This window comes from Balaenoptera ricei, chromosome 4 (genome assembly GCF_028023285.1).
Source record: "Balaenoptera ricei isolate mBalRic1 chromosome 4, mBalRic1.hap2, whole genome shotgun sequence".
NCBI classification, from domain to species: Eukaryota; Metazoa; Chordata; class Mammalia; order Artiodactyla; family Balaenopteridae; genus Balaenoptera; species Balaenoptera ricei.
The window spans coordinates 158,605,386-158,747,141 of record NC_082642.1 but is presented as its reverse complement, the minus strand read 5'-3'; the positions used below and the strand labels follow the sequence as shown (position 1 = coordinate 158,747,141).

Below are 141,756 nucleotides of genomic sequence, written 5' to 3'. Positions count from 1 at the left end.
CTCCAAGTGCCCTCTGGACAGGTGCTCATAGCGAGTGACACCCTCTGGCTGCAAAGCTGGTCACCTCCCCATGTGACCAGATTCCCATAGCGACCCCCTCTGGCCACAGGGCTGGTCACCTCCCCAAGTGGACAGTGGCCAGTTGGGACTCCTTTGCCGCAGGTGGCTACTCCATCATCAGCAAGCACCTGGCTGGCATGGGGTCGGAAGCTATTTGTGGTCACGGCCTAAACCCAAGCACCACTTAACGCTGGGAGGGAGAATCCCCCCCCCCCCCCCCCCCCCCCGGGTTCCAGCTCTCCCTGCTGTGAGTGCCATTCTCATTTAATCTCAATAGGAGATGGGAAAAGTTTCTTCTCCTTCATGTACCTCCTTCCCCTAAGTTTTCTGTACATCCTCGAGAGTGAAAGCTTTTTCCAGCTGCACCCACAGCTGAAATGGCAATTTTATTTCTGTCCTTGATGTAGCCAGAGTGAGGATTACCCAGCCACCAGCTATTTGCTGGTTTCAGCACTGTTCTGGTCCCCACCTCCCTTGTTAATTGCCGCAGGGAGTGTGGGAAAAAAGGGAGGGATTGCAGGCAGCTCTTGACCTGCAGACCACAGCGGGGGCTGCCTTTGCAGCTCCCCAGCTCTCTCAGGGGGTGGGAACAAGTTTTGGGAGGGCGGTGACGCTGAATGGCTCTCAGTGCCTGTTGCTTTTGGAAGCTGGTGTCGAAACCAGACAGAGAATGCACTTATTGTTTCGTTCTAAGAGAATTCCAAGCCACTGCTTTTCATCTGTTGAATGTCTGGGGTTTGCTTACTGAGAGAGTGTCTGGAGCACACAGGCTCCCTCCTCCCGGCCGGTCCGCCCAGGCTCGGCTGACCACGGCCACGGCCAATGGTCTTTGCTTTTCCTTCCCTGGCCATCTGGCCTCCACCTGGTGGATAGTCACTGGCTTTCCAGACTCCTCCCAGCTGCCTGGAGAATTGGCCAGGCTGGAGCCCTGGGGAGCGTGGGGTCATCATCTTTAGGTGAAGTGGTCTTCCTCAGCCTTTGGACGGTCCAGCATGTGTCGCTTCACGTCCCCTGCCTGCTCTGGGGTGGGGTGGGGGGCCGATTGGCTCTCAAAGAATGATGATGGCTTTGCTCTTGCGTCCAGCGCAGTGACGGGACCACGTCAGAACCTGGGCACCACGAGATTTGCTTTACACGTGGCTGGAGGCGAGAAGGGGCACCAGGAGGCCTTTGGGATGGAGGGTCAACCCTGCTGGGTGGTCACACTTGGCCACTTGACTCACAGTTGTGAAAATGTATCCCCAGAAAATTGGAAGGAGCACTGTTATTACAGCTCAATTTTGTTGTCGAACGTTCCGATGTTCTTTGGGCTCATCTGGTGACCGATCTGCAGAGCTATCGTGCTGCCTGGCGTGGAAACTTCACTGCCGGGCAGATGGCTCATTAGCTTGGTACTTATTTATCCTCCGTGTCTTGTTGTCATCTGACCTTGCTCTCTCAGACCATCTCCTTCGAGCGCCCAAACACCGAATGCAGCTCTTCAGGGCCGTTTAGCACCGATCAGAGGGTGAGTTTCTGTGACGGTGCATTCCGTACCACTGTGTGTTGGGGGGTGGTCCTTACGCTGTCTGGCTCATTCTGCATTCAGAATAATAATCACCCCATAAGTATTTGGCCGACTAGGCTGCTGTCCAGTTACTCCATCCCTGAGCCAGCAGACCCTGCCTCTACCCCGCCCCCAGGAGCCGAGGTTCCATCGTTCATCAGCGCCGCCCTTGCTGTGTGTCGGTGCTGTTCTAGGCCCCGGGGAATTAAGTGGAGAATAAACAGAAATCCCTGGCCTGGAGGAGCCGGCATTTTAGTGGGAAACAGATGAGACGGTGTAAATAAATGCAACATGTAGCGCGTTGGATAATAATTAGTGCAAAGGAGAAAAGTCACGTGGGGAGAGGGGTGTGCCGCCATGGAGTGTGCAGAGCTGACGTGGGCAGGGTGGCTGGGCAGGAACGCACAGGGGCAGAGAGGGAGCAGGGGCCCCGTGTCCATGGGAGGAAAGAGCCTTCCAGCAAAGGGAGCAGCCTCAGGCCGAGGCCCCTCCCACAGGAGAGGAGGGCGGGGGCGGTACTGGGGGCCTGCAGGGGGTGTGGGTCGGAGAGGTGAGGGGTGGCAGGGCCGTACCAGGGACGTGGTTCCACCCTTTCAGACGGAGCCACGCAGAAGGCCGAGCAGAGGAGAGACGCGGCCCCCTGGGGTTCAGCCGCTGCTGGGTGGGGATGCCCTAATGGGAGGGGTGGCGGGAGACCAGGAAGAGCTGCCCCCATAATCTTCGCGAAGAATGACAGTGGTTTGGGCTACTGGGGCGAGGAGAGGTTGGATTCTGCATCCGATTTGGAGATCGTTTGGCTCTTTCATTAAGGCTCAGTGCCTACGGTGACATTATTTCTGCGTTTTGCTCCCCTTCCCTTCCGCAGAGTGGGGTTCTGCCTAAATTCGTGCTCCTGCAACCCGGACGGCCCCTGGGGTTAGGCTCCAGCAGCTACCCCTCCCCTCTGCCTGCACCACATCAGCCCAGAGGCTCCCTGGCGTCCTTGACCTGCATTCCTGATCCTGGCTTGGCCACCAGAATTGCAGCCAATGTAAGTTCCCAGAACCAAGATAAAGCGGAAGGAAACTGCCTGCCTCTGCCAGGTGGGCTGGGGCCGGGATGACGCGCCCGGGTGGGGCAGGAGGCCTGGGGCCTTGTGGCAACTTGGCCACTGAGTTCAGAGCCCTGAGGGGTTCCAGGGGGCGAAGTTTCCAGCTGTCTGGGGTGTCAGGGTGTGAAACCCTGCCTGAATCTCGCGGGGCCGGGCCGGAGGTGAAGGAGCTCAGGAAAGTGCACAGCCAGCCCCTTGGGGGCTTCACCCTCGGTCTTCGGCCTCCATGTGGGCTGAAACTTCTCCTGCTGCCGTCTGGCCTGCACACGCGCTCACCCCTGCATGCCGAGCTCACCCTTTAATTGCCATAAAGACCTCATCAGGGAAGAATTTCAAATCAAGAAATCAGAGCCAAATTGCAGAACAGAAGGGCCGAGACTGTGGCCTGAGGAGCTGGATGCTGGTTCCCGGGTCCCACACCAGCTCTTCATCCCTGGCAAGAAGGAGCAAGGCCACGACGAGGAGGAAGAGCAGGGGCTGCCCTGTGCCCCCAGAGTGGGCGGCCTCCAGCGAGGATGCAGAGACGGGGAGGGAAGTTCAGGGTACTCAGGAAAAGTCCAGAGGCTGTATCTGTTGGTGGGAAGAGGCGTCCATCGGGAGTGGCCGGGCCGGGCCGGGTGGAGCATCTTCCCCCCCCCCCCCCCCCCCCCCCCCGCCTGCAGCGCCCCCGGACGGGGTGGGCCAGTGAGTCTGCAGGCTGATCCAGCCCCGAGGGCGTCCTCTGCCTAGTCTGTCTTGGGTCTAACTGGGGTTTTTGATGACTCTTCTGAAAATAATCCAGTTGCTTCCTGTGCTAATTCTTTTGACCTGTGGGGTGGGGGGGGCGGTGGGTGGGTACCACAAAATGAATTTGTCGAACAAGCAAAATGTATTAGCGCCTACTGCATACAAGGCACTGAGCAGGCCTTGTTAGGGGGGATTGGAGTAGGTTAAAGGGGGTCTGGCAACACCATGGGAGAGGATTAACATTAACGAACTGGTCAGAGGTAAGATGCTTTATGTTTTGAAAGTTTTACCATCGGCCTCTTGGAGGAATCAGCCTGCTTTGTGCATTTATAACAAACCAAACACCCCATAAACTGCTCTAACCTTCTGGGAAAACCATCTGCCAGGAGGCACCAAGAAGGAGAGAAAGGGTGTGCCCTTTGGCCCATCTGCCCCAAGCTTTCGTGCAAGGGCAGTGTCAGTTTTAGTGGTACAATATTTGATTTATACACACATCAACTTACTTCTTTTTATGGCTTTGGTAATTACAAAATTATTACTAGTTGTAAATATTTCAAACAACGCAGAAAAAGGCACAGTCCCATCCAGGTCAGAAGGTGGAGACCCACCCCTTCTTAATGGTCATCCAAGGGGGTCGCGGAGATACATGTGTTCTTACCTGCTCTTGCCTATTTATCAGGTTCCCTATATGCTGGGCATTGAGATTTCCCTCATCACTGATTTCTACTGGCTCCTTTTATATTGTACAAAGGATAGTAACCCTTTGACTGTCGTATATTTTACAAATATATTCTATAAGTCAGTGGCTTATCTTTTAATTTCATTCGCGGCATTACACACTGAAGTAATCAAAACTCTACCTCTTTTCTTGTCAGCTTTCTGGATTTCTTGTTGGCTTAGAAAGGAGATATCATTTATAATAGAAAAATTTAAAAAGAAATAAAGAAAGATGTGACCTGGATTTCCAAAGATTGGGACTGCTAATTAAATTGTGGCACGTTTGCCGGAGGGAATATCAAGGACGATGATTATGACGGCTTTATGGAGGCCGAGGGAAGTTACAACCCCGCCAATGACAGAGCAGAATCCGCAGAGGCATTTACACCCTGGCCATTCCTTCCCGCCCCGACCCGTTTGTCAGCAAGTGCCCCAGGCCAGGCGACGCAGGTCTGGCTGTGGACAGAACCAGGCCCTGCTTGACGGGTTTACATGTTAGGCTCTGAAACCTGGCGGAGACTTGAACCGATTTAGGAAGAGAAAATGAAATGGTTGGTTTAGGTTGGTAGGGTTCTAGGCATTTTATAAAAAACATTTTTTTCTGACGCTGTGATGTTATTTTTGCCGTAAAACGGGGAAAAGGGGAAGAGTTAAAGTGATAAACAAGTAGTGTGCACGAAGCAGCGGCCTCCTGCTTTCTTGGAAGTGGCTGGATAGGGAAGAACGGATCTGCTTCACAAATGTGGTGCCGTGAGCCTTCCAGACCCAGACAGACACTCGAGTCTGCTGATGGCGGTGGCGTGCAGTCACGCTGCTTGCCAGGGCCCTCAGCTGGCCCCCCTTGTCCCCTTCTTGTGGACGGTGACTCCCTTTCTGGGCGGCTGGTGGGTCAAGACATTCTTCCGTCCTCTCTCGGTCCATTTTTGTGGCCTCCTCCCTGCCTCTCCTCCCTCCCCCATCCTTCGTGAGTGTGCGTCCCTGGATCTTCCCATTGGGCCCATCTGCCCCGTCATTTCCCTGGCTGGCCTCCTTGGGGACCTCCTGTCACCTCCAGTGTGACACACCTGGCGTCTACTGTCTGTCCTGTCCTTCTCCGTCCCCATCCCCCGAAGACAGCACTCTGCTGTGACGTTCGTGACTTTGCTCCTCGTTTCATCCGAGAATAATGTCCCTCCCTCTTTCCTCCCCTCGATCACCTCTTCCTTAAGATCCATTCAGGTGTCATTTACACGGTGCCATCTTCCTGAACCCCCAGATCTCTGGACCAGGGTGGGGAGCTCCTCCCTGGGTCCCTGAAGCCCGGCATCCTGTGTGATTCCCGCCGTGTAGCCCCGGATGATTTGCATGTCCTCCCAAGCTCGACTCCTCGTTGATCAAAGGGGGTGACAACAGCTGGCCCGAGGTGTCCTGGAGATTGATGGGAGCGGGTGATAATGCGTGAACATGCGTTAGCCCGGGCCTGGTGCACCGTCGGAGCTCGGGGCTGTCTTGTTGTCCTGTTTGGAAGAGCAGCATTTCTGTAACCCTCACTCACCCTGTGCGTGCTCGCTGCCGCCGTGTCCCCACGAAATGATGCCCTTGCGAGGGAAAGACGGAATTGTGGGCGGGCTTCAACAGGGGTGGCCCTCCCCCTGGAGCAGAGCGGACGTGGAACAACCTTCAGCAGGTGAATGCCTTTCTGTGACTGGGCAGCCCCCATTCCTCTGTACAAAGCTGATGACCTGTGCTGAATTTTTGACCTTGGCTTAATTAGCATTAAAAGCGGTACGAAGAGCCAAGGGTGCATTCCCTGCCCCTTGGCTGAAATGGCTTTTCTGAGTTTCTGAGGAGGAAAGTGCTGCCTCGGGCCGACCCCGGGAGACCTCTGCCCCATCCGGCCCCGTGAGAACCTGTTTCTCCGCTGCCTGCCGCCGGAAGCTGGAGCCCTGCACAGCCCGCGTGGGTCGAGGGCCACCACCTAGCAGCCAGCTGTGCAGCTCCGGGGACCCGGCTCAGCCCCCCGGGGCACAGGGACAGCCTCTGGGGCCAGGGCGCTGAGGCTGGGCCCTCCCGTCCCCCTCATGGTGCCACGCCACTTGCCGTCTCTAACCCATCTCTCCCGCAGGGACTGTGGCTGCTGTCATTTCTGGACCTCTAATTGTTCTCCCACCTGCTGGCCCCTCAGGTCGCTCACCTGGTAGGGGCTCCCAAGAACTGGTATCTGGGAGTGAGGGACACGCACCCTGGGGGGCTCAGGCGCTCTAGCTGCACAAGGACCCCGGCTCTCTCTGGACCACGTTCCCTGCGCTCAGATGGGTGTCAGAGCCCGCGAGCTCATCCCGATGCACGGAGCTGCCCTAACTGGGAGCGGAACAGAGTGACATCATCAGAGCTAAGGAGGCTCCAATAGGGCGAAGTGGGGTGAGGCGGGGGTTGGTGTGCTTTGGGCCCAGTCACCTGGGGGTTGACGCTAAGACCTGCCGCCGGCAGTGGCCGCTCACCAAGTAGCCCTCGTTCCTGTAATAATCTCGCTTTCTCCTGTCACCCCAAGTTCTTTGGCGAGGGGGGATGGCCATCCACCAGACGCCAACTCAACAGGCTGGTTTTTTTTTGTTTGGGCCCCTGGGTGAGCGTCGGAGTCTGTTCTCAGCCTCCGCTGCATTCAGGAGTCCCAGGGTGACTGCCCCAGCAGGTGCGGGAATCTAAGTCATTGCCTAGCTGACCCCAGCACCCAGATGACCCCCTGGCTCTGGCTCGACTCAGTAGTAAGTGTGCCGTTGTGAGTAGAATCCACTGCAAACTGATGATCTCATTTCCAGAACTAGGACGCGACAGCCTAATTCGTAGGCAGACCTGTACGTGATTATCCATAACAGCTTATATCCGTAGATCCTGGCGTTCCGACTTAATTGCAAGCTCTTTAAAGAAGAGGATAGTGTCCTATTTATTTTGAGTGGCTTCCGCAGTGCCTAGGAATGCTTTAAAAAATATTCCGAATGTTAGTTTAGGGGCCAGAGCTGGTATATCCTTCAGTGAAAGAAACTCTTCTGTAAACTCAAAGTTGGACCGTGGTCATGCCTCTTGTAAATCTGTGGCTAATTTCCAAAGCACCCACCTGTGCAAATCAGCAGGAAGTTCCCTGTGCTGTATCCCGAGAGTGTCCTTCTCCCTCCCAAGTGTCCCAAACCCCAAGGGTTTATGAAGGTCAAAGGGAGGGGCCGCTGAATCCTTCCCCTGGGGAGAGGGCAAGGCCCCGATCAGCCCATTTCTTCTTCTATTGCTTCCCAAGAAAGCAAGCAAATAAACCAAAAGTGCCCCTCCTCCAACGTGGGAGAAAGATTAGATTTTGAAAATTGCAGGATGATGGAAGAGAGAGATCTTAACAGCTGGAGATTCCTGTTTTTCTTTTTTTAAAATTTCTTAGCAGTTGAGCCGTGACTAATATTTGCTCATTTAAATAATTTGGGTCTGATGCTCCAGGCATCCCCCTGATGGCGGCTTTAGGGAGCAGGGTCCCGGGAGACCCCGCTGTCGGCTGCCTCCCCTCAGACGGGTCCCCTCACCTGTGGAGACCGGAGACCAGCTCTCCCCACAACCCACGGCCTCCACGGCCTCTCCCCTCCTCCTCTCTTCTCTCCGTCTTTTGCTTTAGTTCTTTAAACTCCATCTAACCTGTGGATTTCCCTGTTTTGCTCCTCCCCTTCCTCTGGCCCTGGGGAAAGTCTGTGGAATTCAGTCCCAGACCCTCTGGGCCCCTGGCCTTTGGGGTGAGCCCATTCTCAACACCATGACACCCTTAAATGAGGGAAAGCACTTTTCTTGAACACAGAAAAGGCTGCGTTCTAAAAAAGAAGCTTCTGCTAAGAAAAAAGGATTTGCCAAAGTTTGGAAACATGAACTTGCGATGGCCTGTTTCTGATCAGAACTTCGTAAAGGCCAACCTCAAAGCAAATGGACGGGCAGGACCTGTCAGGCCTCCCAACCTCTGAGCCCGGCCCAAATTCAGACAACTGCAAATAAACACTCACTGAGCTCAGATCAGGGTTGAAGCACTGGGCCTGGAGCGGGGAGTTGGGAGCCGGGAGCAGGGATTGGGGCAAAGATATATGTGGCTGGGCCCTGCTCTCTGACAAGCTCATAGACAGACAGTGGAGGAAGATTTGTAAGCAAGAGATAGTGCCCATCTCCCCTCACCCCCACCCTGCACATACACGCAGTGTGGTAAGTCCCATCTCCAGTAGACATTTGCAAAAAGCTCTATCAGTTGACAAGACAGGCAGAATTCTACCAACCTGGGACTTATATTCTAGTGGGGAGACAGACAACAAACACCTACCTGGGACTCATATTCTGGTGGGGAGATAGCTAATAAACAAACAATAGATGTATAATTCCAGCACAAAGATAAGACTTATCAAGGAAAAAATAAAGCCAAGAAGGAGGATAGAGGATTCCTCGGGCTGCTGTTTTAGACACTGTGGTCAGGGAAGGCATCATGGAGGGGGTGACATTTGAGCAGAGACACAAATCAAGTGAAGGACTTGTTTGAAGGGAGAGCTGTCGAAGAGGAGGGAACAGAAGCAGGGAAGGCCGGAGGCAGCTGGGGCTGGGGCAGCGAGGTGGTGGAGCAGAGGCAGGACAGCTGGGGATCAGAGCGGGCTGGCGTTGCAGGTGTAACCAAAGCCACAAGAGGATCGAAAGCTGTGAAGTGACCCGAGCTGACTTGGATGCAGGTGACATACGTGCAAGGAGGCCAGGCAGGGCCAGCAGGCCCTGGGATGTGGTCAGTTTGTGTTTGAGTCCAGCTCTTACTTGTTGGGCAACCCTGGATAGATTGCTTACCCTTCCTGAACCTCAGTTTTCTTCTCTGTGAAATGGGCGCAAGGATTAATGCTATAAAGCGTGCAAAGCACTTAGCCCCACATAGCATGACTTTATCCACGCCTTTCTTCTTCCCCGTACTTCTCTGTTCTGCTTTCTGTATAACAAGCACTAGATCACTGTTGCCATGGCAGTTGTAATTTTTTTCACTTGGGAGTGTAGGTTTAAGAACTGCCGAAGAGGCCCCTTCAGAGCGTTGAACACTCTAAAGAAAACTTCTGCTCCCACATCAGGGCGGCCGGCAATTGTTTTCCTTCCTGAGATGCTCCAGGTGACGGCATCCAGCAGTGGGGAGGGATGTCCGGAGCAGCGAAGACCTTTAATGGCAATCACCTGTGGCCTCCCCTTCTCCATCTTTCCTTGTTGCCTTCCAGGAATGGATCCGGTCCTGCTGACCATCAACCAAAGCATGTGTGGGATGCTGTACGCGCCCAGAACCACCTACTTCAAGGCTGTCTCCCTGGCGACCAGCCGTCCCCACTCACACCACGTTTGTACAGCAGCAGCTCTGTACCTGTGGTGACGAAACACAGCTGGGGAGTCGCTGCCGTTGCTGTTTCACATACGTTTGCTGCCCCCTCCTTCTTTTCAGTGCAAAGGTAGGAGTGGCTCTAACAGCCTACCGGCAAAACTTCACATTGCCATCATCTCAGGAAAAGCTGGTCCTCAGCCACGTAATGAACAGGGCGAAAGAACACGGGTGCTCAGGCACTGCGTGCAGGAAAGTTTGGTGCTTCGGAGGAAAACAGATTTGAGGCTTTTCATCTGTGAGGTGTCCCATAAAGACATTAATTTTTGATGATGTAAGATACGGTTCCCCAAATTTCTTTTCTTTCTAAAACGTAGGGCCAGCGAAACATGGATTACATCCAGGGCTCATTAGATGCTTCGTTTGCAAGTGACAGAATCTCAACTCAAATAAATGTAAGCAAAGGCTACGCTTTGAGACTCAGAAACGAGAAGTCCAGGGGTCGATCTGGAGTTAGAGGCACGTGGGTCCGGGGTCTCCGTCCACATCCGTCCGTCTGTCTGTCTGCCCCCAACCCGCAGCCGCCGCAGTGGGCTTTCCCCACGTGGCCAGTATCGTGGCTGCCTTGCTGCCCGGAGCTCACATCCTACCGGCACCGTCACCCAAGTAGAACGAGAACTTGGTGGGAACTGAGCTGGAGGGAGAACCCCACGGGGCCAAACTGGGTCCAGCGTGAGTCATTTCAGCAGGGAGCCGGGCGCTCTGACTGAGGTGCCTGGTCACTTCACAACAACATCCATGACTCACAAGCTTAATATGCTCATTATATTGTTTCAAATAAAATTTTACTTTCGATCTGTTTTAAATTTACAGAGAGATGACAGAGATAGTACGCAGAGTTCTCGTGGACCCTGCACCAGTTTCCCCCACGATCAGCATCTTGCCTTAGCGGGCTACACTTATCAGAATTAATGAACAGGTATGGATACATTATTCTTTTTTAAAAAAAATTATTGAAGTCTAGTTGATTTACAATGTTGTGTTTAATTTTTGTTATACAGCAAGTGACTCAGTAATACATATATGTATTCTTTTCCATGATGGTTTATCTCAGGATATTGAATCCGGTTCCCTGTGCTCTACAGTAGGACTTTGTTGTTCATCCTTTCTATATGTAATAGTTTGCATCTGCTAATCCCAAACTCCCACTCCATTCCTCCCCTCCCCCATACCACTGGGTAACCACAAGTCTGTTCTCTATGTCTGTGAGTCTGTTTCTGTTTCATAGATATGTTCATTTGTGTCGTGTTTTAGATTCCACATGTAAGTGATATCATATGGTATTTGTCTTTCTCTTCCTGACTTACTTTGCTTAGTATGAAAATCTCTAGGTCTATCTGTGTTGCTGCAAATGGCATTACTTCATTCTTTTTTATGGCTGAGTAGTATTCCATTGCGTATATATAGACCACATCTTCTTTATCCATTCATCTGTTGATGGACATTTAGGTTGTTTCCATGTCTTGGCTATTGTGAATAGTGCTGCTATATGAACATAAGGGTGCGTGTATCTTTTGGAATTGTAGTTTTGTCTGGGTATATGACCAGGAGTGGGATTGCTGGATCATATGGTAGTTCTATTTTTAGTTTTTTGAGGAACCTCCATACTGTTTTCCATAGTGGCTACACCAATTTACATTCCCACTAACAGATGTTGATACATTATTCTTACCTAAAATTTGTGCTTTATTCTTGTTTCCTTTTTTCCTAATCGTTTTTTCTGTTCCAAGATCCCAGCCAGGAAACCACATAACATCAGTCATCCTGTCTCCTAGGGATCCTCTGGGCTGTGACAGCTTCTCAGACTTTCCTGGGTTTTGTTGCCCTTGAGAGTTTCGAGGAGGACTGGTCAGCTATTTTACAGGATGTCCCTCACTTGGGATCTGTTTGACGTGTTTCTGATGGAATTGGATGGGGTGTGGGTTCTGGGAGGGGGACCACGGAGGTGAAGGGCCGTGCTCATCACCTCTTACCCGACATCCGTGCATCAACATGCCGCATCCCTGCTGGTGCTGATGGTGACCCCTGGCGGAGGTGGGGCTGTCAGGTTTCTCCCCTGAGAAGTTACTCTATTTCCCCCTCCCCACGCTGCCCTCTGTGGGAGGACATCCCCGTGCACAGCCTGCCCCTTAGGAAAGGGGGGGGTGTTCTCCCTCCCCCAGGGCAGAGGACCTGCATAAACCCTTCTGAATTCTTCTGCAGGGAAAATCTTCTCTTCTCACCCTGTGTATTTGTTTATTCAACCATTTATTTATCTGGACTCATGGATATTTATTTTACTCTTTGTGCTGTAATCCTTTACTACTTTGTTTTTTTGCTCAAATTGTCCCATTTTGGCCACTGGGGGCTCTTTCAGTGGGGTCCTGTGTGCCTTTGACGTTCCTCCATGCGCTATTTCTTTCCTTCTTTCTTTTCTTTTTTTTCCCAGCACTTCTTTACTTTCTGAGACCACAAGACGTTGCAGCTCATCTTGTATATTTTCTGCCCTGGTCCTAGAATCAGCCATCTCTCCAAGGCACCCTGGTTCTTTTCACTGGAGAATGGTATTAAGAACCAACGTCTGGTCGAGTGTGCTCATTGCTGCTGGAGCTGCTGCAAGGGTCAGCTGTCCCTTACCGCTGACCGAGCAAGAAAATATATGTGAATCCACTGAGCCATGTATATGCGCGTATCTATAAATACATCCACGTAGAACCTCGGTATCTATGTTAAGTCGAACGTGACCGTGTTGATATCTCCCGCTCGAGTCCATTACCACGTGGATTGTTGCTGCCCCTCTTCTTGCTCATCTGTTACCTCCCACTCCCACAGTGAGAAAGCCACCGCCTACCACCCATTACTTGCTCAACTCCAGTATCTATGTGTTCGGTGTTTGCAGGGCCTGTCAGGGGTGGGCGGGCTCTCAGGGCCTGGCCATCTGGATGCAGAGGTGAGGAAGGGCTGGGGGGGGGTTTCTGTCTGGCTGGGAACCCAGTCTACCCTGTGAGCTGCCTGCTCCCAGCTCCATGACCATGGTCACTGAGCAATCCAGGCCCCCCAGGCTGGAGGCTGAGGCCCAGCAGTGTTGCAGGAGTTTATCGTCTGCTGTGGAATTCACAGATGACTGAGCTGCTTCTCTGCAGAGCGTTCGATAAGGGGCCTGGACAGATGCTCATTTCTTCCTCCCAGTCCGGGCAGAATGCGGTGGCTGCAGAAAGAAAGAGGTGGTAGGAAGGAGGTTTTGATGAGCGCTCACACGTGGGGGGCAGGAAGCATGCACAGCTCGGAAAACCGTCCAGGGCTGGAGGCCATAAATACAGATGCTGGGAAGGGACCAATCAGATGACCCGGAGACAATCTTAAACCCAGGAAGGATGTATAAGGAATGAAGAGTCTCCAACAAAAAAAGACCTACTGTATAGCACATGTAACTGTACTCAATACTTTTCCCTCAATAAGGGAAAAGAATCTGAAAAAGAATAGATTTATATAAATGTATAACTGAATCACTGTGCTGTACACCTGAACTAACACGACATTCTAAATCAACTATACTTCAATTAAAAGAATAAAAATAAATTAAAAAAAGACTCTCCATGTGCTGGAAGAGGAAGAACAGGAGTTAATTTTGAACTAAGCAGTGAATCTCTTGATGAGAAGCCCGAGGTTGCAATGGCAACTTCACAGCAAAATGTTGAAAGGTAGTCTTTCATCCAAAGGGACCTCCCCTTTGAAAAGTCCCCAATCCAGACCCAGGTAGCATGGGCAGGGCCTCCAGGAGCCCACCTGATGAGACTGATGGTTTCATAAGAGTTCAGCATGGGGTCTGCTCCTGGAACAGGGCTCTACTGGGGTTGGGGTTGAAGCCCTTCCTGTCACTTTGCCCTCCTTGGAGGGCATCTGAGTTTGGGGCAAGTTACCTGCCGGCTGTGGTCATCCCATGCCGTGGCCAGGAGCCCCTCTGTCTGTGCTTTGTGGGTCAGCAGAGCTAGCCTGAATATTTTGCTTAAAAGTAGCGCAACACTGTCAGTGGACCCAGGAAGTCCCCTGTAACCTGACCCTGAGGACGGGTTTTTTGTAGACATTTGTAGATTGCCAAGAGAGTGAAGAAAACTTCATCTTCTCTGTTCCCCTGACACCACCCCAAATGTAGCTGGGACATTACATCAACGTCACGTGTTCCTTTCTCCATCTCTGAGACGTTGATTCTCATCAGAATTTGCAAGGGAGGTCACGGAGCTCAGAGCTCGATGGTTCTGGGAAGCAGGCGTGGGCTGTCAGGCAGCTTTCCCCCAGTGTGTGCTTGTGTGTGCGTGTGCCTGTGTGTGTGCATGTGTGCCTGTTTGTGCGTGTGTACCTGTGTGTGTGCCTGTGTGCCTGTGTGTGCATGTGTGCCTGTGTGTGTGCCTGTGTGTGCGTGTGTACCTGTGTGTGTGCCTGTGTGCCTCTGTGTGTGTGCCTGTGTGCCTCTGTGTGCCTGTGTGTGTGCCTGTGTGTGCATGTGTGCCTGTGTGTGCCTGTGTGTGTGCTTGTGTGTGCGTGTGCCTGTGTGTGCATGTGCTTTGTGTGTGTGCCTGTGTGTGTGCCTGTGTGTGTGCTTGTGTGTGCGTGTGCCTGCGTGTGCATGTGCTTTGTGTGTGTGCATGTGTGTGCCTGTGTGTGTGTCTGTGTGTGCATGTGTGCCTGTGTGTGCCTGTGTGCATGTGTGCCTGTGTGTGTGCTTGTGTGTGTGCCTGTGTGCATGTGCTTTGTGTGTGTGTGTCTGTGTGTGTGTGTGTGCCTGTGTGTGCCTGTGTATGCCTGTGTGTGTGCCTGTGTGTGCCTGTGTGTCTGTGTGCCTGTGTGTGTGTGCGTGCTTTGTGTGTGTGCAGGAACTCTGTAAAATTCTATTCATGAGCCAAACTCCACACGAATCCCTCTCAGGTGTGTGCTGGTTAATCTAAGCCCACCCACAAAACACAGAGCACCTCCAAGGCCAATTCCATGAAACCTCATCACGGCAGCTGACGAAAACACACAGTCTTTCGGTTTTCTAGAAATAGTCATTTTTATCATTTTGCAATCCGGATGGATTCTTTGAAGAGATATTGTTCTCAGGCACGTGGGTTTGATGTAATTGTGTTCGTGGTAACAAAAACAACACCAACCCAGGAGCTCCCAAAATGCTATTAACCTCCCTGTTTGTCAGGAGGTTTTACACAGTGGCCTTCCACCCACTTTCTAGCTTTAAAAAAGAAAAGAAAATGGTGTACAAAATGGCATAAAACTGGAAAAGGCAGACCTCTTTGGAAGCACTCCTCCGCCGAGCTGCGGCGTCTGTAGGGCTTTGTTATGATACTGGTATCACCATCCACGTCAGGGGAAGAGCTAGTCAGAGTGAGGAATTTTTATCACGTGTGGAATCAGTATCCAGTTATCTGACTGCATGTAAATCCCATGATGATTTGACGTTCGGTGACAGAACTTTAATGAATCATTGTTAAATCTATTTAGCTGCCTCACAGAGGAAGGAAAAACGCTATCTCTGAGTAAACACAATGAAAACCAGAGTTCTCTGAGTTCCATTCTTTGCTTTAATTCGGGGGGAAATAAGAAAAACGGCGACAGTCAGCCAGGGCTTCCCTGCCCACCCCGTGTGGGTGTGAAAACGTCCGCCTTGGGCCCTCCGTCACTGGGAGAGCTCTTTTGCATTGGTGAGGAGGTGAGCTGTGGTGACCTTAGAGCAGGCGAAGCGCTCTCTGTCCATGGCATTTACATCTCAGGGTCACTGTGTGTGTTTCAACATGTTATCTCTGGGAAAAGAAGCCAGGGGAGGAGTTAAAGTGAGGTTACTGTCCTAAGCCACGGGCACTGGGTGGAGAGATGCTGGCACTGAAAGAGATAGCAGAATATATCTTAAGTGGATGAATGGACAGATGGATGTTTGGACATACGAATGTATTGATATCGTGGATTCTTAGATGAATGCATGGGTGGGTGGATGGATGCTTGGATATATGTATGGATGCACGTATGGATGACTGATGGATGGATGGATGCATGCGTGGATGCTTAGATGTATGAATATATGGATGGATGGATGCTGGGATGGATGGATGGATGGATGGATGGATGGCTGGCTGGATGGATGGATGGATGCTGGGATGGATGATGGATGGATGGATGGATGGATGCTGGGATGGATGATGGATGGATGGATGGATGCTGGGATGGATGATGGATGGATGGATGGATGGATGGATGCTGGGATGAATGATGGATGGATGGATGCTGGGATGGATGATGGATGGATGCTGGGATGGATGGATGGATGGATGGATGGATGGATGCTGGGATGGATGGATGGATGGATGGATGGATGGATGGATGCTGGGATGGATGGATGGATGGATGGATGGATGCTGGGATGGATGATGGATGGATGGCTGGATGGATGGATGGATGGATGGATGCTTAGATGTATGAATATATGGATGGATGGATGCTGAGATGGATGGATGGATGGATGGATGGATGGATGGATGGATGCTGGGATGGATGGATGGATGGATGGATGCTGGGATGGATGGATGGATGGATGGATGCTGGGATGGATGGATGGATGGATGGATGGATGGATGCTGGGATGGATGATGGATGGATGGCTGGATGGATGGATGGATGGATGGATGCTTAGATGTATGAATATATGGATGGATGGATGCTGAGATGGATGGATGGATGGATGGATGCTGGGATGAATGATGGATGGATGGATGCTGGGATGGATGATGGATGGATGCTGGGATGGATGGATGGATGGATGGATGGATGCTGGGATGGATGGATGGATGGATGGATGGATGCTGGGATGGATGATGGATGGCTGGCTGGCTGGCTGGATGGATGGATGGATGCTTAGATGTATGAATATATGGATGGATGGATGCTGAGATGGATGGATGGATGGATGGATGGATGGATGGATGGATGCTGGGATGGATGGATGGATGGATGGATGCTGGGATGGATGGATGGATGGATGGATGCTGGGATGGATGGATGGATGGATGGATGGATGGATGGATGGATGGATGCTGGGATGGATGGATGGATGGATGGATGGATGGATGGATGGATGCTGGGATGGATGGATGGATGGATGGATGGATGGATGCTGAGATGGATGGATGGATGGATGCTGTGATGGATGGATGGATGGATGGATGGATGGATGCTGGGATGGATGATGGATGGCTGGCTGGCTGGCTGGCTGGCTGGCTGGATGCTTAGATGTATGAATATATGGATGGATGGATGCTGAGATGGATGGATGGATGGATGGATGGATGCTGGGATGGATGGATGGATGGATGGATGGATGGATGGATGGATGGATGGATGCTGGGATGGATGGATGGATGGATGGATGGATGGATGGATGGATGGATGCTGGGATGGATGGATGGATGGATGGATGGATGGATGGATGGATGGATGGATGCTGGGATGGATGGATGGATGGATGGATGGATGGATGGATGCTGGGATGGATGGATGGATGGATGGATGCTGGGATGGATGGATGGATGGATGGATGGATGGATGGATGCTGGGATGGTGGATGGATGGATGGATGGATGGATGGATGCTGAGATGGATGGATGGATGGATGCTGAGATGGATGGATGGATGGATGGATGGATGCTGGGATGGTGGATGGATGGATGGATGGATGGATGGATGCTGAGATGGATGGATGGATGGATGGATGGATGGATGGATGCTGAGATGGATGGATGGATGGATGGATGGATGCTGGGATGGTGGATGGATGGATGGATGCTGAGATGGATGGATGGATGGATGGATGGATGCTGAGATGGATGGATGGATGGATGGATGGATGCTGGGATGGTGGATGGATGGATGGATGGATGGATGGATGCTGAGATGGATGGATGGATGGATGGATGGATGGATGCTGAGATGGATGGATGGATGGATGGATGGATGCTGGGATGGTGGATGGATGGATGGATGCTGAGATGGATGGATGGATGGATGGATGGATGCTGGGATGGATGGATGCTGGGATGGATGGATGGATGGATGCTGGGATGGATGGATGGATGCTGGGATGGATGGATGGATGGATGCTGGGATGGATGGATGGATGGATGGATGGATGCTTAGATGTATGAATATATGGATGGATGGATGCTGGGATGGATGCTGGGATGGATGGATGGATGGATGGATGGATGGATGGATGGATAGGTGGATGGATGGATGCTGGGATGGATGATGGATGGATGGATGGCTGGATGGACGCATGGAAGCTTAGATGTATGGATGGATGAATTAATACATAAGATGTTTGGTTTGCGTTGGGCAAATGTCAGCACATTCACTCACAAGTCTAGTAGGCAGGTGGACACACACTCACTGAGCACCTGTTTTGTGACAGGCGCTGCTCCAGGTGTTGGGGGCACATGGTTCCTGCCTGCATGTGGCTTACCTTCTAAGGAGTGGGGACAACGGGGATCTAAGAGAGTCAGCAAGGCCTCTGAGGAGGTGGCACTGACCTGGGCCCAGATGAAGAAGGGCCAGCCCTGAGCAGATGGGGCTCGGCCTTCCAGCACAGGGGACAGCCTTGTGATGGTGGAGGGCATCACACAGGGCTGCAGGGCGGCAACACTGTGCTGTGGGCCCCGCCCCTGCAGGTCCACTCTCCATCCTTCTCTTTGCCTGTCCTGGGGCTGACCCACGTGGGTGCACCACCAGGCCCCTATCCTCTGGCTTCTGTTGGGTTCCGCCAACAGGGAGTCCTGGCGGGAGCTTGGTGGGGGGAGGAGAGCCTCTGGCTGTTGTCTCCCTTGACTGAAGGTCACCGCTCTGCTCATGGCGGCCTGCTGTCTGTGGGCTTCTTTCAGGTTCCTGGTGAGTGCTCACCCACCCACCCACCCCATGGGCCCAGGGTGGAAACAGCTCCACCACGATGATCTCCAGATTTCCATCTCTGGGGCTCCCCTGTACCCTGCCCACACCTTTATAAAGAATCCCCCCAATCCTGACTGATAAGGTAGTCAGTACAAGGGGTGACCCAGAAAACAGATGCTCAGAGCGGGGGCTGGGATTGGGTTGGTCATAGATGCAAGGTAACCTCCTGGCCGGGGAAACAGACCACAGGTAAACACGGGTATCACAGCATCTTGATGATTCCCATAATCAAGGGCCCAGCGTGGAAGGAGGCAAAGCGCTAGGGGAGAAGCCGGGTTGTCATGGTTTCCTAGTGGAGACGGAAGAGAGTTTAGCCTCCGGGCTTCCTCTTAACCTACACAGGAAACAAGGAAAATTCCAATTACTGGATAAGCAAGGAAGACCCAGAGGGGCAGCTGTGAAGGACCCCCGTGGCCCCTGCAGCCTCAGGACCGGGACTGGGGTCTGGCTGTGAGGCCGCCGAGTGAAAGCTCTTGAGCGTGGCCAGGTCTCTGAAGCCAAGCACAAGTGTGTTCACAACTGGGGCCATGTCACCCCCCAGGGGAAGGTTGGCAAAGTCTGAGGATATTTGGGGTTGTCACAACTGGGAAGGGTACTATCGGCATCTAGTGGGTAGAGGCCAGGGATGCAAACAGGATGGCCCCCCAGCAAAGAATGATCTGGCCCAACATCAACAGCACAGAGGCAGCTGGCATAAGGGCCCTGGGGGTAAAGACAGGGACCCTGAGACAGGGGATGAGGCCAGGTGAGTGGAACATTTTGAGCTTCCGAGTTCCCTGAGCCTCCTTCCCCCGCAGAGATAGTCTCCATCCTTGATTATTTCCCAGACCCAGGATACAGAGGGGGAATGAATGTGCTTAGCAACTGGCCGAATGCCCATCGTGGTAGAAGGGGCCGAGGGAGCCCTGGAGCCTCCACACCACAGCCCCGTGAAATAATGAACCAAGCCCCACACTGCATCCTGGGAGAAAGCGGCGGACACTGGAGAGGTGTTGGGGCAGAGATTCATACCATAAGCCCATGTGACTCACCTGTTGCTCAGGTGCAAACATCCGAAGGACCCCAGAGCAAGACAGTGGGTTTTCACAAAGCTAATCAGTGGTCCAGAGGTTGCATCCTTACTGGAGGAGGTCAGCACAACCCCGGCAGTGGCTACGCGGCTATTGCCCGGAGAAAGTATCTTCTCCATCCTGATCAGGAAGGAGAGGCATAAGCTGCCTGCTTTTGCAGGGTGGAGGGTCTGCACTACCTGGTCCACGTGGTCTTCCTTCCACCAAAGCCCGCCTGGCTCTCCCACCACTGAGTGCCACCCAGGACCACTGCCGAGTCACCTGTGTCCCCTCGTGGGGCGGGCTGACTTCCTGGTGGCTGGTGAATTACACTAGCCCCGTCACTCACGGGGCAGCACTCTGTCCTCACGGGGATGAATAGGTTTCCCTGCCTGCCCTTGGTCCTCCACCAGCACCACATTCTTGTACTTACAGGATCTCCTCCAACACCGTGGTCTTCACACTGCATCACCCCTGAAAGCTAAGACATTTCATAGCAAGGAAGTGCAGCCACCCCTAAAAGAGGTCTCTGGAGACCACGTGGCCCCAACCATGATACTGGAGATGCACAATGGAATTCCACAGCAGACGGAAGTTTTCGTAGGACGACCAGGCCAGAGCAGCCTGGAAGACACTGGGAAACTGTCTGAGCAGGGAGCTAGGGCCCTGTGGTCCCGTCTGCTCCATCTCCACCTCTTCCTCAGCCCAAGCCTAGGGCCCCTTAATGGAGCAGGAGACGCATGGGCCTGGTAAAGAGAAGGTTCTGTGCATTTTGCTGCCACCAGCTGGGAGTCACGGCCGGTGCGCTGACATCAAAGTGTCACTGGAGGACCCTGGTGAAGGGATGCTCCCAGTTGGGCAGAGCTCCGAAAGGCACAGCCAGCCGTCGTCCACCTCCTGCGAGTGTAGCGCTGGCCGGGGAGCAGATCTCGGTTGATTCATGGTGGGTGGCAAAAGGGTTAGCCTTTCGGCCAGAGACGTGGCAGGAACACAGGTGGAAAACTGGTGACGAGGTGGGCCTTAGGGAGACACTGGTGGATCTCATGGATGGGCACGTGGAAGATGTTTGTGGCCCATGTCAATACCCACAGGGGGCGTGGGCCTGGGTGTCTCAGTATTCAGGGGGCCAAGGGTGGCCCATCTTACGGATACCAGCCAGTCTTTTTCTTCAACCACCCCAGTGCTTGCTCGCTGGATCCATGTAAAAGAGGCAACATTTAAAAAAAATCAAAATTAAATTGAAAAAATGCACCATCAACAAAATATCAACACTTAAAATAAAAACCAGCGCAGCACCAAACCTTATTGAAGTGTGAGCAGGGCAGGGGGGCTGGGGGCATTGGGAGGGGATGTGAAGCCTTGGTGTATTAGTTTCTTGGAGCTGCTGTGACAATTTATCACAAACTGGGTGGCTTAGAGCAAGAGGAGTGTATGCTCTCCCAGCCTGGAGGACGGAAGTGTGAAATCAAGGTGTGGGCAGGGCCGGTCTTTCTGAAGTCTTGTGAGTCCCTCCCAGCTCCCAGCTGGTGTCCTCGTGTGTCTCCTCCCCTTCTTGTCTTTTATGAAGACACTTGTCATTGGCTTCAGGGCCCACCCTAGTCCGGGACGACCTCACACTGAGACCCTAACTTGGTTACGCCTCCAGAGGCACTTACTCTAAACAAGGTTACATTCATGGGTTCCGGATGGAACACCTTTTGGGCGCGTGGGGACCACCACTCAATGCACTACACCTGGCTTGCATGGAAGCGGACTTAATAATATTTTCAAAAACTACTGGTTTGCTTATCTTATTTTTTAGATTTATTATTTTTATTAAGACTTGATTTTTTTAGAGAAGTGTAAGGTTCACAGCAAAATTGAGGGGAAAATACAGCAATTTCCCACATCCCCGCTACCCCTACACATGCACAGCTCTCTCCCCCATTAACGACATCCCCTACCTGAGTGGCTCATTTGTCATAGTTGGTCACCCTACATGGATGTGTCATAATCACCCAAGTCTGTGATTTACCTTACAGCTCACTTCTGGTGTCGTATAGTCTTTGGTTCAGACTATTCTTATTTTTACTTAAGAGTTTCCATGTCTGACAGTTTTTCTTATCCAAGTAATTATCTTAAATAATTTTAAATTAACTTAAGTTGAAGTAAAATTATAATTAATTCTGTTTTGATATATAAATAAAATAGTGTTGTAAGTTTTAATACATCTACTTTGCAGCTTTTTATCTTTGCAACTATTTTAATGCTCTGGCAAAGACATGACCGTATAAAACTATATAAAACATGTGAATAGGGGTGCATATTTTTCCTTTTGTCTCAGGCTCCACTTTGGTTGGTACAACACTGCTCAGCTATCAAAATGCAGGTGGGGCAGCAGGAAATCAGGCTGGGGTCCCCAAGGGAAGGATGCCCTGAGGGGGCAAAGGGAGGTGGGTGTTGAAGGATGGAGGGAAGGAAAAGTGCCCACCTCACTGAGAAGGCGTCTTGACACCGAAAAACGAGGCAGGCAGCTCCATCTAATCAATAGATCGGTTTACTATTAGGTAATTTACTGGCAGGGTGGATCGGGCAGGCAATGATGCGTATTCACAGCTGCACTCTGCACCCCTGAGGGGCCATTGGGACAGCTTTACAGTTAACCTAGGGCATGGGGGTGCATGCTTGGAAATAGGACATGCATTCCTAAGTTAAGAAGATTGAATGGTCAGCCACTCCTCATGCTGGGAATACATCAGCATTCATCATTGTTTGGGGACTAACAAAGCAGAGAAGCCACCTGGTCCTAATAATTATCAAACGATATCTATTAACCTCAGAGCCTTTGATGACAGACAAGGGATTTTCTGCACAGTACAGTCCTGGGTAGAGTCAGCGGAAGGACAGGAGGGACCTAGCGGGCCCAAGATGGCGTCACTTACGCCAACAGCCGGCGGGTGCTGGCACCGAACACGTCTGTCCGTGACCCCCAGAGCTGCAATTTGGATGAGAGGTTCAACCCCTGCTGCCCCTGGTCCAGGCGCCTCTCACAGTTTTGGTGTCTTCACTGCAGCTGGGGCACCTGATAAAGACTTCCCAGCTTGGACATCAACATGGAATCAGGATCTCAGTGCAGTCCAGGGCTTCAGGGGCTGTAGCAACAGGCTCAGTCGCCCGACTGATTCCTTGTGGCCCCGGTGGATCCCACATCGAACACACAGTGAGGCCCGGCTGTGCTGTCAGGTGGACAAGCCAACGCTTCCTGGGCAAGGTCCTCGGAATATCACACAGACAAGGGAGCGCGTCACGGTCCTCGGTGGGGAAGGAACACGGACAATTTTACATAAAGACATGCCGGGGTGATATAATCTGAAGAGCTTTCAAGTGTTCTCTGAGCTGAGTCTCTGCTGGATTTGTAAAGGCTGCTGGGTGAGTGCTTCCTTCCTGATTTTATAAACTGGGACCCAGGTGTCAGCATGAAAAGATCCTGGAAAGTGGAGTAGTGCAGGTGGGGCCGGGGACCCTGCTGTGGTGATGTGCCCTGGGGTCCCCTGACTCTGGGGAAGGCCAGATTTCCGGTGGACGTTTGTCCCCCGTGACCTCACCCCCTCCCTGGGAGAGCAGGGCCCAAGGACAGGTTCAGCGTTTGGCGGCTGAATGGAACAGGAACTCCAGTCCAGTGCTCTGTGCTTGACCATCATGAGGATTGGAGATCACGCGTATGATTCATGTGGCCCCAGGAAGAAGCACGTGTTGGGCTGGGGTGGGGTGGGGACCTGGTGTGGAGGAAGCAAGGGGAGCGCTGTCTCCTGAAGGGTCTGGGACAGAGGAGCAGAGGGTCAGCCGATGCAGGGAGGGCTGTGTGCAAGCTGGGAGGCACCACGCAGAGCTGAGGCCAGGGAGGGGCGGATAAGGCGGTGGCAGAGAGATGGGCAAGCAGAGAAGTGACTTCCTGAGTCCCAATTCTCCGAGGTTAAAAGCCCCTTGCAGGACCCCCTCCAGGCCAGCAGGAACTTCACAAAGCGCCCTGGTCAGAGCACACTTGCAATTTAACAAATGTCCTAGACGGCTGGCTTCTGTCTGCCTTTTCCCTCTTGTGTTAAATGTGAGTTTTGGCACTCTCAAGGTTGGATTTTGTACAGAAAACATAACTCAGAAATTGGCTTTGGTTTTAAAAAATACTTTTCATGTTATCTAAGTTGAGAATTTGAATAACTAGTTCTTCCTTGTATTTAAGATCAGCTCATATTTATAATTTTGGTAACTGGAAGCAGTTCCATTTTTTTAAAAATAGGCTTTGATCAATGGAAGCAAATGTTAAACCCCTCTGAATATTTTAAATTGTGTGTGTAAGTTTAGCAAAGTTAATTTTCTTGGTGAGGGCTTCAGTTATTTTATTAACAAATCAATCTTTACCATTGATCTCATTAACTGAGAAATTAACTTTCTAAACATGGCGACTTCTCTTGTATGTTTCAAAACTGAAAATAAATTTGGTAAAATTTCTATTTCACATCCCAAGTCCAAATCAATTACTCCTATATTAATTGAAAGGCGAAACCAGGAAGGGCTTTTATTGCAATGAACCTAATTATGAGCAGATAAAACTTCAACTGTCCATAAATTCCTTAACTTGAAAATACTATAGGCTATGAGTTTGATTTTCTTAAAATTTCTGTACCTAATTCCAAATATTTCTGATGTTGAAAGGTCCTAAGAAGTGAACCCTAAAAGGCCACTATGGAAACAATGGCTTATCCCCAAACCACCTGGGGGCAGTGGAGTCTTGTCCTGCTGCAGTTGTGTGTGACTGTCTACACTGGCCAGGATGCTAAGTGAATTATTTTTGACAGCACATTTGGACATACAGAGCCCCACTAAGTCTATAAAAGGGGTGGTTTCATAATACAAATACCTTCTTTTAAATCCTTGTTTTCACATCCCAAAGATTTAAGTTGTGTATGACCCAAGTTTTCTGTCCACTCACAGAGTCATCAATTCCCACCAAGACTGTTAGACCCCCTCCAGGCTTCAAGGGGACTTGCCTCTTCTTGGTGCTCAAGATATTATAATCATGAAAATTTCCAAATATGCACAAAGTAGAGAGAACAATGAACCCTCTGTTTCTATCTTTAATTTCCATTCATGTAAGATATTTAAATATTTTTTCATCTATTTGCACTGACCTTTAACATTATGGAATCCTGCATTTTTTCACAATCTGTCTCCTTTTTCTCTTATAGATATTAAAGTGATATACAAGTCATTTCTGGATTTCCCTCCTGTTTTTTTTTTTTTTTTTTTTCCTATTTGGTTACAAATTCTACAATGAGGGGAGGAAATGATCATAGAAAATACCGGAAAAGTCTTAAAGAAGACAAGAAAGGAGAGAAAATGGTATATAAATAGTGGACACAAGGAAAACAAATAGTGCGATGGTTGTCACAGCCCAAATATATTAGAATTTATTGAATAAGGTGAAAAAATGTGTAAAAAGTTAACAGGGAAAGCATGCATCCTATGGGCATGATGAAAACCTAAAGACAGTTTCTGCTTCCTGCTCCCCGGCAACCTGCCCTTTGGCTTTGGGCCGGTCCTTCCTCTTTGCAAACCAGCACTGTTCTCTGTGGGGAGAGAGTGGGAGGCTCGCCCGTCCGTTTCAGATGCCAGTCTGTCTAGACTGAGCTGGGAGATGCCCAAAGTGAGGCAGACACAGAGCGGCCCCGGGTACCGGAGAGGCAGGCGCAGGGCGTGGAGCCCTTTGATTGGAGCATTAGGAAGAGAAGAGCATCAGTGCGGAAAGCGTGTCTACACGTCTGTTCTTCATAGCAACACCTGTCCAATCACATGGCACCAAAGAAGTAAAAGATGAGCCAGGAGAGCTGGAAAAAGCCGGCTCTCATCTGTGATCAGCTTCAGGGGAAAGTGCAGCCCATCTCGAGGGGCCTCTTCGCAGAAACCCCACCCGAGGCCACAGCAGCAGACATCCTCCTCCAACCCACTCATGCTCATGGAGGCCAGAGGGGGACACTTTTCCCTGTGTCTCCTTTTCAGAACAGCTCTCGGGTTTCATAGATTCTCAGCAGCACCTACCTCTAGACCATGACTTTTAAAACTCACATTTCATTGCAGGGACCTTTTAAATAAGATGGGAGGGACTTCCCTGGTGGTCCAGTGGTTAAGACTCTGTGCTCCCAATGCAGGGGGCCCGGGTTCGATCCCTGGTCAGGGAACTATATCCTGCATGTCGCAACTAAAGATCCCACATGCGGCAACGAAGATCCCGTGTGCTGCAACTAAGACCCAGCGCAGCCAAATAAATAAAATTAAAAAAAAAAAAGATGGGAAAGTTGACTGTGTCAGCCTTTCAGGAACACGAGACGGACAAGGCTGCCACCTGCATAAAGATAAAATCGCTCACTTTTGATAAAATCCTGCAGAGACTGAAAAAGCCTCTTTTGGAAGATTGTCCTTTGCTGCTGTTGTCCTGCGTTTCTTCCACAGGGACCGTCAGACTCCAGGTTCTGAGTGGACAGAGACTTGTCAGCCTCCTTCGCTGCTGGACGCTGCCGCTTAAACAGTGCTGACTCAGTAAATCCTGGTTGAGTAACTGAACACATAAAATAAAAATAAATGAATAATTCAACGATCCTAGAAAGCAAAGTACAGCTCTAAGGGAAACTGTGGCTCTACAGAGCAGAGGGCCACGTCCCCTGTCCCTCTCACTGGGGGATCCATGGCACACGTGACTCCCTCTGTCATCATCCCTCACTTGTCAGTATCCCTCATCTCTCAGCATCCCTCACCTGGCGTGGGGGAGAGGGAGCCGGCTCCAGGAAGGAGTGGGCTCCAGGAAGGAGATGCCTGTGGGTGGAGTTCCCCCTCCTGGAACTGATGATGACCACACTTGCTCCACCCTCGGGCCCCACCTGCGTCACCGTAAAAGGTGCCGAATTTGCTCCCCTCTCAGGAGCCCTCTTGACCCCTCATCCGTCTGTCTATCTGTGAGTCAGATGTCAGTTGGGCCCAGTATGGCCAGGCTGTTGAGTTTTGCAGGTGGTGGGGTGATAATACCAGAAAGGTAGCTGGAGCCAGACCTGGGGAAGCCTGAATCACCTGCCCGATGACCTTGACCTCACTAAATAGTGAGGAGAACCATTGGCAGGAAGAGAGTAACATGGTTGGGGTGGATCTTCGTCTGCTGGGGCTGCCTTAACAAAATACCACAGGCTTATACGACTTGAACAACAGCAGTTGATTTTCTCACAGTTCTGGAGGCTGGACGTCTGAGATTAAGGCACCAGAAAATTCAGTTTCTGGTGAGGCTTCACTTTCTGGCGTGTAGATGGATGCTTTCCTGCTGTACCCCTGTGTCTTCATGTGGCCTTTCCTTGGTTCATATACTCAGTGGGGAGGTGTGTGGTAGAGAGAGAGAGAGAGACAGAAAGAAAGAAAGAAAGAAAGAAAGAAAGAAAGAAAGAAAGAAAGAGAAAGAGAAAGAAAAGAAAGGAAGGAAGGAAGGAAGGAAGGAAGAAAGAAAGAAAGAAAGGGAGAAAGAGAGAAAGATGTAGAGAATAAATGTATAGACACCAAGGGGGGAGAGCAGGGGCTGGGGGTGGGAGGTGGGATGAACTGGGAGATTGGGATTGACATATATACACTAATATATATAAAGTAGAAAACTAATGAGAACCTGCTGTATAGCACAGGAAACTCTACTCCACTTTGCTGTACAGTAGAAACTAGCACAACATTGTAAAACAACTATACCCCAATTTAAAATAAAATGAAATAGAGACATATTTTATGATTGCAATACTCACCTTCCAAAGTAATAAGCTAACCATTATCTAATGGTTTTATTTTCTAAATCATCATTTATTTTTATTTTCTGAAAATGATGTGAATAAATGTCATTTAAAAAAAGAAAGAAAGGAAGGAAGAAAGAGTTCGAGAGAGCGCGCTCTGGGGTCTCCTCTGATAAGGGCACTAATCCCACCAGACCAACGCCCCACCCTGATGACCTCATTTAACCCTAATTACTTCCTTACCCCAACTACAGCCACGCTGGGGAGTTAGGGCTTCAACCTATGACTCTGGGGGTGGACACAGCAGGGTGGTTGTTTAGGAAGATTCACTGGGGTGGCAGCTGATGGAGAAGGAAACACATTTTTCGAGTACCTATTATATACCTGTCCGCGTTAGGGATTTTATGTACCTTTCAAACCTCGTCCTCCTTTACAGTCAGGGGACCGGAGGCCAGGAAGTGAAAGAACTGCCCACAGGTACACAACCCTGGGGGTGGGACAGGAGGGGTCCTGCCCCTGAGCCCAGGCCTGGCTCTGTGGAGGCTGGGGGAAGGGTGCCTGGAGGGGAAGTGAAGGGGGCAGATGAGCTTGGAGATGCTTTGGGCTCCTGGGCACAAGGGAAGAGAAACTCTGAGAATCCCTCGAGTTCAGGGGGACTACTTAAGGGCATGCCTATGGGGTCTGTGGGAGAACACAAGTCGGAGAGAAGGCACAGACCGAACCGGTCAACAATTGCCTAACAAGCCTCTGTCTGCTGGGACCAGGGGCCCAACCCGGGCCTGGGAGGGAGGAGCCTTGTGGTCCGAGCGTGGACCTGGGGCAGGACGGGGTGCAGAGGTCCTCGCAGGGGCTCTGGGGGTGGCAAGTGCTGCGGTTGACACCTCTTTACCAACGAGGATGTGTTGGGGTGACATCAGGGCTCCGGGGAGGGGGTGACTTTGGCAGGAGGGAAGGTACCAGGCAGAGGCGGCTGCAAGCTTCCGTGTGGGAGAGGAAGGAGAGTGAGGTGCTGCACGCGCAGAAGTGGGGCCACGGGGTGGGGGCCAGCCTTCCCCTCTGGTCTAGGGGAAGGTGCCTCAGCCTTTGAGTTGCTCTGAGCTACAGTGGGAGAGGGAGGGTGGGCTGCCCTCCGAGGCCCACCGGCTGCATTTAGGAGAAAGCGCTTCCCGAGGAGATGCAGGCAGCTCTCTCTCTGAGCCCAGCGGAGGAGTTTCCTTCCCTTCTCAACACAGATGTGTATTTTCAAACAAACAGACACACACACACATTCCAACCCTGCTCCTCCTGGATGGGGTGGGAGGACCAGTCATTGCCCAGGCGACATCTCCCGTCCAATCACACTCTTGGGCCACAGCGACCTGCTTCCCTGGCATCTCCTGATGTACAGGGTTAAGTGTGTGACCGGGACATAGGTGTAAATTCTGGGTGGGAAGCGGGGCTGTGCAGGCAGCCCCTCAAGGCTACCCACCTTGCCTCGGCCCAGGGAGGCTGTCCAGCCCTGCGAGTGGCCACAATCACAACCTGTTTTATTCCCTTCCCTCGTCCCTCCCCCACCTCTTGAAGGCGGCGGAACAGAGACTCCACAGCAGGGGCGGCTCTTCGTTCTTCAACTTTGGGCTCTTCTTGCCTTTCAGGACGGGGTTGACTGGGGATCCCCTGCCCTGGACTCACTCTTGTGTGTCACACTGTGTCGGCTGGGTGCTCGGCTGCCCGATGGCCCCAGAGATGGGCAATTCCCCGGGCAGTCTTTCTGTCCTTGGTTGGGTCTGTTTTGTTGACGGTCCATGAAGACTGAGCTGGAGAAGTGGAGGTGCTCCTGCGGTCCCCCCACCTGGCGCCAATCCACTTAGACTCCCGAGAGGGAGTGGGTGTGACAGCTGCTTCCAGATGAGGGCCCTTCTGCTCCTTCACGTGCAGCAAGAGAGACAGACGGGCCCCTCGGGATCCCACCCTGCGTGGGGTCCTCTTTAGAGGGTGCAGGGCAGACTAGGGCACAGACACACTGGACAGAATCCAGGTGGGGTGGCCGGACTCGTCAGGGTTCTCCAGAGAACCAGATACATATAAACTTATTCTAAGGAGCTGGCTTCCATGACGAGGGAGCCTGAGAAGTCCTAGGACTCACCATCTGCAAACTGGAGGCCTGGGACGGCCGGCGGGCAGTCCTGTCTGAGAATTGGGGAAGCCGATGGTGCAAATCCCAGCCCGAGGGCAGGAGGAGACCGAGGCCCCAGCTCCACGGTCAGGCCGAGTCCCCGCCTCTAGTTCTGTTCCCGCTCCAACAGACTCAGGAGTCTAGACTCGCTGCTGGAGGTCAAGGGCACCCCTTTGCAGTGTCCTGTGCCGACTCTGTGACCACACCAGGAGATGAGCTGGGTTTCAGCCCCGCTCAACCCTCTGGCGGCACCGCTGTGGATGGCACAACCACCTTGGTCTACACAGCAAGCCTGGTTGTGTTGCTGTGGACGAGGGGAGAGTGGGTGGGGGTGGTGCTCCCCAGAGCATACCGTGTGAAGCAGGAGTTTAATGGGCGCTTCTGGAAGATGAAGGAGTTACGGAATTTCCCTCCAGGTGGCAGCTGCATGTAAAGTGGAGAAGCTCTAACAGTGAAGGGAAGAAGTTGGGGTGTTAGCAGCGCAATAACTGTCCGAGAGCCCAAAGGGGACGGGAGGGAATGGAAGCCGGTGTCCGAGGTCGGGATGGGCCAGCCAGTCTGCGGGAGCAACTGTCAACTCTCTTCCTTTGGGGTCAAGTGCTGTCTGGGGAGGATGATGGGAAGGGAGGTGTGGTGGCCTTGGGCAGTAGGGTCTCTGCAGGGCACGGGGTGTCTGTGCTGGGGACCTGTCCTTAGGTAACGTGGTTCGGCTTTCCTCTCCCTCTGGGTCAACCTGTGACCAGTGCCACGATCATAATGAAGGTTGACCATTATCCATGAATAACATCAACCAAAAAAAGAAAGAATAGAAACAAATAATTAGGGGGCATGGAGAAGTCTTCTCCTGGGATAGCAGGGAATATCTGAGTCTTAGCACCAAAAATGGCCATGCCGCGAGCATCAGCGGCCTTCCAGGTTGAATACATGGTCCAGCTCAGCTCGAAGACGTGACATCGACTCCTTTCCGCTTCAAGACCCGGCCTTGTCTGTGTTAGGAAAGTTGTGAACGTCACAGCAGCTTCTCCGTCTTGGGACTGAGGCCGTGCTGGTCTGTGTCTTGCCTCCTTGCAGAACTGGGAGGCCTGATCCCCGGACCAGGTGTCTGCAGGGTCTGTAGGAGCTTAGACCACAGTGGGTACAAACCAGGCTTCTCTGATGCAGCACGGGGCTGTGGAGCGTAAGTCCGACAATTACCACATCCTGGACCCCGGCTCTGGGGAAGAATGTAGTTTCAGGTTAACTTTATGACTAGTATGGGTGTCTGTTTTATACAAAATTTCACCTTATGAATCGGTAGATACGAAAAACAGCCATTTTACTCCATTGTTTTGGAAAAGAAGTAATAGCTTCTCATGTGAAATAGGCTAAAGCAGTTCAAGAATTTCAGAAGTCACTACTTTAATTCAAGCAAAGACGCTTTGAGGGATGTGCTCCAGAGCTGGGTACAAGCCGAATCCCGGAGAAAGAAGACCCTTTGTTAGGGCTCCGAGTCCTCAGGGTAGAAAAGTTCTTCCAGCCGAGCGGGGTTCTCAACTCTGGGTGCCCTTGGGTATCTGCTGAGGAGTTTTTAAAAATGCTGATGACTGAGCCCACCCTAGACTAAGGGAATCAGCATCTCTGAGGGTGGGCCTGGGCAGATGTATTTTTAAAACAGCACCTGGGTGGGTGCTGAGAACTATTGTGCAGAGTTTCCTGATTGCTGCAAAGTCAGAATCCAACTGTTTTGGCGCCAAGGGTTTTGTGGCTGGGATTGGCTGGTGCCGGGGGCGGGGTGGGTGCTGCTGGTGAGGAAATGCGGGCCCAGCGTCCACAGCCAGGCTCCGTGGGAGGCCCCCGTCCTCTTTGCCTCTTGACCAGGATCATCCAGGGGGCTGACAACCGCAGGCGAGGGTGTGTGATGGGCGTAGAGGGAGGTTATAAGGTGGACGGATGCGCCCCATCTCGACAGCTCCTCCAGCAGGCAAGCTCTCGTCAGTTCTTCTTCTACGTGAGTCGCCCTCCAGTTGCCCCTAAATTAGTCTGCGCATCTCCACGCGCATCGCAGGGAGGCAGTGACTGACAGCTTGTCCCAAAGTGGAAATGCAGATGACAGATGCTTAATCAAAATAGAATAGATAGTACTTTTAAGACCCCACACGTTGAGGCATGGCTTGCACGGGGAATGCAGTCGACGTGAACTTGAGTCAGTGAGTTGAGCCGTGGGGACGTGACTCAGCAGGGCCGAGGGGAGGCGTTGAGCCTCAGGACTTCCCCCTGCGGTGTCCCCGACTCCAGTCACGTCCCATCCCCAGCAGGCTGTACACTCCTCCAGGGCTGGGACTATGTCTTATTCACCTCGGTCATCTGCAATGGCAGCCAGCGTGATGTCAGACACATAATAGAAATACTTTTCCTCTCTTTTTTTTTTTGAGGAATGAGTGAGTAAAGGCAGTGACGTCTGGGAGGTAGAAGACGAAACCAGCTTCCACGAGGTGACAGGAGGCACATCTCACTGGGGACTGAGATTCCTCCTGCCCCAGGACGACCAGGGAGACAGGAAGATGCCAGCTGGTGTTTCCAACAGGGCGGTGACCCGTCCTGTTCTGAGTCCAGGCGTTGGACTCAGAACGGGTTTGGGGAGGTGTGGAGGGGAGTCACATCTTCAAGTCCATCAGGAGCGGGCGTGTCACGATGGCTGAATCCTGCACCTGAGACCTGTGGGCAATGCTCTCGTGAAGGGCAACAGCAAGCTGGCCAGGGCACCATTTATACGCCCATGCCTTCACCCCGCAGTGTTATTTTGAGCGTCAGGATGTTGTGGGCTCTGAGCTGGGCCCCGGAGACCCAGGCTGAGGGACCACAGCTTGCCTCATAGAGTCACCGCCCAGTGTGGAGACAGCCTCTGACACAAAGAATTTCAACTGCATTCGAGGGCTGGAGATGGCGCCTGGGGACCAGAGGGGCTCCGAGGAGAAGTACAGACCCTGCCTGGAGGGAGAGCAGCCCGCTTGTCGTGGGCATTGCGGATCCAGGGGAGCTGGGGCAAAGGCGGGAGCCGGCTTCCTGCTCTCTGGTTTTCTGACCACTTAACATTCTGGGTTAACGGTGCTGATTTTGGGAGAGTGGGAAGAAGGTCCGGGGTGGGGTGTGTGTGTGTGTGTGTGTGCACACGTGCATGCCTTTGGAGCATCTGTGCAGAACCCCAAAGCATAGAATTGTCAAACAAGAGTATTGGAGTCTGAGTTTACGGTGAAGTAGGATAAAATGTGTACCTTCTACAAAACTACTCAGAATGCTGTTAAATCAGTCGTCTTTGGTGACAAGAACAAGTGGTTTTTGCTGATGGTCAAGTATAGAGTGAGCTGAGGATGTCGAGTGGGTCTTTCATGACCAATTTAGTCACCTTTGTTCCCTAACCGTGTCTTGTTTACATTAAGCTCCCAGTAAATTGCTGGCGAACAATAAATGGATGAGCTTAATACCCACGCGCATGCCCGCCCTGCATGGGGACGGTTGCAGTCGCCTTTTTAAACGTCTTTGTGTCTTAATGGTAGACATTTTCCTATTTTTAGCTTTTAATTGCGTTCATTGCAATACTAATACAAAAGAGACGGTTTACATTTCTGGACGTGCTCTCACTTGTCCATATGGAAGATAGTGTGCTTCGGAACAGATGTTTACATTTATGCCTGAGATCTGCTATTTCTACCCGTTTTCTGCTGCCAGAGCCAGTGCCTTGTAATCTTTCTGAAGTAGGGATGGAGATCAGATTTTTCGTTAGCGTTACACAGAACAGGAAAGTACTGGGATGAGAAAAGAGGATTCAGCTCAAAGGGCCCAGCTGTGCGCTCGGGCGCCATTTTCCAGGTAGCTGTGAGTTAACTCAAGTCTACTCAAGTTGGCAATTATTCCAGTGAGCATGGCCTCGTCCATCTTCACCTTTAGATGCCTGTGGACAAAGGTGGAGACTTTTTAGAATACCTGCTTGGCATGAATCCCACTCACGTTGGGTGTTCCCACCGCAGGCACCCCTGGGACAAGTTAAGTCTCAGCAGAGATGTTAAGAGAGCAGTGGACGGGGTGTCCTGCTGGCAGCGGGGACGAGGCAGGCGCCACTCCTCACAGGACAAGGGGCAGAATTTTCCAGTTTTAGAAGTCTGAGAGAGGGACTTCCCTGGTGGTCCAGTGGTTAAGACTTCGCCTTCCAAGGCAGGGGGTGAGGGTTCAATCCCTGGTTGGGGAGCTAAGATCCCACATGCCTTGCGGCCAAAAAATCAAAACATAAAACAGAAGCAATATTGTAACAAATTCAATAAAGAGTTTAAAAAATGGTCCACATCAAAAAAAAATCTTTATAAAAAAAAAAAAAATTGGAAAGACAAAATGGGCCCACTTGTGATTTTTGCTCTGTGCCCTCCTGAATTCTCGATGAGGTCCTGTCTGGGTACGAGGCCCCGCTCTTTGAAGACAACCACTTAACCTAAAATGTTTGTTTTTCTGGACCCACCGTGACAAGAAGGGAAGTGAGCACACGAGGGGATTGCTGTCTGATGTGAAGGGCACCCTGGTCCCTGTGGGAGGGATCGGTGGCCTGGGGACCCTATAGAGAGACTCCCCAGGGTGATACCCATTTAAATCAGCCACTAACTCCTTAAGTCTCCTTTGCGACAGTTTTTCAAGAGGTAATATCTGTGGCAAACATGCGAGCCTTGGTCCCAGGATCCACCAGAGGGTGGGAGCTGCAGGGGGTCGTGAGCAGGGTGACAGTTTGTGTGTGGAAAGCAGTTCAGACACTGTCTGACCCTCCCCTTTTAACAGACGCTGTCAGCTTCCCTCTTTCTTTGTTTTTTGTTTTTTGGCCGCACCATATGGCTTGTGGGACCTTAGTTCCCCTACCAGGGATTGAACCCGCGCCCTCAGCAGTGAAAGCGTGGAGTACTAACCACTGGATCACCAGGGAGTTCCCCAGTTTCCCTCTTTCTGATGAGAAAAATAATCCACCACAAGAAGGCTCCTACGTGCCAAATTTCTCTTTAATAAATGCACTGAAGGGTCAAAGATATTCACGGTGATCTTCTGGTTGGGCTGCAGCCTGGAAAGAAAAACAGAGCCAATTACTTCAGACGTCAGCAAGAACATCTGTGGTTAAAAGAGTGTGTGCTGTTGGGGGACCTGCCTGGAGTTCCAATCGTGGGTACCAGCCTGGATTCTTGTTTTGAAACAATAGAAACCCACCCTCACTGAATAATCAATGTGCACGGAATCGAGGAGAAGCTGGAGAGACGGGCTCAGAACGGGCCGGGGCCGGGCAGGGAGCGAGCAGGGCTGGCAGCTGGGAGCACAGTCAGATGATCCTTCAGACGTTGGCCCTCGTGGCAGAGCCGCCTCTGGACACGCCTCTGTCCACCGCAGCACACAGGTGTAGGTAGCCAGCTCAGTGAGGCCAGCCGGTCATCCTTGAGGGTCACCATCCCCTCACCAGGCTGCGTTCGCTGTGCTTGTCTATTGACCATTTGAACTGGACATAGGAGAACAAAGATGCCCCAGGGGATTAGGTGGGTACCAAACACATTTTTACATGTCACCAGCCCTACAGCCACACGACGATCAAGGTCAGTTATCCTGGCCGGCATGGTGATACCTTTCTCTGCCCGTTGGTCTGTTGGTGTGAGGAGCCCGAGTGCTGTTGCCACCCTGCCTGTTCTTCCTGGACCCTCTTTCCTACAATTGCCAGGAAGCCCCGGGCTGAAAGAGCCTGCCCACCATCTGCCCCGTCCTACAGAGGCCGGCCACCACGGACCACTGGGATCCCCATTCTGGGTGCATTTCCAGGATACCTAGAAAAAAATCAACAACTATGGCAAAAATTTGTCAATGTTTGCAATGTGGGCAATGTCAAGAGCTTTTCAGATCCAGTGGACAAACTATACAGAGACAGGGCGAAGGCTGGGAATAAGGAATCCACTGGGACCTACATGCACTGATAGGCATGTGAGGACATCCTCCATCGCACCAGGAATCCCATCCTTTACCTACCAAATTGGCAAAGATTAAAGAGAAGTTTGGAAACTTGGAGTTTGCAGTTGGCTTAGAAGCTTTCGAGTATATTTCCTGCTCTCACCTTTCTGTGCCGCGCTTCTGTTTCATCTTGGTCCCTCTGTTACTTTAACTGCCATCATTCAGTGAGCTTTGCTGCTTCTTGTTCACAAAACAGCTTTCATTTCATCTGGGCACTCATAATGCCTGGTGGCCAGTATTACACCCTTGATCTTGCTGCAGAGTAGGAGATCATACCTGGCAGGAGGAAGATAACATTCCTGATCAAAATGATACATATTGGTGGAGCTGGAAAAATGGTTAGTGAACAATGCAGAGTTGAACTTGGCCGCGGACGAGTGTGTGTATGTGTGCACGTGTGTGTGAGAGTGATCACACCCAGCCTTGGGACAGCGAGGAGGCTAGGTGGGCTGGAGGGGGTAGAGCAGTGGATGGCGGGAAGTCTTGTCCTGGCTCTGCTCCCAGCTTCCTTGGGATTCTGAGCAAATCATTTAATCAGCTTCTGCATCTGAAGCCCCTAAAATCCCTTTCAGCTCGGGTCTTAGTTCTGTTACCTTCAGGGATGGGTCAGCGTTGGGACAAGCTTTGCCACAGAAGGGCTGTTCTGGGGGTACCTACGGAGCCTGCCCCTCGTGGGACCCCATAGGTCATGCTGGCTAGGTTAGACCTCAGATGAAGTCCAAAGCAAGGTCAGTCATGAGGCCATGCCCCTTGGGAAGCACAGGCACGGTCACTGCATACGTGGCCTCTGTCCACATGACATCTTCCATTCTCCTAGAGTTTGCCATGTCGTTTTCAAAAACCAAACTGTCAGGGAGTAAACTCTGCCCAGACCTGCAGTGGGCCATGAATGTCAAATGTCCCCTCATCCGTGGAAAGCCCACAGAAGTCCCTTTGGAAAAAAAAATTCCAAGTTTTGTTGTCCAAAAATAGCCCCTTTGTGAATGTGGTTTTCTACTACAGAAACTTTGATCAGACACCCCTGTAAACCATAAGAACAGGGTTTGCAGAGAAATGCACGCAGTGCTGTAGAGCTGTCGGGGGAGGGCCCTGGGCGGCAGCCGTGACCTGCAGGGAGGCTGGCTTCCAGGAGCCTCATTCCTTTACCTGTAAATGGGGAAAAGCCACGCTGACCACGTAGGGGGTAGGGGCCAAGCTTGGCCATCAAGAAAGAGTTGTAAACCACTCAGGTGCTCCAATGACCCTCCACCTGCTTACAGCGTGAGCTCCTCTTGTGGTTGCAACAAAAGTAGGTAGGTTTTCTGTTTTCTAGAAAAACTGAGCCCAACAGAATTGTCCACTAAATAAGGCGTAGGCAACCGAAACCTGCCAGGAATAAAAGCTTGACTTTGATTTGTTTTTAAACTGATAATAATAAGAAGCCCCCCCCCCCCACAAAAGCCCAGCAGCAACACTGTAGTATGTAAACCAAACTTGATTCAGTCAAGGCAAAAACCTAAAAAATGTGACTCCAGATAATCCCAGCCTTACAGACGCCTGGTTTATTAACACAAATAGCTCCAGAAGCCTCAGGGCGGCCCCTGACCTCTCCCATTCTCTGTCTCCCCGTCACTGGTCCCCTTTGATACAAGGCAGACACTGCTCTGCCCTGGAGCAGCTGAAAAAATATCCAGACTTGCAATATCCCTAGGATTCAGAATTGGAGGGAGAGAAAGTGCTGGAAAAGTAGGACCTAATTAAGGGAATTGAATAGTTGAAGTAGAGGCACCTCAGTGACTGTCTCTCCTATTGTCTCCCCCTCAGATAATTTCTCCAACTTTCTCTGCAGGCGTCCTGTCCACTCTGTTACCTCTGCTGCCTGAAATGACAGAGTCATGTGTTACAACAGGTGCCTCTTTACAAACTTGGAAGTAGTTTGAGCGGATTCCTCCCTCTGTCAGCTATGAGCTGAGACGGCCTGCAAAGGAGGAGTTTGAGATTTTATGATGAGGGAAAACGATGAGATGAATTGGGAGCGTGGAGCAGGATGGGTGGGAGACAGGATGGGTGAGGCTCTCCAGTGTGCAGTGGGGACCCCAGGAAGGCACAGGGCACTGGGGACCCCAGGAAGGCACAGGGTGCTTGAAGGCTGGGTGCTCAGAACACAGAGAGGTGGGCAAACACCAAAGGCAGAGTGAGCCTATTAAACATCTTCTCCTGGACCCTCTGCCTACTTGGCAGACAGGGAGGCGGTCCCATCTCTGACTCCTGTAGTTTTCCTCCCATCTGCACCTCTGACCCTGTGACACAGAATTCATGAGGCCTCAGTGGCTCACCCCCACATCAGGGCTCTTGTGGGCTGGTTGTCCTACATGGGAACACACACTCTGAAATCTAGACAACCCACTGACAGGTGAACTTTGAAATGCAACCTATTCAGAATTCTAGGTCAGCTTGTCCTCAAGCTTCTGAACTTTGTACAAAGTTTGACTGCATTTTTTCCCCCATTTGTATTCAGAGTATAGAATGGTGTAGTCAGGCTGACAAAGTGAGCATATTTGAAGCTTTGATCTCTTGGTGTCAGAAGACTGAATTGTTAAATTTATGCTGAGAACAACAGTGTAAAGACTTGTGCTTCCAGGAATACTGACCTAAGCAATTTGGACCAACTGTCCCTCTGAGGACAACAAGATATATTTGAACAAAATATCTGAAAAAAATTCTTGACTACTGATGGACTAAAAAGATAGTGAAAACCACGAGGCCAACATCAGGGAGAAGATCAATATTTGGAAAGATGAACCTAGCTTCTGGGGCAATTTTTCCACTAAGAGTGTTTGCCAATCATGGAAGAGGCCACTGAGAAGTTGAGCAGTGACTTTTGCCATCCCATAGGAAGAGAGGATGACATTTAGAGTTCAAGGTCCTCCAAGTTTGGGGGTCTTAGCCTTCTTCTTTGGGTTGGGACCCCAAAGTGTTACACCTAAGGAAAAAAGTGAATTGGAAATAAACAAGCCCTCATGAAAAGTTCCGTCCAGTTTTCAGACATTAGGATGTCTCAAAATCTCACTTATTACAATTAGATTAAAATGATTCCAGATTGCTAATATAACCAGGAGCCTGGCAGTCACAAAAAGTTCTCAGAGAAAAATATTTTCCTCAGTTATTTCTATAAAATATTTTTTCTCCAAGTGCAACGTCCAGTACACAATCTAGAATAACCGAACACACTAAGAGAAAAGATAGTATTAACAAGAACCAGCAGAAACAAAGGACAGTGAAATTAGACAGACCCTCAGGGGCTATAGATATTGGAATTAACCAGGCAAAATGTTAAAGTGAGTGAGAATTGAAAACTACAAAAAATGATATAACGTAATTGAAAATAACCAAATACAAATTTGAGAACAGCAATATACAATTATTGAAATAAAAACTCAATGGATTGTTTTAACAGAATGTTAGATTACCTGATGAGAAAATGAGTGAATTTGAAACAGGTTAAAAGCAAACATCCAGAATAAAGCAAGGAGAGACACAGGACTGAACATACAAAATAGGGGGTAAAAGACATAAAGGCTACTGTGAGAAGATTTTGTAAATATTTACAGGAGTCTGAAAAGGAAAGGGAAAAAAAGAATTGGCAGAAGCAATATTGAAGAAATATTAGCTAAGAATTTTTCTCATTGAAGAAAGGCATTCAAGACCCAAATTTTTCTCTAGACACTGCTTTGTGGCATCCCACAGTATCTAAGAAGTAAGGATAAAAATGGCTTAAAACAAAATAATGAAAAAAAACATGCCACACAAATACAAAAAGAAAACTGGTGTATATATACTAATTTCAGACAAAATTGACTTCAAGTTTAAAATCACTAGAAACACACATTTTCGAATGACAAAGGGGGATACTTTGATTCACCAGGAAGATATAGCAATTCTAAATTTGTATGCACTTAATAATGTTACCAAAATATATTTTAAAAATTGACAGAATGAAAATAAGTAGAAAAATCTACAAATGCAACGATAGTGGGAGACGTTAACCCACCTGGCTGGAATGCATAAACTGTGAAAGCCCCAAACCTACGAGATGCTTCTTTTCCTTGGGAAGCCCTGCAGGTCACACCATTAACAATAGGCACGTGAAATGCGTTGGTGAGACGAGAACCAGCCTCATGAAGAAGTCAGTAGCGACCTCGTCTGTGGAACAGGCTCACGGGAGGAGGGGCCATGAGAACCAGGATCTCCAAGAGCAACAGAGACAAAGACATGAGAACCACAAGATCAGGTGTGGGTGGGGACCCGTCAGAACTCAGGTGCACAGAATCATTGCAGAGAGCAGAAAGGTCGGTGTGGCAACCTGCAGAGCTCTGAAATGGTTAATAGAGCATAGCATCCTCGGGGGCAAAATGTACATGCAGCCAACAAGGGGACCACTCAACGCAGACCATGAGACAAAAGCAAGGATGGATATCTGGAGGGTAAAAACAGCTGCCCCATTAAAGAGTCATGATCCTTTGCCCTCTTTCCAGACCTGAGAAGCCTGGGTCCCCAGGAGAACGGACCATGTAACATGCGAGCTTGTTACAATGACTTGCAGCCATTCCCTTGGTGGGGGGCGTCTCCAAACATTTTAAGGATCGCTAGACATAGGTTAGAGTTTACTTTGGTACCTAAGGACCCAGAGCTTCACAGTGGCCTCCTGTGGAGGTGGAGGTATATAGAAGCCAGGTAGCAAGTATAGGTGGTCATGGCCAAGGACTGGCTTACAGTGGGTCCACTGGGTCCCTGACCCCCTATGGTCACGTCCCCCAACCCCAGATTATAATTAGGACAGACAAACTTGGAGCAAGCTCGCTTTGGGTCTTTCGCCTGTGGGGTAAAAACAGTCACAGTGGGACATGACAGGTGGAAGCCTCTAGAAACGCCCCTGACCCTGGTCAAGATAGTAAATTAAAAACACTCCCGCTGAGCAGATACAGGAGCAGAAGCCCCGCCCGGTCCAGGGATGCGTCCATTCCAGCCAAGACAGCACGGCTGCCACAAGACAGCCTCTCTCAGGTTGCTTTAGGGAGAGTGGGGAGGGAAAATTCTCCCCGTGGGCAGCTTTGGGCCCACCTGGTCCTCCGCTCTGCGTGGAAGGAGAAGCAGCCCCAAGGTTAGAAGGTGCTGGAATTCATGAGCGATGGGGCAGGACTTGGCCAGCTGAACAGAGGTGGGGAGGGGGGACGCGAGGGGAAGGAACAAGGAGGTGTGAGTGGAGGCGCTGGTGGGTAGACACGAGTGCGCAGGAAGCGGAGGCTCTCTGGGCAGCACGGAGCATCACCAAGGGGGAGGCAACCGGCAGCCCAGCAGGAGGACAAGGCCCGCCGTCCTGGACCTGAGGGCCGCTCTCGCTCAGATCTCCGCCCGGGGGCCCAAGGCTGTGGTCTGCTCTGCACAGCAGCTGAAGCCACGTCCTTCTCTGCCCCTCCTTTCCACCACGGCTTCGATCCCAAGGGGACTCCCGACAAACGTCCTGCGTGCTCAGCTCCAACTCAGGGTCTGCTCCCTGGGAGCCCGCTGGACGCCTAGTGGAGAGAACCGAGGTCGTTGTGAGCAGCGTGAAGGCCCACGCGTCCGCTCCACTGCCCAAGGTTCCCTCTCCTCGCATTTGAAATAGCTCTGCCCTCACCACCCCCAGTTCCTGTTCAGTCCTGGACAAAGCTCTCCGGCTCTCTGGGTGCTGTGTGTGTGTGTGTGGGGGGGGTGTCTCTGCATCGGGGGTGATGCCCAGCGGTTCCCACGGGGTCAGAGATCTGGATGAAAAGGCAAATTATCCCGTCCACATTCAATATAAAATGTGGGAGCTGGGCTGGGACGACAGCAATCCTCACACCCACCGGAAAGGGGCAGGAGGACAGGTACACAGGAGCCACAGATCCGCGCCATCCTGGAATCCCGGTGGGGTGGGAAGAGCCCCGTTCACCGCGCTCTGGCTGTGGCTCTGCCCCTCGGGTGTTTTCCCTTTGCTGTTGCTGTCTTCGGTCACGTCTGAACTGGACATGGGGGAACCGCCCTCCTGGGGGCTGAGCTGCTTTCCTAGCCCGTCTGCTCCTACGAGAACAGGGTATGTTTAAGTTCCCATCAGTCTCAACCACAGCTGGTCCTCGTTATTTGCGGATTCTGTTTTTAAATTCATCTACTGGAGAAAATTTATTTGTAACCTTGAATCAATACTCGAGGAATTTAGGGGCCTTTTCTGACACGCACAGGGGGGCAAAGGATCCGAGTGGCTGGACGTGCACGTCCCCAGCTGAGGGTGACAGGGTGACTCCGCCTGCTTGTTTCAGCTCGTGCTGCGAACCAGCATCCTTTCCAGGGCCTATTTAGTGCCACGTTTTTTACATTTTTGTGCTTTTTGCTGGTGATTTTGCTTTTTAAATGGCCCCAAGCACAGCGGGAAGGGCTGTCTAGTGTCCTAAGTGCAAGAAGGCTGGGACGTGCCTCCCCAGAGAAAACACATGTGTCAGGTGAGCTTCGCTACAGGAGTGAGTTATGGGGCTGCTGGCGTGGGTTCAGTGTTAAAGAATCAACAACACGTATGAAATTAGCTGTCTTTGCGCAGAAACACACACCAAACAGGCTCGTTGACTGATGAAAATGTAGTGACCAGAGGCTCACAGGACCCTGACCCTGTGTTTTTTCCCTTTGGAGCAATGGCTCAGATTTCACTAAGTCTGGGTTCACAGCGACTTCGTGCAGTGTAAGTACTGCAAATGATAAGCAATGGCTGTTTTCCTCCTGGTTTGTAGTCTCTTTGGGGGATCGTCCTCTTACCCCGACGGTGGAGAGATGGCTGTGGTCTGTGAGCCTACGAGCCGACATGGGGGACACGACCTTCTCTTTGCTTGCGTCCACCTGGAATGACGCCCTGGGAGTCGCCTTGACCCACGGAGAGGGACGTTTTAGGAACGGACGCGAGGCCGTGCCCTGACCTCACCCTCAGAAACGGCTGAGGTTCACGCAGCTGCTGCTTCAGGCATTTCTCGGTTTCGCCACTTTGCCGTTGGGGTTTGAGAATCAGTAGCTTCTTTCCAATCCTGCGAGTTCCTGAATGTGTTAACTCTCTGCCTTTCATCCTGCTTACAAACCAGAGAATATTTTCCAAGCTCATCTTTTTGTATAATGTCTTTCCAACAGCAACTAAACCCACACACGCTAAAATCCAATTTCCAACCATGTCCCCTAGAGCTACGGTGCCCTAAGGTGGAGGACCTGCTTCCCACGTGTCACAGGTGACATTTTCCCTAAATGAGTGACCAAGCGCACCAGGAATGACCCTCTTCTCGCCTCTGAGGACGGCCTCTGAACGGCCCTCCTGCTAGCCCCTCAGCTGTGTAGGTTGCGCAGCGGGACCCCGCCCCGGGGCTGTTAGGGGCTCTGCTCACATCTAAGCCAGGCTCACAGAGTAGCTGGCATCTCAATGTCACCTGCCACAAGGGCAGAGGGAAAACTGCTCTGGAGGGTCACACTCGGGCAGTTAAATGCTTCAGCCCAGAAGGGACACGTGTCACCCCTCTCACAGCACGTTGGCCGAACAGGCAGGGGGCTGGGAGCACAATGGCTGCCTGCGCTTGGAAGGGGCGAGAATACTTCGTAGAAAATGCGAATGACTGCCACAGAGGACTAAAGAAACAGGAAGACTTTTAGGGACTCCAGGGGAACAGATGCATTACAAGCCTGCTTGATGTAACTTCAGGGCTGGGAGGACGAGCTCCGCAGGGCGGGCTTGCCAGGGTGGTCGGGGTGAGCACACAGGGTTTCATGGTCCAGCCCCTGCTCCGGGTCGTGCTGGCCGCACACAGGGCGGTGTCTGAGGTGTGGTGACTCAGCTCTCGGGGTTGGGTAACCCCCGGCACACACCCGGCCATATACCTGAAAGCCCTTTGGGGGTCCCTCCATGGGCCCTAGCTCAGGCAACAGGCCTGAAGTTTTGCTCCCACTTGACTCGGGAGCCCTAGAAGTACTGAGCCACCGCTGTTCCTCACGCTGCAGTTGCTTTGGTGGAGAGAGAGCTGATCTTTCCCGGAGGATGTCATTAACACCATCAATTTTTTGCTGAATTGCAAGCCCTCCAGTGGTTCCCGGTCCTGATCAAATCCCGCCCCCAGGCTCCTCTGAGTCATGGGTACTTGGATGGTTTCCTGGCATTTCATATGATTTGGAGGCATCGATTTATCATTTCCCCTACTTGGTATTCTAGAGACACTCATTTTTCATTTCATGCTGCAGTTTCTAAAAATGAACTTAGTGATATCTTGAGTTTCTTACTCATTTCTCTTCCTTTTCAACCCCAGGCGATTGGGTTTATGAAATCTTGTGGCCGAGGAGGCGAGTGGAGGACCCAGTTACTCGGCACATGTGTGTCACCCTTCTGCTTCGGTCCAGGTGGCACACGTGTGATCACGTGCAGAGGTGACACCACGTCGGTGGGGCTCGCTCCTTGCCCTTGGGGTCAGGTCACCAGCAGGACCCGTGTCCCCAGGGCTCCCAGCTCTGAATCTTGTGGACGTGCTGTGGGAAGTTGCTCAGGCTCTCGGGCCGTCAGTGACTTTGTCTGGACAGTGGAGATCAGCGTCTGGTCTTTGTTCCTACAGTAGAGAGCTGAGCAAATGGCTGGTGAAGCCAGTGAAGGTGTTTGCGTGCAATGATAGGATTCCAGATTTTACCTAAAGATACGTAACATTATAAGAGGAAGATGAAAATGCAAAGGCGAAGAGGAAACAGGAAACGCGCCGGGATGGCTGTTGAGGCCGGGGACGGGAGTGTGGAGCTTATTACGTTGTCTTGTCAATTTCATGTAGGCATGAAAATTCCCTTAATAAGAAGTATTTAAAAAAAAAAAAACCCATAAAACAAAATCACAAGGATTTTGCTGGTTTGCTCCGGCCTCTCTGGGGAAGGACAGACGGACGGTGAGCTGCGGGCAGACACGTGGATGCTAGCCTGGCCCAGGGAGCTCGAGCAGTCAACCTGTCCAGACCTCGGCCCCTTCGTTATTTTATTAAACGAAGGGGAAGACGGGGCCTCACAAGTGTTGGGAGGAGGGGGTGGTGACGGAACGTGATGGAGCGTCCCCCCCCGCGGTGGAGCTGAGCTTGACAAGGTCGGTGCCTCCCCTGGCCCCATCCCCCTGCCTCCCAGGCCCCCCTCCGCCCCCCTCCCCCGGCTGCACTGGGCCCACCCCCTCCCCGCCGCCTGCAGGTCCAACTTTCCCCTTGCCAGCCTGGCCATCTGACACACGGCGCCTGCCCTTTGGTTTCTTGTACCACATTAAATGTGACAGCGGAGCAAAGGGACCCTCTGAAAACCCAGCCCTTGAGGGAAGCCTGGGGGGTTGGCTGGGGGCCCAGGGAGCCCCTGTAGAGGAGCCCCCCAGGGACGTGGCCGTCCTTCCCCAGGTCCTTCTGTGACTCAGCGCAGGGAGGCCCTCTGGTGGCAGCAAAAGATCTGGGTTCTATTAAATCAGAACAAAAGAAAACACATAACAGGGGTCTTGGCCTTTCAGACCCTCAGGCTTGTGGGTCCCGTGAGCCCTCCAGCCCCTTGGCTGAGGGGGAGCCCCTGGTGGTCTGTCAGTGGCCGGGACCCCTGGAGCGTGGGCGGTCCCATGGGTTTGGAGGCATGAGTCACGGTAGCCGGAAGGAGCGCTGTAAAGACAAGGGCGTCTCCAGGGGTACTGACGATCAGAGGTCAGCTGGACTCGGCATTTATAAGGGACGGTGGGCAAAGCTCAGACTAGTGGCCGGCAGGCCTGGGCTGGTCTCCACATGGCCTCTCTTTGGGTCTCAGTGTCCTCAATCGTCAAGTGACCTCTGTCAGCTCTGAGCTTGTGATCTGTGCCCACGTTGAGCCTGCTATTCTTCACCCACATCGGCTTTCCGTCTGGTCCCTCCGTCTCTAACCCTTGTCTCCCGATCAGCAACTGCCCAGCTTGGCCCGCCTCCCCCCACGTCAGCCCCCGTTTCCGCCATCACAACCTCAGCCTTGCTGTGGCCAGGATCGACACCATCTCCCGAGTCTCTGCTCTGAGGCCCGCTGACCACCTCCTCTGCCCGTCTGGACCATGCAGCACTGTCCCTCCATCAGGTCCTCAGTCCCCCTGCCACCCGCCCTGTCACCCACCGGGGATCCCGTCCCCCTTCCCGCCTCCCCCTGCACCTCCATCCCTCCCTTCCCTGGCCCTGCCAGTCCTGGTTAAGGCGGCGTCCACTGTGGATGGTGCCCGCTGACCGTCCTGCCAGCTTGCCTGGGTCCCTGGATGGTTCACTCCGTCCCGTCACTGAGTCCTCTGCTCAGCTACCCCTTCCTCAAAGATGACCATCCGATGTAAAATAACCTCTTCCCTCCCGTCCCCTCACGCTGGTTTAGTTTCTCCTAGAACTGGCCCCCTGACGCGGCACTGCTGGTCTGTCTGCAGCTCTGGTCTATGTCCCACAGAATCAACCCCACGGGGCAGGGGCTGCACTCACCCTGCGTGTCACTGGTCTTCTCCAGCACCGGGAGACACGTGTGTTGGATGAAAGAACGACACCAGTCTACCGATCGGGTTTGAAGTCATGACTCCAGGCACCCGAGAGGTGTCTTCACGGGTGTGGCTTCCCGGCCGGGGGTTCTGAACGCAGCGCTTGTGCAGTTGGTGACATCTGATGTCCCTGAGGGTGTGGCAGGGTCCTAGGCTCCACAGCCCTGCTGCTGCAGCCCCTGGGAGAACGTGCTGAAACACAACTGGCCCGGGAGACCACAACCCACAACAGTGGTCTTTACTTTCTCTCTAGTGTTACCCCTACTTTCAAAATTAACTTTATTACTTGTTCCGATTATAAAAATAAGACATGTCCCCTTAAAACCTGAAGACAATAGAGGAAGACATTGTACAAGTCAGGGTTCCAACAGACACACAGAACCAGTAGGGCACTACACATGCACACCCACACACAGACACACACAGACACACACCAGCCAAGCGGAAAACCAACCATCAGAGATGGGGACCAGCTCCAGGAGGTACTCTGCCAGACAGAAAGAAAAAGGCCAGCAACCCAACAGGAAAACGGGCAAAAGCTCTCAAGAGGCTGGCGCAGGTGCCCGGGGGCCGCTGACACACGACAGGAAACACACCCTCACTCGCTGCAGTACAGGAAAACTAGTAAGGTCAGAATAATGTTGACTTTCAAGGGCAGGGAGGCCCGGGGCCCTTTCCAGGGTAGGGGTAACCTTCTACCTTTTGCCCTGGATCCCAGCTACATGGCTGTGAAGTTACAATCATTGATCAGTTGTACATGAAGGGGTGAGGGGCTCCCCTGAAACGGGGCTGGTTCTCGCTTAGGGGGTAGAGGGAAGGAAGTACTGGCCTCAGCCTTTTGGGGTCAGACACGTTTGTGGAGAGAATGCTGTAGCCCTTGCCCTCTGGAGCAAGCCACCTGCTTCTCCTGCGGCCCCCAAAGCACCCGGCTTTTCTGGTGCAAATGCAACCCACATGGGGACCTCAGTCACATCGACTTCGACACACAAAGATATGTTTTGGCCAGGGTTATCTGTTTTTGGTTGTAAGTTTAGTTTGACTCAAAGTAGTAAAAATAGTCTAAATCGATCTACTTTAAACACTGGTGGACCCGTGCACACTTACACGCATGTGTGATGTGTCCCGGCCGGACAGTAAGCCATTTGGTGCTATTGGGAAATCATCGATAAGTAAAACCAATGGGAAGAGGAGAGGAAATGGTGTTTAGGACACAGGTACCGAGGCATCCGACTGAAAAGGAAAGGGGGGACGAGCCCATCAAAAGGGGCAAACCTCTAGCAGCCTGCCCGCCTTCTGAGCTGCAGGGCACGGCCCGGCTCTGCCCGCGGGGTACCCCCTGCAATGGCTCAGCGGGGCCAGGACCCTCCGTCAAGATGTCACAGGGTCCCCAGTTGGCTCGCAGTGAGTTCGGAGGTGACGCCCCTGCCCTGTCACAGAAGCATCTCAGTTGGGGTGGTGACTCCCCAGTTTCAGGGTCAGGCTTTGTGCGGGTCTAGGGTGCCAGCTCCTGTGCTTTATTCGGGGTGTGGGGAAGTCCGGCTCCTGGCGTGGAACCCTTCCCCGTGGCGGTGCCACTGCCCTCGGAGCCCCGCTCCCATGGGCCTTGGTAAAGTGGCCCCGGTCGGTCAGCACCCTCGGCAGTGGCCGGGTGGGAACAGGCCGGGGATGGGGGCACTTAACCACGCTTCCTTAGCAGCATATCAGGAAGTCTGAGCCTTCAGGGGACAGTGACACCAGGCTGACTGGTGAAAGGGTGACTTGGAAGGAACCGACTGGCTCAGCTGGAGAGCCAGGCCGGCCCGGGACCTGGAAGGCTGGGACCCGAGACCCTTTGCAGCAGGGCTGGCACCTGGACAAACGTCTTCTCAAGCAACAGAATACAAAGAAACTATAAGGGACTAAAAATAACTGCGTGCACGCACAGCTGGGGCAAATTAATGACAGCAAGGTACAAAAAGACCAAAACCCAACTGCCACTTCTGAAGAGCCCGGAGCAAAAGCAGGGCACTGCGCATGCCCCCTGCACCCCACACCCCCTAAAGGGTGGGCAAAGCACCTAAGCCGCCCCTCCGGCCCGACCCCTGGACACACCCCTGCCCTCACCCCATGTAAGGAGCCAGCTCGCCCCCCTCAGGAAGCGATCAAGCAAGGGGACCTGTGGTTTGTTCCCGATGCCGCCTGCTGCCGCAGGGGCCCCAGTAAAGCCCCGCCTGAATCGCTTGTCTGGCCTCTGATCAACTTTTATTGGTTAAGGAGGCCAAGAACCCTGGTCGGTAACAGGACGAGCCCAGAACCCGTGTCCGTTCCTGGGGGTGGGGGGGACATCTCAGATACCCTAGAGGAGGACGCCCACAGGCCACCCTAACCCGAACGGGCTGCATGACGTGCGGGCGCCGCGCGGCGGCAGGGAGATCACGCGAGCCCCCTCCGGCTGACTCTGGCCCCGGGCCCCTTAGGACCAGCGGGCTCCCCGTCCGGCCTGCAGGTCCTGTCTAAGCCTGGGAGGAGCAGCGGCGTCGCCGTGATGGCTTCACGGGCCACGGCCGCCGCAGTCAGGGGCCTGTGCTGGGGTTTACTGCTCTGCCGTTGCCGTGTTCAGCCCTGCAGGGTGTTCTCTCCGGAGCTGTGGTCTGCAGTGAAGTCCGGCGGGGCAGTGTTAAGGGGCTGTAGGACTGGATCCTCAGTGGTCCCGTGATCCTGTCTCCTACCGCCCCTTCCCAGGGAAGAGGGGAAACGTTTTATATTCTAGGACTTTGAACAGCACTTTTTTCTGACTTTTGAACACGGGGCCCATGTGTTCGTTTGACACTGGGCTCTGGTTGGAGAAACAGAAGCCCGCCAGCCCGGCCAGCCAGCAGAGGAGCTGCCGGCACTTCCCAGCCTGGGGGACCTGGGGCGCCCTGGAAGCCAGGCTGCTGAGGCTCCTTGGGGACACTCCAGGTGGCACACAGTGGGGCTCACTCACAGCAGCCCCTGCACCCCCACAGCCAGCCTCCAGCCTCCCGCCATCCACCCTGGAGCCCCCATCCCCCGGGGGGGCCACCAGCCACACCGCCACGCAGCTCCCTCCCCTGCAAGTTTCCCTCCTATTCCAGGTGTGTCTGGTGGGTCCCTGGTCACAGTTCACGGTAAGATGAGCAGATTTCGAAAACAAATGGATGGTTACCGAAGGGGAAACGTGGGTTGGGGGTGGGGGGAGGGATGAATTAGGAGTTTGGGATTCACATACACGCACTACTATATATAAAATAGATAGCCAACAAGGTCCTACTGCAGAGCACAGGGAGCTCTACTCAATACTCTGTAATAACCTATATGGGAAAAGAACCTGAAGAAGCATGAATGTATGTGTATGTATAACTGAATCACTTTGCTGTACACCTGAAACTAACGCAACGTTGTAAATCAACTCTACTCCAATAAAATTTTTTAAAAAGTGTAAGCAGAGAGGGGCGTAAGCAGTCACAAACTTCTACAGCAATGTGGCAGAGTGGTTGTATGTGTATTGAATCTAATGATAAAAAATTATGACTTGTATTCTTTTTTCCAGTTCATTTTTTCTAGTAATTTATTTTTATTGGATTTTACAAGCTGGTGATCCGAGGGGGTTCTGGTTTTTGACTTTGAGGGGGTTCTTTATTATGGCGAGTTTCTAGGACCAGTTTCTCTTTCCTTTGTGATTGGAGGGCTGTAGCCCCGCCCTTGGCTCCTTCACTGCCCCTGTCACAAGCTTGCATTTCAATCATCCTGGGCATTTTTTATGGATTTGAATAGGAAAACCTTACTGACATATAAATTAAAGAAGGGCAAAGTTACATTTCCATATGAATACAAGCAGGCAGGCACCACGGCTGGCTATTTGCAGAAGGATAGTATCCCAGCTACTGCGCAGGATGAAACGATGATGTATTTTTATACTGAAATCATATACTTTTTTCCTTAAAAGTCAGGATGAAATCTTCCATTCATGGATAGAGAATGCTTCAGCCAAGGTGCTTTAAAAAATAGCCGTGTGTGAGCCTCCTTTTCTAAAGGGGTCCACTCTCCCCTTCAAGGGCGTTGTTTGCTGTCCCTCTGCAGGCTCAGGATGGCTGCCCCTCTTCCTCTGTGGGTTGTGGAAGATTTTCTTCTAATACCTTAGTGCCCTGGGTTGGGAAAAACAACGATCACCTCCTAAAAAGCTTTCTGTTGCTGAACAACAACAGAGGGTAGCTATTCTTCGGGGAAGGTGCAGAACTGAATTGGGTCAACTCAAGACCTCACCTGGGCATCTGACCAGCTCAGGCCCCAGACAGAACTGCGCTCTGAGGCGGGAGCTCTGAGTCTTTTCCTGCCCTGGTTGATGCAATTTAGTAACGAAAGAAGGACAGAGGCTGTATGGTAGCAAGGGGGCCACAGCCTGCAGGGCAAAGACAAACTCAGGCCACCGCGATCCCTGGGGGCCAGGAGAGAAGGATGCTTACAGCCAAGGGCAGGGAGGGAGAATGAGAAGGACGTGTGGGCCAGAGGCAGAGGATGAAACACAGGACGCCAGAGGGACAGAAGAATGAGGCTGAGTGAACCGTGTGTGCGAAACTGTATGGAATCCACTTAACATCGATGGAAATTTTATCTTTAGTAGGAGGAAACTTTCTAAGTGTGTCAGTAACTTTGGTTAATAAAAAAGCAAGCTCCCTGTGAAGACCACCGTGTTCAAAAGAGCCTGCACCTTGCCTGCCCTCCCCTGGAGAGCGGGGACGACAGGACGACCGTGATCTATGGCCACACCCTGACCACGGCCCCGGGGACAGCCTTCCTTTCAGCGCACAGGTGTCAACACTCGGCACCCTGTCTGACAAAGACGTGTGTCATCTTAGAAGACGTCTGTTCTAAGAAGGACGTCTGAAAGCCTGCCCTGAACTGTGCAGTTTTCAAGGGCAGCCCCGCTCCTCCCGGTGTGTGACATTTCATCGTCAAGGACAAACCTTGGGGTGTTCCTTGCATCACATGATTTACAAAACATCCAGCCGCTGGGTTTGCTGGGGCCTGGGCACGACCTTCTGTGTAGACTGGAGACTTGTCTGCAAGCAGGTGACACCCTCTCTGCTGGAAACGGTCTCTGCTTCCAGCTGCAAAACCACGGACTGTGTCCGACCCCGAGAAAGCCAAGAGCACGGGGCTCTATTTGGAAGTTTTCTTTTTTGAACGTAATGGAGACGTGAGCAGAAATAACCAACATTCTGCCTGAGTTTCTTGTTTTTAAACATTTTATTTCAAAGATCAACAACCGAGAGGCAACACCCAAGGCAACAAGTGGCTAGAGAACAATCGGAGTTTGTCTGAATCAATAACAAGATGCCACGTATGTTCCCTAAGCTCCGGTAACACATTACCCATTTCAATAAATAAATCCGCTCCAGTGCTGTGTCACCAAGGACAGGCCCCGGTCTGTGCGTGGCGTCATGGGGGAGACAGAGGGCTGGGCTGGGGGCCCGGCCTCGCCGTGTCCTCCCCACCACCCCACCCGGGGCCAGTGGCTTCGGGGCCCTTGGGGCTCCGGTGACGGGAACCCCCGGGGTTCCGGGGCGGCCGTCTGTCCTCCAGACTGTTCACAGGCTTTGATGGCTTCATCGCAGTCCACCCTGGACCGTTTCTGGTTGGGTGCAGAGCAGGGGGAAGGGCTGGGGACATCTTTTGGGTGACACGATGGGTCTGAGCTCTGTCTTGGTTTTGATGCAGGTGTCGGCTCTGTCCTTGCAGAGGCGTCTCTGCTGTCCGCACCCCGACCGCCTGCAGCATCCTGACTGGCCCCCGGCATGTTCCTGCCACCTGAGCTCCACCCGCTCCGACATCCCGCGCTGAAATACCTGAGAGAGACCGAAGTTCCCCTGGGCGCCGCACACCAGTCCCGGCCGCTGTCGCTCAGGATGCAGAGGGGCCACCCGGCGCGCCGAGGTGCCAGCTCGTGGGGCTCAGCGGGCGGCAGCCGGCACTGCCCACGAGCTGCTCCACCACTGCCGGAGCTCCACGGCCCGGCTGACATAGAACCAGGATTTCTCAAGGTGGCTTGTGTGTCTTTCCCAGGTGAATGTGCAAAAGGCAAGGGTAAATCACTCTTTTCAACACAGGATCCTTTATTTGAACTCTTCCTTGAAAGACAGTTTGTGAAGGACTGGCCCAGCCTCCCTCCACGGGACTCGAGGGGTCAGTGCTCCTTAAACCTGCAAGAGGAGGATGAAACAGCAGCTGGTACCCAGCCTGCAGCGCTCAATTCATGCCCAAAGCGCAGAGCCTGGAGCTTCTCCCTTCCTGCCCTGAGGCCTTGGGGACAGAAAAGGGGAGAGGACGCAGGAAGGGGGAGCAGAGCCAGGCTGAGCCTGGGAGCTGCTGTGTTTGTCCGAAAGCTGCAGCTCAAAGAGCAGAGCAAAGGAGGCAAATTCCCCGCACGTTTTTTCACTCCATTTTGAGGAGAGATTGCCGGGATCGTATCCACACCAGGTATTTATTAGGAAAGGAAAAATGAGCGTGCATGAGGCGTGCAGTGCCAGGGACCACGGGGGAGGTGTGGTCTTTTAGGAGAAGCAGGCGTGGTGGCAGAGAGGCCGGGCTGGCGCTCAGAGGCTGAGGGGCGCAGGGGGCAGGGCGCACTTACAGAGCTTGGTTTCCCGTCGCCGACCCCGGGCAGCTCAGCTCCTTGTGTATGAGGCGGAGTAGGAACTGCACCCAGAGCAAAGACAAGGCCACGGTTACTGCCAGGAGACCCTGGGGGTGGTGCCCTGCTGTCACCGGGAAGGTGCCGGCGCAGCCCCGCCCCCCGGGAGCCCAACCCAGCTGGCGCTCGAGTTCACTGTGTCTGCGGCTCTCCCGTGGGGCACTGGGGAGGCGGCTGCCCACGGAGGGGCCTCTTCCTCAGAACGTAAAGAACTTAAAAGCCTCAAGCAGAGCGGCGGGAGTGCCCCGCACAGCCGCCCAGGGGCCAGGTCCCGGGGCAGGGCTGCTGGGCACCGAGTCCCGTGTGTCCCTGCGGAGGCCGTGCTCCTGGGAATAAAGCCCTTAGGACAGATTCCAGCCAGAAGGATGTCTGTTTAAAATGAAACCAGTCCAATCATAAAGTGTCCAAATGGGAGAAAGACCGAGAGCGAGGACAAGGTGACCCATGGTCACGGTGACACCGGGGGAGATGGGGTGACTGAGGACCAGGCGAGTGTCCGCAGCCAGCGGCACCGGAGGCTGCCCGGCCATCCTGTGAGCAGCCCTGTTTCACGGGGCGGCTTCTGCAAGAGCCCCGGCCCTGCCGCCTCAGGGCCTGCTGGCCGCCCCACCAACTGCTCAGACGTGACAAAAGCGGCCGTCTGTGTGCACTGCCCAGCAGGGACAGGGCCTCTTGGCCCCAGAGCCCGCCCAGGTGGCTGCAGCCCCGTGTGATGGGGGTCAGAGGGAGAGGGGAAGGCCCGGGGCTCGGAGAGCAGGCCCCCAGGCGTGGTCACAGCCGGACAGTCCGCAGGCCCCCAGGGTCACCTGCGGGTTCGTGGAGGTCCAGCCTCAGACACGGAAGGAGGTGAAACTGGCCTACTGACCCCAGAAGAGACGAGGCGTGTCTGGTCTTTAAGGCTGAAAAGACTGTCCTCAGTGGAACCACCGAGCCGTCTGCAGACCGTCCTTCTCGCTCTCTCTCCTGCAGCGATTTTGGCTGTAGCCTCTCATCTAATCTAGCCAGTCCCTCGGCCTCGCAGTTATTGGTTCCCTGTTATGTGTTTTCCCTTCCTTTCCCTTTCGTCCTTTCTGACATTTCAGGTGTGCTTCCTGTAAGTAACTGGAGTCGCGGTTTCCAAGCTGGTCCGCCGTCTGCCGGTGACTGCAGATCCGTCTGGATCCTCTCCCACGCCCCTCACACCCAGCTCTTTTCTCTTCAACGACTGTTTCGACCTCAGGTCCTCCAGTTTCTTCCTCTGGGGCTCCTCCTGGACAGTGCTGGGCCGTCTTCTGAGCCTCCAATCTCTATCTGCTCCCTAGTATTTTCCATCTTTCTCTTTCTGGGCTGCATTCTGGATGATTTCCTTATACCTGTATCTCACCAGCTCTGTCTTTTTTAGTTCTTGTTCTTTGCTCATGAATTCAGTTCCTTTGCCATCTTTGGTAATTTTTTTTTCATCTGTTTTTAATTGGAGTCTAGTTGATTTACAAGGTGGTGCCAATCTCTGCTGTACAGCAAAGTGACTCAGTTATACACATATAGACAATCTTTTTTTATATTCTTTTCCATTATGGTTTATCCCTGGAGATTGGCTATAGTTCCCTGTGCGCTACAGTAGGTCCTTGTTGCTTATCCATCCTCTGTATAATAGTTGGCATCTGCTGACCCCAAACTCCCAGTCCTTCCCTCCCCCACTCCCCCTCCCCCTTGGCAACTACAGTCTGTTCTCTATGTCTGTGAGTTTGTTTCTGTTTTGCAGATAGGTTCATTTGTGCCATATTTTAGAGTCCACATATAGGTGATATCATATGGTATTTGTCTTTCCCTTTCTGACTTACTTCCCTCAGTATGATCATCTTAGTAATGTTACAAGTGTTTATTTTTACAGTTTATCCGATAACCCTTTTACCTGCCGTTTGGGGGTCTGTTTGTTGTGCCTGTCACTCCATCACAGCGGCCCATTTCCTGCCGTTTCCTGATTTGGGAGTGTGAGCTCAGCTGCAGCTGGGTGTTAAGAGACCCCATGCAGCGGGGGAGTGAGGTCTGTCCCGCTCACGTGGTTTGGGATTTGCTTCTGCCGAAGAACCAGGTATATCACTGCCCCAGAACCAGCTTTACTTAATTTTCTGTGGGTGTTATGTAATATTTACATAATGTTAAGTTAAAAAACTGAAGGTTACTGTAAGCAGGTCCATGGCTACAAGTTCTCAGGGAAGACTTCCCCCCAGTCCGGTGAGTGGGCTGAGATGGCACAGATCCTGGGTGTCTTCTGTACCAGTGTGCAGACGTACTTGCTTTCACTACACGCAGGGACCCCCGACGGTCCGGGCTTGATGAGGGGTCTCCACTTCCAGCTTCGCATCCTGGGCCCGTCCAGCACCTCGCCTCTGAGTCCCAGGGCTGTGGGAGGGGAGGCATGACCACCCAGCCCCTCAATTCCTGAGGCTGACAACTCACCCTGGCCGCTCCAGCATCAGCTTGGGTGCTTAGTTTAGTTATCTTTACATTCTGGGGTCCTGGGGATATCCTTTCCTTCCTTAACGAGTTTAGCTGTGCTTTAAAAGGAAGTTTAGTGTATATATTACCTGGTATTTCTGAAATTGAAGTGTTTTCAGTCTTAAACAGCCGTAACGATGGACGTTTCACTGCTACTTGGCGGAAATGATCTGGGGACTTAATTGAGGAACTGTTTTTAACACCTAACAGGTTCATAAGTTGAGAGTCGGTACTTGATTCTGTATGAAATGGGGGGAGCTGTGTCTTAGGCCTTCCGGGAATGAAAATATAAAAGTTTCATTTAATTGATGGAGTTGGTATTTCCAAGATCCTCAACTCATTTGTACTGGGATCAACGTTCGGTTTTCCGGGTGACGCGAGAGGAGACGGTGGCTTCAGGTCTGGGCCCCTGCGCGGGGTGACCAGTCGGGGGGCGCGGTGGCCACTCTTGCAGGTGGCCGCTGCAGGGCTGTGCCGTCGGCACCGGCCTCCTCCAGCCCGGGGAAGCCACCTTCGCATGCAGGGGGGACAGGCGCGGGGCGCAGAGACCGCAGTGCTCAGTGCTGCGTGGGCGGCCCCGGCTCCTCTTCTGAACTCCAGCCCTTTGGGTGCGGGAAGCAGCTGCTTCCCCAGTGCGGCCGACTGGGGGCAGGAGGGGCGTGGGAACAGTCGCGGCACGGGGTGGGAGGCCAGCTCGGTGCACCGTCCCCTTTAATCCCCACGGTAACCCCGTCCCTGGTGCTGTTATTCTGCCCACTTCACAGGTGGACGTTTCAGAGCAGCGGGGCTCAAGAACCCGCCCGAGGCACACACGAGCCCCCTCTCCGCCTCTCTCCCCCATCCTGCTGGAAACCACCTGCTGCTGCTTCAGACATCCGTTTAAACCAGAGAAAGGGCCTAGGACCACGAACATTTAGGGGTCTGTCACCGGCCCAAACTCCGCCAAGAGCCACAGGAGTCCGCAGGAAAAAGCGCCACCGGTGTTTGGCTGACAGCCACAGAGACACTCGTGAAAGCTGCTTGGGTGAAAAGCAGGATGACTCACCACTAAGGCACAGGCGTCTGCAAACATCAGCATGTAGAACACGTTGTTCCATCCCGACGGGGAGAGGAGCCCGGCCAGCAGTGGGCCCAGCGCTGCTCCTGGAACGAGGCAAAGGGACACGCGTGGTGCTGTGTGCAGAAAACTCTGGAACGTGACTACCCAAAATACCCAGGCCCAGTAAATGTACAGGAAGGTGCTCAACACCTTACTCCTAACTTAAAAAAGCACGTTAAGGGGACTTCCCTGGCGGTCCAGTGGTTAAGACGCCAAGCTTCCACTTCAGGGGGCATGGGTTCGATCCTTGGTTGGGGAACTAAGATCCCGCAAGGCACGGAGCGTGGCCAGAAAAAAGAAAAACCACATTAAACGCTAAAATTTCACTCTCACCTGTCAGACGGATAAGGGATAAAAAAGTCTGGTACTCGTACTGGTGAGGGCAGGATTGGTACAAGCTTGTTTTGGAAGCAAATCTAAAAATATGTCTTCACTTTACAATATCCATTCTTTTGAACCAACAATCCCATTAAAAAATTATTATAAAGTAGTCAGAACCTAATGCACAACCTTAGATATTCTTATGCTATAAAAATATTTGGTTAAATATGAATAAGGTTTGTAGATGTTAATACTGTATCACTGTTAACTTCCTGATTCTGACCATTGTACTGTGGTTATACCAGGAATTCCTTGTTTTGGGGGAATACACGCTGAATACATAGCTATTGGTAAAAGGGGCAGCATGTCTGCAATTTACTCTTAAGTGGTTTGGGAAAAAACATGCATGTGTATATTCATAAGTATACATGCATGTGTGTATACATATGCGCCTGTGTGTGGGTGTGTATGTACAGAGAGAGAGAAAAGAGAGAGAGAGGGAGGGAGAGGGAATGATAAAGCAAATGTGATTTCTTTGTACTATTTTTGAAACCTTTTTGTAAGTCTCAAATTATGTTTTTTAAAAAATGATGACATTTTTAAAATTTTTAAAAAAATGATGAAACAAAAGAAAGCAAATATTCCTCAAAATATCCAAAGATATCTGTTTAAGAATGTTTGTTGCAGCAGTTGTTTATTTTCCTAAGAGAGACTGGAATAAGTTATGAAACGCCTGTAGGATGGTTCAGTGGCTTGGAACAGGAAGAAGCATGGAGAATTCACACCAAGTTACTGACTGAGATTTAACCTCTGACAGATAGGATGATGAGGGTCTTTCCTACATTAGACGTGCTAATGTTGTTTTAAGTGTCCACAAAGAGTGCTTACTACTTTTATAATCGGAGAAGCAATTGTGTCTTTTTAAAGTCACAGAAGGACTCCAGGTAGACATGGTGGATTGTTCACACGTGCTTATCTCTTCCCTCCCAAACACCCCAGGATGAACCATAACTGAGTTAAAAAAAATTAAAACCCACAAGGAGACGGGTGGATGAGAGAAGGCACTGCTTTTGAGGATGGGATTTAAAGGGCGTGACTGGCACGGTTTTCCTTGCTCACGAGAAGGGGCCGGGGACTCCCAGCTCAGAGCCAGACTGCCCAAGTGCACGAGGCAGGGGAGGGGGGGCAGTAGGAGAAGACGGGATCTGGCTGAGACTCTTCTATAATGAACTGTTAGATACGACCCTCCAGCCCCTCTGATCCCAGGATTCTCCTCCTCAGCGTCACTACTCAGTGATCACTCCCCACACCCACCCCCCAGGAGAGCAGAAGCTTAACCTTGCCTCCCAGTGGCAAGAATGCTGGCAGTGAGGTCACACCCCTGTGGGTACTGGGGGGGGGGGTGGGGTCTCCTCCTCCAGACCCCAGTCGGACCCCAAAGACCAGCAGTTGACATGCCCCCCCCATGCAGAAAGGGCTTCTGACGAGTTCTTAGTGGCTCCGTCTTAAATATGAATATATGATGGGATGGCCAAGGTTCACCCGTGTCAGAGGAAAGCCTCAACGTGAAAGCAAACAAGCTGGGAGGAGGGGGAATCTGGAGGAAATAAAGAAACTGTGGAGAAGAACATTCCCAGGAAAATGTCATACCCTCCGAGAACTAACAGAAAAAGAAGTTGAATCATGCGAAACTCCCACTTTTGTGTCTGAAAACCATCCAACGTCAGCAATTTCACAGGATTCAATCTCACAACACTGCATCCAAGAAGTAAGAACAGGGTGCACTGAAAGGGCAGGACGACACTAATGAATACAGCATCGCGATGCCTGAGATAAAAAGTGCAGGACGGAAGCTGGAGAGGAAAGCCAAGAACATCTCTGAGAAAGTAGAGGAGAACAACGAAGACATCGTCAGGCAAGGACAAAAGAAAATTGAAGGATGAATCCAGAAAGTTAAACATCCAACTAATAGGTTTTCTAGGAAGACAAAAACAGTAGAGGGGACTTGTCAAAGAGAAAACACAGCACACTTCCCCAGGGAGGCAGGGCATGTGTTTCCAGACTGGGTGGGCCCCAGGTGCTCAGGGCATGGGGGATGAAAAGAGGCTGCAGTGGTAAAGGGAGCCCGGGGGCCTCCAAGAGGAAAGACCAGAGGTCAGAGCTGGAGGCCTGGGCTGAGGGTGACAACGGGCTTCTCTGTGGTGACAACGGGAGCTAGAAGACACCAGAATTCTGGAGAAAAAGGACTCTCAGCTAGAATTCTATACCCAGACAGACTATCCATCAAGGGAGAGAACTGAATCCAGACCCCACAGACTCCCGAGCTCTCAAATCTGCCTCCTGCGAACTATTCCTTGGAAGCTACTAGGAGACGTTTTCCACCAAAGAGGAGAAGTAAACACGGGATCAAGGAAACAGGGGTCCACCGTGGGCAAGACATGAAAGGGGCTTGCAGGAGGGCAGTACAAGCAGCTCTGGGATGAGAGCCGTGTCCTAGGCAGAGCACAGGGGTCACGTGGCTGCAGGGCCCCTCGCAGGCTGCCGGCCATGCTGGAGAGGAAGGAACAGCCGAGACAGAAATGTAAACAAAAGGGAAAACGGGACATTTGTTACTTTGGGGAAAAACAAAAATGTGCATATTAAGGAGGTATATAGTTAAAGTTTATTTCTGGGCTCAAGAGTGAGTGATGTTAAGCAGTCAGGATGGTTGGGGAGGATGAGAGGAGGGGCTGTGGGGAGCAGGGTCCCCAGCTTCCTCACCAGGAGGACCGGAGAGAAGGTCAAAAGGTGATGGATCAAGAAACGTGTAAATGCGTATGTGGGGAAGACCGGAAAGAATGGTCGAAAGTGATGGCTTCTAGAAAGAGGGGGCGGAGGGGGCGTGGGCAGGCGACTGTCATTTTGCATTATAGTAAGTTTCTAAGACTACTATCTGGTTTCTAAAGCAACACTGTGTGTTACTTTGAGAAAATAAAAATTAACTTGAAGAAAATCAGGGCTCTATTTAATCGCTCTGCATAAACATATAGAAACAGCCAGCCTTGCAGCCCACTGGGATGCAGTTCTCAACCCTGTGAACGCACCAAACACATGAACTGGTGTCCCTGCAACAGTCTGGCTCTGGTGAATTGCGAGAAGGCAACAGCTTGTTCACAATTAGTCAAGATCTGTCTCCGTCAGAACCAACATTTACAACATTTAATAAATACATCAGGGTAAACGCCCTTGTAAACAGAATTTCTGCTGGAACAGTGTGAATTTCCACTTGAGCCTTGCTTTGCTTCCATCTACTTGGGCAGCACTTAAGCAGAGAAACAGTGGGGGAGACACAGTGGTGGATGTGCCTGCATGCCGTTTCCATGGCGACCACCTCCTCTGTCCTGGGGCTGCCAGAGCCCATGGAGTCCGAGTCTCGGCCAGACCCCGGGTGCAGGACCTGCAGCCATCAGGTGGGTGTGATGACTCTGGATGATCAGCTTTTAGTGCAGAGGTCAGGGATGGTCTGAGTTAGCCTCTGCCCTCCTTCTGTGAGGGGTGACAGGTGTTCAGAGCTGGGCTTTGGTTCGTCCTGCAGCTCAGAGCCTGCCCCCGATTAGAGACGCAGAGTCTCTACCCTGGGCCAAGGACTTCTGCTTCCCTCTTGTTTTGAGAAGGATATCAAGAAAAATGTGTTCTTTAGGCTACTTCATAATTTCCTTCTTTTTAACCCCCCATCTTCTGCTTTAAAATGCAATCAGGGCTGCCGGCCAAGCTCCCAATTTGCTTTCAGAAAAGGGTGTCACAGTGGGCGCTGGATTGACTCAGACAGAGGCCTCTGTGGACAGAAGGCGGAGAGGAGGCTGCCGGGTCACACAGCCCCTCAGACCTGTGCTCAGCCCAGGAGTCCCCCGACGGCGCACCTTCCAGGCCGTGGGAAACTTCTCAGGGGCCATGTGAGCCCGGGGGGGCGTGCTGGCAGGCCGCGGACACCCGTCACACGGCACAGCCCCCTGCCCTACCTCCCTAACCCCAGACCTGTACCCCGGTTCCCAAGAGGTGCCCCCGAGGGGATGGTCTCACCAAGAACACCAGAGTGGCGGCCGCTATCACGGTGTGGCACAAGCAGGGACTGGGGAGGCCCCGTCCCAGTGAGCCGTGCGGGCTGAGGGGGCCCCGGGGCCTCTGCTACCCGGCCCCTCATCTTCGAACCCGACAGCCTGGATGGGAGACCGCCCGGCCCGCCTGAGATCTCCCGTCTTAGAGCCACTGGGCAATTCCTTCCTCACCCACTTACTGAGTGCCTGCTTCGTCCCAGGCACCATCTCGGGGCTCAGAGTACAACCGAGAACGAAACAAACTCCTGTCCTCCTGGGGCTTCCATTCAGGTGCAGGGAGAGAGGACCGTACAGAGTAGACAGGTGGACGGGCCTCCAGAGGAGGGCGGGCCAGCGGGGAGAGGCCCTGAGCCTGGGCAGGGAGGGTCCGCACGCCCCAGACAGGGTGGACCGAGGAGGGCCCACGGAGAGGCCAGTATTGGGTGGAACTGTGCTTACAGAGCCGCTTTGGTCCGGCAAGCGCCTGGTTTACTGCTACAGGGGTGTTCCAGACCCCCCAGGGCCCCTCCCCACCTGGCCTGCCCTCTCTCTCATTGTCCCCCCACTTCAGGGGCCTGGGGCGGTAGGTGACACATCAGGATGCAACCGAGATCCTCCGCAGCAGCCATGGGGGCCACTCCAGCCCACCTCCCAGCTTCAGTTCCCGCGTCTCCAGAAAGGGGCCCTGGCCGACGCAGGAGCCCGGGGCAGGCAGCTCTGGGGTCTTGGCAGGAGGGGTCCCGGTCTGTGTGCTCCTCCCAAGAGGCTCAACAAAGGCCAAGGACGTTGCTGTCAGCCTTCTGACTCACGGATCCGGACAGGCTTGCTGTTTACCAGCTCCCATCCGCCCAGCTCAGAGCGGTGAGTTGTTTATTTTGCTCCTCTTTCCCCCCAGAATATGCTACTGCATTCTCCCCAAGATCCTTAACGGGGCTGGTAACACTCGGAGTCTTGTGTGCCGTGGGACCCACCGGTTCACCTGTCATTTACATTGAAATAAGATTCTATCTCCCTTGAAACGATGGTGATAAACAGTCAGTGGCCCAGCGGCCCGTGGGCCATAGTCTGCCCACCACCGGCTTGGAAGAAAACCTGGGCCCACCTCCTTTCAGACCGAGGAAACCTTGTTTTGCCAGCCACATGCGCAGGTATCCTCTGGAACCATCCGACCAAAGAGGACAGGCAGGGCCAGTCGCCTGTTTGCTCTGGGTTTGCACGTGCTTTTGATCTGCTCACATTTTAAGAAGGCCAGCTGATCCTAATATCACCAAGGCAACTGGAATCCTGGGCGTCTGTTAACTAGGATGTGACGATGTGTCTCCCCTAGGGCCACAATGACGGGCTAAAAGCATCCACGTACCTACAGACCCAGTTCCGTCAATGATGGCGGTCACGGTGGCCAGGGCGTGGGAGTTTCCCTTCAGACTTTTATGAGTCCCCTAGAAGAGAGGGAAACACAAATGTGAAACATGTCCCAGCAACAGCAGAGGCAGAAATAAACCTACACCTCCTATATGACAATTCACCCAAATCACTTTGCAAAGCAAAATGTGGGGCATTTCCATCAGAAAATTTAAGTTCTATTCCATCCCAAACTCACCTTGGAAAAAGGTGCAAAGTTTCAAGTGCTTTTAATAGTAAGAACTCATCAGAAATACCTGTCCAAATATATTCTAGTTTGAAAAAGTTCTTCAAATTCTCTTCAATAAACAAATCTTCCCTCGGCACAATCACCGAGGCACCGTACTGGCCAGTGTGGAAAATGAAAAGATGAATGGTGTTCATCTGGTCCCTAAGCTGTGCCACTGCTAATGCCCACGTCCATGTGTCTGCCTGGGGCTTTCTGTGCCGTGGGTGAGACGGCTCTGCAGTATCTAATTAATGGCAAATGCCTGGGGATGGGTAAGAGGGCAGGACCCAAGAAACCAATGTAGGGGGCACAAGTCCTAAATGAAAAACCAACAGGACCTCCGGTTTTCAAAAAGCCACACATATAAGTTTTGGGGAAAAAAATCACAAACTGAGGACAATAAAAGGAAAAAATAAAGCAGGAAAAATAGTGCCTGGAAACCTAAAACTATACAAATAAACCAAAGCTTGTAAAATACAAGTGCTTGTGTGTGTATACATACATCTATAGTATAAAATAAAGCACACACACGAAGAGTTAATCCCCCAGAATCCACGTTTTCCGGAATCTGTGAAAGTCCCTCCTCCGCCCTCTAACTCCATGAGGGCAAACACGCTGCTGGTCTGGTGTACACCCTTCCAGAATGTTCTGTGCTCACACGGACAGGAGCTTGGACACGCTTTGTAAAGGCAGTTTTAGGAGCAGTCTGTCAACGTGAGGGTGGGCCAGAGCCCTCGTGGGGACGTGGAAGAGAAAAGCACCCCCGCCCACTCCTCTCTCCTCTTCTGCTCTCGGCTGACCTGTCAGGGCAGGACTTCTGGTTCTGCCCGGAAGAAAAGAGCCTGGGATGCCGAAGACAGTGCAGAGGGCAGGCTGCTGGCTCTAAGAGGGCCGAGGGCCAGGCAGACGCACTGCCCGTGGCCCTAAGAGAAGGGGACACGGGAGCAGGCGTGGGGACTGCGGGGGCATGGGCTTGCTGTGGTTTCTAAACAGTGGAGTGAGCTGGCGGTTGGTGGGTTCTGGGTCTGGTGCAGAAAGGAGCTGAGAGATGCCAAAGTGAAGAGGGGGCCACTGGAGCTGGCAGGAAAGTTCGAGGGCGCTCGGGAGCTGGCTGGGGGAGGGGATGCAGGACCAGATGGCTGGGAAGCCCGGCCGCCCCGCCCACAAGTCTGTAAACCACTTCTGGGGAACTGCTCATGATTTTAAATAAGCTTTTAATTTTAGAATAGTCTTAGAGTCACGGAAAATTTGCAAAGAGAGAGCAGAGTGTGGCAGACCCTGCCCCCACTTGCCCCTGTGTTAACATCTTACTCCTTTAGGCTGTGTTTATCACGATGAATGACCCGCTACCGACGCAGTACTCACGAAAGTCTACACTGTATTCAGACCCCCTGGGTTTTTACCTAGTGTCTAATTTAATCTCTCTCTGTCCCAGGATCCCACCCAGGACACTGAATAAGATTTAGTCACTGTGTCTCCTGGGGCTCCTCTTGGCTGTGACGGCTTCTCAGACTTTATTTCTGGGACTTTCCTTGTTTCTTGTGATTGGATGGGGTATGGGTTCTGGGAGGGGGACCACGGAGGTGAAGGGCCGTGCTCATCACCTCTTACCCGACATCCGTGCATCAACATGCCGCATCCCTGCTGGTGCTGATGGTGACCCCTGGCGGAGGTGGGGCTGTCAGGTTTCTCCCCTGAGAAGTTACTCTATTTCCCCCTCCCCACGCTGCCCTCTGTGGGAGGACATCCCCGTGCACAGCCTGCCCCTTAGGAAAGGGGGGGTGTTCTCCCTCCCCCAGGGCAGAGGACCTGCATAAACCCTTCTGTGCAGGACACTTGCCTCTCCTCTCCCGTTTATTTATGGAAACTACCTTCTAACAGGGGATTTTGTATTTCAGTGCAGTGCGCCCTTCAGATGTCTGCACGTGGCCACTGCACGAAATGACTGTCTTTCCTATCAGGTGGATGAGACAGCCCTGCTCTATCAGGGTCCCTAAGGGCAAGAGTCAAATGTCATCTGTAAGAAGCCTCCCCTCCAGGGAGAACTGGTCAGGAGCCCCCGTGGATTCCAAGGCCCTGGGTGGCCCTGCCGTGGCATTCACCACCCTGTACATGAACCATTTCTTTACCATGTTGGCCTCCTACCTGGAGTATGTCCTCCCAGGGCCAGGACCCCACCGGGCTTGTCCCTGAAGTCCCCAAGACCAGCAGGGGGTTGGGCACAGAGGGGGCACCAGGGGTGGGCTGGACTCTGCTGAGGCCCCGAGGGGGGGCTCTGGGGCACATGGCCACCAGCCTCCGGGGCTGCCAGGGCAGCTCAGAGGAGCGAGCTAGATACTGGCTTCGGACCTCGGACCTCAGACCATCTCGGCCCACTCGTTTATGGGATGGGACTGCCATGTCCCCTTATTTGCTTCAGAAGACTCCTGGCATCCTTACTGGTCATCTGCAAAAGAGTGCTTATAGAAACAGACCATCTTACTAACAGAGACCACTGCGTCATGATGGAAGGGGTGGCCACCCCGGGCAGCATGTGGCCCCGGCTCTGCGCTGAGCTGCCTGCACTCACCAGGTCGGCGGAGACGGCGGTCGTGATCAGTGCGTACGGCCCGCTGACCAGGGCCCCGCTGAGGAGCAGCATGGCTGTGGGAAACGGAAACCGGGAGGGGGATTCAGCCAGCAGGACAGGGCCCTGCGGGAGAGCCTCCACCGTCTTAGCTACTCCCTAGGTGGGCATCCCGGCATCACACACGGGTCGGCGCGCAGGCCGGTGCGGGGAGTGGCCACTGCTGGGGCAAGCGTCACAAACATCTTCCTTCAAACTTGCCCTGAGATGTCTCTAAGTCCAATCACACTTTCCCAAAGATCCAAGCTCTGCTCAGAGGACCTGGTCCCCGCCTGCTCAAACCTGATGGGCAGCAGCTGTTGTCAAAAGCCAAGAGGAACTGAGAGCCCCGGCGCCCGGGCACAGACGTGACCACAGACGTGACGCGGGGGAGCGCCTGGACGCCACCACCAGCCACAGCCTCGCCTGCAGCAGACAGGGCTTCCTCTCTGCACCCAAGCTGCACAGCCCAGCTCCGCACGGGTGGGACCACCGAGCTCATAATCTGTCCCCTGGGCTCCCTTTCCCGGACCATCCTCTGGTTCACATTCCTCTGTGCGGAAGCTTCTGGACCGAGGGGTCCCAGGAAACTCCATGGTCTCCTTGAATCAGGAACCTGCCCTCTGGATAACTTTTAATGGGATCCCTACCAAGCCCCACTGCTGTCACGTGACAACAGAAGAAGTATTTACTCAGTGTCAGAGCCATAATTTGATAACGCTCCTTGTAGGAAGTTAAAAATAGCGACTGTGCCCAGAATGGCAGCTGACAGAGCAGCTAAGAGGGGACGGTGCCCCTGGGCTGGTGATGCTGGGGGTGCAGGTCTCCGCAGCCGCGCCTGCTGCCTTCCGGGGGATGTGCGGCTTCTCTGAGTGCCTCCTGCACTGGGCGCCCAGAGCTTCTCACCGCCCCAGCCCAGGGGCCTGCACCCTCCCACGCTGGCCCTTAAACCTGAGGCCTCAGGTCCGGGAGCAGGAGTCTCTATGGGCCCCTCCCATCTGCCCCCCTATCCCCCAAAGAGGGACACGGGGACAATTTTAGCCACATTGCACAAACTGCATGCTTCTTTGTTGATTTTTAAATTTCATTTCACAAAGCTGTGTGGACAAAAAAGAAAAATGTGTGTGAAAGAAAAGAAAGGCCTCATAGACTCACCGATGGTGGCTTCTAGACCCATTTTGCTGATGGCAGAGAATATGTAGAGCTGTGAACAGTGTCAAAACCAGAGAAAGACAAAGGTTTACCATGACTAGCTGAGAGATTACCCAGGAACCTGTATTTCTGAAAAGTGATTCTCAGGCAGCCAACCAGACAGTGGAAACCCCTAGAAAGGAAGGCCACACCGCCCTGGCAGGCTACCCAAAGACAGGCGTCCAGAGTGCTCGGCAAACTGTCCCCAGGCTTGTCCCAGACACACAGGGTCTGATCACCCTGTGAGCTGGGAACTCAGGGGGGATGTCCCCACTCTGAGCTCCCAGGGGAGGGGCCTGGGTTTGGGGCAGCTCCCCCTGAGCTCCGTGTCCCCTCCCAGGCTGTCTGTCCCGAACACCAGGGCCTGGCTGGCGAGGGGGCCACACTCAGCACTTCTGAGTCAAGGTTCTTTGAGGGTCTGTGCTGGGCAGTGTCCAAGGCCCCAGGACGACTGAAGACTGGGCTTTGTTCTGGGGACGGTCGCAGCCCAGTGGAGTGGCAGATGGGCAAATAATTAGAGTGCAGGTTGACAAGTAATAATACTATGTACGATGTTGCTGTTTGTGAAAACAGTGATGGTATAACGATGCTCCCCTTGATCCTCACGTTCACACTGTGAGGTGGTGCTACTGTCATCCTCATTTTTCAGATGAGGAAACTGAGGCTCAGAGGGAAGTCACCCGCCCAAGGTCATGCACTACTAAACGCTCGAAAAGCAGTGGAACCTGTATTGTGACGGGAGGGTTGATGCTGCCTGGGGAGGCAGGTAGGGCAGCTGCAGCAGGGACCCTAAAAATGAGCAGGAGCCTGTTGGGGGAGGGGGAGGGAAAGGGGGAAGGGTGTCCCAAAGGGAACAGTCCACACGGCACACGTGAAGCCAGGGATGAGTGAGAAGCAGCGTTGTTGCACGTGTGCAGTGTGCAGGGAGAGTGTGCAGTGTGCAGGGGGGAGTGGGCAGGGGGGCAGTGTGCAGTGAGCAGGGAGAGTGAGCGGTGTGCAGGGACCAGTGTTCAGGGAGAGTGTGCAGTGTGCAGGGAGCAGGGAGAGTGTGCAGTGTGCAGGGAGTGTGCCGGGAGCAGTGAGCAGTGTGCAGGGAGCAGTGTGCAGGGAGCAGTGTGCAGGGAGCAGTGTGTAGGGAGAGTGTGCAGTGTGAAGGGAGAGTGTGCAGTGTGCAGGGAGCAGTGTGCAGGGAGTGTGCAGTGTGAAGGGAGAGTATGCAGTGTGCAGGGAGCAGTGAGCAGGGAGAGTGTGCAGTGTGCAGGGAGTATGTGCAGTGAGCAGTGTGCAGTGTGCAGGGAGTGTGCAGTGTGAAGGGAGAGTATGCAGTGTGCAGTGAGCAGTGTGCAGGGAGAGTGTGCAGTGTGCAGGGAGAGTGTGCAGTGTGCAGTGAGCAGTGTGCAGGGAGTGTGCAGTGTGAAGGGAGAGTATGCAGTGCTCAGTGAGCAGTGCGCAGTGAGCAGTGTGCAGTGTGCAGGGAGAGTGTGCAGTGTGCAGTGAGCAGTGTGCAGGGAGTGTGCAGTGTGAAGGGAGAGTATGCAGTGCGCAGTGAGCAGTGTGCAGGGAGAGTGTGCAGTGTGCAGTGAGCAGTGTGCAGGGAGTGTGCAGTGTGAAGGGAGAGTATGCAGTGCTCAGTGAGCAGTGTGCAGGGAGAGTGTGCAGTGTGCAGTGAGCAGTGTGCAGGGAGTGTGCAGTGTGAAGGGAGAGTATGCAGTGCGCAGTGAGCAGTGTGCAGGGAGAGTGTGCAGTGTGCAGGGAGAGTGTGCAGTGTGCAGTGAGCAGTGTGCAGGGAGTGTGCAGTGTGCAGGGAGACTGTGCAGTGCGCAGGGAGCAGTGTGCAGGGAGTGTGCAGTGTGCAGTGAGCAGTGTGCCGGGAGCAATGTGCAGTGTGCATGGGGGAGGGGGAGAGTGAGAGGGGGCGGGGGGCACTGATTGGGGTTGAGGTGATGCCACTTCCCAGGAACCAGAGCCCTGAGAGGAGGGGGCCCGGGCAGCTGGCGTGTGTGCTGGGGGGAGACAGACAAGCTGTTTCCGGAGGCGCAGGGGCCCTGCGAGGTGGGGGCTGGTCTCACCGTCGGGGCTGCAAGCAGCAGCATCAGGCCGCAGGTGGAGGCCCTTTTCTCCAGTCGATCGGAGATCACACCCGCCAGGATCCCACCTACAAGGGAGAGGGAGGGTCCTGAGGGGCGTGTGTGGCCAGGGCAGGACCCCGTGGAGAGGAAGCAGGACCCGTGCTGCAGCAGCGGCAAGAAGGGAACGACCTCCTCTCCAGACCCGTTTCCGCAGCCCGTGAGCAGGAAGCTGCCCCAGCGCTGCTGACCCGCGACCCGAGGGCACCTAGGTCTAGGGGTCGGCCCTCAGGCTGGTCTCAAAGCCCCTTTGCCTGTGAGGTCCGCCCGTCTGTTGCCCACGTGAGGCGTGCCCTGGTCCCCAGGGAGCACCAGCTCACGGCCCAGGAGGGGGAGGGACCTGCCCTCAGAGGCCCGGCTCGGGGGCCTCCCAGTTGGAAGTCCACTCAAAGGGCGTGCAGGCCACGGGCGTTCACGCAGCGCTGTGGTGGCGAAGGTCTTAGTCAAAGTAGAACAAAAATGAACTCACCGAAGATCCCGCCCACATCAAACAAGGTGGAGAGCTCTCCGGCCTTCTTGACGTCAAGGTGATCTATTAACGTGACAGCAGAGCGTCACCGCAAGCAAGTCGCAGCAGCCTGCGAGCCGCACACGACATTCTTTTGTTTCAGAAGCATGATTTAAACCAAGCAGCAGTTATTAGATCCGTTATCAGATTAGTATCAAGGTAGTAATTCTCAGAGGAGAAGGAGGAAAAGGAGTCCACTCTGCGGGCAGACACACAGAGAGGATGGAAACGGGACACTCCCAACCGAAAGGTGAGGGTTCCCCCGGCTCAGTCTAAGCATCGCCCCGCCTTTGCTCTGTGGCCCCCTCGGGGCAGCCGTGAAGTCAGACACGGCCCGAAGGCGAGGCAGGGCCTGTGGGGCACCACCTGGGGAAGGGGCTGGCCCGCAAGAGCGCCCTGGACACGGACCATACGACCCCCAGCTTTCAGGCCGGTGGTGGTGGGGGAGCTGGAACCTTCTCCTCCAGAGGAGGGGACCGAGGTCTCCTCACGCTCAGCTCAGGATCCATCGCTGGACTTAGCACAGACCCTGAGCTTTAAGCTGGATTCCGGCTGGCCAGCGCCTGGAGGTTTGGGAGCCTCCGGACTGTGAATCAGGTCCTGCCCTTCCCAGAGGCCCGAATGGCACAGACCGGGAACTCGGCTCTTTTCAAACAATCCCTCAGATGGTAAATGCCGGTAACTCACGATGTGAGCCCTTCGCAGTCACAGGAGACCGCTGGGGTGGAAGGTGCAGGGCCGGCCTATCAAGGGCCCACCTGTCTACGCTGCGTGCGCCTTGCCTGCGGTAACGGGTGGAGGTCGCTAGCCCGGGAAAGAAGCTCCGAAGCCCCGCCTAGACCGGGTCCCTGCTAACATAGGGTGGTCCCCTCACGGCCTCCTCAACCTCCATCCCCGAGAAACTCAGCCCTCTGGCCTGGGGCTCCCATCCACCTCTGCTGGTCCTACGTCACTGCCAGGAATTACTGGTCTGTACTCTGGAGCCCCCGTGTCCCAAATGTCTCCTCTTTCCACGTTCGCTACAGCCCGCTCCTCCCGGAGACCCTGGTTTCTTTGCTTTGTCCTCACAATCCCTGACCCCGGGGCCCAGAGCTCGGGGCCCTCCTTGACCATCCCTGTCCCTTTAGCCGCAGCTGCAGCCCCTGCACAGGACCCCTCCTCTGAGGAGCCGCTGGTCCCTGCCCATCTTCCCGTGTGGTCACGCACAGGACAGGGAGCGGACGTTACTACGGGGCAAGTCTGCTCTGTCACAATCTACAGCTTCAGCCCCGGCTGGACTTTGGAAATGCGAGACCAACTGTCCGCTCCCCAGAGTTCGAGCTCATCTCCAAGAAGCCATTTCCAGGTCAGTTATTCAGCCGTTATTATCTCAGATCCCTCAGGCCTCTCTTCTCCTGCTCACCAGCTGCTGTGACCCCAAGTCCGATGCAGCCTACATTTAAAAGCAGGCTGCCCCAGATAGGAAGAACCCCGTGGGATTTGTAGCCACAGCTGGGATATACCGTGTCAACCCTTTAAACCCCATCCAGGTTATCATTATGGCAGTAAAACGTTGCTGTCTGAATTCTTTTGGCCTGTACATTTCTACTAATCATGTTGTTTGATTCAAAAGCAACATGCATCCCTTTCCTTTCCAAGACTGTAGACACCATTGGATAAAAGGGAGTCCCGACCACAGCCCCTGCACAGAACTTCCCAGCTGTGACGCTAGTAACAGGTACTCACCTACATTTGTGATGTACAGTGGAAGCCAGAAGAGGAACGTATAGCTGACCAACTTGGCAAACAGTAGACACAGAGAGAACTCTATCACGCCCTGAAAGAGAGAGAGAGCGGGGGTTCACCCCAAAAGCGGACTCAGCAGGTTTGCTGAAATATGCAATAGAATTACACAGCACTTCATTCCCGTAAAAACAGCCCACATCTTGGGTCTGGGTTTAGCACCTCCAGATGCATGGCTACTGTATCGCTGTGGAGGACGTGAGGTAACTGGAGAACTGACCGATATGGACTCTTACCTTTTAAGGCTGAAATTCAACGTCTTTACATCAGATCAGAGTCAATAAAAGTACTACTGGTTTAATTCCCACACCACATCTCTCTGAAACTTAGCTATTAAAGGGGTTCTCAAAGGGCACAGATGTTGTGCAGAGTCACCTAGTTACTGAGTATTTATTGGCTATTTCTTTTTCCCCTAAAACTGAAATCACTGCAAAGGATACAGAGATCTGGAAACACACAGCACAAACAATTCTGACTATTCTGTAAGATACACAGGCTACCTCCACCTGCCTGGGACTAAGCAGACTAGTGGGTGTTGGGGAAACACCCATGGAACCAGGTAGAACCCTGCAACGCCCCCTCCCCCTCCAAGTACAAAGGCCCCTCCATGCCCCTGCCTCTTGTTTGTAGAGAAGCTGAAGTCTCCCAGGCCTCCCTGAGTCACAAGGGAGTAGGCTCGAGCAGTTAATAACTAGGGTAACAGAGTCACCGAATCTTTCAGTATCTGATGCACATTCCTGAGTTGTTCTACAGATACTGTAACTGCCACCAGAGGAAAAAGCTTACTGCATGATGACCAGACTGTAGCCATGACATAAGCTGCTTCATCTTCAGCAGTACTGGATCTATGGTTAGCACAATTCCGAGAACTGGTCTCAAGAGAATGGGATTAACACTATTGCACATAATAACCTATGTCTTTGTGGGCATCAAAATACTGGGTTGACCAAAAAATTCATTTGGGTCTTTCCATAAGATGTTATGGAAAAACCTGAATGAACTTTTTGGCCAACCCAATAATTGTAGCTTGTTCTGCCCATGTACATAAGCAGGCAACTAAAATTGTCAGCAAAGAGGTGCCCCATGTCAACTTCTCCCACTCTGAGAATATGGCATCCTATGTCCGCATGAAGAAGTTATAGAAGATGAACCTTTCCCCATGAACCCACAGAAATGGGATGATGTTCTGACAAGGGGGATCTGTCAGCAGCTTTTGGAAGGAAAGAGCTCTCTGCAGGAGATGCCCCTTCTCTCTTGTCACTTTAGCAGAGCTGTACTGTAACTAACCTTAAACCAGGCACCCCCATGGTCTACGTGTCCCTGGCCTAAGCACATCTGTCAAATCTTTTGATTACACAATACCTTGCCTACCCTGTTGGTTCTTTCCTAGATCAAGGAAGTAAAAATGAAGAATAAGGAATTAATATCAATGGATGACCAGATCTCTTCCTTAGCTTCCCTGTCAGTAAGGCTGTGAACAAATTGTGTGAACAAGATAGCATCTAAAGAAAGATCACAAGAAGTCAACAAGCCTGCGCACAAGCCTGCACACACTGGGGGACGGTGACAACTCTGACCCCTTATCTCAATGATTAACTGAGATTCCTTCTCCTTTTCTCTTTAAAAAGTTTCATGGCCGAGCAGACTCTTTGGAGTTGGTTTTGGGGACATGAGTCCGCCTTCTCCCCAGGTTGTCAGCTTTTCTGATTAAAGCGACTTTCCCTTCTAACCAACACTTGCCTCTCGAGTATTGATTCTCGAGGGCAAGCAGCAGGCCCTGAGTTTGGTAACGCCCAAAAGGGAAACGTAGATCTTGACGAGGAAGGATACTGAGGTTTGGAGTCCCACGGCTACTGTGAAATGCTTGTTTGCGTTCCATCTTATGTCTGCGTTTAGAAAGAGGTGGCCCTTGTGAGACAATAAGTCCGGATATCACTTGGGAAACCTGCGTGAGAAATCGGGTAACACTAAGGTACTGACCACCCCCCTGCTCCTCCCAGGCTATACTGCAGAGTTACGAGCACCCCTCAACACTAGGCAAAGCACACAATATGCAATTCGTGTCAGTGCCTTTGAAATGAAGCAAGTTATGTTTTCACGGTCAGAGCCAGTATGAGGGTGCGTGTGGGTGATGCACTGCAAGCTTACCGTGTGCCTGGCGTTGTGCTTATTGTGTAGTTAATGGTCTCATTTGATCCTCAGAACAGCATTAAGTAGTAATTCAGGCCCTGAGCCTGTATTACAGGGAGGAAATGGAGGCCCAGAGTGGTTAACACCCTTGCCAGGCACACCCAACTCATCTGCAGCAGGGCCAGGTCAGGCCAGGCCAGGGCTCTGAAGCCTGTTCTCTCCGCCACCCCACTTCTATTTATAGTGTGCACCCTACTTTTTAGCAGAAGTATTTGAGGTGGCTACACAATAAGGTGCAACAGAAAAGTTACTTGTTGTTTTTAGCAACATTTAAAAGAGAACTTTTTAATTTAGAACCAGCGTCTCCTCTGGCCAGCCCACAGAGATCTTTTTTAGTGACCCCAGGAGTCCAGGCCTGGCCTTCAACATTCTCTTCTGGCAGGAGACCGGCAACAGGGCCCTCCACAGCCCAGTTTCATCTGGGCGCTGGCAGAAGTTTCTGTTCTAAAGCCGAAGTTCTCAGTTCTTTCATTTCTGGGCCATGATTCGAAGGCTCTGGGTGCACTGTTTAGTCTCCAGCTCCCACATGGTCGCTACAGAGCCTCTGGGTTCTCTCTGCTGGTTCTCCCCGAGGCCAGCGTGAGGGAAGTGGTCTTCCTGCATGAGACCCACGTCTGTTCCCCTGAATAGGACCCAAGGGCAGGAGCCCAGGTGTTTCTGAGTGTGGTCCATGGGGTCGTCCATCCCGGCCCCCAGGGGCAGGGTGTGCTCTCTCCTCTCATCCTGCCTCTGTTCTTGGCTCTGCCTTCATCACCCGCCACGGTTCCCCGTTAGAAGAACACAGCTGCTCAAAGTCCTCTGCATAGCTCCCCAGAGGCTCTGCTGAGGGAGCCCATGAATTTCATATACATAATATACCTATATATTTTATAACTATTAAGAGGCTTTATTAGCCTCATAATTTACTTAATAATTAGCCTCATAATTTACTATTATGCAGCCTTATTCATTCCTGAGCTGACCTGTCTGCAACTTCTGGTTCATGCTATGGATTTCTAATTTATGGATTACAGAATCACGGATTTCTCTTTTTAAGCTTGATTATCAACAGGCCAGTTTCTGTTCATAGTAAGCATAAATGCCCCCTTTGGAAACTCTCCTGGGCACGTGTACTCACGGGAATTTTCAAGGCCCCTACGAAGCTGATGGCCGTGATGCCGCCCCCGCCGTCTGCTGGGAGAATGACCACGTGGTTCTGGTGGCCGGAGCGCTTTCCGTCCGACAGCAGTAAGCACTGCATCTCTGGGTCCTGGAGACAGATCCCGTTGAAGAGATAAAAGAAAAGAAAAGAAAAGAAAAGGTGTCACCAGGTAGTCTATTTGGTTGAGGTGTGATAAGCTGCTCCACTAAAGGTCTCGGGGAACGCCTTGGATAACATCCTCACTGTGGCCATTGCTTTATGACCATTAACATTCACGTGGTTTTGGGAAATACTAACTAAAAACACACAAAATCCTATCCTTTGACCCAACAATTCTAGGACTCTGTGAAAAATAATTTGGGAAGTGGAAAAATACTTATATGATAAAATTAATGTCACACCATCATTGAGAAAAATTGCTGAAGTACATCCATATAAATATCTTGCAGTTGTAAAAAAAAAAGTTTGTGAGATTTGATGACATGGGAAGGTGCTTACGATACATTAAGTAATAAGACATCATCCAAAAGCGCATTTTCATTATGATCTCAAAGAATGTTTAAATATGTACCTATGTAAGTAGGTAACTAAAGGATCTATTTATAGGAAAAAAGCTAAATTCTAAACCGACAATGGTTATCACTGAATGGTAGAATTACATGTAATTTGTATGAGATGTCAATAAATTCTTTCCATGATCCTGTATTTTTTAAGGAGTTCACAAAGGACATACATGATCAAAAACAATATTATTTTAAAATTCATAAACCAATTCCACTCTTTCATAAATTCTGATTCCGGACCTCCCTAAAGGACAAAGTTTATCTTCATTAAAACAAAGAACAGTGGTCCTCAACTCTGGGGGGTGATATCAAGTCAGAGCAAGGATGATCTAACAGTGTCCTTCATGAGGGCACTCTATAGGTCAAGGATTGAAAAAGAAATGTTTCTATGTATGTTGGACTTCCCACAAAACCAAATAGGTTTTATTGTATTTATCTCACTATAATCTATGCGAGTTAGATTAAAAAATGCAGTTAAATTTTTTAAAAATGATAATGCATTGCGGTAACCCACTCTTGATACTAGAATTCTCTTCCGGTGAAAGACAGAAATTGGGAAACGGGCTGGCAGGCTGCAGCAACTGCAGCCCTGTGGGCACTGAGCACCCAGCGCTTCACCTCTCGGGCAGCAAGGGCTGCATCACCGAGAAGCCCAGCGCCCACCATGACTCAGGCGTCGAGAACCGGCCTTTGGTGAACATGGTCGCAGGTAACCACGTGCTCTGATGTTTCAGGATGCAGACGACAAACCCCCATGTGGAAGCAGAACATCCTCCTGACGACAATTCCGCAAAGGTACATGAAAACAGAGAATTATGATTTGAGTTTGAAAATAAAGTTTTCTCTTGTGAATTACGCCGGCTGTCCAGTGTAGGAGACGAAATCTTTAGTTCTCAACCCTGGCATCTCCTGGGGGCTCTGAGAGACCCCGGTGCCCAGGCTGTGTCCCAGACCAAATACAGCAGTCTCAGGGGCAGGCCTCAGGAGAGCCCGACGTGTAGTCAAGGCTGAGAACCACAGGACAGACTTTTTTAACACTAAGTGGTCCGACTGGTGGACCATGAAATGCAGCCAGATAAAGAGAAAAAAGAAAGTGGAAAGACTCTGCTCAGCCAGGACAGTAGTAATCGCAGGTCCAGCACGGAAACCCACCTGGTCACAGCGTGGGGTCAGCACCCGGCCCTTCCCTGTTCTGTAAACTGGGCTGGTTTAAAGCCTTGGTCCAGCCCCTCTGCTCTAAGCCACGAGCAGCCCCTCAGGCAGGCAGGGAAGGCCCTGTCTTCGTTGAGGATGGGCCTCCTGCCCACACCCGCTCATCCTTTATGTACAGTCTGGGGGGTGGGGGCCGTCCCAGCCACCCAAGTCCAGTCTTTTGCAGTGTCTGGAGGAGACAGAGGGATGCGTGAGGTCATGGCGGGTTTTCCAAAGCAAATCAGGAGAGCAAGGCTTCCTCTTCCTCGGAGCCAACAGAGACCTGCTGGGAGGACAGGGCAGGGCAAGCGGTGTGCCTGGAGCCCCCAGGGATCTGCTGGGATGGGGAGCCCTCAGTGGGATGGGGGCTTATTCAGCTGGGGACCCTCCTCTGAGGTTTATACATGCACAGAGTGAAAGGGCTCCGTGTGACGAGAGCAAACGCACACGGGGAGTTTGCACGAAAGACGGCTTAGCCCTGCCTCACCGCGTGCTGGCCTCAGACGGAGTTGCACTGCCACGCTGGGTGGAGAAACCTTTAGCATCGAAACCCCCACTCAGCGCTCTTTAGTGGCCGCTGAGCCACAGCCAATCAGAAAGGCCCCCAGAGGGGTGGGAGAGGGTTGGATTGGGAGGTTGGGGTTAGCAGGTGGAAACTGGTATATAGAGAACGGATAAACAACAAGGTCCTCCTGTAGAGCACAGGGTATCTAGGCAATATCCTGTGATAAACCATAATGGAAAAGAATATGAAAAAGAATATATATATGTGTATAACTGAGTCACTTTGCTGTACAGCAGAAACTAACACTACGTTGTAATTCAACTATATGTCAAAGAAAATAAATTTTAAAAAAAGATAAACAAAAATAAATAAAAATAAAAAATAAGGACACAAAATGGAAAGAATTTAAAAAGAAAAAAAATTTAAAAAGACCCTCAGAGAAGCCAAGGATGACATGAAGGACATGTGACTACAAGGACGACAGAGGTTGACATCCCCAAGACGACACGATCAACACCCACGAGGGCTGGATGCAGGTCCGCCGTGTGGCAAGAGACCCCGGAGCCTCTTTCTCTTTGTTCACATTCTCTGCCTTGCCCACCCCCTTCTTTATGTATTTCCCCACGAAGTCTAAGAACCATGCCTGGCATAGAAGGGAATTAAGCAGTCCCAGCTGAAAAGCAGTCGTGATCAGGGTCCTGTGTAAGGCTCCACTCCAAGCCCATGGATCTGAGCCAGGTCACCCTGGGAAAGGTGACACCAGTGTGTCTTGCCAAACGTGTGGGACATCCTGCCTGCTGACCCAAGAGCCACCTCCAGCACGTGAGCTCTCCAAGCTACGGAAGGGCGGGGACCAAACAAAGCCTGGTTAGTGCGCAGGGGCCTGCTGAAAGGGGACACCCATCCACTGTGGCCAACACCTGCCCGGTCATGTCCACATCAAAGTCAGCCTGTGGTGTGGCCAGGCCTGAAACAGGACGTACGGGGGCTGCTAAATATGTAACTGTCTCTTTGGTGTCATGTTAGTGAATAGACTTTAATAGAAGGAACAGAAAAAAGGAAGAGGGAAGTTATGCTCAGAAGACAGAGCTAGCTTTACTGGTCAGTAACTACATTAGAACACAGGGCCTGGCTCTTGCCTCAAGGAAAAGATAAGTCTTCAGTAACAAGTGGAGAGGAATTATAGCCATTTGGACATTGATTAAGACCTGATGCTATGGACTGATATTTGTGTTCCCCCAAAATCTGTATGTTGAACCCCCATCTCTAATATGATGGTATTAGGAGGTGGGGTCTTTGGGAGGTAATGAGGCCATGTGGGTGGAGCCCGCATGATGGGATTAGTACCCTTATAGGAAGAGACAGCGGAGAACTTGCTTCTCTCCCTGCTCCGCCACCTGAGGATCCACAGAGAAGGCAGCTGCCTACCAGCCAGGAAGGCTCTCACCAGACATCAGACCCGCTGGTGCCCTGATCTGGGACTTCCCAGCCTCCAGAAACAAAGGTTTGAAATGCGAGAAATGAATGTTTACTGTTTGAGCCACCCAGTCTAGGGTATTTTTGTTACAGCAGCCCAATCTAAGACACCTGCTTCTGATGTAAACTCAGAAGTGAGTAGAGATTTTAAAGCATTTCAGTTGAATTTCACTAAGATCTAAGAACCAAGATGTATGGGACACCATTTTTCCCTCTTCCATTATTTCAACCACCAGAAATAACTTCCTTGGGCAATAAAGAAAAAAAAGTAAGAAGCCTGTTTAGTACATCTAACTGATTTAAAAAGAAAAGAGAATATCTTATACTTTCAAGAATTAAAACCAAATCTAAAATGCCCTTGTGGCTCCATGTGGTCAGCCAGGCAGAAGCAATGGGAGGAATTTCTTGGAAGGACAGTCATCCCTTGGTACCCGGGATCTGTAGGGGATTGGTCCCAGGGATCCCCCGCGGAGACCAAAATCTGCAGATGCTCAAGTCCCTTACGTACAATGGCTTAGTACAGTCAGCCCTTGTATGGGCGGGTTTCACATCTGTGGATACGGAGTCTGACTGCATCTTGACAGTAGAGGGGAGGGTGAGCCCAGCGCTGGGGAAGGGCCCTGGACAGCATCCTGGCCTCCCCACTTGTGAAGGGGACCAGGCAGGGAACTGAGCATCTCCGTGCCTCAACTTCCTCTTCTGTATAACGGAGGGGCAGTGAAGGGGCGGAGCGCTGGAAGTCAACTTTCTCTGTTGCCTTCGGGTCGCTCCTCTTATTCCCAGACCACCCTATGCTCTCTCCACCTGAAACCCCCTTGGGCCAGGTGCGTGCAGACTCACTCCTCACCTCCTTGACAGCTCCACGCAAAGCCACCAGCTTAGGGAAGCTCCCAAGACCAGGCCTGAATTAGTGCCTGCTCGGTCCTCTCTGGACGGCTCTGTCTGCTGGTTTTCTCTCTGTACCCCACACTCGTCCCGCCCCAGGATGTGAGTGAGTTCCACAGGACACTGGGACTGATGTCCGTGGCACAGGTGCTGCAACCCTGAATGCTGCAGACAGTTGTCAGATGAATGAATCGCTTACAAATTTGATTTACAAACTAACAAAGGCAAACTGAGGAAATACAAGACCCTGGATGTCTGTGACAGATGTCACTGAGGCAGGACTCTGCCTTCCTGCCAAGCGGCCTCGTGTGCAACTCACCAGAGGTTTGTTCCTCTCCTCGGTTAGCACTTGCTTCTGCAGTCGAAATCTGTGTGTGCCGTTCTCGTAGCCTTTTGGATGCTGGGAGAAAAACATTTAGAGCAATTACCGAATCAATGGACAGAAATTACACCTAAACTCACTGCAGCAAGGACACTAAATATCTTCACAAAAATGTTATCAAGGGAAAATAAGACAAATGATTAAAGTAAAACAAAGGCGAATCAGTTTAATCTCAAGGCTTCAGACCCTCAGATAACAGAGGGTGAAAATAAAATCCTTTCCTGAAGAATAATCCAAGACCGAGGAATAAAGAAACGTAAAAATGCCGATCAAGGCAACTTAACTTTCTGTAACGGCTTTGACATTTCGAAACGACTTTTCCTCTAACCAGTGAAAAACAGAATCCCTTCCTACAACAGCAGATTGATTCAGAAGGAAGAAAACACCCTCCACATAGAAAGAGAGCATGGCTTGCCGGACAATCAGAGTTTGACCACTGGGGCCACGGGGGGTGTGTGTGTGTGTGTGTGTGTGTTTGTGTGTGTGTGTCTGTACAATGAACACGTTTTAATTTCTCTTGGATACACCTAGGAGTGAAATTGCTTGGTCATATGGTGACTCTATGCTTAACCTTTTGAGGAATTGCCAGACTGTTTTCCACTGTGGTTGCACCATTTTAACATCCTCACCAGCAGTGTATGAGGGTTCCAGTTTATGATTATCTGTCTTTTTGATTCTAGCCATCTTAGTGGGTCTGAAGTGGTATCTCATTGTGATTTTGATTACATTTCCCTGATGGCTAATGATATTAAACACCTTTTCATGTGCTTACTGGCCATTTATTTATCTTCTCTGGCAAAATGTCTTCTTCAGATCCTTTGCCCCTTTTTAAACTAGCTTGTCTTTTTATTACCGAGTTCTAAGTGTTCTTTATGTATTCTAGATACAAGTCTTTCATCAGATATATGATTTGCACATATTGTCTCCCATTCTTTGGGTTGTATTTTCACTTTCTTGATGGTATCCTTTGAAGCATAAAAGTTTTAAATTCAGTGAAGTTCAATTTATCTATTTTTCCTTCCACCCCTTGTGCTTTTGGTGTCATATCTAAGAAGGCTTTGCTTAATCCAAGGTCAGGAAGATGTCCTCCTATATTTTCTTCTAGGAGTTTTATAGTTTTAGCTCTCACATTTAGGTCTTTGATGCATTTAAATGTTGTGTAGGCCGTGACAAACAGGTCCAAATTCACTCTTTGCCTGTGGATACCCAGCTGTCCCAGCACCACATGTTAAAAAGATTATCCTTTCCCCACTCAATGGTCCTAGCGCCTTGTCAAAAAACAATTCACCATAAGTATGAGGGTTTAAGTTCTGAGTTCAGTTCTATTCCATTCATCTGTATGTCTACCCTTACGATAGTAATACAGAGTCTTGAATACTGAAGCTTTGTAATAAGTTTTGAAATTGGGAAGTGTGCATCCAACTTTGTTCTTTTTCAGGATTCTTTTGGCTACTCTGGATTCCTTAAATTTTCATATGAAATCAAGGATCAGCTTGTCAATTTCTGCCAAGAAGCCAGCTGGGGTTTTGATATAGATTACACTGAATCCGTAGATCAATTTTGGGCAATATTGCCATCTTGACAGTATTAAATCTTCCTGTCAGTGAACACAGGGTGTCTGTTCATTTATTTAGGTCTTCTTTAACTTCTTTCAACAATGTTTTGTAGTTTGCAGTGTATCAGTCTTGTACTTCCTTGGTTAAATTTATTCCTGAGTTTTTTATTCCTTTTGATGCTGCTGTTAATGAAGTTTATTTTCATTTTTGGATTGTTCATGGCTAATGTATAGAAATATAATTGATTTTTATACACTGATCTTGTATCCTGCAACCTTGCTAACTTTAATTAGCTCGAATAGGTTTTTGGTGGATTCCTTGGGATTTTCTATATACAAGATCATGTCATCTGCAAATAGAGGCACTTTTACTTCTTCTTGTCCAATCTGCATGTCTTTTATTTCACTTTCTTGCCTAAATGCTCTGGCTAGAACCTCCTGTACAACGTTAAATAGAAATGGTGAGAGCAGGTATCTTTGTCTTGTTCCTGATGTTATGGGGAAAGCATCCAAGCTTTCACCATTAAGTATGATGTTAGCTGTGGCTTTTTATAGATATTCTTTATCTGGCTGAGGCAGTTCCTTTCTTTTCCTAGTTTGTTGAGTGTTTCATTATGAAGGGGTGTTGGATTTTGTCAAATGCTTTTTCTGCTTCTATTGAAATGACCCTATGGTTTTTGTCCTGTATTCTATTCATGTGGAGTATTACATTAATTGATTTTCAGATGTTAAACCAACTGTCTATTCCTGGAATAAATCCCATTTGATCATGATATTTAATCCTTTTTGTATGTTGCTGGATTAGTATTTTTGTTGAGTTTTGCATGTACGTTCATAAGAGAGCTTGGTCTATAGTTTTCTTGTGATGTCTCCTTACGTTATCAGGATAGTACCTCAGAGAGTGAATGGGGAGTGTTCTCTTATTTTTTGGAAGAGTTTGTGAATAGTTGGTACTAATTTATCTTTAAATGTCTGATAGAATTCACCAATGAAGCCATCTGGTCCTGGGATTTTCTTTGTAGTCAATTTTTAAATTAATAATTCAGTTTCTTTCCTTGTTATAGGTGTATTCAGATTTTCTATCTCTTGAGTCAGTTTTGGTAGTTTATATCTTTCTAGGAATTTTCCCATTTATTCTGTTATCTAACTTGTTAGCATACAGTTGTTCATAGTATTCCTTTATAATTCTTTTTCTTTCTATGAAGTTGGTAGTAACGTCCCCTCTCTCATTCCAGATTTTGGTAATTTGAATCTTTTTTTCCTGGTCAGTCTAAAGGATTGTCAATTTTGTTGATCTTTTCGAAGAACATATTTTGGCTTGTGGACAAAAAATGTTGTCTGCCGTTTCAGTAAACAAAGAATGTTGCCACCACCAAGCTATCAGCCACTGCAGTCCCCACCTCAGCCCCTCCCAGCTGTGTGCCCTGAGGGGAATTCAGGAAGGAGAGAAACAGGATACTGGCCCTAGATAGTTAAGATGCATATCTAAGGAATAATTTCAATGAGCCCAGACCCCTGCATCTTCCCATACAGAGACAAGCAATAAAATCATTAACTTGAGATGTCTGCTGTTTGTGATTAACAGTAATCTTTTGATGTTTGACTACATGGCTTTTTTTTTTCAGCAAAAGCTCCTATATATCCTGGCTCCTACTTTACCTCTTTGGAACAGTTCCTCAGAGCTACTGAGAGGCTGTCTCCTGGGCTACAGTCCTCAGTAAGGTCCCTGAATAAAACATTACTCACAACTTTTAGGTTGTGTGTTTTTTCAGTTGTCAGGCTTAATTGATTATCTCTATTTTTTTTTTCTATTCTTTACTGTTGGTCTTTAGGTGTGCTAATGGTAATGTTTTTTTGTTGTTTGTTTGTTTGTTTTTAATAAAAGAGTCCTTAGAGTTTAGAAACATATACTGAAATAGTCTGAGACAAAATAGTATGATGATTGGTATTTGCTTACAAAATAAATCATGAGGAGAAGGAGGGAGTATTAGAAGGGGTACTGATGAAATAAGACTGGCAGGGTGATGGGTACATGCGGGTTCATGATAGTATTCTTTTTACCTTTTTACGTGTTTTAAAATTTCCATAACGAAAACTTTAAAGAACTGGAAAAGATAAGAACTTGATGCTGAAAATAACACCTTCAGATGGGAAATTCCCAGGACACGGCTCTACTTAGAAGTCAGCACCTGTGAAATGTCTTGCAAGTGCATCCGGCTTTGCACAGAAGCTCTGCTTATGATAAGGGGGAGGTGCAAACGGACAGAGCAGATAGAGAACCAGCCAAGCTTGCCCTCAGTTCCCCGGGCTCTGGGGCCCCTCGAGAAGGCCCTGTGACACGGGTCTCTCCAGGGCCCTACAGGAAGTTGAGTAGAGTTCCTGTGGGAAAGAGAACCTTGGGGCTGTGGCAGAAGCTGATGAAACGCCCCCAGAAATCAGTCCAACCTCTCCCTCTGACCGACCCCTGAGAGGAAGACAGAGGAAGAGGAGCCCCAGCTCCGTGGGCCACCCTGCCCCATGTATCCTGGGGAGGCTCAGTGAGCTGTCAGGGAGGAGTCAGCAGGGGAAGATGACACAGCTTGGGCCCCAGGTCACACACGCAAGTGCAGGAACGCCTCTAGCACAGGTACGCTTTCCCGTACGTCTGAAGCTGTGCACAAGGATGATTCCGTACACACATGTGCACGTGCACACGCGCGCACACACACACACACGGAGCTGGCGGGCCTGGTGACGGATGGGCCCCGGGCTGATGGAAGGAGGAGCTGGGGTGAGTCCTCTGGATCCAGCCTGTCCAAGAGGCGGAGAGCGGTTCCCCGACTGACACGGGGAATGCCAGGGGCCTAGCAAGATTATGGGGTGAAATAGAGAGAACATTCTGGTCGCGTTAAGTCTGGGAAGACACCCCGACGCCTCTATGGGGATGTCGGGCGGGCGGTGTGACCTATGACCACGGAGCTCAGGGGAGAGGACCATGCTGGGGACTCCACATCAACGCACACAGAGGTGCTGTGAGGACGCTGAAAGCCCCAGGCCCGCGCAGGATCTCCTATGGTGAGAGCAGGAACGAGGAGAGAACGGGCCAAGGACCAGGCCAGGGGGCTCCCACGTCTGGGGGTCTGGCAGAGGAGGGCCAGCAAAGCGCTCTGCATGTTACCAGAGAAGCAGGAGAGCGTGTTACAAGCCCCCAAAGGAAGCATCTCATGGAGGGAGGAGACGACCACGTCACACGCTGGTGACAGGTCAGGGGTGAGGCCAGAGTGCTGACCACATGCGGCCAGACCATGCTGCTGGGGGCCCTGGCGGGTGGCTTTGGCAGAGCGGTGGAGGCCGGAGGACAGGAGGGGAGCCGGGTGAGGGAAGTCAGGGAGCACGACTCGGGGGGTCTACTCTAAGGTAAGCAGGAAACCGGGTGCAAGGGCGACACCCCTGCTGGGAGCGACAGAGGAGAGAGGGCAAGCCGAAGGCCAGGGGAGGGGAGCTGGCCTGGGCAGCTCCCAGAGTTACTGCTACCTGGGGGTAGGCAGAGACTTCTGCGGACGCCGGCGGGGCAAGCGCCCTTGCAGGGCCGCGAAGACCGCAGGGTCGCTCCCCAGCTGGGCGTGAGCAGGTCAGGAAAGGGGTGGCGGTGAGCAGTGACACTGACCCAGGGAATGTGGTCCTGGTGCTGGGCGGTCCTAACGGGCCACCTGCCAGGTGTGGACGCCAGTTTCAAGTGACGTCAGCCAGCTTAGCTTTACGTCATCCTGTAGTCACATCACGACACCCGCCCAGGAAAGGTATGATGTCCCCGCTCCTTGTGAGGCCCGGCCGGTCCCCAGCCCCTGGTGGCTCTGAGTCCCTAACCCAGACCGCACCAAGCTTCTCGTCTGGTTTCGGTTGTTATCATTATGATTAATCTTTTTCTAAAACTGCCGATATTTTGAGGGCAGGACCTGTGTCCATACTTCGTTACCCACTGACAGGACAGACAGGGCCAGGCTGGTGACAGTCATCAGACACCTGGCAGACGGCACACCATACTGAAGACACGAGAAGCAGGGAGCACGTCCTTACCATGGCCAGGGAGGAAGAACAGGCGATGTCCTTCGGATCTGAAACACCAAACATGGAACAGTGTGAACCAGGGCTGGGTGTTTCCTCCCACACAAGAAAGTAAACCAAAACAAGGCACCCTCTGATACTTTTACTAAATTAGCAACAATTTAAGAAAAAAGACAATGCATGAGGCAGCATGTTTGGTGGCGTGAGGGCGCAGCTCGGCCACCCCCGCAAGAACCCACACGCGCCCCTTCCCTCCCTCGGGCCCCGTGACTGCCTGATCCCCACGTGCTGAAGCCGGGAGAGTACGAAACCAGCACCGACAAACGCAAATCGTCACGAATACGAAGCCTGCTTTGCAATATGGAAAATAGTTTACAAATAAAAATAAGCAGAGCATAAGTACACTATGGTGACAAGCCATGTGAGATACATTTAAAGGATAAGTATCAGAAGGAACTAGAAAAACATGACCAGTAGATCAGAGTAGCGGGGTTCCGAATAACATTTGGGATGAGTCACTTAATGTTATGGAATTAACTAGAAGTAAAATTAGCGGGCACAAAACATCTACCTTGAAATAGAACAAAATGCCTTTTACCTAAATGCAAGGAGGTGCGAAATAAAATTCATGTTTTACGGCAAGACAAGAAAAACTTACACATAAAAATGATTCTCTGCCCTTTGGCGCCCTCTCCCCCGCACCGTGCATCATGTATCCGCGTTAGGCATCAACCAAACCTCCCCCATGAGCAGAAATACCTGCGCAGCCAAGAGGAGTAACATTCTCCCAGCATCCACAAGACAACTCCTTAAAGATAACATTCCTTCCTGAGCTTGTAAGGGGTCACGTGACCCACCACGATGCCCCTGAGACCTGGATTATGTAAACTGTCAATAATCCCTCTGTCTCAGAAAACTTACATAACTGTGTCTTGACTTCTAATGGGCGGAACAGTCCTCAGAGCTTTCTGAGATGCTCTTCCTGGGTTAGAATCCTTAAATTTGGCTTGAATAACGTCTCCCAATTTTTTCTTACATCCACTGCTTAATTTTTTGTCGACAGAGGGAAGGACATGCGGAAGCGAACAAAACCAGAAGCTACGCTTTTTTCGTCTTCGTACTTTAAAATCACGCTGGTGTGACCCGGGAATGAGAGCCGGGCTTAGGGCCACGAGTAGCCCTGGCAAGCAAACTCCACTTCTTGAGAATCTAGACAGCCGCCTTTTAACAGCTTTGCTTCTTCCCCATCACCCAGAACCCGGGTCTTTTTTATAATTTTTGGTGAGACAGTTTAACTGCCCTGAAACACAAACCGAGCCACGGGGCTTTAAACCTCCCACAGCGGCGTTCCCTCCCGCGAGATACAGAGGGTGACACCGCGGAGGGGCCCCTGGACCACACGTGCCCCTGGGCTGGAGGCTCCTCCCCGCTGCCCTCTGCGGAGGGTGGGCCTGGGGAGCCCTGATGGTCCCGATGGCCCTGGGGATGTGCAGTGACATCAGCAGTTCCCCAGCCCGTGGCTTTCCCCAGCTGTGCTGTGAGCCCCAGGGTCAGTCTCGATGGGGTGTGGCTGGTCCCCAGGACACGGCTTTTCCTGGGCTTTCACCCTGCAGGACATTAGCACCAGTGACCCTTGGCTGGGACACGTCTGAGGGCAGCTTCCCAGGCAGCCCTGGAGGGGCCTGTGGATGGCGTGCCCTGTCCCCTTGGGCCCAGCCCCGGCAGGAAGGAGGAACAGGGGCGAGCCGGTCCCTCGCTGCTGGTCACGAGAAGGGGCGCTCCTGGGGCCTTCCCGCCCACCCTGCGGTAGGGGATTAGGGACCGGGAGGGAGCAGAAGTAAACCACCGAGATGCACGTGGATCCGGTCTCTCCTCTCTGCAGTGTTCTGCCCTTGGACACAGGATTTGCTGGTCACTGCTTGCAGCCGGCTTTCATCATCACTCATACAGACGCCACCTCCTTGTCACCAGGGGCAGAACAGGTACCAACCCCCTCAGCAGAAAGAGCCCGGCGGTCTGACTCTCGTTCTGCTCTGGAGGGCCTCAGTTAGAGCAACAGGCCTGTGCCTACAGTGGACTCAGGCTGACAGGCGGCGTTGGGCCCAGGAGGAGAGGCCTTGTTCACAAGGGCCTGGCTCGGGCTGAGCGAGGAGGAGGAGTAAGGGCGTCCGAGCCTGCGAACCGGCTTCTCTCCGTTCGCTGAGACACTCGTGGACACGGGGCCGCCCTGGGAGCCGGGTCCCAGCGTGGGAGGGTTAGGGGGCCACAGAAATGCCTCCTCCCGTGAGGCCGGCTGCAGGAGCTGCCCCCAAAGGGAAGTGTCATTGGCACGGTCGGCCGGCGTCCTGTCACAGCCACGTGCGCTGAGCAGTGCCTCCAGAGCCCGAGCTCAAGAGGAAGACGTTCAGCGGGAAGGTGGAGAAACGCCAAGTCCACAAGGTGGCCCAGGCCGCACAAGCTGGGCCCCGGTGACCCGGGCGCAGGCCAGGCAAGGAGAGAAGGAGCAGCCGAGGGCGGTGGGACAAAGCCGGCCAGTCCCGGGGAGAGGTGACCGGCCCAAGGCAGAGAGAGCAAGGACCAGGTGACTGGGCGATGCTCGCGGGACACCAGAGTGCCCTGCCCCGGCCATGGGGAGAGCGGGAGGAGGGGGCAGGTGTGAGGGCAGGAAAGGAGGACCAGCGAGAGGAAAGCTGGTGGCCTCATGAAGAACGGGGACACGGAACTCAACGGACGATCTTGCACAACCCTGAACATATTTACCCTGAACACCTAACGGCTAAAGGCTAAGACTCCAGGTAAAAAGAACCAGCACCGCCCAGAGGAATGTGATAGCAGAGGGAGGAGGGGAGAACAGCCTCTGTGGTCCGGACTTCAGCCCGCAGCGCCCTCCCCGCGGCCCACGGCCCCCCAGGACCCCGTCCATCCTCAGTGCCCGCTGAGGCCGCCTCCCCACAGGCCAAGGAGGGGGCACGACCGCTCATCTGTCCCCTGAGTCAGTACCAGTACATCTCCCAGGAACACCTTATGGGCCTGGGGGAAGCTGGGCGAGTGCATTTCATCCCAGAGTGGGCTGGGGCAGGGCAGCAGAGTGTGTGGGGGGGAGGCAGAGCCCCACAGTTACCATGGAAACAGGAGGGGGGTGAGAGGATGGCCAGCGGCGGGAAAGCAGCTCCAGGAGAGCCCCCCAGCCTCGCCCGCCCCCTCAGAAGCTACAGGAGCTGCGGCTCAGTGGGAGGATGCTCTCATTTTATTATAAAACCAAACCAGCGCTTCTGCGTTCTTGGAAATCCTGCCCCGCCCAGGATGACGGAGAGCCCTGGCCAGGCCAGCAAACAAGCTCCCGTCCACTGCCACGCCCTCCGCTTCTTGTCACACCGCCCCTTTCCCCAGAGCCGCCCCTTCATCAGTTGAGGAAGAGAATAAAAGCCACCGGGGACTCTGGACCTCGGGCGGAAGGCACGCGGTGGGCAGGGGGGGTGGGTTCCCTGCACTAACATAGAGGAAGCGCGTCGGTGTCCAGGTGATGGTGTGGAAGCAGCCCCTGGAGAGTCCAGGTGACGCGATGATCCTTCCCGGAACTCCGGTGACAGTTAATGCCACAGGTCGGCATGTCGGCAAGGAAGTCACAACACCCACCCTCCCCACCGCGCCCCCATCTGTTTAACAATTCACTTGTTTGGGCCATTTCGAGATGTTGCTAACAGCTTACTGGGCCCCTGGAGAAAACGGTGACGATGGGAGCTGAGCAGCCCCGCGACCTCTGCTCACACCCAGGGGAGGGGGGGCGTCTGATTCCTCATCTAACCTTGGCTTCCATGTTCACTGACAGGACAACGCTGGCCTGAGAGCCTCCCGTGTGCTCCACTAAGTGGCGGTTATTTTAAAAATGAAAAGGTTAGCATTAGCAACAAGAAAAAAGAAGTGAGAAACTTCACGTGCCTTAACCTTTTGGATGATAAAACCGGCAACTTCGAATGCAAAGCTGAAGCTACAGTTAACGCTCACCGTTGAGCTGAGTTCCGCGTCCCTGGGAGCTGACAGTGGGGAGCTATCTAGTACCATATGATTTTATGTTGCTTTAAGCCAAATCAAAGAGGTAAACACGAAATATAACTCATCAGAATAGCTTGTGGGATTAGAGAACCCTGACATGTAACAGCTAAAGCAGCACCTGCTTCTCTATCGTTAGTGTAATTGTTAGGAATGCTTGTCCTGCCTATCTCTATTTAAAAAATTAATTTAAAATTCAATTAAAACAAAAGTCTGGGATTGAGTCTAGGATGGAACAAAGGCTTGGATTTTCTGGTAGAACACTCTTTACCTAATTAAGGTATATGATCTTAAGTCATGTCATGGTTTTAAAACACTGTCCAGGATATACCTTATCAGAAGGCAAACAAGCTGGTGAGGCACATTTCAGTTTGTGGCAGCAAGATTGGGGTGGGCCGGTGCAGCCACGTGGGATGGGCAGTGAGCAACGTGGCAGAAGACCACGCATGCCCAACGCCACGGGGCCAGAGGACAGGGCGGGAGGAGTTTCAACACTGGTTACTCCAGAAATCGGGAAACAGCAGAAAATCCAGCAACACCAGGATAGCAATGGCTCATCATACCTAAGAAGGAAGTCTTCCTGGCAAGGGAGAGCTGGACAACCCCACCCCTGCCTGGGACGAAGCAGCAGCAGCCTCTTCTAAACTCGCCCCCCACCCCCCGCAAAGCCCTCCTGGGGAGAGGTCATCATCCACCGGTACTTACGTTCAATGAGAAAGAGAAAGCACACTATCCCCATGGCTGCCACGATGGCCCCAGGCACGATGAAGGACAGGCCCCAGCATGTGGACACCCAGTAGCCAGCGATCAAGGACCCCAGAATGTTGCCCACAGAGGTGTGGGAATTCCAGACCCCCATAATCAAACCTCGCCTGCAACACAGCAAAACACAAGGTGGCAAATGATGTCTCGGGGCTTACATGGATCAGTACGTGAGGTTACAACAGTGCCCGCACAGCGTGAGAGCTGGTGTAGAAATAAACAGGCAGTGCAACACACCACCTCTGCGAGGCTTGGGACCAGGGGTGTTTACAAGAGGGCAGTATCTTCCCTTACCTCCGGCTGCATAATTACATCTCTCTGAGCTTATTCATTCTATGATTAAAAGAAGAACGAGGCCTTTTCCTAGAATTCTTAGAAGGCCCCAAATTTAAATTTGTGCCTTTGCAATCTAAATACAATCATTTGATGGAATATCCCATTAAGCAAAGTTCACGTTGAAGAACCTGCCAGATGAACGGGGCTAAATAAGACTGGATGAGTGGGTTTCCTGTTTTAGTTTCCCCATCTTGTCCAGCATCGTCGACCACTTCCTAACCGTGGGCCTGGCCGTGCTGCCGGTCACACGGACGTTACGATGGAATCTGACCGCAGTCAGGTCACCAGAGGCTGGGTACAGCTCTGCCAGCAGGCGCTGGGTGACCTGGACAGGTCACACTTCCCTGTGCCTTTCAGTCCTGTGAAAATGTAGCTTCTGCTTCGACAGGCCTGGGGCAAGGCCCTGACTGCATTTCTCCCAGGTTCCCAGGAGGCCAGGTGAGGCCCGGGCTGCTGGATGGCTGCGCGGATGACCCAGGCTCCACCCTGCCCACAGCGGAGGGGCATCTCCTGGGACCGAGGCCCGCCTGAATTTTAGACCCTCAAGACCCAGAGGTTTCAGTCATCTTATTTCATACAGTAGACTGACGTGTTTTTTTCTGTAATGAATCTAAAGAAAAACTAAACATAAAGCGGTCTGGTTTTTATCAGAATCTTCTGAAAACGAACGCTGCTGGAAGCCGGGCTGCCTTCCTCACCTCCCTTTTCCAAACCAGTTGCCGAGGCAGGTGACGACGCTGGGCCAGCCGGTGGTCTGTACCAGTCCGTTGACGATCTGTGACAGAGGGCAAAGGAAGAGACCGCTGAGTGGGGGACACCCACACCCGGGAGCCTGGCCTCAGGGGTTTGGGCGCCCAGCGGGGACTCTCACAAAAGGAAGGGGCAGAACCCGATGCGATACGAGCCTCGGCAGCCAGACGTGTTATTTTAACAATATACGCATATATCTTACCACGAGAGTCGTACGTGCCTATTGTGAAAATTTTAGAGTAAGTAGAGAAAAAAAAGAAAAGAAAATCTCTTGCTCGGAGATGAACTACTGTTAACAGCTTGGGGCCAGGCTGTCCACTCTCTCTCCAAGCTAAAACTTTATGAAAAGAGAAAAACCCTCTCCTTTTTACAGAACGGTGATGATACCATAAGGGTGGCTTGTAAATTGCACGTTTTCCCTTCTCACGTCGTGAAGAAGGTACTGTTGCTGACCACCCACCGAAGGGAGCAGAACCTTGATCTAGTGCCTAGAGAACCTTGACCTAGTGCCTAGAGAACCTTGACCTAGTGCCTAGAGAACCTTGACCTAGTGTCTAGAGAACCTTGACCTAGTGCCTAGAGAACCTTGACCTAGTGCCTAGAGAGATGACTTCCCCAACTTGCCAAGCGCGCCCTGAGCTTGTGTCGGAAGCAGGGATTTAGGAAGCGTATCAGCAGCTGGCTCTGCTTTAGTCTCGGGGGCGTCAGGGGCAGCCTCCGCCAGCTGCCGCCGGGAAGGACCGGCCTCCAGAGGCGGCCTGGGAGACGCTGGTCCAGCCTCAGGGCCAGCCAGGCTCAGCCTTCCCTCCAGGAACGTGCTGGGACTCTGGGAAATAGGTTTTTCCTTCTCTCTGATTTTCTGTTATCACCATAAAGTGCGCATCGCTTTGGTAATTAAAACAGCCAAACTCTTTCAAGTCCTATGGTGAAAATTTTGAAAGCAAATTACATACGATTTGCCCTGATGACCTTGCAACATCTCCCTGGGCTGTCTGGAGAGCCTCGGAAGCTCAGCATCATTGTTTCAAGTCATTTTCCACTTCTAGCCAATATTACCCACAGGGCTGTGGGGAGGGGCAGAGCCCAGAGTTCCGGGAAGCACTGGGCCCCGCTGGAAGGGCCGGGCCGCACGCTCGTCTGGCCCTCACTCCCCTGCAGCACCCTTAGGCCCTCGCCTTTCCCCCCCGCCGCTGACTGCGCCCAACCCTGTCCGACTGTCGACCATCCCTAAGTCCCCTCAACCTCCTCCCCCACACCACGCCCCTCATGACCCCAACCCCAGAGTGGTCAAGTCTGACACAAGACAGAACATCTCAAATGCACCCAAATTAAGGCAGAAGGACTTAGAAGGGCTTCATGCTTCAATCCCCCGGCTGGGGTACCGACAAATAGGATTCTTTAGGCGGCAACTCCTGAAACTAAGAAACCCTTCACGGCTGCTGGAATTTCAGAGCAGAGGAGAGAAAAGGGGCTGGATGTGCCAGCGCCGACCCTGACCTCAGCTAGGACACAGTTCTGTGCCCACTCCCACCACCTGCCACGTTCTCTCTTGGCAGAGCTGGGGACCCGTGACATTAACACCCCGTCTGGCTCATCATGGAAATCCCATACATGGCGAGCCGTGGACCAGACCTTACCTGGGTCACCACGTAGAATCCAAAACTGTGGATGTTGTAGAAATACCCTACCCCAAACAGGGCAGTAAAAGCACCACTGGCCACCATTCCGAAAGTTAGGTAATACCTAATTGGCAGGCGTTCCCCTATTATGCCACTGAGGACGGAGAAAAAAGAAAGACAAATATGAGAAAACAAACACACCCATAATGTAAATGACCCAGCGATTTCTTTCTGGATGCTTTCATGCTGTTCTCTGAGCTTTTAGAACTTGAAAGCACTCCAATTTCCAGTAAATTTTAATCACAATTATTTTTCAATGGAGCATTTATTAACCAGAAACTGGCAACACCTTTTAAGACTTTCTACTTCTAACAAAAGTCACTGTCAAATGATAAAACTGAAACACTCTGACATATATGATGCCTGCCAATTAAAAAAACAAAACCAAAAACTTGTCCTGCCAGCTAATCCTGTTTTATATAAACAACAGCCAGTGAATGTATAGAGTATTTTAAGATTTCAACTGTCGAACTGTAGACAAATATGAAAAGGGGTCCACCCGTGACCTTGAGCACGTCTCTTGGCCCTCGGGCTGGCATTAAGCCACTGCATCAGCGGCCAGGCCAGAGGCGCTCTTGCCAACGACCCTCTGGCCGCAAGCACTGCGATCTGGTTTAAAGACAGAGCCTTGTCTTTAAGGTAAAGGCTGAAACGTGGGGCAAAGCCTCCACGCTCCCTTTGAACAGCAACGTGACGCCATAAAGAGCTAATCTCTCTGGAGAACTGCTTCCTAGAGCCGCCTGGGTGCTCAAACGAGGTAAGTTCGGTTAAGTGCCTGGCAGGTAGTGGGTGCTCAATCAAACAGATCCAGTGCCGCCGGGGAGGGTGAAAATCTCCAGTTTCACACCGGGACATACACTCAACAGGCCTTTACCACCATCACACCTCACTACCCAGTGCCATATGAAATACGTCCTTTACTGCCTTGTAAGACGTGTCACTATGGAACAGCTTGACACTGTGACTTATAAAGTGAATAGAGACCTGGAGAACAATCACAAATGACTGTGAGCCTTTGGCAATCTTTATATACACTCCGTGGGTCTCGTTTCCTTCCACGTAATCATTCTAGGAGTCAGATAAATATGGAACGTAATGAAGGATGACACCTGCCTGCCCGGGAACCAGCTCCAAAATTCTGGTCTTTCATCTCGAGAACAAATACCCCAGAGAGATCTTCCTTCAGAATTTAGCAAAGAAAAAAGATCTACCTAGTATCACGCAAATGACCTATTAAACACTAAAGCAGAGGAAGTAATTTAAAATTATAAACAGCATTCAGGTCAAATTTTAAGCTGAGTAGAAATTGATCACATACAAACTCGAGAGCATTTGAGAGCTAAAGGAATTATCTACTTCACCTTGCTCACTTCAGAGAAGAGGGAACATGTCCCAGAGGAGCTTGCTGATCTGCCCAAGGTCACGGAGTAAGTGCCAGAGTCAGATGGGCCTCCTGAGAGCTAGTGCCATCGGCTGGGGCTTACAAATGTCCTCTAGTCTTGCTAGACAATACTGGGACTCAATTTGGTCTCTATTTTAAAGTTTTAAAGAAAAGGCCTAACGGAATGGACAGCATTCCACATCGTATCAGGATCCTACAGGTAATAAAGGCCACGCCACACCTGCTTGAACCTGCCAGCGATGACCTGGGTTAACGAAGGTGCCACCACGTCTGAGTTACCTGCTACACTAACACCATCCATCTCACTAGCAATGTGTCATGATGTCGCTAAGAGGCCATGCAAGGAAGCACGCAAGGACGCAGGGTACACCCTCATCCCCGTCACGAGTCCACTGTGGATTTCACGTTAGGTTATTATGAAATAAATAATACTATTTCATAATAAAATAAAATTATTTAATAAGAACCTTCGTTGGCGAGTTGCATAAAGAATGATCTTTGCCAATAAATAACCAATAATAAAACCACTTTATTCAAACCAGGTTTCTTAGCCTCAGCACCCTTGGCATGTTGGGCCGGGTAATTCTTTGTGGCGAGGGGCTGTCTTGTGTCCTGTGGCACACTTAGCGGCACCCCCGGTCTCTGCCCACTAGATGCCAGCAGCACCCCCTTCTCCAGCTGAGACGACCAAAACTGTCTCCAGATATTGCTAACTGTTTCCTAGGAGACAAAATCACTCCCAGCTGGGAACCACGTTTAACTAGTGTTTTCTAGTAACTGAGAAAAACACACTCCAACCTTGGGGTCTTTTTATATTATTGATTATTGGTGTCCAGTAAAACTGCGGTTCTTAGAGCATAAATATTTGACCCCAGGATGGAATACGGCTGGCAGCCCACGCCCTAAGGCGCCTGAGGCTTACACCGTCCTTCTCCGCAGCTGGGCTCCTGTTCTGTGCTGCATCTGTGTTATTCATTCTGCACTCAGACAAGCCCTGCGGCTCTACGCAGATGTGCAAGTTCAACAAAGGGGTGATAGCCACTCCACCAGCAGAAACCACCTGTCTGTGTACCAGACACCCAGACGGTCCTGAGCTGGGGAGGGGGTCCAGGTCTCGGTGATAACACAGTCTGGGTGGATCTCAGGGAAGAAGGTAAACACTTACCGGGATTCCAGAGATTCCCAAAGCTCTAAAACTCTGTGTCTCTGAACAAAGCCCTCTTTGGACTAAAGGCCTTAGTCCCTATAAGTTTTGTTTTGTTTTTTTGTTAAACCTGGCTGGACTGACACAACAGCAGTTTTTAACCGGCCAACTGCATGTCCTGTTATTACCCACTAATATTTACCACCTCCCTAGGCCAATTCAGAAGTGGATCAAGAGCGGGGTAGCGATCGTATGTCACAGACGCTGGGAACACAGCACGGGCCGGGCCCCGTTCTGAGCGTTCTCCATGTATCAACTCATTTAAACCTCACCACACTCCTGTGAGTTAGGGACTACTGTTTCCCCCATTTTGCAAAGGGGACACTGAGGCCCAAGGAGGTGCGGTAACTTGTCCAGAGCCACCCAAGCGAGCAGTCAAGCCGGGACCAAATCCCAGCAACGTGCCTCTGGGGGCCACACCTCCCACCGCCAGGCAGGACGGCCTCTGGCACTCAGCGGAGGCTCTGTTCCGGCCTAGCGGGGCATCCAGGTGGACACGCCCAGCACCCACTGTGTGAACTGCTCTGATGCCAGGCGGGGTTAGGAAAGAGACGGCGGCCCCTGAAACCAGCGAAGAGTATCTCTGCCGTGCTCACCGGGTGGGGAGCGGCCAGGGCCCTGCTCCTGAGTGACCGGGTCCCGGCAGGGCTCACGGTGCATCCAACCCCGGGGCCGGGAAAGCCGTCCGAGGACAGCCTGCCCGATTGGCAGGACAGCCGGGCCGTGTGCGGGCGTCCACCTCATCCCTGTCTCTGAGGAGAGACCGGAGGAGCAGCCGCCTGCGGGCGGGGCGGCGTCTTCAGCACACCGGAGCTGCGCTCTGCGCCCAGCGGACCGCCTGGGTCCTGCAGTCTCAGCCCGACCTACCTCAGGTACATGCCGACAGCGTACGCGCACAGGAAGGAGTAGTCCAGGGCGCCGAGCAGCTGCTGGTAGTTGCCCTCATCTACACGGGGCGAGAAGCAACAGGAAAGGGAGAGCATTGTTCACTTTCCACTAAATACCAATGTATGTCCGGGAGAGGTACAATGACATACGAGACCTCTGCTCTCTACGTCTGGGTTGGTGTCCTCAGAAGGGAACACAGAAAATACAGCAACTGGAGATCAAGTCACCATGTTTCCAGTAATCGCTACATAAACATCACTCCCATCAGGTCAAATCCCCATCGCTGGCGGTGAGCTTGTGGGTTCTGTTCTGTTTCACCTGTTACACCGGCTTTGGTTCGGGCCCCCCAGGCCAGCCCCACACCACAGCTCTGAGATTGCTCTCTTCTTTCCACACACAGCTTACGCTCTGTAAGTCCTAACGTCCAGCTTGGACAAATGCAACCTGCAGATGACCTTCAGCAGGTCTGACCACTGAGCGACACCTCTGCACACGGGCACGGGAAACGTGCAGCAGCTGAAGGTGCGAGGCTGGTTTGCTGGGAGGAGAGGTTAGTTTGCACCTGGAGGCGCAGCTGCATCTGACAGCATCGTCACCGCTGCTGATATCAGCCAGCCGGCTCGGGGACTGCCACCTGTGGAGGAGGCCTGCAGGGACGGCCAGCTTCAGCCACGGGACGAAAGCAGGGGGACGGACGGAGAACTCACCAAATGGGGCCCAGCCGCAGTCGGTCCCGTTGTCTGGGGGCTGGTGAGCGGGGCTGTCCCCGGCTTTTCGGCTCTGGCTGTTGAATCCAACCTCCCGCTCATATGAAGCTGTGCAATCTCTGTGCAGCTCACCCTGGGACATCCACGGGGAGGACAGAAGCCAGAGAGAGAGAGTGCACTCAGGTGGGGCTCAGCCGCCCCTCTCCTTACAGCCGTCCTAGGGTGACTGCGTCCTAGGGGGATACGGCACCTCTGGGGCGGTGTGTCCAGGGGACCCACAGAGTGCCTGCCGATGAGGACGGTTTCTTGAGCTCCCTAGCGGCCGTCCCCTCCTGAGCACAGACACAGCCGACACAGCCTGTACCGGGCCACCCACAGACGACTGCTCAGAGCAGCCGGGCGGCATGGGGGACCACCTGCCCAGAACGGAAGAATGGATTCATCTTGCTGGATTTATATCACTGACTACAAGTTACAGGTCCACCAAGGACGAGGATGAATCTCGAAACAAAATAAGCCTGACACGAAGGAGCACAAATGGGAGGACTTTGTTTACAGAGCTCAGGAGGAGGGAAGTAAATCCAGGTGGCATTGGTGAGAATGGCGGTCACCTAGAGAAGGGGAACAATGATGGGGACCAGGCACAGGGAGCCCGCTGGGAGCTGGACAGGGGCCAGACTTCAACGTAGGCGATGATTTCTTGGGTGAGCATGTAAATACTTGCCAGCCTAGACACCGCAGATCCGTGCACTTTACTATGTGCAAATCATACGTCAACCCCCCCCCCCCCCAAAACTAGCTCAAGGTGCTCCTTAAGGAGGCGTCCACACTTCCAGAAAAGTGCCACAGGGCAGCCGGGGCCGCCCTGTTACGGGGACCTGAGTAACAGGTGACTTGTTCCTTAAAACACAAGGGGCAGCAGACGGGACTCCATGCGCCTGCGGTGCCACCTGGGGGTCACACGTGTCCCCTCCCAGGTGGCCCCGGCTCCCACTTCTCCCCTGCTGCGCGCTTTCTGGGGTTTCCGCTACACGGGGCTCAGATGAACCAATCCATCAGGTGTGAGCGAGGGCAGAAAGGAGGCGTCCTCAAGGTCAAGGAGGTGGCCCTCAGGGGGAGCAGAGGTCCTGAAGGGGCGTCCTTTAGTGAGCTGCAGCCTGAGAGAGGCTGGGCCTGGGGCGCTGAGGGGAAGGCTGGCCCCGGCAGGAGCATCTACTCCGGGGTCAAGACACAGGGCAGCGGGCAGGGAGCTGCACCCCCGTCCACCAGGTGGGGGGCAGCCAGGAGGCCTGTCCACCACCTTCGCTTTGTGGGTACCCCGCCTCTTCAGGAGGGGGGTCACTAAAGAGGCTGATCTCCTTTAAAAGGCCGCCTTGCTAGGGCTGTGGTCAGCCACGGCGGGACAGCTGATTTTACATGGACACACGCCCCTGAGACCTGGCCTGGCACGGGGGACCCAGCCACTCTGTGGTCACGTGGCTTTGTCATCATCACTGGGCTGCTCTGCTGTAATTTAAACACAAGCTTCCGCTAAAACTAGCCAAGGTTCCGCTTTCCAAACTCAAAGTAACACTTTGCAAATAGCTTTCCTCAGCCGAGCTCACGCTCCCCAGGGGTGGAGGCCGGGCGCTGTCATCCTGGGCTGCTCGGAGCCCCTTCCCTGCCCGCCTGAGACACTGTGGACGCGGCTGTGGATTTGGGACGGGGACGCGGCTGTGGATTTGGGACGGGGACGCGGCTGTGGATTTGGGACGGGGACGCGGCTGTGGATTTGGGACGGGGACGCGGCTGTGGATTTGGGACGGGGACGCGGCTGTGGATTTGGGACGGGGACGCGGCTGTGGATTTGGGACGGGGACGCCTGATGTAATAATTTCCCTCCCTCTTTGCCTTCAGAAGTCAGGTGTGTCCGCCCACCTTTCTCTGCTGCTTCTCTTGGAAGCCAGCCGGGCCCGGAGGCACCACTGATGCTGTCTATTCACCTTTCAATAAGGGAGCCACAGGCAGGACGCAGGGACCCCCATGGGCTGAGGGGGACCCTCGAGCGGGGCTGGCGTGGGGGTTCCTAACACACGCCTTACACGGAAGCCCGGGAAGAGGACCGTTATAGACGCGGCTCCCACCGGCAGGTCCACGTCCTCCTTCACCAGCCACGGGGGATATAAAGGATTAGAAAGCATCCCTTTTTGTTTCATAAACAAGCAGAAGAGGTTCTCTGTTTTGGTTTGTCCCGGGATGAGAGGTGTCGGTCAGGAACGCGGGCTCTGAGCCGGGGTCCTGGTGCTGCTATGCCGGTTTCCAGCCTCGGCCGACTCACGGGCACTCCCCACGGTCCCGTAAGAAGCCAGCAGAGCGCGGCCCGTCCGGCGCTGCCGTGAAGATGAGCACGTGCAGGTGTGGGCAGAGAGCTCCCCTCCGGGTCCCCAGCCCTCAGAAAGGCTCGGCGACTGGCAGCTGCGTGTTTTGGGTCCACCCACACAGGGGCACCCCAGGGCCTCCAGCTGGCCTTAATCTCACTCAGCTCCCTTCTCTCCCCAGCCCTCCTCCTTCATATGAGAAATGTAATCTCCAGCCCATCCCCCTGAAAAGCTGAAGCAAAAGCAATACAAGACTTAACATTACTTGAGCATAAAGAGTTCTGAGGGGGGGCTTCCCTGGTGGCACAGTGGTTGAGAATCTGCCTGCCAATGCAGGGGACACGGGTTCGAGCCCTGGTCTGGGAAGATCCCACATGCCACGGAGTAGCTGGGCCCGTGAGCCACAACTACTGAGCCTGCGCGTCTGGAGCCTGTGCCCCGCAACGGGAGGGGCCGCGATAGTGAAAGGCCCGCGCACCGCGATGAAGAGCGGTCCCCGCACCGCGATGAAGAGTGGCCCCCGCTTGCCGCAACTGGAGAAAGCCCTCGCACGAACCGAAGACCCAACACAGCCAAAAAAAAATAATAAATAAATAAATAAATAAAGTAGTTATAAAATTAAAAAAAAAAAAAAAAATAAAAAAAAAAAAAAAAAAAAAAAGAGTTCTGAGGGGGGGCTTCCCTGGTGGCACAGTGGTTGAGAATCTGCCTGCCAATGCAGGGGACACGGGTTCGAGCCCTGGTCTGGGAAGATCCCACATGCCGCGGAGCAACTAGGCCCGTGAGCCACAACTACTGAGCCTGCGCCTCTGGAGCCTGTGCTCCGCAACAAGAGAGGCTGCGATAGTGAGAGGCCCGCGCACTGCAATGAAGAGTGGCCCCCGCTCGCCGCAACTAGAGAAAGCCCTCACACAGAAACGAAGACCCAACACAGCCAAAAATAAATAAATAAATAAATAAATAATAAAAATAAAGGAATTTGTCATTAATGAATGAATTTATAAAAAAAAAAAAAAAGAGTTCTGAGAATATTTAAATAACCATGTTAGCTTTTAATAAGACTGCCATATTTTAACTTTTCAATGAGTTTTATTCCCCAAACCTGGTGTTTGCAGGAAAATTAAGGATTAATGAAACTAAGATAAACTTAGTTTGTCAGAAAAAAAAACTCACCAGGTGAACTGATTCTTACCATGTTATAAAATCATTTCGGGGGTGGGGAGCTAGTCCTTTGCTTTCATAAAAGCAGTCTCCTTTGCAAATTTTTTACACATGTGCCTTTCAACAGATAACACATAAAATTAATCAAAATACACCAGGCAGTGATTAAAAGTCGATCAATCAAAAGACAATGTGGCAGCCGAGAAATACGGTTGTGAAACGCCAAGGGGGGAAGAGCAGAATGGAACATTACAGGTGCATGGGGCTCATAAGTGTTTAAAAATGTCTGTGTAATACATAAAGGAATGGCAACAACACAATAAACCGCAAGACTCCAGAGTGACTGGAAGGTGGGTGGGGGGCAGGGAGTGAGAGAAGACAGGTGTGGACATGATGGAAGGATGCAGAAAACGGCCATGACGTTACGAAGCACCATGTAGGGGGGAGGGGCAGGGACACAGGGGGGTGCACTTACCTCCCATCTACAGATCCCCTCTCTAGCACCCTCCACCCCCAGCACTGGGCAGCAGGAGCTGCAGCAGACATGTTCCCCGTAAGCTCCACACACACCGGCCCATGCAGTCACTTAGGCACCAATGTTTTTATATAAATGTACATTAATGAAGATTCTATGTGCTAAACTCTGAACTTCAGCAGCTTCACCCTGAGAAACTCTTTATTCGTTCATTCATTCCAAAAACATGGGCTTTTTGGTTCTCTGGCCAAGGCTACAGCGAGCTGCTCACTGTCTGTAATGGAGGAGATAGCCCGGTGGGAATGGGGAAGGGGTCCAGAAGATGCTGGGAGGTGACAGGGAGACGGGCAGGAGACTGAGAGCAGGGGATTCGGGCCTCATCAGGAGGAGAGGGGCTGTGTCAGCTTCGCTTCACCTTTGAACGACACACGGAGTTTAGTGTGTGCGCACGTACGTGCATGCGTGTGTCCGTGTGAGTGTGTACATAATCTATACAGAGTGTATATGTTTAGTTAATTTTCTAGGGTTCATTAGGTTGTGTGGGTCCATTTATTTTAACTAGTCCTTTAGACTCCTTTTATGAAGCTCTGGGTTAAAAGAACTCTCCAAAGCATTATGCAAAAGAAGTCCTAGAAGAGAAATGAAAGTTCTGGTGCCTGCTATGCTCTGAATGCTGGTGTTCCCACCAAATTCATATGTTGAAACCTAACCCCTGAGGTGACGGACGGTATTAGGAGGTGGGGCCTTTAGCAGGTGATTAGGTCATGAGGGTAGAGCCCTCATGAATGGGATTAATGCTCTTTTAAACGGACCCCAGAGAACCCCTCAACCTTCCACCAAGTGAAGCTACAAGGAGGCGGCCGTCTGCAAGCTGGAAGAGGGCCCTCACCAGAAACTGACCGTGCTGGCACCCACCCTGATCTGGCATGTCCAGCCTTCAGAACTGTGAGCAACAAATGTCTGCGTCTACAGCCACCCAGTCTATGGTATTTTGTTACAGCAGCAAGAGTGGATGAGACAGTGCTCAAAACAGGAAGAACAGACAACCTGGGCCCCATTTACAACAGCACCTGGAGGTGGTCAGTTCACAGGAGCCACATGAAAATGGACCAAACACACACCTGCATATGCAAAGGTACACCCACTCACCAAGGTGTACAGAAATACATAGGGAAGCTTTTGGGTCACTGTCTATTTTTTTTAAATGGGATCATTCTACATGGACTTATGTCCACCTTGACTCTTCTTACTCAAAAATACCTGCTGGGAATCTTTCTGAGTCAACTGGTTTGGCTCTAATTAATTCTTTTAAGTAGTTGCACATATCAGAATATGGATGTGCCATAATTTATTCAAACTTTCAGCTGCTGATTAAGTTCACATAATAGCCAGGTTTTTTTTTTTTTTCCTTTAAAAAAAAAATTGCAGACAATGCTACAAAAAAGATGCTTATGCAAAAACTCCTAAGTGCTGGCGCTTTCATTTTTATGGACAAGATTCCCAGAAGCAGGACTGAAGGACAAGCATTTTTAATTTCAACAGGTGTTACCCAGATGATTTCCAAAAGGCTGTAACACTTCACATCTCTATCACTCATACCTGAAAGTCTTCTCCCGCCATCACTGCCAGCAACAGGGGCTATTACTCTTTTAGGTGTTTTGCCACTTGGTGGGTATAAAGTGGTATATCCCTTGTCTGTGAACTGCCTCTTCACCCACTCCGTCCATCATTCCTTTGGATTTCCCAACTTCATACCCCTAAGATGGACATCATCCTGTTCTTGGATTTTTAATTTTTATTTTTTACATTTAAATCTTTAATCTATCCATCTATTCTGTATAAGATAGGGGTTCAACTTTATTTCTTCCAGATGAATCTGCAGTTGTGTCAACACCATTTATTAGATGAACTATACTTTTCCCATCACCTCTGTCAGCCATTCTACTGTATGTTTCCACAGTATTTTCTATACTTTTCTACTGACCTCTTTGTCTATCCTCATGCAATACCATAATAATTTGATTATAGTGGCTTAAAAAATGTTCCCTTTTCCACACCTTCCTTGGTAATTAATTCTTGGTCATTCTTTTCACATAAACTCTAAGATTATTTTATTCAGTTAAAAAAGACATTGCTGAGATTTTCATTGGAGTTGTGTCCTATTTAAATACGAATACTGGGAACAGTAGAACTTTCCAGATAGCAAGTTTCCCACCCAAAGCCAAGGTACGCACTTCCAGCCTTTCAGGCTTTGTTTTCTGTCTGCCGCTGAGGATTTCACGGCTTTCTCTTCCTGGGTCCCGTGTGTGCAGAGAGGGCGGGACATTCACACTCAGACCGGTCAATGTGACGGCTCCTCTCGGGGACCTTGGATTCCCTGCAGCTCAGGGTCTCCCTGAGAACCCTCTGCTTTCAGGCTTTTGTTCTGGCCCAGCCCGGGGGTGGGGGGGCAGGGAAGAGCCCCCAGAGTGTCCCTCGGGCAGCGTGCAGGCCCCACATGTCCATCGGCCTCTAGTTAAGAGGCAGGGCTAGCGCTGGAGCAGCTCTCAGAAGAGAGCGAGGTTGTAACCCCACCTCCTCCCAGCCCTGTTTTCATCACTATCACTTATTTTTCCTTTTTGCTATATACTAAAATCAGAGAAAAATGAAAGGTTTCATCAGTGACTAAACTAAGTCTAAAAAGAGTAGCCTCACGCCACCACGACATGTCACGTCACTGTAAGTGACATTAAAGAATATGAATCATTTTAGATTCATCAACCCTGGTGATCAATTCCAGGTACGCAAATATATTTTAATTTTGTTTTGCTCATAATGTGTTAATAAACATAGGTTATAGATAATTCAGACTGTTCCTTGGGTCAACAGCACCATTACTACTTCTAGTTTTATAAATAAGATGAGCTATTTAGCACGTGAAAGCCTTGTACGGCATTACAAAGTAAGTTATCATATGGAGTGTGACATCTTATCTATCTCAGAAGGCGAAGAAGCCCCGGGGTTCTGCGTTAGGCCAATCCACATCCAGGCGCGTCTAAGGCGCTAAGTCAGACAATCTGCTAAGTCAGACAATCTGCGTGTTGAAGAAAATCTGGGTGTGATGCCGTGACTGTACCCAGCTTCTTACACCTGCCCTAGAGACCCTGTGGCAGGGAGGGTAAGGGCAGGGACCCTGGAGTCAGCCCGACCCCGTGGAATTCACCTGAGGTGGCCCTGGCCTGCACAGAGGAATTAGACTCCTGAGTCTCAGTTTCCTCAAAAGGACACTCACAGGACTGCCGTGATGATGATATTAAATAAGGGAGGCGTGCACCTTGTCAGGCGCGGGGCTCAGCCAGTGGCAGTCACCGTGACCGATGAAAACTTAACTAAGAGCCGGGCCCCTCGTCACTAAGCCCCAAGCCCCCGACGGGGAAGCCGGGAGAGTGGCCTGGAACAATGCCGCATCCCTTCCTGGCTAAATGGGGACCCTCGTGACCACCAGAAGGAGACCCTCCAGTGGCCAGCCCCCCTCAGCATGCTGCCTCAGTCCCAACACGGGCCCTGAGCCTGTCAGGCTGCTGCTGCACCGCGACGCCCCCAGCAGGCCAGGATTGGCCCCAGGATCCACATCTGGCCTTCCAGGAACCATCCGAGGCTCAGGAAGGCTCCCCACCCCGCTGGCTCCTTCAGTTCTAGGCACTCTCTAAGGTCCCTTCAACGGTCTCTTCCCTTTTCATAACTTGCCTTTTTCTTGAGCCATATGTGTATTTCCCTGACCAGGAAGACAGGAATTAGGAGTATTTAAGTTGACAGGGGCAGGTTGGTCCTTGGTACTGGTATTAGAGACACTGGTCAAGTGGATGAAGGCCCACCCTCTCCTGTCCCATCCTTTTCTCTTTTTTGAAAACTGCATTATAAAAGGTCTGCAAAGATTGCCATAGTTATTCAAACTTGGTACATCAAAAAAGGCAGAATGTTACAAGCGACTTGAGGGGCGGGGGAAATTCCTGCTTCCTAGGGGTCAAGGAGGAATTGCTGGAGACCGGGGAACACAGAACCGTCCAGAGAAGCAACAGCCTTGGCACTGCCTCTGCCACTGGCCGGGAGCCCGAGAGGACAGCTGTCCAGCACTCGGCCCCCTCCTCCCCCCGCCCCCCGACCCGGGGGGCAGAGGAAGCGGGACCACAAAGGTCAACGGAATTACAGTCCCGGACCTGCGTCCCTGCCAATGAGGAGAAAGTGAGGGGGGGGGCAGTCGGGCTGTAAATGAGCCACCTTTGGCCCTGGACCATTTCCTCGTCCCTTCTATAATAAAGGCCCAGCAGCCATTCAAGCCAGTTGACAGTCTGCAGGCAAAATGATGTCATTCCAGTGAGGGTAAGAAAACTACTCTGCTTTTTCCCGGGTTACAACTGGCTATTTCGTAGGATTGTCTCCTTTAATCTTCTTTTCCCCAAGTCGAGTTAAATGCCTGCTTAATAACTTCCTGCACACCCATCACTCACACAGAAACTCAGTGTTCTGAGAATAATAGAGAAACACCACCACTGCCAGACTTAGGATCAAAGCCTAATGACCGTAGAAGCAATTTGGGGAACATTTTTAGACTGGATATATTCGGAGGGAGAGTTCACACAAGACAGAATAGATATTTAATTAAGCTTTAGAATTCTGGAACAGGCAACGAATATAACCGAAAGTATACTACCTCTGAAATTATAAATCCTAAAACCATTTTAAAGTTATTAATTTCAGATAAGAGAAACTAAAAACCAAAGCAGCAAAATACCTTGCTTCTCAACAATCCATTTTCTCCATTTATCTTACTGCTCTCCCCCAAACTCCCCTTCCCCCCAACCGGCTTACTAGTTCCTTACAGAGATTACAGGCAGGAAATGAAATCGAGTGCTTTCAATGATTTCTTACCTTAACTATGCTGATAGGCTTTCGAGATAAGTGAAAACTTGCATACAGCAAAAATGTCAAAATAAAAATGAAGGCTCTGTACCTGAAACACAAAACAGTGGCAGGGATGACATAAAATTATAAGATGCCATATGACCCAGCAATCCCACTCCCGGGCATACACCCAGACAAAACCGTAATTCGAAAAGATACGTGCCCCTTATGTTCATAGCAGCACTAGTTACAATAGCCAAGACATGGAAACAGCCTAAACGTCCATCGACAGATGAATGGATAAACAAGATGTGGTACATATATGCAATGGAATATTACTCATCCATAAGAAAGAATGTAATAATGCCATTTGCAGCAACATAGATGGGCCTAGAGATGATCATACTAAGTGAATTAAGGCAGAAAGAGAAAGACAAATACCATATGATATCACTTATATGTGGAATCTAAAATACGATACAAATGAACCTATCTGCAAAACAGAAACAGACTCACAGACATAGAGAACAGACTTGTGGTTGCCAAGGGGGAGGGAAGCTGGGGGGAGGGATGGACGGGGAGTTTGGGGTCAGCAGATGCAAACTATTACGTCGAGGATGGGTAAAAAACAAGGTCCTACTGTATAGCACAGGGAACTATATTCAATATCCTGTGATAATCCATAAAGGAAAAGAGTATGAAAACGAACATATATATGTATAACGAACATATACATGTATCACTTTGCTGTACAGCAGAAATTAAACACAAAGTTGTAAATCAACCATACTTCAATTAAAAAAAAAAGGTGCATTAAGAATCCATTACAACGGTATTCTTAAATTTCCTTATGCTGTATGTTTTTTTACTCAGTCCTACATCAAAGATCAATCCTGTTTATAACACCACTACAATACTTTAAAAATGTGCCACTTTTATTTTGTTCATTGAAACTATTTAAACCATCATGAGAAAAACTAATCAAAGAGAAACCTGGGACACAGATGTACACATGGGTTTACAAAGCAGACAAAAAGGAATGATGATTTAGTTTGTAACGAAATTAACTGCAAGTGACTTATAAGCTTGCTACCCTGCGCATTTAAGATCATATTTATTTTTTACTTTTTAGAAGGACACAAGCAAGGCAGAGATATAACTATTCCACCGGCCTCAGTGAGAACAACTCAGTGACGCTGACAAGCTATGAATAAGGCCAATGACACAAAAACTATTGGCCCAAAGCCCTGCTGCTGTTCTTGGTTTATGAGAAAAGCAGTTCAAGAGGAAGTGCTGAGGTGTATGGAGACTACAGACAAGAAGATACTTTAGCAAGAAGATGAAAGTTCATTCAGGTCTAAATGTGGTTCTAAATGTTTGAACCACCCTATAGAAAAGCGGCCCTTGGGCTTCCCTGGTGGCGCAGTGGTTGAGAATCTGCCTGCCAATGCAGGGGACACGGGTTCGAGCCCTGGTCTGGGAAGATCTCATATGCCGCGGAGCAACTGGGCCCGTGAGCCACAACTACTGAGCCTGCGCGTCTGGAGCCTGTGCTCTGCAACAGGAGAGGCCGCGACAGTGAGAGGCCCACGCACCGCGATGAAGAGAGGCCCCCGCTCGCGGCAACTAGAGAAAGCCCTCGCGCAGAAACGAAGACCCAACACAGCCATAAATAAATAAATAAATAAATAAATAAAATTAAAAAAAAAAAAAAAGGAAAAAGAAAAGCGGCCCTTCGGGGAAGACAACGGGTCAGGAGGAAAAAGTCCTTGGCAAGAGATGGTGACCAGGGGACCCAGCAGGAAGGCAGGCCCTTGCGTCCTGAGGCCCGGCGCCTAACCCTGAAGAACCCATCCTGTTCTGGTCTGGAAAGGCCAATGACCTTCCAACTGCGTGTGGGCTTGAACCCGTAATGACCCAAGGCGGAGGCAGGGGCGACAGAACAGAGAGGGGCTGCAGGGGGGGCCACGGCCCCCGGGGAGGCGGCTCATTCAAGGCCCTCGATGAGGAGGGGGCCTTCCTCCTGTCTCCCACCCACATTTCCAATGTTGTGATTTACTTCTCAAGGGTAGCTTTCTGGACTAACACGAAGACTCCTGAGGGTGTCTGCCTCCCTGGCCACCAGAAAAGGCAGGAGTCAAATAAATATTTCCAGCTTTTCAACAGAAGGTCATATTTCAGGTGGGAAAAAAGGCTTGGTAGTACCGTGGGACTCAAACCTTCAACCTCCGGAACACCTGCGCTTAGCGAGGGCGCACCACACTGACTTCATCAAGGAAGCATTTACTGATGGTTTTCCTAGGATTCTTTGCTCTTCGAGCCCCTGCCAATGAGCAGGTAGGAAAAAAGTGAAACTGTAAACAAGTGAGTGTGTCATCTATCGCAAAGAACACAGACTATGCAAGTACAGTGGACCTGTGACAAAAGTCTAGGCCTTTGTCGCTGTGTTTCTGAAAGTCATCCGTTTTGGTAGGGGCTGGAGGTCTCTCAATTCCTTGCTGGAAGCTCTCCTCATCCCACACCCTGCTCCTCTGCACCAGCTTATGAAGGTTCTAGGCCACTGGAACTTTCAACACCCGAATTTCCAGCACATAGCTAGACTCATTGGTTGCTTGATGCCCACTTGCTAGGACTAGTGTGGACTGTCGGGGACCCCGATCGGCCCCCATCTGGGTACAGAGCTCCCTTTTCCCATCTCCACAAGGAGTAAGAAAATATTCTCAGTCTGAGTTACCTCCAGCCCCTCCCAAATCAGAGCCTGAGAGAAGGATTTGGAGCCCTCAAGGACGCTACATACAACCAGCTTGCAGGTGTGCCATCGGCCAGGAGACTCTGGATTTCATCATCACCCAGCTCAGAAGGATTTGGAAAGAGCAGGTCTACTTAAATGGGCCTTGGGGGGCTTCCCTGGTGGCACAGTGGTTAAGAATCCACCTGCCAATGCAGGGGACACGGGTTCGAGCCCTGGTCCAGGAAGATCCCACATGCCGCGGAGCAACTGAGCCCGTGTGCCACAACTACTGAGCCGGAGCTCTAGACCCCGAGAGCCACAACTACTGAAGCCCGCGTGCCTAGAGCCCGTGCTCCGCAACAAAAGAAGCCACCGCAATGAGAAGCCCGCGCACCGCAAGGAAGGGTAGCCCCTGCTCGCCACAACTAGAGAAAGCCCGCGCGCAGCAACAAAGACCCAACGCAGCCAAAAATAAAATAAATAAAATAAATAAATTTAAAAAGAAAATGGCACTTGGGTTCATGGTCTCCATTCTCTACCCAGAACATTCCACTTATAAATATTCTAGTTTTATTAAGTGCATTTAATATATTTATTAAATAAAATAAATAAACCCAGAAATAAAGAGCTCGTCCGTATGCCTCGATCAGGTCTGAAGAGCCCTGGGGCCCTAACACACCTGCATTCATTCCTAGGCTGTCGAGCTGTCCAGGTTATGGGAACCCAGCAGCCATTCCTGGGCCCTTGCCTTCTTCTCTAGCGGGCGGTCTTGCATGCGATGCTCACCTGCCCAGAGCCTGCAGGGGCGGAAGTAGTTGCCATGACCGCCCCGTGCTGGGGGATGCCACGCTGGAGCACAGCCACGGAAGCCCCGAGAACACCGGGGGCTACAGAGTGGAGAACTTGCCTCCAGGCATTTTCAGTTCAGTTTTGGGTGGAGGTGAAACACCTTGATGAATCAGCCCCTTTGGGAAGAGCACCGGCCTGCCGGTTAGCAGGGCTCTCGGAGGGAACCTGCTCTGCAGAATCAGGGCAAAGGGTCAACCTAGCCTGCAAACCGGGAGTTTCCCCCTAGACACAGAACGTATGTCTCCTAAAGAGGAACCCGACCTTTCATTTCGCCAGTATCAGGCCAACTCTGTTCCCTGTTTTCAAATCCTTCCTCTCGCTTTCCTCATCTTATTACGTAGGATTTGAGGAGAGGGGAAGAGCCAGCAGCTAGAGGCTGAGTTCTCCACTTCTGGAAGGCCTAAACACAGCCCCACTGGTACTTTTAAACCACTGTGGGGCTGCTGCCTTCCTAGTGGCCATGGCAATACCCCCGTCCTGGAGAGCGGGCAGACTTCTTACTTCTGCAGGAGTATCCTGGGTTGTGGGGACTAAACAGTCCTCCAGAAGTCCTTTCCCATTTTGTAATTCTATCCTCGTCCACCTTCTTCCTTTATCACTTGTGAAGCAAGGGCTTTGGATAATATTTGTTTCCTTTTATCCATCTTGTAGTGGGTTGAATACTGTCCCCCCCAAAATTGATGTCCACCATAAATCTTAGAATGTGGCCTCATTTGGAAATCGGGTCTTGCAGATGTAATTAGTTACATTGAGGTCATACTTAACTCACGTATGACCTACAATCCACTAAGATCCTAAATCCAGCTCCGTGTCCTTATAAAAGGCCATGGGGAGACACAGAGACAGACAGGGAGGAAGGCCACGTGGTGATGCAGGTAGAGCAGGACAAGGAACGCTAGGAGAGCCAGCAGCCGCCAGAAACGGGAAGAGGCAAGGAAGCGTGCTTCCCTCGAGCCTTCTGTGGGAGCCCGGCCCTACCGACACCTTGATCTCAGACGTCTGCCTTCCAGAACCATGAGAAAATTAATTTCTGTCCTTTTAAGCCAACCAGTCTGTGGACCTGTTTTAGCAGCCCCAGGAAACGAATATAATCCAATACTTTAATTTCTGCTTTGTGTTACATTTAGGCTTATGAATATTAAGCAAATACAATTAAAAATGAATTATTTAAACCTTTACTTCATCAGCGTTCCACTTACTTTCTGTAACAATAGATAGCATTCTCTGTATCCACCAACACTACAAGAATAGTGTTTGGGTTAACCCCAAGTTTCTAGCAAAAAAAGCCTATCTCAGCAAGGCGCCTTCAAAGCTTCCTCAGAAATGTTCTAGAATGCCGCAGGCATTCCCAGACAATTCAGAGACTCAAGGGAGAATATCGTTTCCTTATTTGAGTGTTATTTATCTCGGTCATATGCAAATAAGAAGTAAAAAATTCTTTAGACGAGAGTTACTGAACAGTATCATTTGGCACAGAAATTAGTAAGAAGACATCCCTAATTTAGGAACAAGGAAACGAGGCATACTGTGACATGAGCCTCTCCAGAGCACCCTAAAGGAGGGCCACGATGTCAGTGACGTTATCGCTGACCCCTTGGTTTAGGGGCTCTCTGCCTGGTCGCCCCTCAGAGAAGCTACAGTTTTTCCCTCTAGTAGTCAATCAGGAGTTTGTGGGAACGTACTTTGAGGTTACATAGATATCCTGTTTCTCCAACCTTCCCCCCGTCGTGCGTGTCCATTGATGATCCTTGCCTAAACCAAGCATCCCTGATGGTTTCGGATGGCGATGTTCCAGCTTGGACACTCCTGCTCTGCTTAGCGGCTGGCATTCTACTGCGAGAGAGAGCTTTCCTTCCTCCCATTTCTGCATTATTTAGTTATAGCAGAATGGACTCACTGGATTCTTGTTTTATTCAATGGGCTATAATCCATTACTGGCATCGTTTATTTAAAATGTCATCCCAGATTGGGCCAGTGAGCGCCCCTTCATTTTTAAGCACTTCCTTATTTTTTGGCACAAGATATTCCAGGCTCATCTCACTTTCCCTGGCCAGTGCTGACCCAGCCTCCAAGGATGTCTGACTGGCTCCTTCAGTGGAAAACGTTACGTAGAAACTGAGATCCAGCACCGGCTGTGCTCACTGCTGCGGGGTGTTACTATTCCCAGGGCCCGTCAGCGGGCAGAGAGAGGGCATTTTACACACACGCGCACACGACCCATACATACACAACACACACACACACCCACTACCTACACACACGTCACACACACACATATTTCTCCCCCTGCTTCCTCTCCAGTTCTTCTCGATATCTTTAATTCCAACCCAACACCACGTGATTCATTCTGTCCCTCCTCCCCCCGCCACCAATATTCGTAACTCCTTTACCGTCAGCGAGAAGCTGTCTCTCTTCTGTGTTATTCCTGACAAAGATGCATAATCTGAATCTAACCATGAAGAAATACCAGACACACACAAAACAAGGGACAGTCTATAAAATAAATGGCTTGTATCCTTCAGAAATGGCAAGCTCATGAAAGACAAAGAAAGGCCAAGAAACAGTTCCAAATTAAAGGAGACTAAACCCACAGGACAACTAAATGCAAAGTGTGGGCCCAGACTAGATTCTGGCCCAGGGGAAAAAAAAATCTATAAAAGACATTATTGGACATTTGATATAATTTTGAATATGGACTGTGGATTAGATAATAGCATTATATCTGTGTTAAACTTGCTTATTTTGATTTTTGTGTGCAGTTATATGAAAATGTCTTGTTCACGGGAAGTACATACTGAAGTATTTAGAAATAAAAGGGCATAATGTCTTTAACTTGCTTTCAAATGGTTCAGGAAAAAAATGTATGTGCGTGTATACGTACATCTACACACACACACACACACACACACACACACACACACAGATGAGAGAAGGTAGGGAGAGAAGCAAATGAGGACAAATGTTAAGAATTTGTCTGCCAGTTGAACCTGGCCCCCCACGGCTGGACCAGAGGCGATTCACCATTTCCTCTGCCCTAGGTTCACTCAACTCAAGACGGAAAGTCCCAGGAGAGAGAGGCCTGTAGCCTACCTTAGGTCCTCTCCTGCCTCCTGCTGGACCTGGGCTATGGCGGAAGGTCACGGGGCTGCCATAACGGGATGGAAAATCCTGAGACTCACCTACCTATCACACCTGCACACGAAGGAGGGAAGTCAATTCCCCAAAGGAAATCAAAGTGCTGTTAGGAAGAGGCAATGCATGCTGGGTAGAAAAACATAAGAAATGTCCTTCGCAGGAATGTTAGAAGAAAAGCTAATTCTCTTCTTTTACAGCTAAGGAAGCTGAGATCTAGAAAGGTTAAATACCCTTTCAAGGTCAAGGAGCAAGTTTGAGGTAGAGATGGAATAGAAATGAAGACAAATATGCTATCTCCTTGCAACTCACAGTGTGGTCTATGGACGCAAAGCACCGCATCACCTGGGAAATGCAGACTCTCAGGCATCACCCAGATCTACTGAGTCAGAATCTGCATTTTAACAAGTTTCAGGTGATTCCCATGCACACTAAAGCATGAGAAGCACTGTTCTACCTCTGTAGGTCTCAACTTTAAAAAAAGATAAAAAATAGAATTTGTGATTATAAGAGTTCTACAGGAGCTCCTGGTAACATTCTTATTTTCTGCTGTGAGTCTGAAATTGTATCAAAATAAAGTTCCAAAGCAAGGGAAAGATAAACACCCACTAAATAAAAGGGAACCACTTGTGGCTAGTTTAGCAGTAGATGGGAGATGAGTGGACAAGCGAACTGCTGTGGAAAGAGCCAGATGTCTGAAGTCACACCTGAGACCCTGTGGGCACTCCCCCCACCAGCCTGGGCCTGAGAAGCTGCAAAAGGTGCGGAGGCCAAGAGTGTCCTCGTGAGACGGAGCTGAAGGGATTCAGAACGCGCTGCGGCAGCATCAACGTTATTTTGAGCAGAAGGCACGTGAGTCCTGGAATCTCTTATCTGCCTAAAAGCAGAGCCTCTGAGAAAGAACTCAGCTGTCATAAATCCTCCCCTGGGAGCAGCCAGGAGAGACTGAGTCTTAATACCAGAAACGGGATATGCCCACATCACACCTAAACAGACATTGTCACAACGGTATCCTAGCTCCCAACTAGTCTCCTAAGGGCCCATTTACCTTTCCAAAAAGTTACCTGTTTTCCCAAAAGTGCCCTTCCCTTGCTCCTCTTCCCCTATTAAGATGGTATACGATCCCCAAATTCTAAGGCCGCCTGGAGTCACGTTTTTTTGTGAACTCCCACACGTACGTGGTTAAATCTGTCTTTTCTCTTGTCAATCTGTTTTTTGTCAGTTTAATTCACATGCCCCCAGTCATTCAACCTAAGAGGGTAGAGGAACAATTCTTCCTTCCCAACAGAGATCAGCAGGGGAGAAAACCCACTGAGAGTGCGGGTTAGAGACTACACAGCTCTGCACTCCGCCCTCACCATCCGCCTGCTCCACGGAGTGTGGGGTTCACTAATCTCCTGTGAGAAAGATTCTCAGAGCACACCAGGTGCTCTCAGAACAGAAAGGCATCTGCGTTTAACTTGTTCGGATCTCATTTTCTCTCTGAAAGTCCTGACCCAGCGAGGCCACTCACTAAGCTCAGAGTGAACATACTTATTTCACCCACAGCCATTTTATCGTCCTGTCGGTAGTCAGTGGTCATTTTTCTGTGGGTGGGGACCAGGATTATCTTCAGTGGACCAGAAACCACGGAAAACCTCGAAGGTTTTCAGTCTGTCTGTCACTGCCAGAACCAAAGATGGACAACTCGGCCGTGTTCCTGGTCACCGCTTCCACCACCAATAAACCATTCAACACTTATGGGGAGGCTGGCCATCCACGTGCATTTTATCATGAAACTGGGGGCAGGGGGCACTGGCTTCACGGAGGCACCGTGCCCAAGGACTTACCACTGATCCCTGGAGAACGAGACGATGACGCGAATGCCGGGGGGAAGTCGGGCCATTTACGTCTCACTGACCGTGGAGCTTCGGTCACGAAATAAGAGGCTTCATTAATAGGTTCTTGATCCTGGGAAGCACGCAGGGGTGTCCTGTGGGGTCTCGCCTGCCCTCTTCCTTCCAGCAGAGGCTCGGCTCTCTACAAGGAGAGGGAGGGGTGGAAAGGTCAAGTGTGCTGACAATGGCACCGTCGGAAGCTCTGGCAGAAGTAACCGCACGTGGTGTGGTCGCCCAGCCCAGAGCAGAGCTGCACTTCCCTGCAACAGGACGCTCCCACCACGAGAGCCACCAGGTAGGGGTAGAGCATCCGTCCTGGGGTGGGGGTGGGGGGCAGCTTGTTCAAAGGTCACTGAAATGAACTTCACATGTTGTTCCGAGGACGTGTAAGAAAAACCGCTGAACTCCTCTTTATCTGGAAGCCCTCCTGAGATCAACCTGTTCACTCTCAATCACAATACTCTGCAGAGCTAACATTGACATTCACAGGAGACCCATATGTGCCCAGGGGTCGCACCAGGTGCCCAATCACTAGAGCGCCAGGGAACTGGCCGTGCTCCGTTCCCCCAAGCTGTGTCCCGGGCTACGTCTGAGCCACCGTAACAGACAGGAACATAGGCCTGGACAAGGAGGCAGGTCATCAAGCCCATCATTTGACTGTGGCTTTGCAATGGAGTCTAAATGCACGTAATGCCGTGGGAATGAACTTCAGCTCGTCTGTGCCACCTCATTTCTCACACCTGTGGTCACCTCAGAGGCCTTGGAAAATGGCCCCATTCTGCAGTCAGGGCTGAAGGCAGAGCCAGATGGGAAGGAAGGCGCAGGGAGGCCTGGTCTCCTGTCCCAAAGCCAACCTCACGACCTGTGCTATTTTTCAGTTTTTCTCCTATGTTCGGTGACGAGGAATCTTTGGGACCCATGCATTAAATCACACAGTACACAGTGCATGCAGGAGCATTCACTGTTCTACCTTAATACTTATCGAAAAGTCACAGGTTATATAACGTTTTTAAAGAAAGCTACTTTTGACTAAACATTAATCTCGATTTAAAGCTGAAATGTATTCAGTGTCTTTAAACCACTTCCTTGCGATAACAGGTAATAGCAAATAGTTCCGATTTAGAAGATATTCCTCAGTGCCTGCGTCTTCCCAGTTAAAAGAGGTTCCCCATGTTCATTCCTGCTGTCCCTCCAGAGTGAGTTTTCAAAATGCACCTTGCCAAGCTTTCACACCCTCCCCACTCCCCCCATCTCCTCTCAGTGAGGCACTGAGGCCCCTCTGCTCCAGCCAGGGGAGCTACACCTTCGCTCCCGACAGCCAGCCTGGCCACTCGGCCTGCACACACACCCCACCGGGGCCCTAACGATGACACAGCCTCAGCTCTCCATCTCATCAGAGTGCCACCTGCCCCGACAGCTGACCCTGGGCTGGGTAATCCCAGGCATGCCACAAACTTTCTGCTCCCTCACCTTCCCCAGCTAAAAAATTGGGATGATGGCACCTACTTAGGGTGGTTATAAAGATGAAATGAGTGATCCAGGGACAGCCCTCAGCGCGGAGGAGATGCTCAGTAAACAGCAGCTGGAATCGTTCTCAGTAGAAATCAGGGGAGGAAGGCCCAGGGCTGCAGGCAACCACCCCGTCCCCATCCCCTGGTTCAGAACCCAGCACAGGGCAAGCGGTCAAGAGATGCGCTGAACCAAGCTCCACAAGTGCTTCGCAATGTTTCTGCTCAAATCTCTAGATTTAAAAAAACCGTTTTACTAAAGTTCTGCTCAAAATGAGTGGGCTCCTGTTTGGGCCTAAATATACTTCGAGAAACAATCTTTGAGTGATTCCTTTAGAGTAAAGGATTTGGTCTAAGTTTTACAGCACCTGGAGATGGATGGTCAGAGTCAAGTTCCCTCCTCTGTCCAGACGCTGCTTCTCTAGGTACCTACAGCTCATCTGGAAATATTCTATTGCCATCTATTACATCAACTAATCAATAAACCTCAATTCAATTCTGGTAAAACCTGTAATGTTAAAAAAAAAAAATCCAGAAGACATTGGAAAAGTCAGCAGGAAAAAAAAAATCTTGATTTCCTTTTAAAACCATGGTTCTTACCTCTGTAAAATGGGTGAACTCAAGTGTTATAAGTTTTCACCGTAAGTTTAATTAAGATGTGTAAACATAGAGATTTTACACGTAGGACATTAAGAGCTCGATTTAATGAGGCCCCTTCCTCCAAAGCCTGGACGGTGTCCACTGAAAATCATTCCAGCGAGAGCCGGTCAAGACCTCCAAGGTCATCAGTGACAAATTCCGTGCTCTCCTGTGAGCCCCACTGCCTTGTCGAGGAAGAGGCCCGGAGGCTGGTCCGGGTTGGCTGGATGCTGTGGGGCAAATTCAGGTTGGTCCAGTTTCCCTCAGTCCCCTCCTCCCTCCAACCTGCTTCCTCCCGGCAGGTCTCCTCCAAAGAGAGGGTGGCAGAACTGGAGCAGATCACTTGGTTTAAGCCCCGTTTTTGGCACATAATCCAAGCACATAAAAAGGAAAATGTACTTTAAAAAAACGGCTCTTAATAGGCACCCTTGGAACTCACCACTCCAGTAGGGAAAAGTGTCAGAATACCCAGTTTCATTCTACTGTCAAAGACAGCAACTTCAGAAACACCCCATTAGAGCATCTCTCTTACTATCTAAAATGCACATTTTTATACCCATGTTCCGGAAGTGCCCCACCTAGTCTATAAACTACATAACTATAAAATGGGATGACCGGAGGGCAATACGCATTCTAGAGCCCCGCCCTCAGACGCACTACCTGGGGAACAGTTCCATGTACTCGCTGGAGACGAAAATGAGTCTCAAAAGCAATGATGCCAGAACACAGAAAGGGTCTTCCCGCAACTGAAGCGCTGTGGTCAGTAATCAAAGCAGCCCCAGGCGCTTCTTAAAGAATCTACTTAAAGGCAAGGTTTTTAAAAGTAGATCTTATTTTAAGGCAAATGCAGGGGGCGGGGGGAATGCATGTCCCCCAAGCAAGTTTTCAGACATTTTTCTTTTAGGAGAGAGAGAGAGAGAGAGAGAGAGAGAGAGAGAGAGAGAGGAAAACACAACTTCCTTTTCAGAGAAAACACTTTCTATGGTCTGTGCTTTAAAGGCTGTAAGCAATATTAAAAATGAATGACAATAGCCAGTATTTCTTTCCTGGGCTTAAATACAAAAAGGAATCCTCTACCTGTACCACTTTCTTCCACCAACAAACAGAACCTCAAGGTGGCGGGTACAACACAGAACCTGCAAATGCCGTTCCAAAGTCACATGGTGAGACACTGGAGGTCTAGAGCCCTGGGTTCTCAAGGTTGACCTTAAAAGACATTAAAGAAGGAGCAATGGGGGGAGGGGGAGATCTAACCTAGTTACCAACTCGAACACCCTCACACAATTCAGATTCAAGGGCAGGTGGGCACTTTCCAGACAGAAAGCTCAGGGGGACTAAAGGAAAGGCGGGCTTTGCAATTCCACCCGGAGAAATTCAAACCTGGCGGTGTGCAGAGGGGCCTTCCAGGATCCTGGTCGCAGCCCTAGGTCGCCAGGTCCCCAGGGTCAGCAGCGTGGCTGCAGAGGCTGGGAGGGCCGGCGGGTGCGGGGAGTTGGAAAAAAGAGCCTGACGGTTGGGGCCCCGAGGCCGTGTGACTTTCCGGGGCTTTGAGTCCAGTAAAATCCCTCCAGGAGGCTCACCGGCTCCGGGAACCAGCCGCTCAGACGAACAACCCGAAGGCCCAGGGAGCGGCGCCCCGAGCCTCCCGCGCCTCCCGCGGGCTTGGGCGCCGGCTCCTCCCCGGCGGCCCGTCCCGGAGGAGACTGGCGGGCACGCCCACGTCCCGCCGCGCCGCCCACCCCGCGCGGGGCTCCGCTCTCGAGCCCCGGGCTGGGCTGTCACCGCGGCCGCGCGGGCCGGGGAGAGGGCCCGGAGGACGGCTGGGCTCGCCTCCGCCCGGGGCTCCGGTGGGCGGCTGCCGGCCCGGCACCGGCTCCCCCGGCTCCGCTCGCCGGGTTCCGGGGCGCCCGGCCGCTCCTCCAGCCCCGCCCCCGCCCGCTGCAAGGGCCGCCCCGGGCCCGGAGCCCGCCGGACGCCTCCGCCCCGGACGAGCACAAAGACGCGCGCCCGGCGCAGGGACCCCCGGGCCTCCCCGCCCGTCGCCCGCGCTGGCAGGTGTCGCTCGGCCGCGGCGCCCGAGTCCCGCGGCCCGGCCGGCGCGGGCGGTGCGGACGGTGTCCCCGCGCCGCCCGCTCCCCCCCACCCCAGCCCCGTCCCGGTCCCCGCGTCTCACCTGCGCCCGCAGGCCCGCGCCCCGCCGCCCGGCCCGGCCGCCGCCGGCGCTTCCTGCTCGCGACTTCCTGGGGCGGCGCGTGGAGGCCCCGGCGGCCCTTTCACTTTCCTGAGGCCGCGGGGCGCCCGGCCGGGCGGCGGCGGCGGCGGCGGCTCGGCCCCTCCCCCTCCGACTCATCCCCTCCCCGGAGCGCACCCGGGGGCCCAGCCAGCCCCGGGGAGGCCGGGCGGGGACGCCCCCACGAGGAGAGCCCGGGCCACCGCCGCCCAGGAGTCCTCCCCGCGGTCCCCGCTCCATGCACCTGCCTGCGGGCGCCCGGGCTTGAGTTCAAAACTGACCAAAGAGGAGCTCCCCAAGGACCCTTTGTCCTCAAGGTAAGTCCTCCCCGACAGCAGTGGAGCCGGGCTTCCCGAGAAAGGACCGGCACTAAAGGGGGCCAGCCTTGGTCTCCTGGGCATTATTCTTATTACCTCCTCTCAGGGGTCGGACTCATGAGACTAGCCTCGTATTAAGTGAAAATGGGGCCCACGATCGGCCGTGGTGAACCATCTTTGATCACACCTGTGTGTGTGTGTGACACGCCCCTCACGTGGCTGTGCTGGAGAACCTCACTGGGTCTCAGTCACCTGAACCAGACGGACCCTCCCCGGCGCCATAACAGGCTTCCCACCTCACCCAGGAACAGTGTTCTGCGAATCCCACGCTCACTTCTTGCCCAAAATTGACCTCGGGCACCACCCCCCACAAGCCTGATTATTCTCCTGGGGTACCTGCAAAGCACCCGCGGTAGACACATGGCATCTAAATCCAACCCAGGTGCCCAGCTCCCAGGAAAGCACCTCCCTGGAAGGGCCCAGTGAGGCAGAAAGCATGTTTTGCAGAAGAAATTCCAGGAAGAAGTCTCCCCCTGATTAAAGCAATGCTTAAAGTTAAAACCAATCCAAGCAGGAATAAAGACGCAGATGTAGAGAATGGACTTGAGGACACGGGGAGGGGCAAGGGTAAGCTGGGACGAAGTAAGAGTGGCATACACATATACACACTACCAAATGTAAAACAGATAGCTAGTGGGAAGCAGCCGCATAGCACAGGGAGATCAGCTCGGTGCTTTGTGACCACCTAGAGGGGTGGGATAGGGAGGATGGGTGGGAGGGAGGGAGACGCAAGAGGGAAGAGATATGGGAACATATGTATCTGTATAACTGATTCACTTTGTTATAAAGCAGAAACTAAAACCATTGTAAAGCAATTATACTCCAATAAAGATGATAATAAATAAATAAATAAATAAATAAATAAATAAATAAATAAAACCAATCCAAGGCCCGGCAGTAACTGCCCGAAGAGGTCAGGAGAGCGCGCACAGCCTCCTGGCAAGTACCCACCTCCCCTGCCAGGCCTTCCAGTGTCCCCCGGGGCCCTGCTGTGTTTGGGGACACCCTGCTATCCTTTCCCGTTGGCTGAGTTGGGCGTCGAATGCATCGCTTCTGTAGGCCTCTGAGAAGCGTTCTCAGCGCAAGAAGGAGACCAGCCAGCCTCCCTGTAGCCCTGAGGTTCAGCCGCAGGGTGGCTGCTGGCCCCTCATCCTGCAAGGGAGGTGGCCCGCGCCTCCTGATTTCTCCCTCCCCTTGGCGAGGTCTCTTTCCGCAGACCTCCTCTCTCAGACAGTCCTCCTCCCTTCCCTACCTCTCCGTTCATGGTGATCCAAGCCTGCCCAGCCTGGCACACCTCTCTCTCCAAATCACCCTGCTCTGCACCCGCCCCAGGCTCTGCTCCGGGCTCCTGCTCTCCCCCTGAGCTTCTGCATCAGCCTCCCTGCCTGCAAGCTCTCCCTCCCCAAATCCACTCCTCCACCCCTTCAAATTGCCCTCCTAAAGCAGATGGGACCCTGGCGTTCCTGATGAGAGCCCTTCAAGATCCCCCTCCAGATCAGGAAAGAGCCTCAGGCCTTAGTAGCTGGAAAACAAGACCCTAACCCACTCTTGACTTCACGACCAAAGCTCAGGACCGCTCTTTTAGTTTCCAGGACTTTCTCACACGTTGAGTGGCTATTTCTGCCTTAGCCCTCCAGACCCCGGCTCTTCCTAGTGAGCTCAAAGTTCGAGACCCAGGTCAAGTGTTTGTCTGTTCTCTCAGGCCATCTTCACTGCTTTCCCAGGGCACTGTAGATACCTCTTGCTCCTGACTTAGCACAACAAACTGGTACTGGTTATTTCTAAATCCATCTCCTGGCCCCTAGCCTGGGACTGGAGGGGTTCTCAGGGCCCTGCCCGACTCAGAAGGTCTCATCCACGTTTGTCAACTGCATGAACGGGTGCGGAAGGACTCAGCACAGGGACGCTCCACGTTTCCACACCATTTCTCACCTAGAAAATGACGATGTTTGTTCGGCGCACTGGGGAAAACCAGGCGGACCTGAGGTGGTCTGTATAATATTTGCCGAAAATATTCATCTATTAATTTTACAAAGATTAAAATATTAATCTTTTAGAAAATATTAATTTCTATATTAATCTTTTGTATGATTGTAAGAAACACCTAAAAATGGATTAGGGAAGTTAGTAAATTTGTATGAAATCTCCAAATAAAACAGTTCCCATTTTGAAACGAAAACGTGTGATTGCTTTGATGATCGTATCAGGTGTTAATGCTTGAAATGGCTGCACACAAGCTCAGGACGGGGGCACAGCTGGGGTGTCACCCTGGAGACACTTTCTTGGTGCAGGTAGATGATAACTTTAGAGTCTTTTTAACAATCACGCAAATTTCACAAAAGTTGAAATTATTTTTAAGAATCTGACACTTCCTTTTCTTTCTACATGTAATATTGACATTTCTTGTGCAAATCAATAAATGAATTTCCAACCCAGCTGAACTTTTCATATCCAGCATTTCGAACTCATGACATAGCCTGGGGACCAGTGGCGGTGTGCCCTCCGGCTGCCGCTGCCACAGCCCATGGCCAGGCTTCCAGAGAGATGAGTCCAGGGTGCCCAGACCTGGGGCTGCCCGCTCAACACACCTGCCTGGCCGGGCCTCTGCTTTAACTCGAGACTTCCACGCTTGCTTTGAATTTATTTTGATTTTTATTTCAGAACAAGAGGAACAGACCAAATGAGAGGCACATTCACTCTTATCCAACAGATGTGTCTTGGGTGCCTACCGGGGCCAGAGCGTGCCAGGCACTGAGGCCTCAGTCAACAGGGGCCTTGCCTTTGCAGAATCCACAGAGCAAGAGGCCTGCGGCAAGAGTGGGCTGTCGCCGATGCGAGCGTGAGGAAGGGACTTGGGTTCACTTCCTGGGGCGGCCATAACAAAAGACCTCAGACTGGGGGGCTTAAGACAATGGACGTTTACGGTCTCACAGGTCTGGAGGCCACAGGTCTAGATCAAGATGCTGGCGGGGCCGTGCTCCTTCTGAAGCCTCCAGGGGAGAATGGGTTTTGTGCCCTTCTCTCAGCTTGCGGCGTCGCTGGCAATTCTGGGTGTTTCTTAGCTTGTAGGTGCATCGCTCTAATCGGCCTCTGTTGTCACCTGGCCTGTCTGTGTTCACATCATCTCTTCTCCGTGTGTCTGTGTCTCTGTGTCCCCCCTCTTGTAAGGACACCAGTCATGTTGGACTTAGGCTGTACCCTACTCCGGGAGGACTTCAACGGAACTGACTGTATCCGCAATGATCCTATTTCCAAGTAAGGTCACGTTCAGAGCTTCAGGGAGGGACCTGAGTTTGTGGGGCGTGGCAGGGCGGGGCAGGAGGGGGACATTATTTAACCCACTACGAGGCTAAATAAGTCTGAGCAGGTGGTGGAGAAGGCACTCCCAGGACAAGGGCATCAGGAAGTTGGCACACGAGGCCTGAAGAGGCCAGGGGAGTGAGCCATTACTGGAACCCAGGGCGCTGAGGCTGTAGAGGGACCCCCTGGACCAGGGCAGCGCTTTGGTAGAGGCGCAGCAGCGGGGAAGAAGCAGGGAGTCCACAGCCCCACTTCCCCTCCTGCCCTCCAACTGCCCTGATCTAGGAGGGGGGGCGGAGGCTGGGGGAGCCCCCCTGACGCAGTGCAGCCCAGGACAGATGTGGTCGTTCCCCGCCAGGAGCTCCCAGCTAGTGGAGAGGTCAGACGACAGGTCACCAGCGATCATCACAAGGCTGTGTCACACAGTGCAGTAGGGGACACGGGGTGCAAAAGAGGGTCACCTGACCCAGGCTTGATGGTCACAGGAGGTGACATCTCAGCAGCATACAAGGAGTTGGTCAAGCGCTCGGGGAAGAGAAGGGACATGGTCTGTGCAGAGGGAGCACAGCGTGGACAAAAGCCCTCAGGCTGGTATGGGGAGCGGGGAATGGAGCAGGGAAAGGGAGCGGGGAGGGCTGAGGACCCTGGCAGCGACCTGGGCCCAAGATGATGGTTGTCTGGGAGCGCAGACTTAAGGAAGGCCCAAGAGGTGAGAGAAAGCAGAAGAAGGAGCTGGGATGACACCCAGCTGTCTGGCTTGGGCAGCTAGCTGGATGGCGGCATCTTCGTGGAGAGAGGCGACAGACAAAGGACAGACAGACTTGAGGGGCAGGGTGCGGGCAAGGAATTAATTTATACTTGTTGAGCGTTTGGTTCCCATGGGGTGTCTCAGTGGGGCTGTTGACTGGGGTTGGATGTGTGAGTCTGGAGTCTCTGGAAGAATCCTAGGTGGGTGAGAGAGGCCTGATACAGACAGCAGGGGAGGAGAAAGCTTGCCTGGGCGGCAGGGGTGGGGGTGGGGGGGTGGGGGGTGTGCGGGCGGGTGGAGGCCTGGGTGGTGGTGAGGAAGGAGAGCAGAAAACCATTTCAGGAAGGTTGGCTGCGCTGGGGAGAAGTGAAGGGCCCAAAGCTGGAGAAGGACTCAGGGGGGAGGAAGGACATTTCTTAAACGCAAGGACATTTTCTTTTTCTTTTCTTTTCTTTTCTTTTTTTTTTTACTATTTCTTTCTTTATTTAGGCTGTGCCGGGTCTTAGTTGCGGCGTGCATGTGGGATCTAGTTCCCCCTTCAGGGATCGAACCCGGGCCCCCTGCGTTGGGAGTGCGGAGTCTTACCCACTGGACCACCAGGGAAGTGCATGGACATTCTCAAGCATAGACAGAAGTGGAGAGAACATTATAAAGAAGCCCCAGGTACCCATCGCCTGGCTTCATCAATGATCAATGCACCACCAATTTTGTTTCCTGTCTGTCTTGACCCACTTCCTGCCCCAGGATATTTTGCAGAAAATCCCAGAGGTTATATTTCACCTGTAAAGTTTCAGTGTGTATCTCTAAAAGATACAGTTTTAAACATAATCACTCTACCGTCATCAGGGCTCCCCAAGCAAGAATAATTCCATAATAGCGTCAAATACCCAGCCTGTGTTCTCACTCCCCTGAGTGCCCTATAAATGGTCTCATTCTGTCAGTTTATTTTCAGATGGGGACCCAAACAGTCCACACGTGTATTGTCTGATGTGTCTCCTAGGTCTCTCCATCTGGAGATTCCCCTGCATCTTTGTCCTAAGCAATTTCTTGCTGTTGTCACGGAGGCCAGGCCATTCTTCTTGCAGAGTTTCCTACACTCTGCATTGTGCTGACCCCATCTTTATGATATGGTTGAACATATTCTTTATGTACTTCCTGTGTACTACCTGAAATTGGCAAGGAGCTCCCGAGGCTTGATCAGATTCGGGTCGATTCAAGCCAGTGAGGCATCTGGCATCTGGTCATCTTCTGCCGTACTTAGACGTTCCTTGCCTAAGTTCATTAATTCATTAGAAGTAGAATTCATAGTTGTGAAATGGTGACATCATAATTCCGTTGTTTCTTTTTTATTTGCTAGCCTACTTCTATAAAGAGAAACTTACCCTCATCAGTTATTTAGCTAACTCTGAAGCACAGTTCATATAGGAAAGGCAGGATACATGTGGAATTCCTTTATTTGCCACTTGTCAAAATAATGAGCTGGCTTTCTACTATTCTTCAAAAGTTAGCCATGAGTTTTCCTTTGTTCTGCTTTTTTATTCTCCGCACTAGTGGGCTGAGCCACAGTTGCTGTATTTGCATCTATTCCAGTTACTCTCCTTGTTGAATCGCATTGGCCAGGGAGTCCTTCTGACATGAGCCGGGTACCTTTGATAGTGTCCTTGCTTTCTAGGGTGACAAGATGTCCTCACAAGCTCATTCCATGCACCTCCTGCCCCAGACCTGGAAATCAGGCCCTCCTCCCGGGAGGCCCAGGTCCCAGAGCAGCCAGAAGGGAGGGTGGGCGTGGACACATCCAGGAAAGGGGACTGCGTGCTTGAATGACACATGTCCCTCCAGAGGCGGAAAGACAAGGAATCCAGAATATGTGAGGAGGAATGAGCCTCGGGTTGGAGAAGAGACGATGGAAAAAGGGCAGAGAGCCGTCACTTTGCGGGTGGGCAGGCACGAGGGGAGGGTTCTTCCCTCTGTCTCCTTTGCCGCAGAAGGGAGTCAGTTGTGAAAGTGAAGAGGGAGGTGTTTTGGGGAAATCGAGAGGGTTCCGGGGAACCATTGGGAACCCTGGGCAGGTGTGGCCCGGAGACGAGACGGAAGGTCACGAGACAATGAACTTCTCTCAGCGCCGATCTGAGAGGTGGTGCCAGCGTGTTCGTGAGCCCCAGCGGCGCTGAGAGAGAACAGACAGGTGGACAGCTCCACTTGGAAGGGTCGGCTTTCGCCGCCCCCAACTCGCAGGGAAGACTCACTCCTTTTCCCTGGTCTTAAGAAAGAGGTAACTCTGACACCTGCTGGAGGGTTGGGTCATCCATGGTAGAGAGGCACTAGGAATGCAAACCTACTATGTGCAAAACAAGCTCTGTGCTACTAGTGGGCGTTGCAAGGGGAAATAAGACTGGAAAAAAGGACCTTCTGCCCAGAAGCTCTGTCTCTGCAGGGAAAGCACGAGGCGTGTGCATCCAGGGAGGAGCAGATATTGCCTGGGGAGGGCGGAAGCGGGCCGAGGGCTCCCTGTAGGGAGCTTTGAGGATACGGGGCTTCAGAGCTCGTGAAAATGCCTCCAGCTTCGAAAGCAGAAAAGCATGAAATATTATTAGAGAGATAAGGAAACAGAGCGTGTTTCCTGACCATGAAGGAGTTTCATTTTATCTCCACTGATCAAAAAGCAAGAATTTTAGCAGTACGGGGCGCTCAACCGGTGAGCCGGGGAGACTTTTGGTTCCGTTGCTAATGTTGTTGGTAAAGAACAGAATGAAGAGCCTCCCACTAGAAGCACGTCTTGTATTCCAGGCAGACAAGAGTCCACACGCCAAGGAGCCGTAGCCTGACCAAGAATGGAGGAGCAGGTCTGCCGGGTCCCCAGGGGCCCAGAGAGGAGACGGCCAGGCCTCCGGCCGCCTGGGGCTGCAGATCTCTTGATTCGACCCTAGATGACTCACGTATTCTGTGAGTCACCCCTTCTGTCCCCACCCAAGGCTCTCCTCCTGGATGGGAAAAGCCCAGGCAGCAGCCTTAACAGCACTTAGAATTATCCTCGGGGATGTCAGAGAGCTAGATCTCGTCTGCAAAGCAAGAGGTCTAAGCTGGACAGTAAAGTCGCAGTGTACTCGTCGTCTTTAGAAACGTGGAGAAAAGGCTAAGAGTGGAAAGCAGTTGCCTCTGGGCTGTGAGAAGAGGCACAAAAAGGACAAAGCCGTGTATTTTCAAACAAACAGAATAAAAATAAACATTAATGTTAAAAAAAAAAAAAGATAGAACGATGTGCTTAGCCTAGGCAATGGCTTGTTAGCGCTAGGATTTTAGACCCCGTGATACCCGAGTTAGGACGCATTTGGGGGAGAGGAGCTATGATAACACCTAACACTTGAGGCAACTGCCATTTGCGAGGGTGGTCCTTGGCAAACTGCTCGTGTAAGACAGGTGGGCAAATGCCCCTGCTTCCAGGGCCCTGGCAGTTTTTCCTAGTTGAGAGCTTTCTTGCTTTTCTTCTGTATTGGGGTGAGGGGAGTGGTCGCTGGAAGATGCCTGAGTGCCTTGGGCGTAGCTGGACCCTGACTCCAGCGGGGCTGCTAGAGAGGCTTGCGATGAATGCAGGGACTTTCGCTTCCATCAGTCAAGTGTTCCTGGCAGTGGAGCTCCCCTCTGGAGCTCACGTGTTGCCCGAGTCCGCTGTAAATTCCTCCTAGTTTTAAGCCTATAAGGTCGTAGCAGGTCAGGGACAGGGAAATAGGAAGCTGGTCCATCAACCAGGGAGTCACCCCTCAGCTGAGCTAGTGCAGATAAATAGGATAAGCAAGTTGGAATATTTTTATAAAGTCTCAGCAAGGCTCGATACTTTTCAGCCTAGGTGTGGTTTGGTAAAATATGTGTTATAAACCAAGGGGCTGTACTTTAAATCTCCCTCTGGGCCTGTATTTGGTGCTTTACGCAGAGAGGGTACTTTTACGTGAAACAATATGTTAACAGCCTGGTAGGAGAATGCAATTACAGTGGACCCTCTGTATCCTTGGGTTCTGCATCTGTGGATTCAACCAACAATGGATGGAAAACATTCGAAAAACAAAAATTCCAGAAAGCTCCAAAAAGCAAAACTTGAAGTTGCCGCACACCAACGACTATTGACACAGCACTGACATTGTATTAGGTATTAGAAGTCATCTAGAGATGATTCAAAGTATACGGGAGGATGTGTGTAGGTTATATGCAAATAGGCCATTTTATATAAGGAACTTGAGCATCCTTGGAGTTTGGTATCTGCGGGGTGGGCATGGGGGGGAGGGTACTGGAACCCCAACAGAAACCGAGGGACAATTGTACTCCTGTTCTCTCTACCAAACCTTAGCGGTCTTGTCTACCCATCTTTCCCCAGCCAACATGGAGCCTGGGAAAGTCCGACCTTGCACAGCGAGGGTCCTTGCCCAGTCAGCTGAGTCTACCAGGGGGTAGACAGGGGGTGACCGTCCACAGAGGCAACTTCTCCTCACAGCCTCCACTAATGACCTCGGCTCTTGCTGTGGTCACAGGAAGACTTGGCCCTGGGCTCCTCCAGTTGCTACATTTTCTAGTTCACCCATTGTTTAACTCCTACGGTTGAAACCATTAGTTTTTAATCTTTATAATCAAAATCCTTTCTAAAAATAAACTCATGTAACTCAATCATAAATGCAATTTATTGGCTATGGTATTTTTTCTTTACTGTCACTCGGGATCATCTTTCTGAACACCAGCCATGATCCCGCAGTGTACGGTGGCCTGGCAGGAATCTGGAATCTGGGGCTCTGGAATCTGAAGATGCAGGTGCAGATCTTGACTCCACACATAGTGCTGGGGGACCCTGGGGACACCACTGCACCCCCCTGAGCACCAGGACTTCCCGGGGCTGACTTGAGGGTGAAGGAGGTCATGTGTTAGGATGTGGGCTCCACGAAGGCAGAGATTTTTTACCTTTTTTGCCCAACAGTGAATCCTTATCACCTAGAACACCTGGCACAGCGAAGAAGACACTCAGTAAACCCTGGTTGTTGAATGACGAGTCACAAGTGTGAGTCAGAGCACAGAAGCTGTGGAAGCACAGCAAATTAGGGTGAATAATTATCATTCGAGGACATAGGTTGGGGGTTGAGGGTGAGCGAGAAGTACAGAGTCCCTTTCCTCAGCTTAATTTGTTGATTTGCCATTTTGTCCTAAAGAAATGGGGTTTGTTTCACCTCTTCCTCATCTTCAATATGAATCCGGTTAAGGTTTGGTTATGTGGCATAAAGTTAATAGAGGTTTTAAAGCCAAATATACCTTCAAAGTTCCTGTGGATCACTTCACAGCCATCCTTCTGCCGGCAAAGCAGGAGCCTCGGTGGGAGGACATAGTGCTGCTTCTGTACCCAGGAGAGTCAAAGTGGATCCCAGCCCCCAACGGCCATGTGCCCCCCGCATGTGGACGGCAGAATTCCCGGCCTGTCCGCGGCCACGGCTGTGCCCATGCTGGCGCTACGAGGTGTGTCACGTCAGGAATGCTCTTCCTCTAATGTCGTGGCACTGAGTCCTCCAACCTGTAAGACGCTGTCCTTGTTACAAAGATGACCAGGACGGTCCCAGGAGCTCACTATCAAGTTGGTATAAAACCACGGAGAACCTCAAGCCACAGAACCTGAAAATCCCCCCAAATCCTTAACAGGTCACAAATTTTCTGGTTTTAACTTAAACAACAATTTAAAAACTTGGGGAAAAAAATCATGATTTTATAATTTTTATGAACTGAACAATATTTTGAACATAAAAGAACAAATCAAAGGAATGCAGTGGTGAAATGATCCTTACCTAACTGATTTTGCTTAACAAACGCATATTTTTACATTTCCATTCTTTTCGATGGGGAAACTTTCAGGGTCCCTGCACAGAGACCCTGCACCCAGTGTGATAGGTGAGCAGCTCCAGGCAATGAGTTCCAGCACTGCCTGGCGGTGGTGGCCGGGGGCCTATTGTGGTCCAAAGTGGGTCCCAGCCAGGTTCTTTTTGGTGCTGGATCTCGGTGCTTAGCTGGCGTGGATGCCAGTCTAGGAAACCTGAAACTACCAGCCTGGTTTATGACCTTCCTCAATCTCCTCTCTGTAGAGGGGGAAGGAAATGACTTCTTCATCTCTCCTGATGACTATGTTTGGTCCTCAATTGCCTAGAGGCTTGTCCTAGCAGCTAGAGCCTCAAAAACTGGGCCTGGGGAGGAGAGGAAGACATACAGACAAGCAGGAATGCCAGAGCCATAGAGGAGAGGCCAGCACCCAGAGCTGAGAAAGGGCTTTTGGGGGTCATCCCAGAGCAGGGGGGAATGAGGTACCCAGAAAAGACACCTGAAACAGTATTTTCTTAGTAACACAATGGAGTACAATTTCCTTAAGTAACACCCCCTACATACTTCAAACTTGTATTAAACATTCCCAATTCATTCTTTTATCAAATCTTGATTGAGTCAAGATAATTTTGGTATATCCTTAAGGTGACATACTTTTCAGTCTTTTAAACACTTTTGAAGAAGTTTGGACATGTCACCCCATAATGGTAAGTGATAATGGCAAGTGATAAATAAAACGACTTCAATTAAGTACAAACATTATATATACCCATTCAAAAAGCCTGGGAGGGCGCGCACCAGATGCCAGCAGTGGCATCTCTCTCTGGGAGGCGGGGTTAGTGGTCATCTTTACTTTCTTCTTTATACTTTACTCTATTTCCCCAATTTGCCAAGAGCGTTTAGTAATTTTTAATAATCCGAACCTAGGCTCTGCGCTAGACTGCGGGGGTCAAGGCCCTGGGGCCCTTAGGGAGGCTGACCCTGAAACACAAGTCACAACTATGCAAGGAGGGCAACAGGCACAGCCAGAGGGTTGGTCAGAAGGGGCCTGAAGCAGTCGGGAAAGACGTCCCCAGGAGGTGACATCTGGGTAAGGTATTAAAGTTGAAGAACTATTCCTGAGGTAGAGAAACAAAACCCAGGTAGGTCTTGCATTTCAGAAAGAAAGAACGACTTACACGGATCTCTGAGGGTGTCCTGGAGAAATGCGATCTAAATAGTTAACAACAGCTAATGTAGATGGAGAATGAGCCTTAGGGGAAAGTGCTTATCTTCACAAATAATCAAGGAAGTACAAAGTAAAGGCACCAGGAGATGCCGTTTTGCCCAGCAAATTAGCAAAGAAGAGAAATGACTTACAGCAGACCAGGAAGCAGCAGGAATCAGTCACTCTGCTGGCGAGAGCGGGCCCAGGCCGGCCGTTCTAAAAGGCAATGTGGTAGTAGGTATTCAGTCTTAAGGTTCCTTCCCACCGGCCCAGTAGCTCTTCATTCTCTATAACCAAATTCTACAGAGTGGGATTTGAGATGTGCACAGAGATCTCTGCACTCAGGTGTCCAAGGTGATTCTCTTTATGTCTTCATTCATTCCTTTATTTGGGGAAGTAGGTTCCCAGGTATTTGTGTGTGACTTTGCCACATCACCGACACATACGAATGTGTATTCTTCTGTGTGCATCAAATATTGTACAATCGGTGAATTAAAGATGTGAGTTAAACTGACACATTACATTTCTCCAGCATCTGGCGTTTCCAGAGCATTCTCATTCTCACCGTCTTATTTGATCCTTACGACCTCCCGCAGGTTGGGTAGGGTGAGCCTGATTCTGGGAAGAGTGGATGTGTCACTCAGCCTGCAGCCTCCTCTCCTGCTCCTTGCTCAGAGAGACTGATCTATCCTTAGGCCTAGAAGGTGCAGCCCCTTGTACCATGGGATCTCCCACCACCACTACCACTGGCCAGAGCAAGGTGACAGGTAATATCAAACATAGAAGCAAACTTCCTACCCACTAGTCGGAAAGGACATCCATTCTAGGTTGAGGCACTAACATGTAGCCATCAGATATCATAGTTTTGGTAATTTTTTAAATAGCATGGATTAATGTCAAATTTGCCCCAAATGGGTCTGTACTTTTTCTTCCCTCTGTTCCTCATAACCCCCAGTATATGACCAGGGACCCAGCACACACTAAGCCATAGTTATTTAACTGACGTACTGAGAGAGCCCCTGGAAAATGGAATCTGATTTAAGGAGAATTAAAAAAACAAGATATGAGCTAGAAGAAAAAAAGAATGAGAAATTGATATACTTTACCTTTTTTTTTTCTTTCCCAAGGGTTGCATAAAGTACAACTCTGTTACAAAATGCTACCTAACACCACTATCACAAGCTTCTTTGATTGAGGGCTTACTGTGTGCCGGGTACTGCTATGGTGGGGGGGTGGGGAGCACAGGTGAGCACAGTCTGTGCCCTCAAGTTGTTGCCCAACATGAACGCGAGCCGGCCCAACTTCCTGATGTCTCTTGGCTCCACCTGTCTGACTGCATGAACCCATCCGCCCACTGCTGATGATGAATTACTGAATACTCCCACTACCTGGATGGAAAAGAATTTACTTCCTTTCTGGACTACAGCATTCTCAATATCCTTCCATGAAACCGCATACCTCACGTAGGTGTGTAGGGGTGTGTGTGTGAGTGTGTGTGTGTATCTGTTTATTTCCTCCTTGTCAGTTGTCACCTTTATAAGAGACATAACCTCAAACAGTTAAAAGAGTTCCTTTTACGTAAGGATCTACTCATCTATATCTTTCTAGAAACTTCGGTCTCTTCCCATCCTCATGTGTATCAGTGCTAATGGATATAAGCATTAAACATAATCTGTTTTTCACAGACTATCTTCTGATTGTCACGATTACCTGGTTGAACCATCTTTGGCAGTTTGATCCTCTCCGGGAAGACACAATTGAAAATGACCAAGACAACCTGAAGTCAGAACTTCCCCAAAGACCCATGGATAGACAGAACGTGCTTGGTTACTATACGAGTAACCACAGTGTAATTATTAACAATAATAGCTAACATTTACTAAGTGCTGAGTAACAATAGTACAATTATTAATAATAATAGCTAATATTTACTAGGTGTTTTACTGTGTGCTAGGCCCGTGCTAAGCTCATTACAGACATCTTATTTAGACCTCACAACAGCCCTAAAAGGGCAGTGAACTATTACCTCCGTTTTACAGATGGGTATAAATTGGCTTCAGAAAGAAGCAAACAGAGCTAGGATTTCAAACCTGGGTCTGACTCCTACCCACTAAATGCCATAAAAACTCCATTTTAAAAAAGAAGTTACAGGCCTGTGTTTTTATATCTACCTATAGATATACCTAAAAGTGTATGTTTATAAATGTGCATATATATATATATATATATATATATATATATATATATATAATAGTTCAATGCTCAAGAACACAAGTATTTTAATAAACAACCACACATTTCCACACTGAAGATGGGCCTGAATTCATTTGGCGAAAAGTCCCTGCTTTCTACCTGAGCAGTTTGTAAACAAACACAGAAACAGCCCTGTTTGCATTCTGCCGACCCCCCCTCCGCCCTGTCCTCCACGGTCCAGAAGGGACAGGCTCAGCGCCTCAGCCAGTCGCCATGGCAACTGCCAGGCAGCCCCGACCCAGCTCGGAGGTGGGTCAGAAAGGTGTGGAACACGGGAAGCGGACCCCCAGGAGGCCTCCAAGTCACCTTCCTCCCCCGGGGCGGTCCCACCGTAGAAGCCGAAGCCACGATCCCCAGCCCCTCTGGGCAGAACCATGGATCGCGTTTCCTTCACTCCTTCTTTTGGCGGGGGTGGGAGAAGCAGAGAGAGGAGGGTCTCATTTATATTTAAGAAAAGCAAGAAGATAATTTCTGCCTGGGGGAATGGAGCTGGGAGGAACCGTGGTCCTTCACCTTCTCCGCTCACCTGAAGCCCTGCCGCCTCGCCCCTCCCTTCTCCACGGAGGGCTCATCTGCGCACGCTCCCTGCAGTGGAGGGATGGGGGAGGGGGAGGGGGAGAGGGAGGGGGAGGGGGGAGGGGGAAAGGAGAGGATGGGAACCCCCTCTCGGGGGGTGATGGGAAGGGCCGGCTGGGGGATTAGGGGAAGTGCCTCCCTGTCAAGGTTGAGAAGTAGGATTTCCTCCTTTTTCCAGTGAAGAAACTCCTCCTAGTGAGGCCTCACCTTTCTGTCTCTGGGGAAGGACGAGGATGAGCTATGCCGCAGTTTCGCAGGCCTTCGGATTTTGAAATCGCTGCTTCTGTGATCACCAAGTACTTGCGTGTCACGTGGGGCTTAAGGGTCAGGGAGTTTGGGGCTGCCCCGCCTCAGGTTGGCCTAATGAGGTGTTTCTGGACTACGCAGGTCTCATAGGGAGAGGGTAGGTGGGGCTTTCTACCTGCCCTGAGCGGGGAGCAGCCTCTTTCTGGAAGGAGTTTCTGGGCTCTTTGCTGCAGGAGGCTGGGAGGCCGGTCCTGATGTTTACCTGATCTTGCCTTATTTGGACGATTGCTAAACCTGCAGGGTAGTGAAATTACTATAGATTGACTGAAAGATTTGGGTGGGTGGGGAGGATTCTGACTAATTTGCATAAGCCATAAATCAAGTTGTAAATTTTAGGATCTAATAATTCAATGGCTAGGCACCCAGCTGCTTATGATGTGATCCAGGGCAGGGTGTGCTTAAACCACTTTCTGAGTCTTTTAATCGAAGGTTCTTTGAGCCAGTGGTTCTCTGCTTGGTAGATGGTTAAAGTCACTCCCAGAAAAGCATAGTTATTCCTTTAAATCAGAGATCTGGGGGGCAGTAGAGTGTAGTGATTTACAGCAATAGCTTGAGTCAGATGGCATGGTTTGAATCCCACTGGCTATGTGATTTTGAGCAATGTCTTTACCTCTCTGTGGCTCCCTTTCCTTAGCTGTACAATGGAGAAATGACAGTGAGGATTTGTTAAGATAATTCATATATAAAACTCTTCAAACACTGCCAGCACAGAGTCAGAACTTAGCAAACATTACTCACTGGCATTTTTAGAGAAAATTTGAAAGTTGAATTTCTGACATTTATTTTTATATGCAAAAAAGCTAACATCTGGTTGCATATTCTTGATGGTATTACCACTCCAGGTCTCTAATATTTAACATATTTTGAGGTATTATTATAAAAAGACACACCCCACTGTAGTAAATGTGGCAACTGACAAGTATAAAGAAGAAAATCATAGTCATCTGTCCTTCTAAAGTCCCCACTTTTTCCCACAAGGAAAACTGTTAATTTGGGGTGTTTACAATCTTTTTATCTTTGCAACTAACAAACAATATAATTGTAGGGTCTTGTGTGTTAATTTGCTTGTACATTTATTTTTTCAGTAAGTGATGGATTTGGGCCTGAGATGTGGTTAAGATTGTAACCTTCCATTATGCTATTGTTTCAGAGGGAAAGGTTGGCATGCTATGTGTTCTGGAAGATCTGTCGATTATTCAGCTATTCACCTCATGGATTTGGCCTTTGTGTTTACTCAGGCACTGCTACCCTCCCCCATCTCCCCATCCCCCAGCAACATCACACAACACACCTGGGAGGGGGCTGGGTGGGTGTGAGGAGAACTTTCTACTAATGATATGTGATTTCTTTGTTAGATCTTCATTGATGTCATTATATAGCTATCATAATAAATAACCATACATTAATAAAATACCATTTTTGATCCCCAGGGCAGCTCTTTGAGTTTGGAAGGGTTTATTCCCCTCAGTTTACAGAATAGGAAACTGAGGCTCAGGGCAGGTGAGTTGCCTGAGGTCACCGAAACTAATAGGCCATGGGAACCCAGAATTGAATTTGAAGTTGGGCATTCTGGCTCTAGGTGAGTAATATTTCCACTAAATGATGACTTTAAGACCTGTTTTCCCTCCATTTAGATCGATTTTAAAAAATACTTAAATATTAGATTTAAATAAATAAAAAGTTGGGGTTATTATTATTGTTGAAGGTATTAAATCTCAAAAGCAACTAAGAGCACCATGCAATATTTAGATTTAAGATGAAACACAGTTATTTGTATAATTTGCAAAAACACATTAAAATTGGATATACAAATGTACGATGGCCAAACCATATATAGAAATAGAACTCTGACCCACAAGTTGCAGCAACAAGCCCAGGAAACCAACCCACTATCTACAGTAACCATCTCAAGAAGCCAGCCTACTGTGGGCCAGACTGGCAGGAAGTCAGTTGCTAGCTCTACTAACTGATCCAGGAACAAACAATAACCCCTTTAACAATCGGCTCCAAATGGCCAGGACTTGATTATAACTGGGAGGCACCCTAATTTTTGCCCCCCCTTCCCCCTTAGGACCAACCAGAGAAAGCTGAGGCCCCCCCTTCCCCCTTAGGACCAACCAGAGAAAGCTGAGGTTTTTTTTTAAAGGGAACGCTATTTATTTATTTATTTTTTATTTATTTATTTATTTATTTATTTATTTATGGCTGTGTTGGGTCTTCATTTCTGCGCGAGGGCTTTCTCTAGTTGCGGCAAGCGGGGGCCACTCTTCATCGCGGTGCGCGGGCCTCTCACTATCGCGGCCTCTCTTGTTGCGGAGCACAAGCTCCGGACGCGCAGGCTCAGTAGTTGTGGCTCACGGGCCTAGTTGCTCCGCGGCATGTGGGATCTTCCCAGACCAGGGCTCGAACCCGTGTCCCCTGCATTAGCAGGCAGATTCTCAACCACTGCGCCACCAGGGAAGCCCCAGAAAGCTGAGTTTTTACCGTAACCAAACACATGGGATGTCTCGGTTCTCGTGAGCCCTCTGGCAGCTTTCCCACACCCACAGCCTGCAATCAGGGCACCAACCCCTTTCCTTTTTCCCACTATAAAGCTTTCCCACTCCTCTGCCTGCCTTTGAGTCTCTGCCAAAATGCAAGTGATGGTGGCTGAATCCCTTGCTATAGCAAGCCGCGAATAAATGGTCTTTGCTTGTTCTCATTGGGTGGTCTTTGTTTATTCCCACACACAAAATAGAGATTCTTTTAAGTAAAAGTGATAAAGGAAAAACATATTTCCATCTCACCAGGGGATCTAAAGGCCCATATGGACTGGATTTCCTTGGCTTGGTTGAGCATCCACTGTGTGCAAAACATGAGGTGCTGAGGGGGAAACGAAGATGAGGGCGGCATGGCTCCTGATACCCAGAAATCAGACAACCACCCAGATGACTGTCACATGAGACAGAACTTGTCTTGTGTATTTGATGAAGATGGTTAAAGTTACGATGGGAATTAAGAGAGAGACAGTGAGCACAGCTAACTTGAAGGATCAATAGAAACTGCAGGAGGGAGGTGTCCAACATTTAGAGCAAAAAATTAAAAATACAGAGAAATATGGTTAATATATACTAATAAAAACTCACTACTTAAAATTAAATTTTGCGTGTTGTCACACTCAGACCTTTAAAATATATAGGTAGATGGATGGATGGTAGCCAGATAGATGATACAGAGAGCTGAAGTCCTTTCCTCTTTCTCTAAGCCCCATTCCCCTCTTCCTCCACGAGGGCATCCTTACCATGAATTTGGAGCTTTTTCTGGAAGTGGTCTCTTATCCAGTCTTTGATGAATGGCTATGACTTTTGATAGGCAAGGCTGGGGGAAGGAAGACTTTCCAGGGAGAGAGTCTGGCACAGGCAAAGGCATAGAAGTGGGGAAGTGAAGGAGGTACTGGGGCAAGTGCCTGTGGTTTTCTTTTGTCTGAAGCATCTAAACCAGTATAGGAAGGGGATGGTGGGCCGTGAGGCTGAGAGGATGACTTAGGGCTTGAACATGGAGGGACTGAACACCAGTGGATAAGGCTGGTCTGCATTTGGGCTTCGGGGTAGAGGAGGAACGTGAGGTGGCTAAGAGTACCAAAGGCTGGAGATAGAGAGGCTGAATTAGAGGCCATTGCTAGAGCTTACAGGCTGGGATCAGGGCTGGTGACAGACGAGTCGGGAAGGAGATCATGAGGGGCCCTGGGCAGGCCGAGGGTCAGATGACCGGAGGGAAGCTAGGAGGAGGGGCCCATTAACGAGTGGGAGTGAGTGTGAATGTGCAGGTGTATGTGTGCACGTGCGCGTGTGAGTGACTGTCTAGGTGTGTGTGAGGGAGCGAGCTCCATATGGGAACCCCAGGGGGCTGGACTCACACCCAGGGTGGAGGAGAGACGTCAAACCCTGATGGGCATCAAGGTAGACTGCATCTGCTAATAGGTCGGAGCTGACTCCTTGAGTCAGGAGGAGATGTTTACAGACACGAGAAAAGATCTCGAAGAACACATCTCTGTGGACCGCCAACACCGAAGGATCAGAAGAGCCCAGAAAGGTGAGGAGGGGTGGGAAGGGCCTGCCGAGGGACCCGAGGAACCAGTGGCCGGGGCTGGGAAGGGGCAGTGCCCAGCTCTAGGCAGGGGTGAAGGCCTCAAGAGAACTGGCCCGACGCGCTTCCTGCACCTCTCCTCGTTGCAGCACCACCCAGCAGCTGGTTAAAGGGGGCCAGCCACGTGGTGTCCAGGTTAGCGAGCAGGTGGGTTACCCAGTACGCCTCAGGCCCCGCCCCCTCCCTCTTCTTGCGCGACGATTGGCCGAGACGCCCCTTCTCGTTGCTATGACAGCCCCGAAGGCTGCCATTGGTTTCTCCCCACGCCTTCCCGCCCCAGGCCTCGCCTCTCTCCCGTCCCAAGCGGCGATTGGTGGATGCATCCCGTTGCTATGACAGCATGCGACGGTTAACAGTGACTCCTACCCCCGCCTTCCGGCTTCTACGCCTCCCTACGTTGAGAGGGAGGCGGGCCTGGCCGCGTCTCCATGGCTACGGCGGACGCGGTGCAGGCCGCTGGTACCTGCCGACTAGAAAGGCTCAGGCGGCAGCCGGGATCCAGACTGGGGCGGGATCATGTCGGACCTGGGCTCGGAAGAGTTGGAGGAGGAGGGAGAGAATGATCTTGGGGTGAGATCTCCGGGTAAGGGAGGGGCTCCCAGGGGTGCGCGGACCCTTGGAAGCCGGTTTCGGAGAGTGGGGTGGCCTGGAGGCCAGCCACAGTCCCACTGGGAGGCCCAGCCAAGAGCAAGGACCACGCAGGCCACCGCGGGCGCTGCGTCCTGCAAGATGGCTGTGAAAGGTGAAACGTTATGACGTCTGCCTGCCGAATCCCTTCTCGCTCCCCACTCCACCAATTCCTCCTCTCGTTAAAGGCAAAGATTTCCAAATCCAAGCCTTTGGGAGCGTCCTCCTCCCGGCTGTTACCCTCCATCGAGGCAGTTTCCTTGAGTGGCTGGGTCATCCCAAGCTACCATACTATTCTTGAATGTATTTTGTATATTATTCTGAAACTATTTCCGTAATGGAGCTTGGCTCCTCGGGGTTAAAGGAAGATGAAGGAAAGCTGCTTCCTGGCAGCCTTCAAGAAATGCTAAGGAGGTCCCAGGCTCAGCGAAGGCTTCCTGAAGTATTACCATACAGGCCTGTAATCACATGTGCTTCCTTCACTCTTGCTGGGACTGACCCGGGTCGTTGGAACTATTTCCTGGTTTAGACAGCAGAGAGGAGGTAAGGGATACACGTTCAGTGATGTGAGCTGGGCTCCACGTGGGCATATTTGTCCTGCCCGAAGCCAGAGCGTGACTGTTGCCTGGCTGGCAGGTTGGGAACCTCATCCGCTGTGTGTGTGCAGGGTACAGAGTTGAAATAGTTTCAGAATTACCTGAAAAATCTAGCACCCCTGCTGAGATAGCTGTGCTTGCTCAGACCTTTTTACTAGCTCTGCACACCCATCTTCCAGCTTCTGCCTGATTGATTTGCTGCTCAAGACAAGCACCTCTGTGCACTGGAGCCACCTGGCCAGTAGGGAGCGGCAGAAGTGCCTGGGATGTACGCATCCCGGGGCAGCCAGCAGCTAGTGCTAAAAGGCAGGACAAACTGCAGTGATCTACACTGCAGAACCCCCTGTGCGATGAGGCTGAGTCTGGGACATCACCCGACATCACCCATGCTTGGCAGCCGCCTCTTTCACGTCTGTTTTCGCACCCCCTTTGCTGGTTTCTCCTGGGAGCACTTAAAAAAAATCTCTCTCCAAGGTCTGCTTCTGGGGAACCCAAGCTACATCACCTTCCCAGTAAGCTTTCTAGTTCGTCCCCTCAAATGGCCCTACTGATCTGTAACTTTTTAGTGCCCATAATTTTCATGTTTGATTCACAGTTGGGGTCATTTTCAAGGGTTCCCTTCCTGTTCAGGCACCCCAGCATCTCAGTATTGGGTGTATTGAGAGGTCTTTGGGGCAGGAAGAAGAGCCTTTTGTACATTTTGATTTAGAGCAACCCTGAAACAAGTCTGTAAGGTTGTAAAGTTCTGTCTTATAATCTGAGCATGAATTTCTGAGCCAAACAGTGCTAGAAAAGGCACAAGAACTGCAAAAATGTTTGTTTCTGAAGCTCTTGACTTAATGTGTCTGAGCTTGTGTGTAATGTCTACCCAGATCCAACGCCATGTCAAATCATTGCTCTATGCCCTCGCCATTTCATTATTCATTATCTGCACTCTACACTCATGTATTAGGTGCTTGAGAAACGTTTATTTTATGAAGGATTGAGAAAATAGGGACGCGACAAGCTTGTATTATGTTTTTTATTGATTTACTTTTAAGATAGATTAATTAGCGATCTTAGCTATGAGTGTTTGAACCTTAAGTCTCTTGATAAGAAGTTTAAAAATAAGATAAACTAAATTGAGTTAGGAGACTCAAGTTGACAACTGAGCCCAGTTTATTCCTCAGTTCCCCCTGCCCCTCTCCCGCCATCAGAGCTTTCTTGAAGGTCAAAGCTGTCTTCAGGCCACAGACACCCCAGGGATGATTTGCATTTTAAGTTCTGTATTATTGGAGGAAGGTGGGTTTAGGACATGTTCCACCCGCAAATGCTACTTCAAACGTGTTCCTATAAAGAACACAACTTGGAGCACCTCGCATTTTCCTCAGAATGGTCAGTTTTGTTTACAGTGTAAAGGATTATCATAATCATAATAAATTGGAGGGAGAGAGCGAAAGTCCCACCATGGACACGTACCAGCTGTGTGACCTTGGACTGATGTCCCTGTCACCCAGGTCTGGTACCTACCTCACCTGTAAGACAAGGTCAAGGATTGGGAGGATGCAATGGAATACTGTTTATAAAATGCCTAACACATAGTTAGTGCTTTTATTTATTTTAGTCATTTTTAAAAAAATTTATTTTGGCTGCGCTGGGTCTTCGTTTTGGCACATGGGATCTTTTTCCTTGCAGCGTGCAGGATCTTTAGTTGCAGCATGCAGGATCTAGTTCCCCAACCAGGGTTCAAACCCGGGTCCCCTGCTTTGGGAGCGCAGAGTCTTACCCACTGGACCACCAGGGAGGTCCCTGGTTAGTGCTTAATAAATGGTAACTGTGATCACCTTGTTTTCTTCGGTCCAGGAATACGAAGGGGAGCGGAACGAGGCCGGTGAGCGGCATGGACACGGGAAAGCGAGACTGCCCAATGGGGACACGTATGAAGGGAAATACGAACATGGTAAAAGACACGGCCAGGTCGGAATCGGTGACTTGAGTAGGTGGTTTACCCAATTTAATACTCTGTTAGCAATTATTAAATTCAGGATTGATATGAATTATATAATCAATGTGTTTCAGGGGACCTACAAATTTAAAAGTGGTGCGTGGTACGTTGGAGAATATGTTAAAAATAAAAAACATGGTCAAGGCACTTTTATCTATCCAGACGGATCAAGATATGAAGGTAAAATATTACCACAAAGCAGACTTCCATGTTGTGGAGGACTTGGGGATGGAACTTCTCTGTGGATGCTGAGACACACATGAAAGCTTCAAGTTCCCCAGTCATTCAACAAATACGAACTGTTTTCCTGTGTTCACAGGGTTGATGCAGAAACCAGAAAGCCTTGTAATTAGTGAAGTGGTCCACAGGGGACATGTGACTGTCCCTGTGACCCGCACATTCCCTCCAGGGGGCCCATGTGCTGAGAGAGGCTGCTGGGCGAGCCCGGACCTCGGGGAGTGGGTTGGACCCGGGTCAACTGGTGCTCAGTGGTGTTCTTCTCCTTGGAACTGTTCTTGCTCTCTTCCATTTCTGACCAGCCCCTCTTCTGATGAACACACTGTTGGTTTAGATGGTGCTTCTTTCACTGAAGGCTTCTGATCTGGGAGGCGTTCTGCCTCGTTAAACTGGCGTTCTTACCTCTGCCGCAGTGCGTTACCTGCCAATGTTATGGCTCAGGAAGATTCTTGTCCCCTTATTTCCAAGAACCGCACTGCCGCCCCACCCACAATTGTCACCTGGTGTGACGACAGTGTGACGTCTCACCCCAAAGACCAGTGAAGGCAGTTCCTAACCCAGGGAGAGAGACGAGCGGGGGTGGGTTGTGAGCCTCGCAAACGGTGTGCAAAGGTTATGTTCTGGGCTGCTTTTCTGGGAAGAAGTTATCTAGTTTTCATCAGATTTCCAGAAAGGTCTGTGAGCCCAACCCTGGAACTGGTGTGACAGTAAGCGTGACCTGGTTCAAGGGACCCCATCCCCCCTTGCCTCAGCCTTCGCCCCTGCAGTGCGAGGATCAGAGGAGTGAACACGCGTGAGATGCTCAGAACCAGACCGGACGGATCGTGTGTGTTCAGTAAATGTCGGCGGGCGGCAACGTAGCTTGTGTGATAGCAGCGCTTCTTAGCACGGATTCCACCCTCTGGGGGGGGGGGCGGGGCTGGAGCTGCCTGTCCGGTGGCCACATAGACCAGAACCGAGGCAGCCTCAAACGGGGCTTCTGCTGGAATCCGACACCTGGGTGGGCAGTGCCACTGCTGTTCCTACTGGAGATGGAATTTCTCTTTGGTTTTGTTTCATAAATCTTAGAAGCCTGGCTGCAGACGTAGGACCCATCTGCTTTTTAAATCAACTTGACACGATCTAATTTAGGAGTTAATTCTTTCCAGATTCTGATGACCCTAATCTCATTATTGTCATTTTGATTTCAGCGTAGATGTTAATCTAATTTGAACAACATACATATTTATATATATTATATATGTTATGTATGATAAGATATATGCGTATGTGGAGATACATATATACACACTCAGAATAGGGGATTGAAGGAATTTTTACTGTGAAGGTTAGCTAACGTATACAACTTGCTTGGAGGCAGTTGTAGGTTGTCGCGTCTCCTTATGGTTTTGTATCTTAATGGGTGCAGCGCGCAGTCACTGCCCAGGGATTTCTTCTCTGAGGTCGGAGGCTAAGTACCCGTTTTAGCTCAGTAAGGCAACAGTCTTCCAGCCCAAAGCCCA

The 141,756-nt window shown here is 51.3% G+C and overlaps 2 protein-coding genes and 2 long non-coding RNA genes across 16 annotated transcripts in view; 2 read left to right on the top strand and 2 right to left on the bottom strand.

The window, feature by feature from the left end:
* Positions 1–51,254: 51,254 nt before the first annotated feature.
* On the bottom strand, positions 51,255–118,154 carry SLC37A1 (solute carrier family 37 member 1). Its single transcript, XM_059921641.1, has 20 exons — positions 118,024–118,154; positions 113,656–113,845; positions 105,142–105,223; positions 96,241–96,373; positions 95,513–95,591; positions 91,998–92,133; positions 90,309–90,385; positions 89,218–89,384; positions 84,475–84,512; positions 78,801–78,881; positions 73,838–73,969; positions 70,474–70,564; positions 68,710–68,772; positions 68,184–68,269; positions 66,079–66,127; positions 64,888–64,961; positions 62,049–62,127; positions 56,241–56,338; positions 52,658–52,722; positions 51,255–52,226 (listed from the first exon to the last, which is right to left on the bottom strand). Exons 2-20 carry the CDS (start codon positions 113,709–113,711, stop codon positions 52,211–52,213), a joined length of 1,602 nt encoding a protein of 533 aa, XP_059777624.1. The 5' UTR covers positions 113,712–113,845; positions 118,024–118,154; the 3' UTR covers positions 51,255–52,210.
* On the top strand, positions 118,030–127,144 carry LOC132365015 (uncharacterized). Of its 3 annotated transcripts, none has more exons than XR_009503029.1 (5): positions 118,030–118,397; positions 121,119–121,712; positions 122,995–123,168; positions 125,293–125,448; positions 126,872–127,144. It is a non-coding gene; the product is annotated as an uncharacterized LOC132365015 (long non-coding RNA). The 3 variants fall into 3 exon arrangements; XR_009503028.1 differs by lacking the exon at positions 126,872–127,144 and having other exon boundaries at positions 121,119–121,296; positions 121,626–121,712; positions 125,293–126,777; XR_009503027.1 differs by lacking the exon at positions 126,872–127,144 and having other exon boundaries at positions 125,293–126,777.
* Positions 127,145–127,154: 10 nt separating this feature from the next.
* LOC132365014 (uncharacterized) lies at positions 127,155–132,718 on the bottom strand. Its single transcript, XR_009503026.1, has 3 exons — positions 132,587–132,718; positions 129,703–129,766; positions 127,155–128,047 (listed from the first exon to the last, which is right to left on the bottom strand). It is a non-coding gene; the product is annotated as an uncharacterized LOC132365014 (long non-coding RNA).
* Positions 132,719–137,223: 4,505 nt separating this feature from the next.
* The window catches only part of RSPH1 (radial spoke head component 1), a 19,889-nt gene continuing 15,356 nt past the window's right edge, over positions 137,224–141,756 (top strand). For 7 of the 11 annotated variants that reach the window (XR_009503025.1, XR_009503023.1, XR_009503024.1 and 4 more), the window contains exons 1-3: positions 137,224–137,380; positions 139,876–139,989; positions 140,092–140,197. Coding sequence is in view for 8 of the 11 variants with exons in the window: in XM_059921637.1 (XP_059777620.1) it covers positions 137,327–137,380; positions 139,876–139,989; positions 140,092–140,197 (274 nt within the window). In the remaining 3 variants the exon portion in view is untranslated. Of the gene's footprint in view, positions 137,381–139,875; positions 140,013–140,091; positions 140,198–141,756 lie in introns of those variants that run through there. The other 4 variants (XM_059921634.1, XM_059921633.1, XM_059921635.1 and 1 more) reach the window with 4 other exon arrangements.

Bases quoted from the DNA above. Each gene is read 5' to 3' on its own strand.
- SLC37A1 (XM_059921641.1), bottom strand. From the start codon at position 113,711: ATGGCCCGACTTCCCCCCGGCATTCGCGTCATCGTCTCGTTCTCCAGG. The intron at 96,374-105,141 runs GTAAGAAATCAT...TGGATGTCCCAG, and splicing joins AGCCTATCAGCATAGTTAAG to GGTGAGCTGCACAGAGATTG. The intron at 68,773-70,473 runs GTGAGTACCTGT...TCACGTTAATAG, and splicing joins ACTGTACATCACAAATGTAG to ATCACCTTGACGTCAAGAAG.